The sequence below is a fragment of the Limanda limanda genome, chromosome 7 (genome assembly GCF_963576545.1).
Source record: "Limanda limanda chromosome 7, fLimLim1.1, whole genome shotgun sequence".
NCBI lineage: Eukaryota > Metazoa > Chordata > Actinopteri > Pleuronectiformes > Pleuronectidae > Limanda > Limanda limanda.
Window position 1 is genome coordinate 29346578 of NC_083642.1, and position 144179 is coordinate 29490756.

General features: G+C 41.0%; 3 protein-coding genes and 1 pseudogene across 3 annotated transcripts; 3 read left to right on the plus strand and 1 right to left on the minus strand.

The window, feature by feature from the left end:
* Positions 1-4543: 4543 nt before the first annotated feature.
* On the plus strand, positions 4544-6096 carry LOC133005108 (WD repeat-containing protein 1-like; annotated as a pseudogene).
* Positions 6097-21633: 15537 nt separating this feature from the next.
* On the minus strand, positions 21634-84390 carry clcn6 (chloride channel 6). The gene is made up of 23 exons (XM_061074232.1): positions 84268-84390; positions 63030-63086; positions 62841-62906; positions 60247-60312; positions 60095-60161; positions 58022-58128; positions 57700-57826; positions 54193-54260; positions 53285-53343; positions 53047-53179; positions 50289-50402; positions 40898-41064; positions 34998-35109; positions 34731-34860; positions 32519-32672; positions 31404-31560; positions 30454-30560; positions 27136-27322; positions 24636-24796; positions 23865-24021; positions 23290-23397; positions 23031-23156; positions 21634-22876 (listed from the first exon to the last, which is right to left on the minus strand). The coding sequence occupies exons 1-23, from the start codon at positions 84340-84342 to the stop codon at positions 22796-22798; spliced, it is 2586 nt and encodes an 861-aa protein (XP_060930215.1). The 5' UTR covers positions 84343-84390; the 3' UTR covers positions 21634-22795.
* Positions 84391-110733: 26343 nt separating this feature from the next.
* On the plus strand, positions 110734-111273 carry nppal (natriuretic peptide A-like). The gene is made up of 2 exons (XM_061075617.1): positions 110734-110829; positions 110983-111273. Exons 1-2 carry the CDS (start codon positions 110734-110736, stop codon positions 111271-111273), a joined length of 387 nt encoding a protein of 128 aa, XP_060931600.1.
* A 10078-nt stretch (positions 111274-121351) lies between these two features.
* nppb (natriuretic peptide B) lies at positions 121352-122177 on the plus strand. The gene is made up of 2 exons (XM_061075487.1): positions 121352-121474; positions 121911-122177. Exons 1-2 carry the CDS (start codon positions 121370-121372, stop codon positions 122175-122177), a joined length of 372 nt encoding a protein of 123 aa, XP_060931470.1. The 5' UTR covers positions 121352-121369.
* Positions 122178-144179: the final 22002 nt, after the last annotated feature.

Consider the following 144179-nt stretch of genomic DNA (forward strand, 5'->3'; position numbering starts at 1 on the left):
CTTTAACATCCAACTTCAACCAAAATTAGATACATCTAACCAACGCCAAAAGAAAAGCCCAAATGCCATCTTGGTTCAGCGAATGCTTACACAACTGGGCCTGATTGATGTGTGGAGAGAGTCCCATCCCATAGAAAAACAATTTACATATTACTCCCCTTGTCACTCTGTTTACTCACGGATTGATTACTTATTTATGTATAAATCAGACTGGCATAGGGTCAGAGATTGTGAGATAGGGATTAGAGACGTATCTGATCATTCAGGCGTATATTTAACCTTATATTTAAACAACCAACGGAAAAATACACTTTGGAGGCTTAACACAAGCATTTTAAATGACAAAGCAGTACAGAAACAGATCCAGCAGGAATTTGAAACATACCTACAGTATAATGATAATGGAGAAGTGTCTCCTAATACTTTGTGGGATGCAGCAAAGGCTGTAATTCGAGGTAAAATAATTGCCCTTACGGCCTCACGGAAAAAAGAAAAACAGAAAAGACTTAACGAATTACAAGAGGAACTTAAGTCACTAGAGATTAGACATACAGAACAAAAAGATCCTCAAATATTAATTAAAATAAATAAAATCAAACAAGATATAAATGGTATATATGATGAGGAAATTGAAAAACAACTTAAATTTACCAAACAAAAGTACTATGAGACAGGATCGAGGGCTATGAAACTCCTTTCTTGGAGGATACGAAAACAACAGGAAAAGAATACAATATATAAAATTAGGAACCCTATGACAAAAAATATGAGCGGTAATCTAGAAGACATCCAACGCTCTTTTGAACTATATTATAAGGACTTGTACACTCAACCAACCAGAGCCGATACCACAATAATAGAGACGTTTCTAAGTTCGCTGGACCTACCATCCATAGGAGAAAAACAGAATAAAGAAATTATGGCTGAGATAAAGCTAGAAGAACTGAATAAAGCCATCTCAAGATTGAAAACTAATAAAGCTCCTGGTGCAGATGGATATTCGTCTGAATGGTACAAAACATTTAGAACACAAATAACACCTATGCTGCTTAACTGCTTTAACCACACTTTGAGAACAGGAGAAGCCCCGCAGTCATGGAAGGAAGCAGTCATTTCTGTCATCACAAAAGAAGGTAAAGATAAAAAGGAATGCAGCTCATATAGACCAATATCAGTACTCAATGTAGACTATAAACTATTTGCCTCAGTCCTATCTAAAAGGCTGGAAGCTATTATCCCGGAGCTAATAGATTTGGACCAAACAGGCTTTGTACTAAATAGACAGACACAGGATAATTTAAGGAGAACATTACAGGTGATGAGTCATGTTACTTCGGCCAAAATTGGTGCAATGTTGGTTAGTCTAGATGCCGAAAAGGCTTTCGACTCAGTAGGTTGGGAATATTTGTATAGGGTACTTGCAAGATTTGGCTTTAAGGACTGCTTCATCACATGTATTAAATCGTTATACTCCTCTCCAACAGCCAGGATTAGGATAAATGGAAACCTGTCACAAACTATTCGCCTAGAAAGAGGGACACGCCAGGGATGTCCCCTGAGCCCGACCTTGTTTGCCTTATTTATTGAACCTTTGGCCCAAGCAATTAGAGAGGATCCTGAGATAAAGGGGATAACTATTAGAGGAGAGGAACATAAAATTTGTATGTTTGCGGATGATGTCCTGCTCTTTATCACAACCCCTGACTCGAGCATCCCCAGATTGATGTGTCTATTAAAGACTTACAACTCATACTCTGGATATAAGCTAAATACTTCAAAAACTCAAACCCTTACATTTAATTATACTCCCCATCCAGATATAAAAAAGAAGTACAACTTTAAATGGGACTCTTCCACAATAAAATATCTAGGAATAAATCTACCAAAAGATATGCCGAAGCTTTCTGAAATTAATTATGGCCCCATCAACAAAGCGGTAAAATCAGACATCTCTAGATGGACGATGCTCCCGCTGGATATGAGCAATAGAATAGAAATAATCAAAATGAATGTGTTGCCAAGATTTCTTTACCTCTTCCAGTCCTTACCCCTGGAGATACCACCCAAACAATTTGATGAATGGGACGGGTGGATTTCAAGGTTTATTTGGAACGGTAAAAGACCGAGGGTACAGTTCAAGACACTGCAGCTGAAGAAGGAGAGGGGAGGGAGAGCTCTACCATGCTTACAGGCCTATTATCATGCTGCACAATTGAAACCCTTAGTATACTGGTGTACACCAAATTATGAATCTAAATGGAAGTCTTTGGAAATTACACAGACAGATATTCCAATACAATCAATATTAGGAAACAAAAGCCAAGCAGAAAAGAATTATAACAGCTTGAATCAATGGACCCTATTCACGGTTAAACTGTGGTTTAGGATGTTGAGGAAATTGCAGCTATAGAAACAGGCCAGGGTCTTGAATTGGGTAGCATATGATCCAGAGTTTGAACCTGCGAGACTGGACGGGAGCTTTAAACAGTGGATTAGGAGAGGCATCACATCCTTTTGTTCACTCACTTCTAATGGTAAATTTCAGAGTTATAAGTTATTTCTGAGTCATTTGGATTGGAAAAATGCAATTTTTTTAGATACCTACAAGCCAGAGACTACTTTAATAAAATATCACAAATCAAAACGGGGAAAGAATATAACCTGATCTCTATATTCCATGAAGCATATGAAAAAAACAACATTAAAAAACTGATCTCACGAATATATGAAAGTATACAAACCTCCAAAAATCACTCTACGTTATACATCAAACAAAAATAGGAAAAGGAGTCTGGTACAGAAATATCAGATGAGTCCTGGATGGAGATATGTGAGACACAAGCAACCACTGCAAACTCAAGATCATTAAGAGAGTTTGGTTGGAAGAATGTTGTGAGGTTTTTTATCACACCTAAAATAACGGCTTTGCAATCAGGCTCTCAGAGTCCGGGGCTTTGTTGGAGACAATGTGGAGCGATTATGGCCAATCATTTTCATATCTTTTGGGCTTGTCAAAGAATTCAACCATATTGGAGGGAAGTAACTAATGAAATATGTAAGATGATGGGAATTAAATTAGACTACTCTTTTACTACTTTGTATCTAGGTAAAATACCAGAATTTATCCCTCACAAATACAAATACCTGCTAAAGATTCTCTTGGCATGTGGTAGAAAGGCTATAACCCGAAGATGGCTCCAAACTGACCCCCCAACATTGCACCAGTGGAGGGGGATAGTGAAAGAAGTTTACTGTATGGAGAGACTGACTTATATTTTAAGATTGGAATTGGAGAAATGTGTTGAACGTTGGGAAAAATGGATTCTGTATGCACTGTGCCTGGAATAGTGTGACACTGTACTTCGATGTATTGAGAAGAATGTGACCATATACTGTTACACCCATGAGTATGTTGTATGTTTGTTTTTTTTTTTTTGTTTTTTTCCCTTTATTTCTTTCTGTTCAAAATTCAAAATCCAAAATAAAAAGTTAAAAAAAAAATAAAAAAGAAGTGTAAGGGAAATATAACATGTGACCACAATATGATCATGTTTATTTCCCCTTTGATTGATCATGATTGAATCTCATACAATGTAACCTTGATCATGCTGTATCCTGTACTACTGAATGAATCTTGGCCTGATTGCTTTAACTAGGCATTGTTGTTTTCATGTGATCAGAAGATCCCCACCTTTGACTTTGTAACAACCCCAACCAGAGTGGGAGGGGTGAGCCAAACGTATAAAGACAAAGAACTGTTTCCCATCGGTGTGCATATTACAAACTAACCTTTGTGGTATGCACCATGCTCGAGCATTAAAGGAAGGTGACAATACTGTAAGATAAATTTGTGTCTCGTTTCCTGGTTGGTAGAGTGGGATTGTAGAAATTGCCACGACAGAAGCACTTGCTGAATCTGAGGTGTCATGTTTCTAAAAAATCATCATTTGAACAAATAACAAATATCTGAGAAATTTAGGTTCAGATTAAGAAAATGTTCTTGAATGAGGCCCATCATGTCTCAAAGGCTGTGAATTCGATACTCACTGCCATTAGATGTGGCACCAGCTTCAGAATTTCAGGTCAAAGCAAACACTTTGTTGGCCACACCCTCAGAAAGGTGTTCCTCTTTAGATTATAGGGGTTCAGAGCCAATTAAGAGCAGCCCATTAACACACAACCATACCCCGTGTACAAGAGAGTCACCACAAAAAGCTTCCAGCTATAGATGCTGTGACTGGGAGTGAATCTGTCAGTGTCTGAACTTGTCTCTGAGATGCCTCGTCGGTAAACGTCTCTTTAAAAGCGCAGCACACTCTCAGTGGAAATGCATGGTGGCTAGCAGTTAGCTAGCATACCATACTGCATAGACTGTATAAAATATCTAACAACATGTGAGAAGTGTGTTTACATTACAGAAAACTTGATAAACACGGAGGCAGCCGTGGTTTGTGTGACCGTGGAGTGCACAGCTGGGGGGGCTCACTGTCTCCACTTGTTCATTTATTAGGTGTCGCGTAGCGCGAGAGCCTAGAAATAAAAAATGCCATCTGAACCGAAACATGTATTCGCCAGTCTCCCACAGATGGAGAGGGGAGTGGCCAAAGTGATTGGCGGCAATCCCAAAGGCAACAACTTCCTGCATACCATTGGGAAGTGTGTCATCATCAGGAACATTGAGAACCCGGCTATCGCAGACATTTACACTGAACATTCCCACCAAGTGACTGTTGCCAAGTATGCCCCCAGTGGATTCTACGTTGCTTCTGGAGATGCATCTGGAAAGATATGTATCTGGGACACCACTCAGAAGGAGGACCAGCTGAAGTATGAGTAGACCCCCCTCTCAGGCATGGTCAGGGACATTGCATGGACAGAGGACAGCAAGAGGATGGCAGTGGTCGGGGATGGACGAGAGAAGTTTGGGGCTCTGGCTCCTCAGTGGGGGAAATTTCTGGCCACTGCCAATTAATCAACAGTGTCAACATCAGGCAGAAACGCCCTTACCGCCTCGTCGCTGGCAGGGACGACACCTGTGCGTTCTTCTTCGAGGGGCCTCCATTCAAGTTCAAGTTCACATTACGTGAACACAGCCAGTTTGTCAACTGTGTTTGCGTAATGGATGGAGATCGCTTCGTCACAGCTGGTGCTGACGGCCAGATTTTCATCTTTGATGGAAAGACTGGTGAGGCTCTTGGCTCACTGGGTGGAGAGAAGGCTCACAATGGAGGAATCTATGCTGTCAGCTGGATTCCTGACAGTTCCCAACTGATCTCTGCATTAGGGGACAAGACCATGAAGCTCTGGGACGTTGGTGCAGGAACGGCTGTCACCACCTTCAACCTGGGCACTGATGTGACAGACCAGCAGCGGGGCTGCCTGTGGCAGAATGACCACCTCCTCAGCATCTCTCTGGCAGGATACATCAACTATCTGGACAAGAACAACCCAAACCGGCCTATATGCACCGTCAAGGGACACAGCAAATCCATCCAGTGTCTGACAGTTCACAAAAGTGACGGGAAATCGCACATCTACTCGGGAAGTCATGATGGACACATTAATTACTGGGATGCAGACACTGGAGAGAACGACTCGATGTCAGGGAGGGGCCACAGCAACCAGGTGAGCAAGATGGTGACCAACAATACCGGCGAGCTGGTGACATGCAGCATGGACGACACGCTGCGCTACACCAACATCAACAAGAAGGAGTAAAGCTCCTCTGATGTGGTGAAGATGGATTTCCAGCCCAAAAGTGTGTCAGTGGTGTCAGGAGGGCTCTCACTGGCTGTGTGCATTGAGCAGGTTGTCTTGCTGAAGGATAAGAAGAAAGTCTTCACATTAGACAAGCTCGACTATGAACCCGAGGTGGGAGATATCCATCCTGGTGGCACCACTGCTGCAGTTGAAGGAGCAGAAGAATTCATCCACCTGTACTCCATTCAGGGCAACACTCTGAAGGATGATGGCAAAACCCTCAAGGTTTTAGGGACGGTCACAGACATGGCCGACTCTAATGACGGAGCCTTTCTGGCTGTCATTGATGATAAGAAAGTTTCCACAGTCTTTTCTGTGGCAGACGACAACAACTGAAGAGTAGACAGACACCCAGACACTGAGGAGACAAAGACTGAGCAAAGCCACTGGAATTTACTTTTGTTCCTGTGCATTTAAATAAAAATGATAAGTGGGGACTACTTGTTCTCAACGTCTCTTGCCACAAATACTATTATTGAAGCATCCCAAGTAAAACAAGAGTAAAGTATTTACAGTATTAAATAGTTATTAAAGCTAAAGTCCAGACCCAATTGTCCGGACATCTTCTGGAGGTCATATATATACAGGCTTTTTGAATATCTAATTTTTAAGGCTGATACTCCCGTCCAACTTCTGACCCTTTCAGAAAACTAGCAACAGCAGCCGCAACTGTGACAGTTGCACTGGAATGTTAATGTAATATCAACTCATCAGAGGAAAATCCGTTCTTACATGTTCCATCCTGAAGTGATGCAATCAAGTTCTTCAGTGTCTTGTGGGAAACACCTCAGAGTTGTGACATGTTATATTGGCTAACAACCCAAACTGGTGTTTTCAAAGACTGAGCACAAGCCCGACGGTAAGCTACTCTCCCTCCTAACATTTACCTCTTGATTTTAGCTCACAAAAAACAAGTCTTTATATAACTAATCAGTTTGCGGTGTTTACCTGTGCTAATTAAGTGGGTCTTTCTCTTTTACTCCAGATAACTGAGTCAGGATGGCAAAGGACTTGGGGATCCATTTATGTGGTTTGCTCTGTGCAAGTGTTTTTATTGCAGGTATGTAAAGGTTAAAAATAAGCAAAGAATGATACCAAGTATGTTATTAAATATGGAATATGAATCTTCTCTTTGTCCTCCTTTCTATTACAACAGCTTTCCCAGTTGCCCAGATAACTCTAGGTAAGTGAGCCATTTCTGTTAATAAATGAACATTTTGAGAACATCATAGTTATAGAAACATTAAACTGTGGCAGGGAACGGTAGCAAGGTTGGCTCTAGGCCCATTTTAATATAAAACACAATTTTATACAATATATATAGTAGAGGGTCCCTGCTCCATCTCTCCACCAGTTTGGGGGCCTTGGCCTGAAAAACGTTTAATACCACTGTTCTAGGGTAAAGAAAACAATTTGTACAATTAGATAAAACACACTAGTGAAAACATCACTAGGATTATTTTATATTTAATTTCTGCCGGTAAATCCCCTTCACCTAAATCTTACACACTGGATCTTTACTGCTGAATAGATAAGTATGTACAGCTATGGAAACACATGCCTCCCTTACAGTTAAACAATGACTTTGATGCCCCCAGATTTTTCAGTATTTTTCTTTATTCGATGTGAAGGACAGAGCCACTGGAGAAAAGCAGAATACAGTGATTACTGTTGCAATTAACAATTAGGTCTCAGGACTGATAACTGATAGTATTGTACATTGATTCCATAATTTAACATACCTGGGGGTTTAGTGTTAAGGTATTCATGAAGGTAAAAATTAATGTAGCAGCAGCGTAATAGTGTCCTCTGATTGGTTTGTTTCAGCAAGTTAGGTGTATGTTCTGGCTTCTGTTCCTCCTTTTCATATTAAAGCCAGTCAGACGCCAACACGCACATGTTTATTGTCTTCTTACCGTGAGTGGAATTGCTTGCGGGTCCCCTTGAAGAGACGAGGTGGATGAATGCTTGCGTGTTGTGTGATGTCTGTATATGAGGTGGCCTGACGTCTTGTTCAAGTCAACTGGTAGCTTCATGTATAGTAATTAAATAATGTCCAAAGGAGCAAAATAACAAGCAGTAATTAACGAAAATCAACAAACTTAGGAGCGTGCGGTTGAAAAACTGTTTCTCTGCGGCGCCTTTGTCTCACGTCGCACACCTGGTTTCATTAACCTCATTCCGCTGTATGTGACGTCACTGGCTAGTATTAGTTTCAGCTGGTCCGCTATAGTCAAACTTGTTCTAAAATTAAATGTCTCCATAGAAATTATTATTGAAATCCACACCTTATAGTCTATGATCCACACTGAAAAAGGCCATTTGCCGATTTACTAGAAATGCGTTAAAATCTGGACATGATAAAATGTTAGCATTATTTGATTAATTCATCATGGCAATGTTGTAGTAACACTTAAAATGATATGACAATGATTTCAGTGATTGAACATTTTGCAAATGATTGAAATTTCTAATATTGTGACACATTGTTTGCATACAAAACATTAATTAAGGTCAAATCAAGTGACTAGATTTCAATATCCAATCAATAAATGACGCTACTCTACTTACGTATTTGTAATAAAACTTTTTGTAAACAGGTGCAGTGTACATGTTTGAGTGTCCAGCAGCACCAGGTATCCCAGTGTATGTGATGGTGTGTGGGCTATCAGCCCTGCTGGTGATAGGCCTGTTTGCTTTGCCAAAGCTCCTCTGTCTAGCAGCGCCGCGGAATACCCTTTGGACTGTGTGCATCATCAGCCTGCTCCTCTTTGTCTTCATCTGGCTCCTCTATGGTAAGTGACACTTGAGAATGCGTTGACTGTGATCCATCTCTTCATTCGGTCATTCTGTCCCCTGCTGTCCTCAGGGAGTTTCCAGATTTATTAGGTGTTTCCACCGAACTATGAGAAGAACATCCCCGACCCAAACAGAGTCAACAACAGTGTCTACGCTCCTCCCACACCTGACAACAAGGTCGACCTCCCGCTGGAGAACCAGAGCCTTTCAAACCTGAACCACACCCTGATTGTCTACAACAACCAGACCATAAGGAAGCTGATTCAAACTTTGTTCCTCGGCAACATCAGCAATAAGACAAACAGACAGCATCTGAACGCCTCACAAGCACAACGTGTCATGGCTTCAGTGGCCTACTGTGACAAAACTGGGTTACATAGCAAAGTTAAATAGAAAATCAGAGCCTTTCAAAGTCAATACTGGCTTTTTTCTGTCTGAGTAAAGCTGAATAAATAATAACAACTTTCAATTAAATGTCATTGAATGTTCCTAAGCATGTTTCACAAATCTTGAGAAATAAAGGGATGTATCAATCAATCAATCAATCAATCAAGTTTTATTTGTATAGCCCACATTCACAAATCACAATTCGTCTCATAGGGCTTTAACATGGTGTGACATCCTCTGTCCTTAACCCTCAACAAGAGTAAGGAAAAACTACTAAAAACCCTTTTAACAGGTAAAAATATGTAGAAACCTCAGAGAGAGCCACATGTGAGGGATCCCTCTCCCAGGACGGACAGAAGTGCAATAGATGTCATCAGATAAGAAAACATCATCAGGATTAAAGTTTTTAGCAGCATCGATGAGGGTAAACATTTTTTCAATACTATAAGTGAAGCAGTCCTGCTGCAATCATAGTCTCTGGTCAGCAGCAAGATCACGATCCAGCATCAGGATGGGATCCACTATAGTCCACAGTTATTGTCCACTGCCGCCAGTTAGAATCCATTATCAGCTGCCGCCTCGGTAATGGTCCACCATCAGCTGATGCCAGCGAGACAAAGGATCCTCCATTACCACTACGATCAGCAGGCACGATACAGAATCCACCGAACTGGATCCACCATTGCGACCTCTGACGCGCGATCCACAATCATATCCATGGTGCGGCCACAGCAGTGGCCCTGCATCCGCGGGCGCTAAGGCACAGAAACTCCGGGAAAGGGGTCAAGTTAGTAACATGTACTGATGAGATAAGAATTACCTTCATGTGTTAGGGATGTAGAAAAGGAAGGAGAAGCAGGAAAGAGAAGCTCCGTGTGTCTTGTGTCATAAATTCCACTAATTAGCTCTAACTATAAGCTTTATCAAAAAGGAAGGTTTTGAGTCTACTTTTAAACGAACAGAGCGTGTCTGCTTCCATAACTGAAAGTGAGAGATTATTCCACAGGAGTGGGGCTTGACGGCTAAAAGCTCTGGCTCCTACTCTACTTTTAGAGACTTTAGGGACGACAAGTAAACCTGAATTCTGGGATCGGAGTGCTCTAGTAGGTTGATATGGTATTAACATCTCTTTAAGGTAAAAAGGTGCCATATCATTAAGGGCCTTGAAGGTGAGGAGGAGAATTTTAAATTCTATTCTTGATTTGACAGGAAGCCAGTGTAGTGATGCTAATACTGGGGAAATGTGCTCTCTTTTCTTAGTTCTTGTCAGGACACGTGCTGCGGCATTTTAGACCAGCTGCAGTGTCTTTAACGACTTACTGCTGGAGCCTGATAATAATGAATTACAATAGTCCAGTCTCGATGTAACAAAGGCGTGGACTAATTTTTCTGCATCTTTTTGCGAAAGGACATGTCTGATTTTTGAGATATTACGCAAGTGGAAAAAGGCGGTCCTAGAAATTTGTTTTAAGTGACTATTAAAGGACAAATCAGGATCGAAGATCACTACCAAGTTCCTGACTGTTTCATTGGAAGCAAGGGCAATGTCATCTAGCGCAGCTATATCATCAGATAATGTTTCTCTAAGGTGTTTAGGGCCGAGTATTATAACCTCAGTTTTATCTGAGTTTTATAAGAGAAAATTGCGGGTCATCCAGATTTTTATGTCCTTGAGACATGCTCGAAGTTTAGTTAATTGATTACTTTGATCAGGTTTTATTGACAAATATAACTGGGTGTCATCCGCATAACAGTGAAAATTTACCGAGTGTGTCCTGATAATGTTTCCTAGTGGAAGCATATATAATGAGAATAAAATTGGGCCGAGCACAGCCCCCTGTGGAACACCATGGTTAACTTTGGTGCGCACAGATGACTCATCATTAATTTGTACGAATTGGGAGCGATCAGAAAAATAAGATTTAAACCAGTTTAGGGCCGTTCCTTTAATGTTAATTAACTGTTTTAGTCTTTGTAATAAAATTTGATGGTCAATTGTGTCGAATGCTGCACTGAGATCTAACAGAACAAGGACAGACACAAGTCCCTGATCTGAAGCTATTAGAAGGTCATTAGTGACTTTTGCCAGGGCTGTCTCTGTGCTGTGATTGGTTCTAAACCCAGACTGAAAGTCTTCATATATATTATTTTCCTGGAGAAACTCACACAGCTGATTGGCTACAACTTTTTAAGATTCTAAGATTCTAAGATTTTAGAGAGGAAGGGGAGATTGGATATTGGCCTGTAATTTGCTAAAACCTCTGGGTCTAGGGTGGGTTTTTTGAGTAGGGGTTTGATAACAGCTATTTTAAAATAGATATGTGATGTGATGAAAAAGTCAAAATGTTAACCATTGCTTCCAAAAAAGGCCTATCTCCCCGTTTCCAGCTGTTTAGTGACATTTGGGATGATGTGTGATGAAAAATTCAAAAATTTAACCATTTCTTCCAAAAAAAGGCTAATCTCCCTGTTTCCAGCGCTTTTCTGACACTGGAGCTGATATGTGATGAAAAAGTCAAAATGTTAACCATTGCTTCCAAAAAAGGCTTATCTCCACGTTTCCAGCTGTTTAGTAACATTTGGGATGATGTGTGATGAAAAATTCAAGAATTTAACCATTTCTTCCAAAAAAAGGCTTATCTCCCTGTTTCCGGCGCTTTTCTGACACTTGAGCTGATATGTGATGATAAAGTCAGAAATGTTAACCATTGCTTCCAAAAAAGGCTTATTTCCCCGTTTCCAGCTGTTTAGTGACATTTGGGATGATGTGTGATGAAAAATTCAAGAATTTAACCATTTTTTTCCAAAAAAAGGCTTATCTCCCTGTTTCCAGCGCTTTTCTGACACTGGAGCTGATATGTGATGAAAAAGTCAAAATGTTAACCATTGCTTCCAAAAAAGGCTTATCTCCCCGTTTCCAGCTGTTTAGTGACATTTGGGATGATGTGTGATGAAAAATTCAAGAATTTAACCATTTCTTCCAAAAAAAGGCTTATCTCCCTGTTTCCAGCGCTTTTCTGACACTGGAGCTGATATGTGATGAAAAAGTCAAAATGTGAACCATTGCTTCCAAAAAAAGGCTTATCTCCCCGTTTCCAGCTGTTTAGTGACATTTGGGCTGATCTGTGATGAAAAAGTCAAGATTTTAACCATTGCTGCCAAAAAAGGCTTATTAACCCGTTTTCAGCTGTTTTATGACATTTGGGCTGATGTTTGATGAAAAAGTCAAAATTTTAACCATTGTTGCCAAAAAAGGCTTATCTCACAGTTTTCAGCTCTTTTCTGACATTTGGGCTGATCTGTGATGAAAAAGTCAAGTTTTTAACCATTGCTTCCAAAAAAGGCTTATCTCCCCGTTTCCAGCACTTTTGTAACATTTGGGCTGATGTGAGATGAAAAAGTCAAGATTTTAACCATTGTTGCCAAGAAAGGCTTATCTCCCCGTTTCCAGCTCTTTTCTGACATTTTGGCTAATCTGTGATGAAAAAGTCAAGATTTTTAACATTGTTGCCAAAAAAGGCTTATCTCCCCGTTTCCAGCTCTTTTCTGACATTTGGGCTGATCTGTGATGAAAAAGTCAAGATTTTAACCATTGCTTATCTCACAGTTTTCAGCTCTTTTCTGACATTTGGCCTATCTCTAATGAAAAAGTCAAGATTTTAACCATTGTTGCAAAACAAGGCTTATCTCCCCGTTTACAGCGCTGTGGTGCCCCTTGGGCCGATCTGTGATGAAAAAGTCAAGATTTTAACCAAAGAAGCCAAAAAAGGCTTATCTCCCCGTTTACAGCGCTTTGGTGCCCCTTGGGCCTTTCTGTGATGAAAAAGTAAAGATTTTAACCATTGTTGCCAAAAAAGGCTTATCTCCCCGTTTCCAGCTGTTTTGTGACATTTGGGCTGATCTTTGATGAAAAAGGAAAGATTTTCACCATTGTTGCAAAAAAAGACTTATCTCACCGTTTTCAGTGCTTTTTCAGCACTTTGAACATCAGAAGAAGAGAAACCGGTTAGTTGCCCCTTTTTTATTAGGGACTTCAAAACTTTGTTTTAAAGAATTCCGTAAATGTTAAAACAAAGATTTCAACTCATCCTTTTTTAGTGGAAACATCTACTGTCTGCATGTTAGGTATCATGTAAATAAACTGAAGACGTTTTGAGAAAATAAGGTGATGAGTGACCCTATTTCCATTATGGCAGCCAAACAGCACTGATTTTCAGCTTTAGTCCATGAAACCTCCAAACCATAAACATTGTTGCAAAATGAGGCTTATCTCACAGTTTACAGCAGTTTTGAGCACTTTGAGCAAATATGAAAGAGAGACCATTCATTGCGCTTTTGATGTGAATTTAACCATTGTTGCAAAAAAAGGCTTCCAGCGCTTTTGTGACATTTGGGCTGATCTGTGATGAAAAAGTAAAGATTTTAACCATTGCTGCCAAAAAAGGCTTATCCCCCCGTTTCCAGCTCTTTTGTGACGTTTGGCCTGATCTGTGATGAAAAAGTCAAGATTTTAACCATTGTTGCCAAAAAAGGCTTATCTCCCCGTTTCCAGCGCTTTTCTGACATTTGGGCTGATCTGTGATGAAAAAGTCAAGATTATAACCATAGCTGCCAAAAAAGGCTTATCCCCCCGTTTCCAGCTCTTTTGTGACATTTGGGCTGATCTGTGATGAAAAAGTCAAGATTTTAACCATTGTTGCCAAAAAAGGCTTATCTCCCTGTTTCCAGCTCTTTTGTGACATTTGGGCTGATCTGTGATGAAAAAGTCAGGATATAAACCATTGTTGCCAAAAAAGGCTTATCTCTTAATTTCCAGCGGTTTTGTGACATTTGGGCTGATCTCTCACAAAATCTTGAAAAAGTCAAGATTTTACCCATTGTTGCAAAAAAAGGCTTATCTCACTGTTTCCAGCGCATTTGCGCCCCTTGGGCCTATCTGCGATGAAAATGTAAAGATTTTAACCATTGTTGCCAAAAAAGGCTTATTATTATTTCACTCATCTCTTGCTGTCTGCGTCTTAGAATTGACCTGATACCTTCTCTTCCTTTATTGTAATATGACTGGCTCACTAGATGGAGGGACCATCGGTGGGCAAGTGGTAAGGTTCACCTCTTTAAACACGGGGGGCTTGAATGCCGCATTAAAACGGACTAAGATAAAGACATATATCAAAAATCTGAATACTGATGTGATTCTACTTCAAGAGACGCACCTGCTAAAAACTGACCAAAGAAAGTTTAACCGACCATGTATAGGACAAATCTTTCACTCTCAATTTAACTGCAAGACAAGAGGGAAAGCCATACTAATCAGAAAAAATCTTCAATTTACCTCCAGTAATATTATCACAGATCCAGAAGGACGTTATACAATTATCTCTGGTATGTTGTACCAAAAGCCTGTAATCTTTGCATCAATCTACACCCCTAATTGGGATGACCAAAGCTTCTTCAATTCAGTATTTTCTCTAATTTCTTATCTGGACTCTCATACTTTGATTTTTGGAGGGGATTTGAATTGTGTTATCGACCCAGTTCTTGACAGATCGAGCCACAGAACTATTCCGCCATTAATGATGTCACAAACCCTGTCCGCCATCATGGACCAGTATGGCTACGTCGATCCCTTGAGATTTACGAACCCATCTTCTCGTCAATATTCCTTTTTCTCGCATGCCCATCGTTCTTTCTCCCGTATAGATTACTTCCTAGTGGATAAAACTCTTATCTCTTCTCTTCTTCATGTACAATACTTACCCATAACGGTTTCAGATCACTCAGCCTTAGTACTAGATCTCTGTTTCGACCTAAAACCCAAACATTTTTGATCCTGGCGTCTTGACCCTCTTTTACTAAGGGAAGAAACATTTTGTAACCATATTTCTGACTCAATCTCAGTCTTCTGCGACACTAACAAAAATGAGGAAACCTCCCCGTCATTGCTATGGGACACCTTGAAGGCTTTTCTTAGAGGCAAGATAATTTCATATGTTTCCTATGCAAATAAACAACGCAGAATGCGTAAGGAAGAACTAGAAAGATTAATCACAGATCTGGATAGATCGTTAGCAGTAACAAATACTCCGGACATATATAAAGAAAGACTTGGATTTAAAGGGACTCTTACCTTTGTTGCATTTTTACACTTTTTGTGGATAAGGTTAAATTGGTATTAATAAGGTAATGACACTCTAAAATGCAAGACAGACCCACCAGGAGTTAAAGCAAACAATTATTTCACTCTCGTAATATTTAGTGAAAACTTCAACCAATAAAATTCTTCGGACCGAAGGACCTTATTGGCCGACAGACCTGTCTGTTTGCTGCATGGAAACAGACAGGAAGCCCGTCTGCTTCTTCTGGCGCATTCGGGCCCGCGTCATCAAGGCGCGTCCTCAACTATAGGGTTTGTTTTGATTCCACGGCAGACAGTAGCGAGTAGCGACCGAATCGACCGTAGCGACTGACGATGGCAGACCAAAGTGGTCCACGGCGTACTGAAACAGCCGCTCCCAGGGGGAAAAACAAAAGAAAAAACACCGCGGATGGGAACGAGGGGGTGGGGCATTGGAGGAAGGCGGGATGATTTGAATGTGCTGTAATTCTCAAATGCAACAAAGGTAAGAGTCCCTTTAAGACAGAACTTGACTTGCTCCTTACAACAGAAGCTGAACGACTACTTCTCCGTTCCTATGGATCAATATATTAACACGGCAACAAGGCTGGGCGTCTCCTTGCTCACCAGCTAAAGGCCAAACAAGAATCCAACCAAATCATCCAGATAAGAGATGAATCAGGCATTCAGTTTATTCTATCAACAACTGTATAAATCTGAATCCCCCGATGATGAAACCCATATGGACGCTTTCTTTCAAAATCTAGATGTACCAAAAGTCTCGCCTAATGATAATCAGGCACTAGACGCTCCTTTAACATTCTCGGAGATCAAAGAAGCAATAAGATCAATGAATAGTGGCAAATCACCGGGCCCTGACGGATATCCCGTTGAGTTTTATAAACGGCTTTCTAACCAGATAGCCCCTGTACTTTTGGAGATGTTTAACTACTCATACAGCCAGGGCTCTCTGCAAACAACCCTAACGCAAGCTTCCATTTCACTCATTTATAAAAAAGACAAGGACCCTCTAAACTGCGCATCATATAGGCGAAAATGTTAGCACGCCGTTTGACCAGACGGGGTTCATCAGCGGGGGGCACTCCTTTTCTAATGTCAGGAGACTTCTCGGCATCATTCATACTCCATCCTCCTCTACAGATCCGGAGATGGTTATTTCACTTGATGCCAAGAAGGCCTTCGATAGAGTAGAATGGCCTTACCTTTTCTCTTCCTTGCAGCGGGTTTAGCTCACGTTTTGTGTCCTGGATCAAATTACTGTACTCATCTCCTCAGGCATTAGTATGCACGAACACACAGCGCTCCAATCCTTTCCCCCTCTTTCTTGGCACACGTCAAGGGTGCCCCCTCTCTCCACTGCTGTTCGCGCTTGCCATTGAGCCGCTGTCCATAGCATTGAAATCAGAAGGGGGATTGAAAGGAATAAGGAGACATGGAGAGGAACATCGGGTCTCATTGTATGCTGATCTATTCTCTCAATCCTGGACTCTTTTAGCATATTCTCCGGATATAAACTCAACATCTCCAAGAGTGAGTGGTTCCCAATAAACCAACTAGCTACAGAAATTCCAACTCATCTCATACCATTTAAGACTGCTGTGGTTGGCATAAAATATCAAGGAATAATGATCACACGATCAATGCGCACGCTGAAAGAACAAAACTTTTCGGTACTGACTGATGCAGTCAAACAGGATCTTCAGAAATGGAGCCGTTTGCAGCTGTCTCTAGCAGGTAGAGTGCAAACGGTAAAAATTAATATCTTACCAAGGTACCTTTACCTTTTTCAATGCTTAGCAATCTACCTCCCCTGTTCATTTTTTAACTGTATCAATAGCATCATATCCACGTTCATTTGGGCAGGTAAACGAGCCAGAGCCAATAAATCCTTGCTCCAGAGGAGCAGATCAGAGGGTGGCCTAGGACTGCCCAATCTCCTTGGGTACTATTGGCCGGCTAACGCACTAAAGATTTTACTTTGGTTCACCACTCCTCAACAGGGCTTGTGCCAATTGGAAGAGAGCTCATGTTCCACATCCCTTCAAGCACTAGTATGTAGTACCCTCCCCCTCTCTCTCAGAAATTGCACATCCAATTGACTCACGCTTTGCAACTCTAGAAAATAAAGGCCTGAGATGCCTGGGAGACTTGTACACGAACGGACTTTTTGACAGTTTTAATCAACTATGTTCAACCTTTGGACTAGGTAATACAGACTTCTTTGGCTTCTTCTAACTTCGCGATTTTGCTCGAACCTACTCTTTTCAGTTTCCACAAGCCCCACCCCTCAGCGGCATGGATCTGGTACTCCAGGCTAAGTTGTTGCCTAAGGGCCATGTCTCATATCTCTATAATCTCTTATCACCAACAAACGATTCATCTGTGAATAAAAGCAGGACCGGCTTGGAAACTGAACTCCAGATAAGCATTTCCGATGCTCTTTGGAAAAAGGCGTTGAAAGCTGTTAACTCCTCTTCCAGCTGTGCCAGACTTTCTGTTATCCAATTTAAAGTTCTTTTTAGGCTGCACTATAGCAAAGACAAACTCTTCAAACTTTACCCAGACAAGACATCTGAAACTTGTGACAGATGCTCTCAGACGCCATGCAATCTGACACATATGTTCTGGACATGCTCCAAGTTGCTAAATTACTGGCAATCAATTTTTAAATCTATCTCTGACATCCTAGGTATACCTGTTAGTCCTTCACCACAGATAGCTACTTTTGGGGTGCCTCCTGATGAACTTGTAACCACATCCCTGCTGGAAAATGTTATAGCTTTTGCGTCCTTGATTGCACGTAGAAAAATTCTTCTCTTATGGAAATCTTCCCAGCCACCTTCCTGCAAATCCTGGCTACATGATTAATTATTTCTATTGAAACTGGAGAAAATCAAATTCAGCCTTAGACGCCGCCCTGAGAAGTTCGCACTGGAAATCACTTCTGGATTATGTCGATAAACTCCCTGCCACTGAAACGTCCCCCTGATCCTTTGCTCACACCTTGAATAGTCTGCCGACCCCCACCCCATTTGATATGACTCTTAGTACTTAACCTGACCCAGGAATAGTGGGCTGATCAGTTGAGCATGCAGACGCAGGCAGCAAACAACTTATATTACACCCCCTTCTTTATCTATTTTATTTAATTTATTTGTATTACCTTATTATTTTATTATTATTATTGTTTATTATTTATTTATTTATCTATTTCTGTATGTCGTGTTATCTAAAACCGATCTGGTATATTATACTGTTGTTAAAATGTTTGAAGATCTCTGGGATGGGCATGGGGTTATACAAAATGGAAATGAAACTGTCTTTGATTGTATTGTCTACTGCAAATGTGAAATCAATAAAAATGTTTGTAAAAAAAAAAAAAAATCTTCATCAGGGGATTAGTCAGAGTGTGGCTATCACCTGTGACTCAATACTGTTGCCTATACAGTGGTAATTCTAGAGTCCGGCTGCCTTACTGTATATACGACTCCTCTCTCTCTCTTGATTGTGCAACATTTTTTGTTATTATATAACTTGAATACAGTGTGAAAAAAAAAAAGTACCTTTTAGTAGGTACTTTTTTTTTAGTAGTAGACTTTTTAGTTTGGTCCATGTCACAACAACTGACATTAAGGAGGTGCGGTTTATGACATTCTTCAGGCAGCCACCGGGAAGCAATAATGATTTGGTTCGCGAGATGCTGTCCAAAAAACAAATACAATTTTAAAATGATTTAAAATATAATTTTTAACCCTTTATTGTATAAATATATACATAAATATGAGTTGAAATTAGACTAAAACCATGCAATAAAATTTTTTTCCATCAGTTTTTTCCATTTTCTTTGTTGACCCATGAAGTTATTACAACGAAACGTTACCTAAACCTGCTGCTGTAGCTATAAATCTGGCCATGCATGGGGATAAATTATAAGCACATGAGCTGGAATCAGTCCCGCTGTCTAACGGGACTATTGCCCGGCGCATCACAGACATGGCCCAGAACATTAAGTGCCAGCTGTTGGATAGAGTTAAGAAAGGGAAATATGATTTACAGTTAGATTAATCCACAGTTATTTTAAACTCTGCCCAGCTGCTTGTTTTCATCAGATAAAGTTTTGACGGAAAACGTAATGATGTTTTGCTCCGTGCTCCGGAGCGGACGTGCACAGGTGAGGACATTTTAACAAAACTAAAAGAAGAGGGACTATCTTCGGAAAACTGTATTGTGTGTGTAGGGACAGGACTGGAGCGATGCTGGGGGAAAAGGCAGGACTGAAAGCGAGAGTCTTAAAAGTGGCGCCACACGTAAATTTCACGCACTGTATAATCCACAGAGAATCTCTTGCAAGCAACATTTTCTTGACATTGCGATAAAAATGGTCAACTACATAAAAACATGTCCACTCAATATCAGACTTGCTCTTGCGGGGAAATGTGCTGAGCCGCCAGTATGAACTGCCGGACGAGGTGCGCCTATTTCTGATAGAGCATAGATCCCAGCTCGCTGACCACCTCACCAACCCTGACTGGTTAACAAGGTTGGCGGACTTGTGCGAAGAGACTTTCTCAGCCCTGACATACTTAAAGAATAAATACAGATCACAGCTAAACGTGGAGAATGATCTCAGAGTTGCCGTCTCCAAAATAAAGCCGAGAATGGAAATGCTCTGCTCCATGCATATTGCCCACCTATCTCATTAGTGAGTTTAACCCTTGTGTTGTTCTTGGGTCGAATTGACCCAGAGTGCGTCTGTGTGTGTGTCTGTGTGCATGCGTGTGATCATCCGCAAGCCCTGGCTGTTCAGGTAGAGGGTTAGGGTAAGGATTGTTATTATCCAATTCTCCTGGGTGTAGTTGAGACAAATGGATTGTCATTCTCGATTCTTCTGGGGGGGCCAATTAGGCGCTGGGGTGCTGCAATGTGGGGTTAATCAGACCCACGGCTGATTCCAATTGTAATCAAGAGGGGTATAAAGAGCCGCCAGTGTCCCATTCACCGTGTGCCACGCTCCCTGACCATACCACGATATCACGTTGGCGCGTTGCCCCTAAAACTATTCCACACGTACTCCAGACTGCTGTGCTTCGACGTCTGCGAGACGATGTGCTGGAGAAGAGCCACGGACAAATTGGCGGCGGTGCGAGAAGTCTGGGACACGTGGATGGCGCGGCTATTGTGTCTCTACAGCCCGGGGCCATAAGTGATCGTGGATGAGCAACGTTCAGTTCCGTTCAGAGGTTAGTCTTTATATTATATTATTAATAGTATTATTATGTCAGGTACATAGCGGCTGCTAATCCTCGTCCTGCTCTCCTCTCCTCTTCTTCTCAATCTCCATAGGGCGGTGGCCTTTCCGTCAGTACATGCCCAGCAAGCCGGCGAAATACAGGATCAAGTCGTGGGTGACCTGCGATGCAAAATCCAGCTACGCTTGGAAGATGCAAGTGTACACCGGAAAGCCGGGCAACGGACGCCCAGAATGGAACTTGGGGTTGCGGGTAGTGCTTGATGTAACGCAGGGACTACACGGTCGTAACGTCACATGCGACAATTACTTTACCTCCCATGAACTCGCATGGCAGCTGCTGGAGAGGAAGATCACCATGGTCGGCACAGTCCGGAAGAACAAGCCCGAGCTCCCGGGCTGCTCAGGGTCAGAGAGGTGTTATCCAACCGCCACTCTGGTGTCTTACATCCCAAAGAAAAACAGGAACGTGTTGCTCCTGAGCACGCTGCACACCAAGGCCGACGTCAGCACGTTTAAAATACCTTAATATTGTTCTAATTTTCATCTTAAAAAAAGACTGAAAAGTTTCAGTGCATATTATAATTTTCATAAATGTTGAAGAGGGGAACAGACACAGAATATTTGGTCTGTACTGCAAAAGATAACACTTTTTAAACACATGTTGAAGAGGAGAATAGTCACAAAAATAGTCACCCATTGTTAAGTTTTACACATTGGTTTTACATATTAAATGTGTCACTTGTTCCATAGTTTTACCAATGCAGCTTTTAGTTAAAATGTTCCATCTAAGTGTAGTCATTCTGAAACTGAGTTTATTTCTGGTCTGGGAAGAGACCCCATTATTCTACACTTACCTGAACCGGTCAAGGGTGGCCCCCATAAAGTCTGGTTCTGCCAAAGGTTTCTTCCAGTTTATAAGGGAGTTTTTTCTTGCCACAGACGTCAGTGCCGCACGTTGTGGGAACTGTTGGGTTTCTCTATAATTTAAAATTCTTATTTCCACCTTAATGTATTAAGTGCCTTGAGATAATATATATTTTGTGATTAGGCACTATGCAAACATTTTTCTTGAATTGAATAATTTTGCAGGTAGTTTATGATTATTTTTCCATAAATCTACAAATCACATACAATGACAGAATTTTATTTAATTGCTGCAGAATTTCTGTGATGTCAAGATAATTCTAATTCAATGCTTAGACCATAAAAGTAACAATGCAACTCTTCAACACTGAATCATAAACAGCACAAACAGCAAATAATACAAATATTTAAAAAATACTCTCTTGAATAACATATATAAGGCTCAAAGATGGGATGTTTAATTTAGATATGTGCCATCATATCATAGATATGTGCCATCATTGATGCTATATTCAAACAACCTGACATACAGTGGACAATCAATACAAAGTACAACTCTGATTCCTTTTCCTTTCCTTTCTCATAAGTTATATTTTAGTTATTTTAAGAATAACAATAACATAATGTACTAGGAATATGGGCCAAAAAGATACAAAATTGATGAAAATTTTGTAGCAGAGTTTTAACAAAAACATTTAAAAAGAACAGTATTTTGCAGTTTATCCTCCAAAGATCCTGTCCTATAAATTTCCCATTACATACCAAACCAAAATCCTAATCTAAGACTGTCCTATACAGTGCTGACAGTCCTCTTCTTAGTCATGACACCATATTAAATTGACGCAATGACATTGCAAATATTACTACATGTCATAATTGCAAAACAATTGTAATTTATCAAATGCTGAAGTGGTTAAACATGTTACTGAATGTCCTACTTGGAATGTTATGACAGTTAAGTTTAGTTGCAGGCTCTGAGGCAATGTTGGCCTGCTTTTAGGGCATATATTCCAGGTACTTAATCAAAAGTAAAGGTACAAACAACAATCAAAAATTCTGAAGATAGTAAATGAAACTGTAATATTACATTTGGTAGTTTGTTGTGTCAGTGTGAATTTTCTCAACACCAGATCTAAATCACAGACCATTTTTCTTATTGCCCTCAAGTTTGATCTGGAAACCTATATTCAATCAGATATTATTGTCAGGTCTTATTTTTGTAGTTACGTGCATCACATCTGTCCTTCTATGATAGTGGTTGTTATTCAGGATCCAGATTATGGGATTATGGTTATAAAATGTTTGGGCCCAGTCCCATTACTGAAGCCAGTGGATGTGAGACTAGGGTCCTTGAAGACTGACAATGCCTCAGCTATAAAAAAGGTAAATCTTAAGAGAAAAACAACTGTGCAGCTTCATTTACAGGAGAACAGTGTTCTCCACTGCACTAAAAATAATGTGTGTATGGTGGTAAACTGGGTGTAAATGCCTTGCATGTGTTTGGGAATGTCTAAATGTTTTAAAGAATGGACAGAGACAAAAGCTGAGAACTAGGCTCAATAGAGTTTGGGAAGAGCAGTAGGATAATCTGAGTCAGGTTAAAAAGTGATATAGTGCTGTCGAAGTTTTGCCGCAAGGAACTCGTGGGTTAAATTATGTCTTGTGATTATTCCAACAATCTGAAAGAGATCAAAGACAACAAACAACAGTTTTATCAGAGACAGCATTATCTGCAAGTGCAAGTAAAAGATGTATGTAGTGTAAACCCCATGACACACTGGATTAAATTACATAATGGAGCAACCCTAAAACCTTTGTTCAATGACTACTTACTTCTCCAACAGCATTAACAACTGGTAAGTGTCGCAGGCCCATGGTCCTGAACAGGTTGAATACCTGGGAGATGCGGGTGTTGGGTGACACTATGTAGGGACAAGGGTTCATGTAGGGGGTGACATCCTGGAAACGCAGGAAACAGTTTTTTTCAGCCTTTATCAACTCAGAATTACTATTAAATATTGAAAAATGTAGCATTTAAAGTTTCTTCATCCAGAAAAGTAGTTTTGTAATTCAGCATTTAAATCTGTCGTACCACTATCATGCGGGGGTTGAGCAGCGTTAGGTCCAAATCATGGATGTCAGGGAAACGTGGGTAATCTTCAGTCATTTCTGAATATGACAACCTGGGCTGAGTGGCACTCTGTGATGGAGGGTATGAAGAGACATTCAACTGGATTTGTAAAATGTTATCATGAATGAACGTTTCCAGATATATTATGTGGCAGGACTTTGAGCCCTAAAAATACAGATCTAGCTTACTACACACTAGATCCAAATAGATATGCCAGGAGTAAACAATTAAAAAACTCTGATCCTTAAGATGTTGTTATCAAAACTTTATGAGAAATACATGTAATTAGGGCTTGATGTTTTGAAGTTTAACCATAAACTTGTATATGTAAAATGTAAACAGTTATGCACATATTTTCTGCATAGTTTTCTTTGTAAAATACAGGTTTTATAGTGGCGCATATCAGCAAACAGAAATGCAGACACAGACATGTGAAAGGCTCATTTATGCTGACCAACCCATCAAGCATAACAGCAACTTAAGTCTCCACAAAATTAGTGTAATTCAATGTAGTGTCCTGTGTGTGGGTGACTTACAGATTGGTTCTCAGCATAGCAAACCCCTCTGATGAGCAAGTTGACTAACTGCGAGCGCAGGATGAGGCCGTGGAAGGTGAGTGGTCTGAAGCGCTCCTCCATGGTCCACTCTTCACTGGGAGACTGATCTGGGTACAAGTTGGGGTAGGGAGCATGCCTGTATGTTGACGGTAACAGTACAATAATTAGAGGAGTTTCATATATATTAAAGAGCTTATAGAACCATATTATCCCAATAGACCTATCTAAATACAACTTTTGGTTCCTGGAGTGTGTAAGAGTAGAATGGGAGGTAGAGGTTTCAGCTACTCAGTATTAGAGAATGTTTGACCATCCTCTTACAGTAAATCTGTTAAATTCAGTTGTACATACAGAGAGGCACCAACTCCAAGAGACATCTGTGGGAGACATCTTCAGACTTGGGGGTCAAAATTGCTCATGTTAGTCTGTTGGTGTTGTATATTTCACCTTCTGGTCTCCTTGATGCATTAAGTCTTAAACCCTTCTGCATCAGATATCAGCTGCTGACTTAGTTCTATTTTCCCCAGCTTCCAGAAAACTTCCATCATAATCAGTAAATGCATACGTAAAAAGGAAATGCAGTAGATTATTTCTTTGTTTGCTTTGTTTTCAATAGAGTACTTTAAATTGTCCATGTTATATCAACAGTTTAACAATCCATAAACTCCATCTGGATTTCACTTACATGTTCAGGTAACTTTCTATGTGTATGGATGGAGCTGTGTACTTGTGAACCTGTTTGTGTCCTACCTCCTCTCTAACATCGGCTGCAGCAGGTCCTCTCCCTCCTCTGCAGGCTCTACCACAGCATTCTGTTCATCACAAACATTCCTAAGCTCGCTGGATGGGTATGACTTCATTGACTGGCAGCGTCGCCGCTGTTCCCCCGCACGGGACATGACACTGGACTTCTGCATGTGACAGAGGTTAACACTGATATAAAGGCTTGCTGCGGTGGTGCACACATAACTTGAGGTTGATTCCAGGATCAGTTCTTAGACCTACATCCACTATTCCGTAAGAAACAGCCACAGTAATCTTATAAAGTTTTATACCACTGCTAACCAGTCAAGTTGCAGGAACTATTTTAACTTTTGCTTCTTGAATCATGGTGTTGAAAAATTATGTCTCTTCAGAACATAAAGATATCAGTGAACTTGACATTTTACCGTATGGTTATAAAGTTCCATCGCTTTATCCGATTAGACATTTGTGTTAAATTTAGTAACATTTACAATTTTTAATTTATAGCTCGAAACCTTTGACGGATGGAAAACCAGAAAACAGTCAAAGCTGCTGCCAACATGGAGGCATTAAAAGAAAGGGGACCTCTTGGATTTGTAACTGGTTAAACCCTCTTGGCAGCATCAACCTCAAGCCTTTTCAGCTATTTTACGATACAAATACATATATTTCAAAGGATTTCATTCAATTTTTTCACCTTGTAGATGAGAAAATGTAGACGTATGTACATATACAAATCCCATGAATAACCAAACCAACATTGTAGTCTCTGTAATTTCCAGGTTCTATGTGTTCTGTTTAATTCATGTAACCAAACCAAACTTTCACTACACATGTGAAAAGTAAAACATAAAATTCCCAGTGCCTTATTCAACCTCCACGAACAGGACAAGATAAGATGACCTGGAAGACGCAGACACATGATGACGGCATGTAACTCAGCACTGGTTATTTATTTGCACATTTCATGAAATTGCCCTTGGACCACCCCCCTAAAACTATAGAGCTAATAAACCAAACACAAATTCAAATTGTGTGTACTGTTTGATGCATCTTATTCAAAGAGTGAGTTCTAAACTGCCTAAACTCCTTCCTTCGGCTGGTCTGTCTCAGCATTACAATATCATAAATGTGCAATGTCTACTTGACTAATGGCTTCCTCTGACAACTACCAGACGAGTTGGAAAATAGTTGTGGGGAAGCCCTATTGCAAAAATTTTTTGAAAATTCAGTGCTTTTGACAGTAAAGAGGAAGGAAACAAGGAAAGTAAAAGGTGGAATAACACAAGGAGAAACATGATTGAAGAAAAGAGCAGAGGCATAAATCTTGATAGAAGGTAGAAATAATGTATGCATTCAGGAACAGGAAATCCTCATGCCTTACTAGCACATTGTACATTATTGGCATCATTGTAGCAGAAAAGGAGAAAACTACGAAGACAGAATGGCCCTTTACTCCTCAAACGGAAAAGGAGGGAGATGATAATTTGGACACACCTTTTAGCCAGAGAGGAGAGGGAAAAACAAACAAAGGCAGCATGGAGTGGCAGAATGTAAAGTGAGAGTAACTGTATGAAGGAGATCACAAAAAAGTTGAACTAGTTTCTGTAAAGTTGATCTAAGAACTGGCTGGATTTATTTCTCAATTATCCTGAACCATGAGGCAAAAAAGCCTGAAGGGGATTTTAAAATCCAATCTAACCTGCTCGGTTTGGATTATGATTTCCCCTTTAATGGATCAACCAAACAAGCTGTCTCCCTATGAAAACTCTCCTGGCTTCACCGAGTTCAATTTGCCTCTAGAAAATTCACCCCTGTTCTTCAATCTACCTGGAGATTGAAGGACCAACAAAAAAACCACACATTTCCCTAGCTTTATCTTTCATTGGACACACGCACGCACACGCACACACACACACACACACACACACACACACACACACACACACACGGCATATTATATACATAGTTTTTTTTCCTGAACACACTCCCCCTTCACACTTAATCTGAACTCGAACTATACTCATCAAGAACTCTTAATGGAAGATTCTTTAATATGTTTATTTAATGGAGGGTTGATTGTTCTTATTTGGAAATTAAGTTGTTTGCCATTGATTACTGGATATTTTGGTCAATATGAGTTATTTGTTTATCAATCATACCTATTTGATTTGATCGTTAACTTGATTGAATAATTCAATTGAAAATATATTGATTAACCGACTTGATTGTTTGTGATTTATTTTTCTTTGATGCCTTTTGTAGTTAGGTAAATAAGCTATCCGGGTTAACTTTCTTACCTGGAGATAACATTTTTGACAGGTGAAGAAGCCCTGTCTGGCGCCCAACTCTTTGATTTTTTCCATTTAGAAAACCTACACTACACCATCGTTAGATATGTTTCTTAACCTGAAATGTAGATACTCAACCCCCCCCCCCCACTCTTTCCAACTCCGTCTGGGTAGGAAGCTGGACCTTGACAGCTTAATTGTTGAGTGGTACATACCTTGAAGCGAATGTTGTTGCTGACCAGGATGTTGCCCTTCACAAATTCCCGCTCATTCTGCCGGTTTTCAGTGACCACTGGGAAGGCATGGTAGATAGTGGTACGGAGTATGCTGACAAGAGACTGGACTCGGGTGTGGGGGTACAGATAAGTCAAGTTGGGCTCCATGATATCACTAGCTGTCAGTCTTGGAAAAATTATGTTGTACACAGATAACATGAAGACAAAAGATAAGCAGTGATGTTAGAATTCACCCAGAATGGCTGTGTAAAAATTGATATCTACAATAAAATGTAGAAAACTGTTAGAACCCAAAGAGTGAAAGATAGGTACTGACAGACTGCGAATCTGTTTAATTCTTTTGCATACTGCAGTAACTTCCACATTAAACAATATCTGTATTGTGTATGATCCACAAATATGTTAATATGGACAAAAATCTCTTTAAACATATACGATTCTACTTTGTCACATCATGTTGAACATCACAGACTCATTACTACTTTCTTTCTAATTAAACTGTTGGTTTGGTCAGCCTTGTTAAAAGGAGGATGCCTCTCTAACCGGACACTTTTAGTTAGGCACACCAAGAGAGGACTGTCCTGACAAAGATTTAAAGGGCTAGTTCACCGAAAAATAGAAAATTCACTCATTATCTATTTATGGTATTCAGGAGTAAACAGGGTTGCAGCCAAATCCAACACAATTGAAGTAACTGGTGACCACGTTTTCAAATGTAAAAAATCATAAAATCACTCCATACTGCTCCTGTGGTGTCATCCAAGTGTCGGTAAGCCCCAACATGCAAATTCGACTCGAAATGGCATCATTTATACCATGTTTTTAGCCTAATTGTCTGCTGATATCCTCCTCTGGAGCCTTGTTCACGTTTGTATGCACGCACACACCTACACCTCTATGCTCTCGCCCAATTTTGGCAGCAATGTTTGATTTAGTGCACATTAGTTTTATTCACATTTATTTATTTTACACTACTTAGTTTTAGTCTAGTTTTCGTAGACAAACTCAGAACATTTTAGTCTAGTTTTAGTCGACGAAAACTAATTACATTTTAGTCTACATTTTATAGCCACATTAGACTCCTTTTCTTCCCTTCTCAGACCCAGGGACCCCCTGTGCTGTGTTTACAACTGCATAATAGTCTAGCTTGCAGTACTCAGGTTGTCCATTAGATATCCCTCCTAGCATAGGTCTATAGCAGGGGTCAGCAATCTTTACTATAAAAAGAGCCATTTTGCCCCCTCTTCCCCCAAATAAAATTTGTCTGGAGCCGCAAAACATATTTGAACACAAAGCTAATAAAGATTTATATAAAGTTATACTTTTCTCAACTATAGTTTGTTGCATTTATGAAATTATATAACGACAATAAAGATCAGTCTCAGTTTGGAAAAGTTCAATTAATAGTCTCAATATTTAATATTAATGATTGTATAATGAACAATGAAGGGCTATCATAATCCAGCTGTATTCACATACATATGCACAAATACTTTACCGATCTTTTGATCGGTAAAGTATCTGTGAGCTCGGCCTGCGAGTGAAACTTCCTTTGGCGCGGCCTTGTCAAGGTAAAATACAAAATAGTCTTATCAAAATAAAAGCGTGAACTTTAAAATAAAACAAAAGAAAAATGAAACAAACGTCTGAGTTGTTGCCTCCTTTAGCAACTGGATCATCTGGAGAGACCTGAAGGTCTGGTTGAATCTTCAGTGCAGGGAAAAAAGCAGAAACACCATGGGGGTCCTCCTGGGCCTTCTGGGATAGTGGGGGAATGCTCCCCCACTCAGGGAAAAACTCCAGGCTGGCTTTAGAATGCCATGCAGGCCTCGTTTACGACCCATTGTCTGCAATCGGCCCCAACACATTATATTGCTATTTTTACCTGTTACAACAAAGGAAAACACCAAACTCTTATGAAGAGGAGAAGAAAATACACAGGCAAGTGTAGGCCTACTTTGAAATAAATTAAACCCAGAACTATCTAGGGCTATTTGAGTCCTCCCCATATTTGTGGGAAATGTATGAAATAAGAAGTGCCCTATTTTGAAATAAATCAAACATATAGCTGCAGCCTAATAGCTTAAAAAGATATATTTTAGTTGGCGAAATGTGAAAACAAAAAGTGAGAGCAGGTCAGACTGGAGGCGGACACAGAAACTGAAGCTCGGTAGAAACCAACTGCAGCTTCTACTCTAATCAAAAAGCTGCAGCGCTGATCTCTGAGCAGCTGAGACCAGAGCAACTCTTGTGTTTTCACTGTTTACATTGTTAAGAAGCAGCCGGTGAGTCAGTGACCAGCTGCTTTACGTGAAGGAGCTCTGATCTCACTGTATGTCTGAGCGAGGGCAGGGGGCGGAGCCCCGGGACCGGTGCGCTATGTAGGAGCACACACACTCGCCCGCTGATGTTTTAAAAATGATTGTGACTTAGTCAACCACCAACATTTTCGTCTGGTCTGGCCTCGTCGACGAAAGATAAAATAGATTTAGTCATAGTTTTTATTTTCAAAGATCCGTTTTCGTCATGTCTTGGTCATGGGAAAAAGGTTGTTAACGAAAAATGTTCGGCATAGATTACGTCAACAAAATTAACACTGGGGTGCATGCGATGTAATCGCTAGTTCCGGTAGCATCACTACTTCAAGTAGCAATGCTGCATAGCTGCAGTTGCTGCTGAGTATCTCTGATGTTGTCACTTGCCCCTTGGTCAAGAGCATAGAGGCAGACACGCTTGAGGGATGTGTGCGCACTTACTTCAATTGGATTTGGCTGCATCACTGTTTAACCCAGAAACTCCAAGAGTGTTTTGTGGACTCCACCCCCCCATCGGCATATTGGTGAGTAGATGAGTGAATTTTCCTTTTTCAGTGAACTATCCCTTTAATTGATTTCAAACTCTGTTTAGAGACCAAAGATGGGACAGTAGACTAGATAGCAGCTTCCTCCAGTTGGCTGTTAAGACCAGAGTAGAGGAGCAACAAGTATTAATTGCTTGCAGTTGTGTAGTGGCTAGTAAAAAAGTCATTATTTGAGAATAAATAGTTCAGTTTCTTGCCCAAGGACACCTCGGTATGCAGAATAGGGAAGAATGAGATATAACCCCTGGCCTTCTGGTGATAGGACGACCGCTTAAAATCCTATGCCACTGCCGCCCACTTTGACACACAATCATTCTTGGCATCAAGATAGCAGTGGTCTGTTCCAAAATACCAAACTAGAAAAGGATAAATCACAAAATATCTGTGTCCCTGAAAAACACAAAACTTGGCTTTGCATATTTAACAGTAATTCTTACTTGTCCATCTCAACCTCAGTCTCCCACTCCAGCAGTGGCACTCCTCTTAGTTGAATGTGGATATCATAGATGCCCTTGTTGAAGAAATCTCCAGTCCATTTGGCAACCTGATTATCAGCAAAACACCATTTACCACATGAGCCAAACAGAATATATACATAAATATATTATACACACCATTTTATGCTAGTCCAGTACCCTTTTTTGTTTATAAATGGAGTAATCTGTCTGTCTATTATTTTGACAACCACTCATCCCAAAAATTTGGGTAATACTGAACTTCCTCAGGTTTTTCGCTAAATACTTGCCAAAGTGGGAAGTCAATCGACTGAATAGTTGTTGAGAATATCAAAACACAGACAGATTCCTCCATTTATCAATAGGCTACTGCAGTGTCAAGCTGGAGTACGACCTTTGTTGATTTCATCTGACACCATCAAAGGATTGTAACTCAAAATATAACATACGTTTTAAATGAATGAATGATACTCTCAACTGCTTGGTGCTTGAAACCTTGTTCATTAAAAAATGTTTAGTGGCTGTATCAAAGAGCCAAAAAACAGGACAACTGAAATTCTTGAGTTTCTTGAAGATGTTTCACCTCTCAACCAAGCGGCTTCTTCAGTTCTTACTGGCTGCTTTGAGTCCAAAGTATTTCTTTTGGAGGGTTGTTAGGAGTCGTTGAGGTTACCGGAGAGGCTGGACCCACTGGTTAGGATCCACGGAACAACGTTGTGAACCCTTCACGTATCGCACAGGAAAGCCAGCTCCGCAGGTCAGAAGGGAACTGAAGAATTGTCTTTGATGAGGTAAAAAGTCTTCAAGAAACTCCATAAAGTCCAGCTGACATGTTTTTAGCACTTGGATATACCATGACCTGGATGACTGTGAATCTCCACAGACAGAGTGGCTGATTCCAGAAATTGTTAAAATACAGAGTATGACAGTACCATTAGAGTGATCATGATAGGCAGCCCGTATGTGATTTCATTGGTGGATTCAATGAGGATGACAGTCAGACTGATGGTCATTCTGACCACGCCTCCGAGAAAAGCAGCGGCTCCAATTAGAGCAAAGGTCCCTGAATAGATGTCCATTCCTAGTTTCCTACCACAGCACAAACACACAATAAGAACCAGCATCAGTCCATTAGGTGGAAAATCAAAGTGTGATGTAATGGTAACAGCAAAGGAAGTGAAAGAAAGTGAGATAGAATTAAAAAGCATACCATCACTAAGATATAATAATAATCTTTGTCATAAAAAATATTTTCCATCATGATGACGCTGCATTAAGAGTTTATTAGTTATGTATTAGTCTGGAGATGTTTTTGTAAGTTAGATTCAGTAAACCACACTGTTTGAATTTACTTGGGATTTTTAAGTCAAATAAACATGTTTTCGTATAGTTTTAGTTACATTATATTACATGTTTAGCTGATGCATTTATCAAAAGTAACTTACAATTAGCATCCATAAGGGGACATTTTTTTTTGGGGGGGGGGGGGGGTTTCAGCATCACTTTGGCATGGGCTGGGATCGAGCCGCCAGCCTTTTGGTTGTAGGACAACTGCTCTACCCCCTCAGCCACAGCCGCTCCCTAGATTGATCCTAGTTGATGAAAACACTTGATATTTTAGTGTAGTTTTAGTCCAGATCAAGAATAAGTATTTTGGTCAAAGTTAAGCAAACTTTTATCCAAGATTTTATCCGACTAGATAGTCCCCTGTGATGTAAATATCACCTGGTGTTAACATCCATCCTTAGCGGTCCAATCACAGGTGGACAGCAATAAGTACATGTGAACACACCCAAATGTGTCCTGAGATCTGATCACTCAGACCACATTTGGAGGTCATTCAGCTAACCTCTGACCTATGAGTTTCATAATGAATTGAAAGTATATTTACTCTTCTCTGTGCGCATAACTAAAAGGGAGCAGGGGCTGTGAGATAAATTCCTATATCCAATATAACTCTGACTTGTTTTGATACTTGTGATGGTTTATAGATATTAGGAATGGGGAGCAGGCAGTCATTACAACACGGGAAGAACATTGTTCTTACACTTTGAGGATGTTTGCAACCAGACGTCCAAAAGCCGCCCCACAGAGCAGTGAGGGGACAAAGAGACCACTGGGTACAGACACCCCATAGGTCCAACAGGCCAACAGGAAGTACAGCACAAAGAACACGGACAGAGTCATAGGGCTGAAGGTACCTGTGGCGAAAAGGAAGGCAATGACCAGTCAGTAAAAAAAAAAATACCACCTGAAACCTGACATTTTATTGACATTTTAGAGCCTGCACTCAGAGAAAGAGAGAGAGAGCACTAAAATAGTCCAGAGGATAGGATTTCCAATAGGACCATGTTATGTGGCACAAACATTCTTATTAAATATTTGAAAGGAACTGTTTGTAAATTTTACTACATAACCAGCGTTACCAGCAGCATATTTACCAATCTTGTAGAAACAGCAAGCTGGACACCGATGACCCCTGTTTCCATCTAGGGGATCAGCATGGACATTTTGAAGGAGTACAAATACCTGGGAGTGTTTATAGAACATAAGCTGGACTGGGCTAAGAACACTGATGCCAGTCTACAAGAAGGGCCAGAGCCGCCTCTATTTCCTGCAGAGATTGAGGTACTTCACGGCTGCCGGACTATGCTGAGGATGTTTTATGAGACTGTGGTGGCCAGTGCTCTCATGTTTGCTGTTGTGTGCTGGGGCAGCAGACTAGGGGTTGTGGACGTCAACAGACTCAACATATTACACAAGGCCAATGACGCGGTGGGGGTGGAGCTGGACTCTCTGACAGCTGTGTCAGACAGGAGGATGCTGTCTAGGTTACATGCCCTCCTGGACAATTTCTCCCACCCTCTCCATGACGTATCAATCATATTTTATTTGTATAACCCATACTCACAAATCACAATTTTTCTCATTTACCTTTAACAAGGTGTGACATCCTCTGCCCTTAACCCTCAACAAGAGTAAGGAAAAACTACTTAAAAACCCTTTTAACAGGGTAAAAACAACATAGAAACCTCAAAGAGAGCCACATGTGAGGGATCCCTCTCCCAGAAGGGACAGAAGAACAATAATATGGTTTAGCTAACAGAGCTATTGTGTTAGTGCACATGTGTCAAACACAAGGCACATGTGGCCCGCGAATGAATTATATGTGGCCCGCATGATAAAATCTATTTACTATTAGAGCTGGCCCGCCGGCAGTGTTTTGCAAGTTCTCAATACAAAATAAGTACTGAGAATTCCTGAGGGTCAGTGAACACGTCGGGATGGGGCACGTGTCAGTTCTAGACCAATGGCAGGCTCTCATTGGCTGACGAGTGGGCGGGTCAATGGTGAATGACAGATCCCACAATGCACTGCCCGTGTGTCGGCATGTCAATCACGGTCCCGCGAACGCGCCACAGTCTGTATCACATATCACTTGTGAAAACTTTCAACCATCCCGATCCCCAAAAATGTCTAAACGAAAGGTGGCATTTGAAAACAGGAGCTTTCAAGACAGGTGGGAGGAACAGTATACGTTCGCTGATGTAAAGGGTGGAACCGAGAAAAGATGAAGGAGGAAAAAAGTGAGGAAAAAGTGAGTTGACAGCTTATCACTGCATCATACACCAGGAGTCGTTGTGTGGCAAAACCTTGAAAATTAACATGTGATGAGCATCATAACATTAGCGGTTAACTTTATCAAAGCCAAAGGTTCAAATCACCGCCAGTTCAAGTCTTTTCTGGAGGAGTTAAGTCCAGAATATGGTGACTATCACACACAGGTGCGATGGCTGAACCAGGGAAAGGTGCTGGAAAGATGGTTCCAGTTGCGTGAGGAGATCTGTGAGTTTATTGAAAGCAAAGGGGGGGGGGGGGGGGGGGGGGACGACATTTGATTTTTCTTTGAAGTCAATTATTTTTGTCTGTTGTTTGCCTGTAGAAAATGTTTTCACTGGAAATTACTCTGGAAATACTGCAGATAAAGCCAGAAAGCAATTAATGAAACTGATTTTATTACTTTTATATTTATTTATGTATTATTTATTATTTGTATTTCATTTATTTCATAATTATTGTTGTTTTATCGGCAATACTCTATAGGCCTTGTTAGTTCCAGGTTCAATATGTGCACTAAGGTTCTTTCAATAAGTTTTCAATAAACGTTGAACCCATGTGGCCCTCGACTTGAAGCAATTTTTTGATTTCGGCCCACTGTGTATTTGAGTTTGACACCCCTGTGTTAGTGTATCTCTCACCATCTTGGTGGAGGAGCTGGTGGATGGCAGCTTCCTGTGGGTTGAAGAACAAGGTGGCCATGTCATTGTAGGTCTTATTGGGACAGAAGAACTGACGGATGGTTGAATTGATATCCTCACTGCCAGAAAGCTAAAAAAGAAAAAAAAGTTTACTGGCCTCAGTTATGCCTCTGTATTTCAAAATTCAGTCAAATGCAGACTGCATTCAAAATACTAATTGACTAATTCAGAGGAGAAGAAAAGGTTGTGTTGAGTGTGAATACTTACTGTGGTGTTTTGAGATTTAGGGGGGGGCAGGTCATGACATTCACCTAACAGGATGGAAGCTGCAAATATGACCACTGTTGTGACCATGGCAACCAGCAGACTCTCTAAAACTCTGGCAAAATGCGGAGAATACATCGATATATTTTATAACATTCTTAAAAGCAAGTTAGCATCACATTCAAAGTGCAAACCATCTGTTAAGCTAGTGTCCTGGAATAAAACGTGCAAAGAAATACTAACTATATCTCTTTTATACAAGACACTCACTTGGTTGATTCAGAGTTGGCCAAATACATAAAAAAAAAAATATGTAGCTATTTTAGCACTTAAGAAGTTCCAAATATAAATAGAGGAAAAATATGAAGGAGAAAAGAATGATAGGTGAAAATTTATGTAATAAAAGTTTTTCTTTCTATATATATATATATAATATCTAAGTATTCAAGATACAGGCTTCTAGCATCAAATACATATATCGTCAGGGAGCATAGTTTATGGCCACAGTGTCATTGCTGGAGACTTTAAATCAAGTTTTGGACTGGGCTCTAGATAAAACAACTTCCTTCTATAAATTTTTCAAAAGATATAATGGCATTCAAATTACTGATGAAGAACCTCAGTTTGATGGATATTTGATTTTTGTTAACCGAAAAAAGAGAGGAAATATACATTATATTCTCCAGGATAGATTATTTTTTGATAAACAGGGATGTATATTGCATATAATTGACTGGCCATGCAGCATAAGGGTATTCAGCTGCAACATCCAATTTCACCACTAGATGTCCATAAATTGTACTCACTGTACCTTTAAGTAATTTCTAAATAGAGAAAATCTGGGAAATTATTGGCCAGGTAATTACATTAATAGGAGACTAGTAATTCCATACCGGACAGTCATCTAATTAACATATCAAACACTGCAATAGTCGCCTTCTCTTTTGATGCTCAAAGGCATTCCATCAGGTGGAGTGGGCTTCCTTGCAGTGTTAGGTGAAGTTTCATTAAATGGGTGAATGTAATTCAATTCAATGGAATTATGTAGCCCTTCTGTAACCTTACACAAGGGACCAAACAGGGAGACGATCTCAGCCCTAATCTTTACACTACTCCTGGAATCCCTGGCTATTGCAATCAGGGCAGAAATTGGTCAGGGGAGAGAAAGATAAAATGTTTATGTGTGCTAATTATATTTTATTAGTGATCAAGGACTCCAAAATGTAAATTTCTAATGTTCAATCTACAATTGAATCTTTTTCAAAAATATCAGGCTATAAATAAATTGGCAAAAATCTGAATGTATATACCAATATCAAGAGGATGCAACAAATCAATACTTGGTACATTCCAGTGTAAATGGATTCCAGCTGTATTTAAATATTTAGGCATTACGCTCTGCTCAGCTAAAGAAAACACACTATATATTATTATGGCTCCATTAGTTCATAAAATTAAGACAAATTGAAATTGATAAATCTGACATTAGGGGGACATTTTTTATATCATTAAGATAGTGGCCACAATTAAATTACTTATTAATTAACTAATTAATTAATTACTCTATGATAATACTAAAAAACAGTATAATTGTCTAATAAATGACTTTTTATGGAATGAAATAATGCCTAGAATTAGTAGTATGAATAAAAATCTTCCATATTACCACCTCAAAAGATAGCGGTGGAAACATGGACTTATTTTCATCTCAAATTATTTTTGAGATGAATGAGGTAGTAAGGCACTGGCAAATTATTAATCTAACCCTGGATGGGTAATAGTCTAGGTCCTGGGGAAGATTTGTATGCGCTTCATTTAGCGGAGAATATCTCAACTGCTATAGACTAATATGACCCCACAGAACAACGTGGGATGTGTGCCAAATTCTCTATCAATCAACTATTTGCCACAACGGATACCAGCTACCCGGGACAGGGACATCCATTCGTGTGTGCACATTTGCCACATGAGCAGGGATCTGGCAAACCTTCAGGTTTTGAGATTACCATCTCAGGGACTAATAAACTGCCTTTTCTTACAAAACCATAAGCATCTGCATTTAAGATTGAGGTGGCACTGTATTTGGTGCTTGGACCCAAAGCTGCTGTTGATAATAGGCTCTTTGTACACCGCGTTCCACATTATTATGCAGATTACACTTTGCTCAGATTTTCCTAAATAGTAATGCACAGCCAGTCAGTATATTTTTCAAGTCATCAACTGTTAGAGTATAATTCAAATTTTATTGAACAAACCTTCCAATGATAACAGTATTTTTTTTTTTAAATAAAAAACTCAAAATGCAGTGTTCCAAATTATTATGCAGTCTCTGAGTTTCTGAGTTTCAAGATATTTTATAGGTTGTAAAGAACTAAAAATTGTCATTTGTTGAATTTGCAGCATTAAGAGGTCATATTTACTGAAATCAAAAAAAGGTTTTAATCAAAAACATCTTAACAGGTCAAGTTACATGTCAACATAGGACCCCTTCTTTGATATCACCTTCACAATTCTTGCATCCATTGAACTTGTGAGTTCTTTGATAGTTTCTGCTTTAATGTCTTTGCAGGATGCCATAATAGCCTCCCAGAGCACCTGCTTGGATGTGAACTGCCTTCCACCCACATAGATATTTTGCTTGATGGTGCTCCAAAGGTTCTCAATAGGGTTAAGGTCAGGGGAAGATGGGGGCCACACCATGAGTTTCTCTCCTTTTATGCCCATAGCAGCCAATGCCCCAGAGGTATTCTTTGCAGCATGAGATGGTGCATTGTCATGCATGAATATGATTTTGCTTTGGAAGGCACGGTTCTTCTTTTTGTACCACGGAAGAAAGTGGTCAGTCAGAAACTCATTTCGCCGGGGTCATTTTCACACCGTCAGGGACCCTGAAGGGGCCGACCAGCTCTCTCCCCATGATTCCGGCCCAAAACATGACTCTGCCACCTCCTTGTTGACGTCTCAGCCTTGTTGGGACATGGTGGCCATTCACCAACCATCCTCTACTCCATCCATCAGGACCATCAAGGGTTGCACGGCACTCATCCGTAAACAAAACAGTTTGGAACTTAGTCTTTATGTAGTCCTGAGCCCACTGCAACCTTTTTTGCTTGTGAGCTTGGTTTAGAGGAACGAATAACAGGTTTAAGGACACTTGCAAACCTCTTGAGCATCCTTCATCTTGAAGTTTGCAAGACTCCAGAGGCACCAGCGGCTTCAAACACCTGTTTGCTGCTATTCAATGGCATTTTAGTGGCTGCCCTCCTAACCCTACGCATTTGTTTGGCAGAAATCTTCCTTATTTTGCCTTTGTCTGAACGAACCCGCTTGTGCTGTGAATCAGTGACAAATTTCTTCACCGTCCGATGATCACGCGCAATTCTTTTGGAAATATCCAATGTTGTGATACCTTGACCAAGGAATTGCACTATTTGCTGCTTTTCAGCAGCAGAGAGATCCTTTTTCTTCCCTATTTTGCCTGAAACATGTAGCTTGCTTAATAATGTGGAACATCCTTCTTAAGTAGTTTTCCTTTGATTGGGCTCACCTGGCAAACTAATTATCACAGGTGTCTGAGATTGATTTCAATCATCCAAATAGCCCTGAGACACAATACCATCCATGAGTTTAATTCAAAAACTAAAAAATGAATGTTTTTGACCCTTATATCCAATTTGCATAATAATGTGGAACGCGGTGTATATGTTTTCTTGCATTAGTTGAGGTGCAAGCGGTCCTCTCAAAGTCCAATGCAAGCAATGCGCAGGTCGTCAAATGTTTCCATGTCTGTTGATGGTTTGAGACATTTGACCAAGAATGTTTCCGCCATTTGTATTGCACTCTCTGTTAGCTGTGGACAGTTGAAATTGAGAATCAGAGAAAAGTTGTCCGGTTTGCGGACAGTGTTTAGAGCTGCAAGTTTATTAGAAATTTTGCTGGTTGTATCACACCCAGTCAGCGCATGAAGTGCAGGGAGGCACTGTGTGAGCTCGTCTCCAAGCGCTTTGCAGATATCATGAAGTGGTAATATTGATCTTTTCACTCCTGAGTTGCGGATAAGCCAGAGCTCTTGGAGGCCAAGACTTCTCCAATTGACTGTTATGTGGTATAATAGGCACACAAATACATCTGTGTCACCCCATGACAGTGTCAGTGATGTAGATCCTGTACGGTGACTTAAAATGTCCTGCACATGGAACATCATCCTGTCATCAGCTTCCTCGTGTGTGAAGTTGAGCAGAGGGAATGGAGTAGCACTCGCCGCTGACACAATCCATGCCTGTGGTGATATACCAAGGTATAGTGGTTTGGTGCCTTTGTAATTGGTGGTCAGCCACTCAACATATAATGCCCTAAAGCAGTTTTGCTAATGGAAGATGACCAAAAGTTCTCTAATACCACTGGAACATTTTGGTTTGGTGATATCACATCAAGGACAACCATGTTTTTTGATTTTTCCTCTTCTCTCCCTCTCTCCATGTTTGATGCTGTCCTCTCGGTATGTGTCGAAAACGATATGGATCTCATCACAGTTGTCTCCAGCTTTGGTAACCATAAATGTCAAAGCAATAGCAAAGTCGTGGAATGTCTTGATGGGTGGATCAAGTTTCTTTAAGGAGACCTTTCTCACCAATGCCATGAAGTCGATAACAATGGCGTGTGTTGGCGGGGGGGTATCTGGACCTTTTATATCTATTTGTGGACACAACTTCAACAGCTCAGTCCCAAGTTGTGATTTGGCACTCTTCCTCAAGTAACCACCTTTGTCAACCAAGAAGAATGCAGAGTTTGGGATCTCATGCTTGAGTATAGCTCCTCAACTGTGAACCCCCGTTGACACCTATACTCTATAAACATGACAGCTGTAATACTTTTTTTAACCATTTTATTTATATCAAATCAGAATGCTTACACTCATATATGACCTTATAATCATGGCCATTGTGAACATTGTGATCACCTCAGAATCTGTAGCTTCAAGAGTTTATATGTATGCATATATAATGAGATATCGCCTCATTTGCATATTTTAATATTATTTTTTTAGACAAAGTGTTATGCAAAAAGTATTTCTCTTAATAAGAACATTAATCTGGTAGAAATTGATGAGGATATATTTAAAGGGGGAAAAAAGTCCCATTCACCTGTAGTGTGATAATAGTGTCACCTGTTGTGGTCATTTTCAAGACTTTCGTCCCGGATAGAGATTTTTGCACACATCCCACGTTGTTCAATGGGGTCATATTAGTCTATAACAGTTGAGATATTCTCCGCTAAATGAAGCGCATACAAATCTTCCCCAGGACCTGTACTATAAAGAAAGAATTGAGACTTGCAGTGCCATCTGGTTTAACAGATGTCATCACAAAAAAAAAAACAGAAAAACAAAAAGAAGGAAACCTAATTCTACAGCATTTTCAGTCAGCAAGGGCAATGGCACAAAAAAGTAGAACAGAACAGAATGGCTTAAACTATTGACAGAGATGGCCGCCTCTGAAAAAATGATCGCCAGGGTAAAAACATTCTAAGCAAAGCTGGCCAGACATATATATTTATGGGGTATATATATATATATATGAGAGAATTAATGGGGTACTGGGGAACTTATTGCTTCTGTTAACTGTGTTTTTATTTATTTATTTTTTCGAGTTTTTTATTTCCCAAATTTGAATGTTCAACTGTCATCATCATTTCTATCTGTAAATATGGTTGTATTTCTGTATTCAGTTAATTAAAAAAAATATATATATATTTAAATGACAAAAATGTGCAACAGATTTTTAAATATTTGCTTTCCAAAGCACAACTGTTATTAAAGACAGTTACAATCTTTGATTGACCAATGGGATTTTTCTATATGAAGATGGACTGCTCCCTCTGTGAACATCTGATGTGACAATCACCTGATTAACTTGTCCTTCGGGTGGATATGTCTGATGCGATACTTCGACAGGCACTTGTTCATGCAGTTGAAGAGTGCCCCCAGCAAGCCACCGACCGCCCCCATCAGGACAAAGAAGGCCAGGTCCACAGCTGTCCACAGGTGGCAAGTCTCATCTCCATCTGGACACTGATGAGCAAGGGATTTTACAATGGTGATGCGTTGTGTAAGGTTAACATAAAATGAAACTGTAATTTAAGATCTAAGCTGCACGCAAAAGAATAAAGAGGCTAAAATGCCCCAAATAACATCTAGAGCAGGGGTGTCAAACTCATTTTAGTTATGGGGCCACATATAAAATGAGCTATTAGCTATAGCTATTATGCTATGACCAGCAAAATCATAGCATAATAGCTTCGTACCCCCCTGTTTTTTTTTCACCTCTGCCCTGGACAATGACGTGTCGCCCAGGGTGGGGGGGACGTGGCGGCGGAAAACCAACATGAAACCAACATAACGGAGGGGTCCAACCCGCCTTGGAACACGGACCTAGGAGTCCGATGCACGCATTGAAAGTGAAAGGTGAGGGCCGGCTGAGGTGGGATTCCAGCCCCCCGGGTCTCCATGCACACTACTGCGTACCCTCTGAACCACTTCACGTACCCCGTACTCCAGTTTGGGAACCGATGGTCTATGGCAGGGGTCACCAACCTTTTTGAAACTGAGAGCTACTTCGAAGGTACTGAGTAGTACGAAGGGCTAGCCTGACGTTGTCATACTCATAATTCTAGTCAGAATATGAGTCTGATACCGCTCCATTGGGCTGTGAATATGGGGCGTGTTTCAACCGAACCAGGAAAAAAAATGCCTCTTCGCTCAATTGGATAGACTTGCAACCAATCAGAGCAACGTAGTATGTGACGTATGTTAAGCGACAGTGTTGGGGAGTAACGGAATACATGTACCAGCATTACGCATTTAGAATACAAATTATGAGTAACTGTATTCCGTTACAGTTACAATTTAAGTAGATGGTATTCAGAATACAGTTATATTGTTGAAATCAATGGATTACATGACGGTACTTCTCTGTTTCACGTGTTTATTCACTCTCTAAATAAATCTATGGAAAGGCCGCAAATGCCCCGGCCGCCGGTGGCGTTAAGAAGCCTCACCGCTTCTGTTCAGGCATAGTTTCTCCCCAACGGAGCGATGCCAGACCGAACTTCCCGACCTCAAATGTTGTGGGCGGGGCTAAGTTCGTCTGGCATCCAGGCTAACGAAGGGCTACTTGTTTGATACAAACTTCCTGAATAACAATTGCAAAGATCACCTTTTAATAATAATAATAATATATGTGAAGAGAATGTCTGATCACATCAATTTTAATTATTTCTCACAATAATTATTAACAATGATTTCCGCAACAATGATGGTAGGAAACAGATATATTAACACATGCAACATTTATTTCTGTTAATCTGTTTCAACTTTGCTTAAATGCAACTTAATTGAAGTCATTTGGTGACATGTATCACTACATTCTTCCATCAGTCTTTACTTTTTCAAAAATAGAGAAAAATTTAATTTATTTATAATCACTTTGTTACAATGATGATAAAGCTCAAGCAAAAAGAACAGATGCATGTGACTTGGGTGTAATGTGTCTAAGTGTCTTCTTTATTTTTTGGGTCTCATACTGTCAGCTGCCAGAGTTTTCAGACCTAAAATATACACTAGTCTCTCCTCATGTCCTCCTTCATTCCCTGTGAACCCAAGAGCAAGACAGGCTTCATCGTACATTCTTTTCAACTTGGTTTTTGAACACTGTGTCTTGTTTGTCACTGACCGGCTGCTTCACAGGAATGAGCTCTGATCTCACGGTGTGTCTCTCTGAGCGAATGAGTGGGGGCGGAGTCCCGGGCTCAAACATTTCCCGCTCCTGGTATTTCATGCTGGCCTGATACGATGATGATTTAACAAGTTAACGTGGACATGAGTTCACTGTTCCCTGTCTATTATCTGGTGGCCCGTCTAGTATTTGGCCATTAGGAGAGCTTTCTGGACTTCTGATATGTTTGGTTAAGGACTTTTGATTAATTTCTATGGATCTTGTTTATGGACTTTGGCCATGTTGTATTCCTTTTGTTTGTTTTTTAGATCTACATCTGTGTTTAAACTTTGACTTTGGATCTGCCTCAAAGTCCGCCCTCTACACGCGAACATTTAACAATAAACGGTCAATGCAAGCAACTCATGTATATTTAAATATCCTGCTGACCAATGGACTTCTCTTGATTCGCGAATCATGGCATCAAGCTATGAGATGAGCAACTATCTAACAACTACATCGAGGTGATTGTTAATGAGGTGGAGGTGAAAAAAGACAGAATGTTAGCCACAACAGTGTCATGATTATTATACCTTAAGCGTGACACCACTAAATGTTGTGTCTTTGGGCATTCAATAAATTTGGTTATGAGAAAAATATTTAATATTAGTATTAAATAATAAGATTCATTGACATTAAAGTAACCTTTGGGCACCACCCTTCAAAGGAAGGGAAAAGATGGCCACTTTATTGATTAAGTCTCATGAAAGTACTAACTACACACTAAAAACTTTGCTTTCAAAATGTCGGCTGGCCATGATAAAACAAAAGACCCCCTTGAGTGTTTACACCATGTGGTTGAGGTCACATGTATGTTATAAGTTTGGGGAGATGAGTGTGTGAGGTGGTAGTGCCAGGTTAGAGAAAATAGTTAGTTGCATGCAAAGAAAGTCTGTGAATAATATAACAGAACTATGATTAGCTTTCACAGCAACACAAATCGAACATTATAAACATCACATGTATATAATTCAGGCAGGCCCTGCTTGGAGGTCGAAAGAGCTTGGTTAGGGAGACGTCCCTCTGGTTGGGTATGCAGGGGAGCTCCAGCTCTCCTCCAGGAGAAGTGAGTAGAAAGAGAAAGAAAAGAGGGGAAACTGGGCTTTTGTTGGCCTGGTGGCCTCAAGTGTCACAGTGACCAATAGTGGTGGAAAGTTGTGTCCAGGGGCAGGTTTAACACCTAGGAATGAAGTTGAAGCACGCTGGGAGACTGAGTTATGGAAGGTCTCCTTTGTCTCCAGAACAAATAAGACATGTGATTGAAGGCTTTGGTTACACACATCAACTATACTTCACAAATACTAGGTCCCAATATTCCCCCTTTGGTCTCAGGATTGCACTTGACGTACACCTCTTGTTTTACTTTCAGCCTGGCTTCTGTGGCAGGAAGGCTTTAAAAAAATGCATCCACAAACACTTTGACCTCTGTCTCATTGTCTTTTTGTGTCTCACAACGTACACGTCACTGCTGGAAGTGAGCATGTGTCTAAGACCTGTGGGGAAATCAGCTCGTCCTTCAGGCCCTGAAAGACTTCCCTCTGTGGCTATCCCCAGCACCATTCTTTATTTTCACTCATCAGGTCTTTGATTGGGCGAGTGTATGATGCCAGCTGGGGTAAAACTTGCCTATATAGTTGGCCATTCCCATCAGTCTCTTTATTCCTTCACGATCAGTTGGCTGAGGCATCTCCATGATAGCCCTGACCTTGCCTGGGTCCTGGGCCACGCTCTCTGCTGATATGCGGTGGTCCAGGAACATGATGCTGTTCTTTGCATACTCACATTTTTCACTATGTCAGGCCTTCTGCTTCCAGGTTCTTCAGGACCTGATGAAGTCTCTCATTATGTTGGTGTGCCTCTTCCATACACTAATGTCATCAGCATGGAACATGACACCTGTGCAGTCTTCCACTATCTGTGACATACGGCACTGAAAATGCTCCAGGGCTGACAAAATCCCAAGCTCGAGGCGATCAAATGCATAATGCCCATCTGGAGTTATGAAGGTTGTCAGGAGTTTTCTCTTCTCTGACAATGGAACCTGCCAGAAGACCAAGGTTGCATCCAGCTCTGTGAACACTTATGCCCCTGCAAGTGTGTCATCTACTGCCAGGAGGATGTGTCTCCCACTTGTTTAAGGGTGTTAGGTCTAGGCAGAGGCGTATTGGTATTTTTGCTCTGGGCTTGGGAACCACGACAGCACACCAAGTTTGGGTTGTGTCCCTTTGGAAATCACGCCCAAATGCTCTATGCCAGTGGTTCTCAACCTTTTTTCGGTGATGTACCCCCTTTGAAAAAAAAATTCAGCCGAGTACCCCCTTACCAGCGCAAAGCATTTTTGGTTGAAAGAAAGGTGTAATACAAAGTGCTGTGCCATTAGTGTCTGATTTTAGTAAACCTTGTAACTAGACGCTTTCAAATTTAAAACTCTGTCAATGTCCATAACATTGCTCATTTGTAGTGGTCTCTCTTGAACTATTTGGAAATAAAATGCTATAAAAATAACTAAAGACTTATATTTCTAAATAATTATCTCAATTATAAATATAGATTTGTGCACATCAAGATTATTATCAATTGAAAGTGACTTTTTTGGATCATAATAAAGATATGTTCTCAAACTGAACTCATGAACTTAATTATAGATAAACACTTCTTCAGAAACAAGAAAATCATTACCTTAATTTTAAATAAAAGTACAAATTTCTTCTTTAAGGATCGAAAAGAATACTGATCTTAAATTTACAAACTGTCAACACTGGTGATCACATTGTTGCATTGAACTGAGTGAGTGCTTTTCCATTTACATTTTAGTGAGAAACTTGTACTTATGCTTCACTGAGGATCTTTGTCAGCCTTGGTGGCAGGGAAGCAACTGCTGTGATCAAGCTCTTCTCCAGGCACAGTCTGTTTCTTTGCTTTGATCACAGTCATTGCAGAGAAGGAGGCCTCACATAAATATGTGCAGGCAAAGGGTAGTAGTTGCTCCAAATCTTTCTGTCCCAGGTCAGGGTGCTCCTGCTTCACACACCCAGAACTGTGTGAGTGTGGATGTGGCAAACTTCACCTGGAGGCCACGGTCAGATCACACTTCCAGGAGTTTTTCCTGATAAGTGACAGGTAGCTTGTTTCCATTTGCTTTGGAGAGGCTTTTCGCAACGTGTCTTGAGATGACCTGAATTCAGAAAGTTTCCTCTTCAAAAACTTCAGGTGGCTTACCAACATTTGCCTGGATATACCGCTGAAGATGTGCTGGCTTCATGCCACTGTTCGCTAATCTCACCCCACAGAAAAAACACAAAGTGTAAATAACCAAATCTATGTTATTGTTAATATTGTTGAAGCGTCTTTCTGTTATTTTATTGTGAAATATTTGCTCGCTTTAAGGTCAGACAATTTCATTTCCGTTTTTGTATTACATGCTTTTATTTTGAAAGTGTTCCGGTGGAGACGCGGACTTCCTGTTATGAATCTGTAACTTCACAACGGAACAGTGTGATGTTTTATCGACGCTCCGAAGAGACATAGGCTCTCACGGTGCTGTTTAGGGAAGTTTTAAATAAACCTGAAAACATCAGTTAGAGTTTCAACCTTCTTGTGAATACTGAAGGAATTTTGCCGGCTCTGGTTTTGCCTTCTTTGGCACTTGTCCCTCCGTGTTTCAGCGGCACTGCTGCTGCGCTTCAACCCCGACTCGAGTTTTCAAGGCAGCAGTGATGACACGTGATGACAGGTGACGTGTGCCAGGTTGGGTCAAACCATCGGTATGGGGGTACTCTGGGTGTTTAGGATAATGAAATTGAATAGCCTACTGAATATAAAATTCAATTCATGAACTTACAATTATATTTTATTGAATATTTATTAAATAACAATTTTTACAGGATTTTTGAATGGATGCTAATTTTAAATATATTTCAAAAAAATCTCACGTACCCCCTGGAGTACCTTCAAGTACCCCCAGGGGTACGCGTACCCCCATTTGAGAACCACTGCTCTATGCGGTCCATTTTTTCTCGCACTGCATCAGTGTTAATTTCGTTGACGATAACGATAAATATTCATTAACGCCCCTTTTCCCATGACTAAGACGAGACGAAGACGTAACGAAAACGGATCTTTGAAATTAAAAACTATTTTAATTTTCGTTAACGAGACGAAACGAAAATGTTGGCGGTTGACAACCCACACTATTACACAGTGATGTCAAGCTGTTTGAGGTATAAGTCACAACAATTTTTAAAAACATAATCGTATCAGGCCGTCATGAAGTACCCGAAGCGGCGAGTGTGTGTGTCTGTGTGTGTGTGTGCTTGTGTGCTCCCAGATAGCGCACCGGTCCCGCGGCTCCGCCCCCTGCCGCCTCGCACTCGCTCAGAGAGACACAGTGAGATAAGAGCTCGTTCACGTGAAGCAGGCCGGTCACTGACTCACCGGCTGCTTCTTTACTATGGAAACAGTGAAAACACAGAGTTTCTCTGGTCTCAGCGCCGCAGCTTCTTGATCAGAGCAGAGGCTGCAGTTAGTTTCTACCGAGCTTCAGTTTCTGTGTCTTCCTCCAGTCTGATCTGCTTTCACTTTTTGTTTTCACATTTCGCCAACTAAAATATATAGGCTGCAGCTATATGTTTTTATTTATTTCAAAATAGGGTACTTCTTATTTCATACATTTCCCACAAATATGGGGATGACTCAAATAACCCTACATAGTTCTGCGTTTAATTTATTTCAAAGTAGGCCTACATTTGGTGTTTCCCTTTGTTGTAAGAGGTAAAAATAAATAAAATGTCAACAGTTTTCTTTATTGTTGTTCTATAATTTCTTAAATGCAATAATCTACAGATTAGTATAGTATAACTTTATATAAAATTTTATCAGCTTTGTTATCAAATATGTTTTGCGGCTCCAGACAAATATTTATTTCGGGGAAGAGGGGGCAAAATGGCTCTTTTGATGGTAAAGGTTGCCGACCCCTGCTATAGACCTATAGGAGGGATATCTAATGGACAACCTAAGTACTGAAAGCTAGACTAGTACGCAGTTGTAGACACAACACAGGGGGTCCCTGGACCTGAGAAGGGAAGATAAGGAGTTTAATGTGGCTATTAAATGTGACTAAAACTAGACTAAATTGTAATTAGTTTTCGTCGACTAAAACTAGACTAAAATGTCCCGAGTCTTCGTTGACGAAAACTAGACTAAAACTAATAAGGATAAAAATGACTAAATGTGACTAAAACTAATATGCATTTTCGTCTAAAGACTAAGACTAAAAATAGCTGCCAAAATTAACACTGCACTGCATCCCAGAGGGGAAGAGGCACACGGCGTGGAGATGACAGGGCATGTGGAACAACACCTGGCTCTACCTCAATGTTGTAGGTCTCCTTTAATTTCCCCCTGAGCCTTAAAACACTGTGAGAAAGTTGGCTTTAATATCCTCCTGCTGAGTTTCAACTGTATGTAGACGTTATGTTAGTCCAATGGCTTCAACTGCAGGGAGGCCTTGGAGGGGTTTACACAGTCCTTCAACTATATAAATACGTTTTCTGTTGTTCTCTTTCTTATAGTCAGTTTCCCTTTAATTAAAGCAGCCTTTTACATCTAACTTGTACATCCTGTACTTATTAGCTGCTCTCTCAGGGCACCAAATCCACAGTGTTCTGTGAGAGTATGTTCACTGCAGCGATTGTATACACACACCTAGACTTGATGATACGCACACAGTGTTAGAAGTTATTAAAAACTATTAAGGACTTGGCTTTATAACTCTGCTGTTTAATGCTATCTGAATGTAATTTGCTGTAAGTTGTTTTATATCTTTTCTAATCGAAAATTCCTGTGGAGCAGTTATTTCGCACGAGCACAATTAACGCTGTTTGTTTTAATGTTAATGAAGTGGATCAATAATCTGGCTTCAGTTCACCACCACCTCATGCTTACATCGTAACTTTACCGTTCCTAAAATGTTCATACCCATGGGTCAGAGTAAGCGCACAAGTGCGCATATTGTCACATTAAGTTTGACAATATTTATAAATCCCATTATATAGTGCTTTTCTCGTCTTGATCACCATTCAATGCACTTTACAGTACAGTTTCGCTATTCACCCATTGAGGCCCCAGGTCCACTCCAGCCACCACTCCTCCAAGTGTCTATTGCTGCACAATGTCAGATAGTGCTAATGATTCTGACACTATAGCAACCCCTGCAGCAAACGTAGTTGTTTTACCAATTTTAGCAGATTGTACCAGCATTATGGAAAATGAGCCTGTGACATTATAGTAGGCCAAAAAAAGGTGGATATTTTGAAAATGAGATCCGCATAGAAAAGAGAGGTTTCTGTTGAAAATTACATCAAGGTTCGGGGGATGTGTGGGGAGGAAGACAAAGCTGGTGACAGTACGGCAGAAATGTTACGCTTTTCGGAGAGTTGAGTTACGGAAGCCATTTTCAGACATGAACTTTGGATATTCTCCAGAGGTTGCTTTCTCATATGAAGAACCGAGATGTTCTGGTCAGATGCGTTCACAACAACAACGAAATCTCCTGTATGTTCAGGTGAATGACATATGCATGTATGTATACGCATGTATGGGGCAGTACGTAACGTAATATTCGGTATCATATGTGTATCTCCTTTTAAAGTCTTGAGATATTTGTTTTCTTTTTGGAGATTTTTTCAGCTTTGCATCTTTTGCGTGTTAGAAACATCATCAATATGCCAACTCGCTCCTGAATCCTCCTGATAATCTCCTGCTAGATTCTCACATGGGCTTATTTAGACATGATCACAAGTTTTTACTCAGGTTCACAAGGAGAAACTGCAGAGAATGTCTCCAGCAACTTACTTGGACATTTGTATTCTCACACACAACTATTCTGGATAATATCAGGAGATTTTCCACAGTTCAGTGCATGTCTGAAAGCAACTGAAGTTGCAGTAACAATATATTTAGTGGAGAATACCTCAAACAGCTTGACATCACTGTGTAATAGTGTGGGTTGAAATAATAGATGATGTTACCAAGGCATAGAATGAGCAGTAATAGATAAAGCACTGAACACATTGGAACATGTTGGGACAAAGGAGCAATTGTTGACACTGATTTACTGATGCCTGTCTGCTGTGAGATATGACTTTAGCCTGTAGAGGGCAGTATCAGTAATACAAAGGAAAGATGGAAGATGTTATAAAAGAAGGGTGTGGTGAAAACTGAGTTGAGGAAAAGGTTGACATGATCAGAGCAAGAGAAGTTTAAGAAGGTTACTGTGATTTTTTAAGGAGGTTACAATATATTCCAGTATTTCTAAACAAAAAGGTGTTTACGGTTTGGTTGATTATGGCCTTTTTTCCATAAAATTTTTTGAAATTCCTGTAATCGATACACATTAAATTAGTTATTAGCATTCTTTCTATAATGAATTTTAGAACATGAATACAAAACATACACTTAAACATATAGTTATGAAATGAGCGATTCTATGAAATGTTGAGAATTTCAGTGAATGACTCTTAACCTTGAACTCTCCAAAGTTGAGCAGACCAGGGAGCTGGAGGCAGCCCCACTTGTTGAAATCGATCCCTGAACGGAAGAAGTTGAGGGTGAAAGTGGCCGACATAGAGCAGAAGAGCTGTGAAAGGAAAATGGTTTAAAATACTTAATGGCCAGTACTCTATATGCATACAAATCCATTTACCATTGACTAATGCTGCTACTTTCATGTGACTGTAATCTTGTGAAATCTGATGACATCCAGACCTCAGAATTGTAATCAGATTTTAATTTCTACTACGCAATCTCTTCCTTTAATTTTGATAGAAGTTATTTTCTCCTGCATGTTTCTTTCTGTATTGTTGGAAACCTACTCAAGATAAAGCAGAGTGCTTGTAATGTAGTTTCAATTATGTTATTACCCTACATCCTGGCTTTACCAAAGTGCTGTAGAAATCGACTTTGTGAACTTCATTGTCCGTTTGTGTGTGTGTGTGTGTGTTTTCATTTTCCAAGATATCTCTGCAAATAATAGAAAGATAATAGACAATTTAAAACTTATCTGGTGGGGATATCTCCTCAGTGTGGGTGAACATACAGCCGTGGCCAAAAGTTTTGAGAATGGCACAAATATTAATTTTCACAAAGTCTGCTGCCTCAGTTTTTATGATGGCAATTTGCATATACTCCAGAATGTTATGAAGAGTGATCAGATGAATTGCAATTAATTGCAAAGTACCCCTTTGCCAAGAAAATTGACTTAATCCCCAAAATAACGTTTCCACTGCATTTCAGCCCTGCCAAAGAAGGACCAGCTGACATGTCAGTGCTTCTCTTGTTAACACAGGTAAGAGTGTCGACGAGGACAAGGCTGGAGATCACTCTGTCAACCTGATTGACACAAAATAGCAGACTGGAAGCTTTAAAAGGAGGGTGGTGCTTAAAATCATTGTTCTTCCTCTGTCAACCACGGTTACCTGCAAGGAAACACGTGCAGTCATCATTTTTTTGCACAAAAAGGGCTTCAGAGGACAGGATATTGCTGCTAGTAAAATTGTACCTAAATCTACCATTTATCTGATCATCAAGAACTTCAAGGAGAGATGTTCAATTGTTGTGAAGAAGGATTCAGGGCGCCCAAGAAAGTTCAGAAAGCAACAGGACCATCTCTTAAAGTTGACTCAGCTGCGGGATCGGGGCACCACTAGTGCAGAGCTTGCTCAGGAATGGCAGCAGGCAGGTGTGAGTGCATCTGCACGCACAGTGAGGCGAAGACTTTTGGAGGATGGCCTGATGTCAAGAAGGGCAGCAAGGAAGCCACTTCTCTCCAGGAAAAACATCAGGGACAGACTGATATTCTGCCAAAGCTACAGGGATTGGACTGCTGAGGACTTGGCTAAAGTCATTTTCTCTGATGAATCCCCTTACCGATTGTTTAAGGCATCTGGAAAAAAGCTTATCCGGAGAAGAAAAGGTGTGCGTTACCATCAGTCCTGTGTCATGCCAACAGTAAAGCACCATTCATCTGTGGGGTTGCTTCTCAGCCAAGGGAGTGGGCTCACTAACAATTTTGCCAAAGAACACAGCCATGAATAAAGAATGGTACCAAAACATCCTCCGAGAGAAACTTCTCCCAACCATCCAAGAACAGTTTGGTGATGAACAATGCCTTTTCCAGCATGATGGAGCACCTTGCCATAAGGCAAAAGTGATAATTAAGTGGCAAGGGAAGCAAAAAAATCGAAATTTTGGGTCCATGGCTAGGAAATTCCCCAGACCTTAATCCAATTCAGAACTTGTGATCAATCCTCAAGAGGCGGGTGGACAAAGAAAAAAACACAAATTCTGACAAACTCGAAGCATTGATTATGCAAGAATGAGCTGCCATCAGTCAGGATGTGGCACAGAAGTTAATTGACAGCATGCCAGAGTGAATTGCATCGGACTTGAAAAAGAAGGGTCAACAATGCAAATGTTGACCCTTTGCATAAACTTAATGTAATTGTCAATAAAATCCTTTGACGCTTATGAAATGCTTGTAATTATACTTATTTATACCATAGTAACATCTGACAAAAAGATCTAAAAACACTGAAGCAACACACTTTGTGAAAACCAATACTTCATTCTTAAAACTTTTGGCCACAGCTATAGTGTGCAGTTGTGTTGAATGCAGCCCAAGCCTTGACTCTTCCTCCAGCCAAACCTCAAAGCCAGGCTATATAAGGCACATGTTTGCCTCTGTCTCTCTGCTCTTGGTTGTGGCTAGTGGTTGCTGGTAATACAGGTACATGGCTGAAGTGACTACTCTACCCTGCCAACATCATTTTCTGAGTGGCACCCCCTTGGCACTCCTTTGGTTAGACTGCCTCTCCACATGTGGTATCAGCACACATACCCACATTTTTTTTCCTGTGTTTAAGTTGAGCTAACTTTTATAGTTTTAGATGGTAATTTTGGATTAATGTAGTAAAACAAAATTTTAAATTCCTGTTTTCAGTAGATAGACAACATACAGCTTATGTATTGGTATGTCACTCTGAATCAACACAATGTCAATCTGCAGGTGATACTTTATTGAGGGGGACACCAAGGACACATTGCTTGAGAACCGTAAATTTCTACGCAAAAACTTGTGTCAATCCACCCATTTATTGAGATATTTCAGTCTGGTGGAGCTATCCATATTGCCATCCCTTGAGCCAGAATGGTCGAATACTATGGAATCAGCTAAATTACCAAATATGTTAAACTGTAGGGGTTTAGTGAAAACAGTTACATACCACTTTCCAAGTGAGGCCCTGGTTCCAAAAAGAGGAGCCCTCCTCCAAACTGAAAAGGGTACCACCTATAGGCGCACCAAAAGCAGCTGCGACTCCAGCAGCAGCACCCGCTGATACAAAGTCACGCTTGTCCCTGAACAAATGAAAGAAAATATAATATTTGTACCACATATTGACCTCCAGGAAAGTCTTGAACAGTGTGCAGTATTTTTTTAATGAGACTGAACCACCGCCATACCTGTCGCTACGGAAATAGGGAAAATCAAATTTGATCCTTTTGAAGGTGATGCTCTGAAACTAATAAGGGGAGAAAAAATCTGATTACCACACTTGAGCAATAGGCAAATGCATACGTGCCTGGACATTAAGAGCTTGGGGTTTTGCAACTGAATCAAAATATATCCATTCAATTCTAAACCTTGCCAAACTATTTTTAGTCAATCTGAGTGAGTTGAGTCAGTAAATGGTAAATATCCTATATAGAGAGAGCTTTTCTTGTCTAGATAAACACTCAAAGTGCTTTACAGACACACATTTATAGAGTGCATCTATAGGCAGCACTTTCTATATGAGAACAGCACAGCCAGCAAGGGCAATTTGAGGTTCAGTATCTTGCCCAAGGACACTTCTGCATGCAGAATGGGGAAGATCAAACCCCCTACCTTCTGGTTAGAGGACAATGCGCTCTACCCCTTAAGCTCCGGCTGCCTCAAGTTGGGTCAAGACATGTCAAGTACAATGTAACTGAGAAAGGTTAAGCTAAATTATTCTATCAAATAAAACTAAAAAGAGCATAGAGAGTGAGAAGATAAAATATATAATAAATTGATTTATTTTGATTGATTATCTAAACTTTGGGCTACTTTTAGACAAAACAGTGCAAGTTGTATGGTGAGAACAATGAGAGAAGTGAAGCCAATATGAGGATCGAGTAGTCTCTGAGTTAAAAACAAATTCCCTCCTTTTCGTTTTCTTTGCTGAGCTGAAATATGGGGATGGTAACAAAAACAGTTATGGATTTATACTCAAAAGGCTGTAAATGTAGAAGACTGCTAAAGCCATATATTAGCTTCAGCTAAAGTTTACGAATGTTTATGTTTCTTTCGCTTATTGTTGATGTTGTGCTCAAAATGTCTTGCAGTTTACCTGGGGAAGGCCAGCTCCAACAATGGCTCCACTGTGTATCATTGGACCCTCTTTCCCCACAAACAGACCTGAGTAGACACAGATGAGTCAGAGGCACTGTTCACCCAAACCTTAAAAATCTATTTATCGATGCAATTCTGCTGACAGAAATTCTATTTCAAAGTTTATTAAAGATCTGACCCAATATTTTCAAAGAAATGTCACACAAAATTGTGTCTTTTTTAGGTCTTGGCTTGATTTGCCTTAAAAATTTAATCAGGCAAGGCAATATCCATATAGTAAGAGCTACCTCATTGAAAATGTAGGCAGTGCTAGGGAGGCATCTAGCTATACTCAGGCACTATGATCCCATCAGATTACCCATTTAATGCCTTCTTATGTGTGTGGGTTAGGGTTGGTTCACCCAAATCAAGTTACTTTTCAAGGAAATCAGGCCAGGTTTCGTTGAAAAATCTTTACTCTGGAGCAAAATCAAAGTCTTAACTATTCTATTCTAACCACATCTATTCTACTGCCAACAGAGGCATGGTTTGTTGAACCAGAAAAGAGAAAATATCAGGGTAATAAATTTGCATTTCCTGCTCAGTGTAGGGAGAGCTAAGACCAAGACTGAAATTTGGCCTGTTAAATTTCCCCGAGCCTAGACTCATCAAACATGCAACAATTGTAGAAATATCTAGGCCGACAGAGTCACCTCCATTGAACTCAGTATTCTTTGGAGCTTTTTTTCTATCTTTTATTCAAGAGCATGGTCTTTCAATTTTAGCGCATGACTTGTTGAATTTATATTTCCATCAAAACCCTGCCCTTGGGGATTTTGACAGGGTTGTTGCAAACAAAAATCCAAAAGCAGGGGTGAAATCTGTGAGCAGACTATTCACAAGGGCGCAGAAAGCAGCCCAAGTTTGGAGAAGGGCCGAAGCTGGAGCGCAGGAAATCCGTGAGCAACAATATATCCGAGTGCAAGCACACAGTTTGAGCAGAAGCAGAGCCGATTTAAGTGCTAGCAGGGGCTATTTGAGTGCAAGGGCAGGCAGGATTTTGATGAAAATTAATACACAATCTGAACATAAATTCAACAAGTCATGTGCTCAAACTGAAAGATCACGCTCTTGATTAAAGACAGGAAAAAAGCTCCATAGTATTTCTCCATCCCTGAATAGCAATATCTTTATGAACTGAATGATACAATTCTAACTATTAGAAATAAGATCTACCATCTACTGCCCTCAGTTGAGGCTGATACACCATCAAGCACTGAAATCTCAGAAACAGCTGAGAATCCTACCAATTATTTAGACAGTTTCTCTCTGATCACCATTGATCAGCTGACCACAATAAGCCCATCATCTAAACCCACAACTTCTATCTTAGATCCATTCCTACAAAGTTACTTTGAAATTCTACCCCTTATTAATAATACTTTATCATCAGGATATGTATCACAGTCCTTTTGAGCTAGTTGTAATCAGACCCCTTTTAAAAAAAACAACCCTGGACCCAGAGGTTTTAGCCAATTACAGACCCATATCCAACCTCCCCTTCCTCTCTAAAATCCTTGAGAAGGTTGTAGACTATCAACTGTGTGAGGTTCTCCAGGAAAGTAATGTATATGAAGACTTTAAGTCAGGGTTTAGAGCTCATCATAGCACGGAGACAGCCTTGGCAAAGGTCACCTGTGAACTTCTAACAGCTTCAGATCAGGGATTTGTCCTCGTTCTGTTAGATCTTAGAGCAGCATTCGACAATATTGACCATCAAATTTTATTACAGAGACTAGACCGCCCTGACCTTGTTTGGATCTTATTTTGCAGATGGATTCCAATTTGTGCAAATTAATGATGAGCCATCTTTGCACACCAAAGGTAACCACGGTTTTCCACAGGGTTCTCCGCTCGGCCCAATTTTATTCTCATTATAAATGCTTCCACTAGGAAACATTATCACGATACACTTTGGAAATTTCCTCTGCTATGCGGATGGCACCCAGCTATACTTGTAAATAAAACCAGAACAGTGTTCTCAATTAACTAAACTCCAAGCATGTCTCAAGGGCATAAAAACCTGGATGACCCGCAATTTTTTTCTTATGAAACTCAGATAAAACAGAGGTTCTAATACTTGGTCCTATACACTTTAGAAATACATTGTCTAATGATATAGCTGCGCTAGATGACATTGCCCTTGTTTCCAATGAAACAGTCAAGAATTTGGGATTCATCTTTGATCCTGATTTGTCCTTTGATACTCAAAACTGATTTCTTGGACTGCCGACATGTTCTGTCTAAAAAAGATGCCGAAAAACTAGTCTACGCCTTTGTTACATCCAGACTTGAAAATTGTCATTCCTTATTATAAGGCTCCAGCAGTAAGTTGTTAAAGACTCTGCAGCTTGTCCAAAATGCTGCAGCACATGTCCTGACAAGAACCAGGAAATGAGCATATATTCCTCCTGTTTTAAATTCACTACACTGGCTTCCGATTAAATCTAGAATAGAATTTAAAATTATCCTCCTCACCTACAGAACCTTAATAATATGATTCCATTATACCTTAAAGAGCTCATGGTACCAACTAGAGCACTGGGCTCCCAGAATTCAGGCTTACTCGTCGTCCCTAAAATCTCTAAAAGATTAGAGTAGGAGCCAGAGCTTTCAGCTATCAAGCTCCTCTCCTGTGGAATCATCTCCCACTTTCAGTTTGGGAGGCAGACACCATCTGTACGTTTAAGAGTAGGCTTAAAACCTTCCTTTATGATAAAGCTTATAGTTAGAGCTGGTTTAGCAGCATAACTAAGAGAAGGTCTTGGCCTGCTCTTAGTTATGCTGCTAAAGGTCTAGAATGTAATGTTATTCCATTAAGGTCTTTCTAGTTTACTAACTAAATTTGAGCAAGATTTGAATAATCTGCTACAAGTGATATGTAAAAGTATGTCTTATAATTTTCTAGTCACTAGAGGGTAAGGTTATGGCTGTCATTCAAAATTGGTCTATACATGTCATCAGGGTGAGATAAAGATCTTAATTTGTGTAATCCAGTTACAATTCTTTAAAATGTCAGGGTAAAGGAGATTGAAATTCAGCATGATGTCAAAGGTCATCAAGGTCCTGAGCTGAGTATAGTAAGCTTCCTAGAAGAATGACACTTACGTCAATCTGACGTACCTTCATTAATTAAAGTGTGCAAAATTAGTATGGAAATACAGCACAATACCTACAAAAACCAATCAGTTAAAAGTTTCAAGTACTTTAATACATTCATAAAATTACCAAAAAACACTGCTCATCTTTGATTAATTTGCAATTCATGAAAATATATGCTCACTATATCTAGATAACTATTGTAATGTGCGGCATTTTTTCCTTTGACATGTGATCTGAAAATTCTGTGTAAGATCATTTTATATTATGTCTTTGCCAGGGAATTATGCAAATGTTATGTAAATGTGATTTTGTGAAAAAATGGCAGCTGTCAGCCATTTTAATCCAATGAAATGTCATACTTTACCTCCAGCCACACTGAACAGAACTCCAGTAGCCTTACAAAGAAAAGTTCGCAGCCGGACAATTCCAGGAATTTTCACACCATTCAAGTAACTTTTAATTTCTGGTATCCCAGAACCGGTAGCTGCTGGCTGGATGATAGGGCACCAAAACATAGCATGTCAGCATCCTAAGTTAGTGTGTTCCATGCACTTGTATACAAAAATTAAACAACTACCACAAAAACAACAGGTTCAATTTTAAGGTTCAAGTTACATATATAATGGATCAGTAAAAAAAATTTAATTTGGGATTTGTTCAATATTTGTGTATTTGAGCAATCTTACCTCAATGAGGATGAGCACACTGGCGATGAAGACAAAGGTCATGTTAAATGCCAAGAGTTCCACCAGAGACAGAGGTAGACAGCCTTTGTCACTACAGTTCTCTATAGCTGGAGGTGCTTAGTTAAGTTTCAACTAAGTTGGTTTCTTTGTGAGTGGGAAGAATATGTATGAAACGTGAACTGATTGGTGGTGAAAATGGGGCATTTGCTCAGCTACACACCTCTTCTCACGTACAGTCACCCGGCTACCCTTGTAGCTTGGGAGCTAAAGGAGCTACACTGGTTCAACATGCAAATGATTTGGGTTACCACGTGAAGAGCTAAGCTTCCAAATCAGTAAGCTGACTCTCCATCACAGAATAATTTGTTTGTATTGCACATAACATTATTTCTGAAGGCAAAGGAATAAATGAACAGAAGACACATGGAGCCGGGGAGAGCAGTAGAGCTGCAGTAACCTGCATTTTTTTGTGTAAGCATTCTATAACATAAATACAAATCTGACATCCAAACAGCTTGACATTTTTTTGAAATATGAATGAACTATTGACATTTTTATTGTGTATACACCTCCTGCCTATCATGTGCATTAGAGGAGTGATTTTCAACCTTTTTTGAGCCGCGGTACATTTTTTACATTTACAAAATCCTGGGGCACACCACCAACCAAAATGACACAAAATGACACTCTATGGCCTAACACAGTACATATAATACATATAGTTAGTAATATAGTTTCTAAATGTATTAAAAAGCACTATTTAAAATTATGTCAGCCCTTTATTACTCTTATCTTTTAATGAGCACAAATTGAATCAGCTTTATGAAACAATATTTGATTTAACTAAACTTTATTTAACAGAGACATATTATGCCCATTTTATCACAGTTGATATGGTTCCTTGGGGTCGTAATGAAATGTCTGTAACATATTTTGGTCAAAATACCACAAGGATCATTTAAAACAGCACCCTTTTTACCCTGTCTAAAACTGCCCTCCTCAGATTGACCTGTTTTGAGTGCCAACAGTTACTCCCGCCGTTTACCCGCGCTTCATTGCATTTCTTCACTTTGACATTCAGAGCACTGGGCAGAAATCACAGCGCGTCAACACCGACCGTGGGCCATTGCAATGCTTTGTTTTAATTAAACAGTTGGATTCCCCTGGTCCCCACCAGTTCTAAGTCAGCTGCTAGGCGCCAGCTGAGGCGCACCGCCGGAGGGGGGGTTCCCCCAGCGGGCGCCGTATCTGAGGTGATCCGCGAGAAGGACCCGACACGCGTCCAGAGTCGCTGCCGCCGACCACCATACCCGGTCCTCTCCTACCCGTCCCCGCCTTCCGCACCGGCGACGGACACCGCCCTGTGGTTCAAGAGAAAGAAAGCCCCCGCACAAGCGACGCCGCGGACGAGGACTCCCCCCCCCAAAATAACATCGAGGTGGGCCGCACACCGAGCCTCCGGCGGCGTGGAGGGGAAGGCGACGGGGCGACTGCTACCCCAGCCGCGGCGCGTGCCCAGCAGTTTAACCACAAATACCAATGAACATCGGCGAATGATATCGGTGAAAGTCAAGATTATTATTAGAATATCGGCCGCTGCCGATGTTCGGCCGATACATTGGTGCAACACTTGATATTAGATAATTTCCCACGGCACACCTGACAATCTCTCACGGCACACTAGTGTACGCAGAGGACGCAGCTACAAATACCAAGGCAGCCCAGGTTAGATTTAAGATTCAGCCGAGGGGTAAAACAGCAAACAAGATGCAGTCTGGTTAAACGTTAATATTTGTAATGCGATTGAGTGATAGAATTAAAGCAACATGTCTTAAACATCTTCTGTTTTTAGTTGACTATGATAGAGCTGCAATTTACTGGAGGTCAGAAAGTAACCACAGAGACTGCATTGTCTGAGAAAGCATGCATGTACAGTATGTGTGTGTATGCGTTTTTCTAAAAACAACACAACTATTTCACTAAATACTTAACACAGGCAGAAAGTAAAATATCACAAAGTATTTTTTGAAGAACCGTAACCATTTTCATAAATGCTTCTGTGTTGAAGGATACAATCACCAACCAGGGTAAATTTGATTTTAGTGAAGAGACGTACAAAGAAATCCACAAACAGGCCCACCTGAAAATAACATGGCAGTATTTTCCCCTCATCCTTTGCAAAATGTAAGAATTAGAATTAAAAAAATTAAAGGTAATGCACCTACCAGACCCACTGTGACTCCAATAGCGAACACCATCATCCATCGTACTGCTTCATACTTTTTAGCTTTCTATTGGTGGATACAAAAAATTGTAATAACATTAAAAAAACTCAAATTGAGAATTACAACCATGCAAACATTTAAATTGAAATTGTGGGTTTAAAAAAATATTTCCCTAGATTTCAACTTTTAAGTGACAGCTCAGACTGGTGTGAAAGTAAGTTCCGAAAGACTTTCAAAACAACCTTACATAATAGCCTCATTCTGTGTCAAATCATTACAATTAATTTCACATTCATGAAATTTTGATCATATAAGAAACTGATGGAACTGAAATTGCATGTTTTTCTTGAAGGGATAGTTGTAATGCTATTTACCCCTGAAACTCCTAAAGCGTTTTGTGGACTCAACCACTTCACCCACCCCTCCATCGGCATAGTGGTGAGTAGATGATGGGTGAATGTTCAACTTTCAGTGCACTATCCCTTTATGGAAGATTTGAAGGGGGCCCTGAGAGCATGCATACATTTTTGGTCACATTGTGGGACTTGGGGATGGGTTGTGTTGTTATTATTTTTTGTGTTGTCAGGATTTGCAGGGCGTTTAATGTTGCACACTAGTAGAACAACTGTGAAATAAAGCTGTTTTCTCTATATGCATGTGTTTTGTCTTTTTGCATTTATTTTCTTGAGTTGAGTTATTATTATTAGGGGTGTCAAACAACATAGGTTAGCTCACGATTAATCACCATCTCTAAATGCCCGAAAAATCCCCATCTTCTACTGTATGTATATTGTTCTGGGAACAGAAAGATAAATGACAAAAGGCTGATGTATACGTTTAACATATTTGTATTGATGACAAGCCCAAATGATAATTATTAAGATTGAAAAATAAAATAAAACTAAAACATACCACACCATAATTCAATTTGGCTGTCTCTTTGCTATGCCTCTGACCATATGATGATGTAACTAAAGGCCGGCGCATGCTTCTGCGTTTTCAGGGGCCCGCAAGCGCAAGAGTCCTTCCGGGCCCCTTACGTACTTACGTATCCCTTCTTACGTGCTTAAGGTCGTCGCCCAATGTTTCTAACTAGACGGCAAAGCTCCGCAAGCCTCCCGAAGCCCGCAAGGCTGTGATTGGTCTGCTAACTATATCCTTTCACGAGTCTCATTTTGGTCTCTTTTAGAAGAACGAATATGGACCAAATAGAAGAGCACTTGGCAGAAGAGATTCGAAACTATGACCACTAGTATAACCCCTCACTGACTGGCGGATTTGTCCGCTAGAATAAGGCTATGAGGAGCCGCAGTGGCGATGTAAATAAACAGTCGACGACGACTGCCACACACGAAGAAGAGCCGACTTCGACAAAAAACATTACTCCGCCTAGTGGTCTGGCGGTGAATTGCTTTGCATCAAGCGCAACCCTTTGGGAACCATAAATTAAAACGAGTCCGTCGACACAGCGGCGTGAAAAGCCGCAGACGCAGTTGCAGAAGCATGCGCTGGCCTTAAGACTACATTTTTTTAATCAAATTGAAATATAACCTTTATCCTAAACAATTGGGGAATCTTAGCCTTGGCTCTCTTTTTTTAAGCAAATACAGGATGGCTGAATAATACTTTTCTTTTTTAAATCAAACAAATCAAGCTTTAGACAATTAAATGTGAAATCTGAATCTGAGCCCATCTGCAGAAACAGTGTTGTGCCAATTCACACTTAAAAAGAACGAGTTCCAAGTTCAGTTCATGCAGATGAAAATGAACTAGTTCATGGTTCAGTTTTTATTTAACTTTGTGTTTGGCTATGAATCGATGGTGTCTGATCATGTCTGCATGTCGCTCCCCTTATTTTAACAGTCCTGTTAGTCCTGACTGTGAGCGTCACATCTCGTGTTGTACTGAGCAAATGTTGAGGAGTCATTTTCATGATATTTAAATGCAGCCTCATAAACTCCTAAGCGAATCAAACAAACACAGTTATTTAATGTACTGATCAGGTCCTGATAACTAGTGATGAGTGTTTATTAGTTCAAGTGGGAGCAGAGTAGAGGAAGACACAGAAACTCCAGCTCGGTACAAACCAACTGCAGCTTCTGCTCTGATCATGACGCAGAGGCTCTGTATTTCACTGTTCAACAAAGTCTCTTACCGGCTGCTTAACGTGAAAGAGCTCTGATCTCACTGCGTGTGTCGCCTTGAGCGAGTGAGTGGGGGCGGGTATGGGTACATGGAGCAGATCATTCTGCGTGTGTTTCTGTTATATAAATTAACAAGTTAATCCCATGAATTAATCAGTTTGAAAAAAAATTTAATAACTATTATTTGGACTTTTCATCACTAAAAAACAAATTTTAAATGTATATATCCACCTTCTGTCATTTACCTTTCCATTCCCATAACAATATACATAGAAAATGGAAATTTTTCGGGCTTTTAGAAATGGTGATTAATCCTGAATAATCGCAGCTACCCTGTGATTAATATGATTAAAAATGTTAATTGTTTGACAGCACTATTAAAATTCTAAGGTGAAAAATGCACAAAACAAATTAAATGTGCATTCTCCATTGATCTCCTTCTTGTCTTACCCTGTTGTCCATCCCCTCGAGAACCTCCGCATAGGACTCATTAATGCATCGATCATAATCCAAGCTCTGTGAAAGCAAAAACAAATACTCTGAAACCATCACCTTGGTAATGATTCCATTGCCCCCCTGTACCAGGAACAAGGGACTGAAGATATTTCTCTTAAGGATAGCTTTTGACATGTTTTTCACCTCATAGTCTTTCCTTGGTAGAATCTCATCTTCATCTCGAAATTCTCCAAGGATTGTCTATGGGAAAAGAGTTACATACAAAGAAGAATACAGTACTATCACAGAGTCATCCATCACAGTGTATCTGAAATTAATAATAGGGTTTTTTTGAGTTATGGTACAGTACCACTCAGACAATTGTTTACCCAATAAGCAAATTGTTGCCTTGGTATGAACATTGGTTTTGGGTGATGGTGCATGTGGCCACATTCTTCTAGTATTCTGAATGCAAATGCTTTCTGTGTCACATTGATGGACCACCTACTGAGCTGATGTCCTCTTACCTGCTACAGTTTCATCTGGATAAAATGATGTACTTCTCACTGCCCATATACTGATTTATTTTTGGCCGGGAATATTAATTCCGGGAATATTCAAAGTTGGAAACTTTCCATGGGAATTAACGGGAATTAACGGGAATAAACTGGAAATGTTGTGGGTAATTTATACTAATTGTATTTACTTTGTCATATACAGACATAAATATAAACATTTTGTTGTGTCATAGGCTGATTTGAGCCCTGAGGAAACGTTGGGCACTTGACTTTATGCTTCTGCATGTTTGTGTCATTCTTAACATAGGTCTTTACATTGGATGGGGTGAAATGTCTCCACACATGAGAGAGTGCACTTGGCATTGTTCTGTAGAATAAGATGAGAAAAAACTTTGTAAAAAAACACTAATGCAATGCCAGAGATATAAATAGTTAGCCAAACAATTGGAATAGTCTGTAAAAATATTTTACAATTGATGGATAAATTAATGGAAATAGGCTAGATGAACAATCCTCAATAAGCATGCTAATTAGGGATGAGCGAGTACAGCATTATCTGTATCTGTTAACCATATGAATTATCTATATCCGTATCCGTACTCGGAGTGGGCGGGGCCTAACCCGGAAGTGGGTGAGATTTAACCCAGAAGTGGGCTGGATTTAACCCGGAAGTAGGCCGAGTTGTCTTGAAACGGGCGGGGTTTTAACCAGTATGATATTTTAAGCATGCAATTGATATGGGTTGATCAGAAATTGTTATATTTATTGCTGATTAGAAAACTATTACAGGACAGCATCATTTACAGAACAAGTTTTGCAACAATGAATACAACACATGCTGTTGCAATTATGAAGTGAAATGTAATAACAAGTGTTTTCATACTCAACATAACTTTCTTTTTTAACTTTGAAATTTTTTTATGATTTTTTTATTTTTATTAAATTTATTTCCACACCAGGTGTGTGTGTGTGTGTGTGAGTGAGTGTGTGTATGAGTGAGTAAGAGAGAGACAGAGAGAGCATGAAACCTGCTGAAACCATCACCTTCTCTCCTGCTTCGGATGAGGATAATTAAAACAAACACGGTATAATCACATTCATGTGAACAAGAGCGATGCAGCGAAAAAAAAAAAAAAAAATCTCCGACAGGCAGACGCAACGCGAGTCGCTTTCTACCAGCACCACGTCTGAACGAACCCACGTTTAACAGAATTCTACTGGTTAATAAGTAAGTACAAACTGAAATAAAAACAAACTTCAAGCCGAAGAAACCCTAAACGTTAACGGAAAAGACCCGCGAACCTGAGTGACTGAGAGCCGTTCTGTGAGTGAGTGAGCAGAGCGGTGTGTGAAGGGGAGGAGCGCTGTGACGCTGTGTGAGGATTTTCATTCAGTCCGAGCACAGATATTGACTCGTATTACTCGTATAATACTCGTGCTCGGCAAAAGTGCTTTATCCGTACCGGATACTCGTTTCAACCGAGTATCCGGCTCATCTCTAATGCTAATATATTTTCCCGAGTAATATCATCGAAACTTACCTGACTAGTCCTGCACACTACAGCAGGCCTCAATAGCCCTGCTGTAGTGTGCAGGATGCTGGGAATTATCCGTGCATGTGATGGAAGAATGCACAGTGGAGGGTTGAAATTCAAGGTGAAGTGTGTGCTGCATTCCATACATCTTTAAAATAGTGTTTTGAATGATGTTTTTGTTGCTCAGCGTTTCATTTGCATAGTTTTCTTTTTTTTTCAAAATTCCCGAGCTTAATATTCCCGTGGAAACTTTCCGCCCCTTTGCAACCCTAGACACCACATACACCCGCTCGTTTATCTTCTTACAGCGACACACATACTAGTCGCACCAGCTCAAAACAACACAGCGCACGCACAAACAACATGACTAGCAAGAGATTTCACCACACAACGCAGATACAAATTATGTGACTTTCTGAGATGCACAACACCATAGTTGGATAACTCATTTATTACAATTCTTATGGGTATGTTGGGACCTAGTATTTGTGAACAATTGTTGGTCCTACATATGTAGCCAAAGCCTGCAACCACATTTATTATTATGTACTGGAGACAAAGGAGAGCTTCCAAAACTCAGTCTCCCAAGGTGCTTCAAAATCACACCTGGGTGTTAAAACTGCCCCTGGACACAACTTTCAACCACTATTCGTCGCTGTGGGCCCCATGAGGTCACCAGGCCAATATAAGCTCACTATCCTGGAGGAGAGGTGGGTATCTCTCCTCGTTCTACTCACTTCTCCTCTTCCTCCCTACCCAAGCTCTAGCAACCTTCAAGCAGCCTGGAGCAGACTGCTAAAAACCTTCCTGGCCATCTGCCATTTTGAAACAAATAAACAATCACAAACACACACACTCACTCACTCAGTACATACACGTCTACTAATCGGATTATGAATGACACAAATTCGAAATCATTCTTATTTAGCCAACAGCTTTTAAATTGTGCTTGAGGTTGTTCGCGGCATGTGATGACTGAAAATAAAGACAATAAAGATCAATACTTCATTCAAAAATGTCTTTTAATAAACATTGCTGCATATTAGGGTACTATGGATATGGATACAAAAACTAGGAAAAATTAAGTTTTTGTCCATTTAAAACCAAAGACAGGTAAAGTGCTAATATAATTAAAGTGCTGATACTAAAAATAAATAAAAAATCAGGTATCATTTTTTTTGTAAACAAAAGGACAAGGAAAGTATCAGCAATAAAAACGTCAACAATTACAGTCTTCTTTGGACTGCATAGTTATTATTAAAAAAGACGTTTGTCAGGCAATAGGATAACATTACGCTTTTAAACTCGTTACAAAAAAGTTTAAACCATATTTTTGTAATGTATTCTAGAATCCTGCGAACAGGTATACGTTTATATAGCAAGCTAGATAATCTTACCGAGGCGAGTCTGCATAGTCTACGTTACGATGTCAAACGTGCCTCCTCTTCAAATGCTTGTGTCAATACTTCCATGGAAAGTAGGTCCGCCTTACAAATATTGCAGGTAGTTTTTTGTTAATGTTGAAGATCTCTCATACTTTTGACTTTCTGGTACGCGATGTAACAGACACCGCCATGGTCAATGTTTTGACGCTATTGCACATGCGCGACTTTCAGAGATAGGAAGGGAGCGAGATGGCTCACTCCTCAGCTTAAAACAACGTTCAGTTTAGCTGCACGGCACGAAAATACGTGCTATGACGTTACCAACTAATCATCAATGATTAAATTCGTCAACTATGTCCATTTATCGTTGCACCCCTATTGCGTAAGTGTGAATTTTGCCAACCTCTATACTGTCAAGAACTCCATATCCTTCAACTTAGCTATCTATTTATTTAGTAATTTTGGTTATTAATTTAGTTGTTATTCAGCGTGCCAAATTTGTAGTTAGTAGTTTCATGAGACTTAGCCAATAAATGGGCTATCTTTTCCCTTCCTTTGAAGGGTGGTGCCCTGAGGTAACTATAATCAATTAATGTTATTATTTAATAATCATATTAATACAAATATTTTTCTGATCACCAAATTTATTAAATGCCCAAAGGCACACCATTTAATGGTGTCACGCACGCCTAAGGTATAATAATCACAACAGGTATGAAACTGTAACGTTATGAAAACAAGGTTATGGTAAAATCCAGATTCCAGCCTTCACTCATCGATTCAGTGGCATAAACCCTCGCTCATGCCTTCATGACCTCCTGCCTGGATTACTGAAATGGAGTCCTGTCCGGTGTAAAGAACTCTGCTGCTAGGGTTCTCACCCGCAATAAGCCCTGGCGGCACAATACCGCTACTCCCTAGCCCCTCCCTAGCCCCACTATATTTAACCGACCTCCTCGACTCTGCTCAGAAGGCTGCAGTCCTCGAATTTGGGTTGGCTCTCCATCCCCAAAACCAAACTGCAAACTTTTGGAGACAGAGCCTTCTCTGTCACCGCCCCTACCTTCTGGACCGCTCTCCCTGCCGAAATACGCAATGCTGCACCTCAAGCACCACCTGTTCACTAAGGCCTTTGGCCTCAGTTAGTGCTCCACCTTGCTGTTTATTTCTATACAGTTTTGAGCTTATTACTTTTTTTCATTTATATTCTGTTCCGTCCACACGGACATTTGTAAAGCGTCCTTGGGTCTTTTGAAAGGTCCTATATAAATTCAGACATTATGATCAAAACAGGCCCAGAAGCCTCAGACTTGCTAAACTCTGAAACCCAGTAAACTTAAAGGATAAAAGACGTATGGGCAAAGACGCAGCCCTGGGGATTCATTCAACAGTGCGTGGTATTCATACTAGAAGTGTACGTGCTGACAAAAGCCGGAAATGGCGTACGCAAAAGAAAATTCCAATTTATAAAACCGTGCACAAGCACATCTGAAAGCAAAACTCACTTTATAAATCAGTCCACCTGGAAACGTTCGAACATGGATCTGCCTTCAAGTTCGCCCTCTACACGCCCACTTTCAAGAATAAATGGTCAATGCAAAGCAGGTCATGAATATTAAATTATGCTGCTGACCAATGGGTTTTCACCGTGAGTCCTGACAACGAACGCATCAAACGATGAGAAGAGGAAGCGAAAAGTTCTAACATCGATGTGTTTGTTAGTGAAGTGGAGTTGAAGGGACAGCAGTGATGTTACTAATAAAGAAAAAAACACTGATACTCTGCTGCTGCTGTGGATAATACACTGTGTGAGAGTGAGTATGATTGAAAGAAAGGAGCCTGAAATAAAGATAAAGATCCAATTCAAAGGTGGAGGCAAAAAAAACAACCTCTAAGAATTTGAGGGAACTTGTTGTAGTGTCTGTTCGTATTGTAATCATATCAAAAATTCAGATAGCTGTGTTGTCCCCAATCTATAGAATTTAACTGAATTAATATTCTATGCTCGTGTTTGTACTGGGATGGTTCAGTTCTGTCGGTTGATATGTGTGATACTGGACTCAGTTCAGCACAAACATCACAGAACAATAGGATCTATATCAGCTTATCAGACATCGCTGAACCCTTTGTTTCCACATCATCCTTCCATTCGCGTGCATCCATCACCCAGAATCGCACACCAGTGTCACGGCCGTATTTATTTATTTAGAGAATCCGGACCAATTACCTCACATCAGTGGATCCTAACCTCCACTCCGGGATATTATTTGGAAAGTTTCTTCATTTTTTTTAAGTGATCTCCAGTGTGCTCTGTGCGCCTGAAGGCACGGTCACGTTCACTGCATCGATTTGATGATACACGCACAGTGTTAGAAGATATTATTAAAAACTGTTAATGACTCGGCTCTGTAACAGCGCTCTTTAATGGAATCTGAAGGTAATTTGCTGTAATTTGTTTTATATATTTTTCTAATTAAAAGGTTTGTGTGGAACAGATATGTCGCGCGAGCACAACTAAAGCTGTTTTTAGGTAAATGATGAAGTGGATCAATAATCTGGCTTCAGTTCACCACTTTCCCGTATCCGTATCGTACGCACGGGTATAACCTCGGTATAGTTTTCAGGGTCACGGAGGCAGTCTTTTGGGTCCATACATTCACTTCTCCCTTTCCACTCCATCATTTGGTAAAAAACCCGAAGACTATGGAACTTTGCAGCTGTTGACGTTGGAGGGAGAGTTTGAGGTTCCACTGGAGATGAGTTCTGAGTTACATAATCACAGAATCGCCTGTATCTCAGCATATCCAGTGATTCATCTTTTCCGCGTCCATACAGTGATACTGGAGCTTTTTCACCTGCTGCAATGATAATGCCTTTTCCCACATTTTCCTGTGACTGGCTGGACACCTTAGCTTGTTCGAGAAAGCTAGTGTCATTCTTTATACTTTTGTGGTAGGGAGCCTTGTGTGCCTCCGTGACCCTGAAGACTATTTCAGCGGGGGTTATACCCCTGACAGGTACTACCAAGCCAGGCAGTTTTCAGGTTAGAGGCCAGTCTAAAAGCAGGAGTGTCATCAGCCATTGGCAGTGGGATGATTGGATGAAGATTGGGCCGATGTATTTGTCATACATATGAATGGTGTTTCTGCCTATGCAAATTATTAGGACATATTCGAATAATTGAGAGCTCATGTGCATATTAAAATTAATTTCAAAAGAAACATGTAATACAAAAAAAGTTACTTTTAATGTATACTTTTACCATGTAAATTTTTATTGTGGTAGGAGTAAAGGAAAAAATTAAGTTGGGTGTATTTTGGGCATATTCGATTAGTGTATAGCTAATTTGCATATTCAAATTCATTTTCAAAGAAACTTGTAACACAACAAATGTTACTTTTCATGGGTACTTTCATTGTGTAAAGTTTCATTTTGATAGGAGTAAAGGAAAAAAATAGCCCCATTGGGGTGTATTGTTGCCTGGCCTTATTGGCACACATTGATGAGAATTTAACATATTTCCTCAACTAGGATTTCTTAGGACTTTTAGTATGTTGTTATGGACACCTCATAGAAATGATTTTTGATTATGATTATTATTTTACAATTAGCTCGATTTTTGGGTGGAGTTACTTACCTTACCTTACCTGGACTATTTTTCAGAACTGAAAATTTACTTTGCCACTTTACATGACTCAACTTTGAAAGAGTTCGAGCAATGTGCAACAAACCAATCTGACACACTGTCCACACTTCAGACAAGAGTGGATCGTTTGACGACAACAAGGCAGCGTAGCTATAACAGACAGCCTAGGTGTCTTTTCTTCGGACATTACGAGTGTTCAGTTAAGGTCCACAACTCACTCCTTGGCATTCTTCCACATCTCAGTGGAGTGTAAGTAAGAAACAGTGGGCGTCTCGAGTGCACGTTGAACGGCCAAATTCCGACTGCGGGCAAAGCATTTCACGTGCAATAACTCCGTCAGTTTTTCCACTATTTCCTTCCATGTTTGTTTTGAATTGAGCCGTGTGTTGTTTTTGCCTATGCTGCCACCTATTGGCATTATTGTGCACTGCACCATAGGTGATGTTTCGTTTTCAAGACTGCCATCCCGGCATTAGATGCCGCATCGATACAGTAGCATCTGCATCGCTGCGTGCATCAGCAAGGAGGACGTCAGGTTATATTGCCATATCAAATTTTTGAGCACAGCCCTAGAAGGAACAGTATCAGTATCATGGGAATACTGGAGGGAAAATAAGGTTCAAGGCCCAAGGAATCCAGAATCAAGACTGGGAGAGCCACCAATACCATTTAACATGAGTTTTTTTTTTTTTTTTCAAATATGTTTATTGAGCTTTTTATATATTGACATAACAACAATAAAACAACACTCAGTACAACATTGGTCTACACAGTCTATACATACTTACAACTCACATTCACCCAATCAGTGCAATGGCAACGAGATAAAGATAAAGAGCCTAAGGCTAGCCAAGGACAACATTCGAGAGCACTGAAGCCACTGTAGAGCTGGAAAAGTTAAGATATGGAGTCCAAATGTTCATAAACTGTCCCTTTGAAGAGTGAAGCAGACAGGTCAGGTACTCAAGGGGAAAACATTCCATAATTATCTTGTGCCAGTTCGATTTAGTGGGGGGTTTGTCGCTTATCCAAGACAAAAAGATATTCTTCCTTGCTGCATATGTGAGGATATTATACAGTCTGGCAGCGCTGGCATCCAAAACAGTATCCTGACTGGTGTAACCCAGGATTAAAGAAAGAGGGTCCATGTGCAACACCACACCAAATATTTTTTCTAAATCTTGCAAAACACCCATCCAATATGCTTGTATTTTAGGACATGACCAGATACAATGAGTATAGGTGCCCACTGAGATTTTACACTTTAAACATGCAGGTGAGAGTTGAGAGTTCATTTTATGTCTTTTGTTAGGAGAGATTTGTAAACGGTGCACAATCTTAAATTGCAGCAATCTGGCACGGTTACACACAGATATTTTCTTTGTTTGAGACAATATCTTAGTCCACTTATCCCCATCAATATCTATACCAAGTTCACCTTGCAACTTCTGCATAACATCCTGTACATTTATCACATCAGTCTGGCTTAAGACATTGTAAAAACAAGTAATGGATTTCTTAGTTGGGCCAAGGAGGAGTAATTGTTCAACTGCAGATGTAGTGGCATCAATATTAAGAGTAGTTCCCCTGTTTATGAAGTCCCGGATCTGCAGGTATTTGTAAAAGTCATGTCTGGGAAGATTATACTTTTCTTGAAGTTGTGCAAATGATAACATGGATGCACCCTGAAATAAATCACGCATCCTTTTTATCCCTCGAGATGTCCAAGTGCTATATCCACCATCCACCACGCCTGGTAAGAAGTTAGGATTGCCCTGAATTGGAACAAACGTAGATGTTAGACCAGACCTCCCTTCAAGTTTTTTTGTAATAAACCATGCTTTTAAAGTATTGCAGATTATAGGGTTATTTTTACAATGGCTCCTGGCTGACTTTAAGTCCTTGAAGGCCAAAAGGCCTAACAGGGAGCCTGAGGTCTGTGACTTTTCTAAACTCAGCAGATCAGAGGTAGGGTCCTCCTTGACCCATTCTGCTATAAATCTCAAATGGGATGCCAGCTGATACAATCTGATGTTGGGAAGGTCTAGATCACCCTTCGAACTGGGAAGTTGTAGTTTCGCTACTTTTAGCCTGGGCTTTCTCTTGTTCCAAATGAAGTCACTCAGCCAGCCATTAAGCAGCTTCAGTACTTTGCCTGACAAGAGTAATGGGATCATCTGTATGGGGTATAACAATCTTGGCAAAATATTCATTTTAATAATAGAAACTCTACCAAGCAATGACAAGGGGAGTGGAGCCCATTTGTCCAGGTCCCTCTTTGTGGAGTCTAGGAGGGGGTTAAAATTGGCCCCATACATTCCATGAAATAAAGGTGTGATATGAATACCCAGGTAAACAAAACCTGTTATGGACCATTTAAATGGAAATGAGGGTAGTGTGTCAGTTCTATCTCTAAGACTTCCCATTGGCATAGCTAAAGATTTTGAGAAATAGATTTTGTAACCCGAAAAACATCCAAACAAAGTAATTACCTCAACTAGACGTGAAACAGAAGTCTCAGGCTCCAGCACATAAAGTAAAACGTCGTCCTCGTAAAGAGAAATTTTGTGTTGGATCCCACCCACATTTATACCAATTATGTCAGAATCTTGCCTTATAGCCTCAGCGAGAGGTTCTATTGCAAGGGCAAAAAGAGCGGGACTAAGAGGGCAGCCCTGACGTGTTGAGCGATGAAGTGGGAAGCTATCAGACCTATAGCCTTTAGTGATGACTGCGGCCATGGGATTTTTATATAATAATTTAACCCATCTAATAAAATTACCTCCCAAATTAAATTTATGCAAGATATTAAACAGGTATGACCATTCAACACGGTCGAAAGCTTTTTCTGCATCCAGTGAAATTACCATGCTATCAATTTCCTGTGTCTGATAAATATTGATAATATGAAGGAGCCTCCTAACATTGTAACTAGAACTTCTACCTTGATAAAGCCGGTCTGATCCTCTCTAATAAGAAAAGGTAGAACTTTCTCGAGACGTACTGCCAATATTTTAGATAGTATTTTGATGTCCTGATTCAGAAGAGCAATAGGCCTATATCCTGAACAGTCCTCAGGGGACTTTCCTTTTTTTTAAATTAAGGTGATATCAGCTTCTCTTAGTGACTGAGGGAGGCTACCAGTGATGAAAGAATGATCCAACATTTCCAAAAAGGGGTCTAAAAGCACATCCTGAAATTCTCGATTAAATTCACTGCTCAGGCCATCAGGCCCTGGTGCCTTACCTGACTGCAGGTCTTTAAGTGCTAACAGGGCCTCCTCCCTGGAGATGGGAGCGTTTAATTCACGTTTTTGAGAATCAGAGATGGTTGGAAGGGTTAATCTTCCTAAAAAGGATTCCATCCTATCCGAGACTCCCTGTGGTTGATCCGATTCATACAACCTAGTGTAAAATTGCCTGAAAGTGTTATTAATGTATTTGTTATCAAAGTGGCGGGTGCCATTCCCATCTAAAATTGAAGGAATAACTTGAGGGTCCCTTTTAATTTTGGTTAAATGAGATAAATACTTACTGGGCTTATCCCCATACTCATATAGCCTTTGCTTTGAGAAGAGGAGAGCAGTCTTAGCCTGTTGGGTTAGCAAAGTGTCTAGAGCAGCCTGTATTGCGCATTTCCTCTGCAACAGTAATGGGTCTGATGTTAAGCAAAGTGCACCTTTAATAGCTGCCAGTTCTTTTTCAAGTTTTAGTTGCTGTTCTAATTGTTTCTTCCTTTTCGAGGCCGAGTAGGCTATAATTAAACCCCTGACGTATGCTTTTGTAGTTTCCTATAGTAAGGATGGGTTGCTAGTAGATTGTGAATTAATAGAAAAGAATGTCCTAAATTCACTTTTCAGATGAGAGACAAATTTGTCCTCTTTCAGGAGACGCGTGTCGAATCTCCAGCGTTTACTTCTTGCAGATTATATGTCAAGAGACAATTCAAGGAGCACAATTGCATGATCACTAACCACAATATTGCCTATTGAGCAGGAAGACACAAATTGCATCACAGACTGGGGTACGAAAAAATAATCAATCCGTGTGTGGCATTTGTGAGGAGGGGAGTAAAAGGTGAATTCTCTATCAGACGGATGCAATACTCGCCATGTATCGATCAAGTTGATTTCCCCACAAGTCGATAAGAGGGCCATAGCCTGGTTTGACAGAGGAGAATTTCGTGGGGGATGTCTATCAAGTCGAGGATTAAGTAAACAATTAAAGTCACCTCCCACCAAGGCCAATGGCGAAGTTACTTCTGAAAATTCTGAGAATGCTTTAGTTAATAAGTCAGGAGAATAGTTAGGTGGGCAATAAAGATTCATAATAGTAATTTCTTTGCCATGTAAGACACCATTTATAATCACAAATCTTCCGTACTTATCTTTTATACACTTTTTTAATTGGAATGGTAGATTCTTGTGTATCAATATAACAACCCCTCTGCTATTGGTGGTAAAAGAGGAAAAGTACACCTGGCCAACCCAACTGTATTTAAGTTTAAGATGCTCTTTGTCCTCTAAGTGGGACTCCTGCAATAGAGCCACATCCACCCCCTCCCTTTTCAACAAAGAATAGACCTTTCTTCGCTTCACATTACCTTTTAGACCCCTTATATTCCATGAACAGAGTTTTAACTTATAAGGTGGCATCCTTCTATTGGTAAATGTAATTTAGGCAGTTTATCCAAACACGTCGACATGATACACTGAATGTGGAAGACCAGTACTGAGCATGAACTACAAGCAGTGTTGGGAAGGATACTTTCAAAACGTATTCCGTTACAGAATACAGAATACATGCCCAAAAATGTAATCTGTAACGTATTCCATTACATTAACTAATCTGAGTAACGTATTCTGAATACTTGGAATACTTCCGGTTTGTATTGCATTTTTTAAGTGTATGATTGCGGCGTTGTTATAGTCAGTGGAGAAGCAGCAGTTTAAACTCTCTCTCCAGCTGGATGTCCGGCTCCCATCCACTCCCACCTCTGTGCCGGCCCCACCGGAGGCTGAAGGACCCCCCCCCCCTGCGCCAAGGCTGCCTCGCGCCGTGCTACGATCGTTTCGGCGTCGAGTTTATTTTTTTTTGCGCTTGACGCGAGCGTATCGCTCCATGAAACACACTGAAAAATGATTTTAAACGATATTGATGACATTTTATATGATATAAATGATAAAGTATGCATCCCATAGTTTACATTCCCCTTCTGTTGTCCTGGAGTTTTAATTTTACCAATTTTACCGATCACATTATTAAATGCCCCCCTCTGCCCATCCACTACAGACACACAAGCAGTCATAAAGATAAAAAGAGAGGGGGGGGCGGAGAATACGTAATTTACCCTCGACACCCGACATTGAACGGAGAGAACAGCGGAGAAGTTCTTGAAGATGGATGAAATTAAATTGGGACGCGGTTGCAGTTAATGTTGGAGCAACAAGTGACTAAATGCTTTTATACTACTTGGTCAACGGGTGATATTATTAGCGCTGCCCGGCGCTTCAGCGTCCGGTGTGAACCCGGCGTGCCTCGCTGGTCTCCTGCAGAGCCATGACAGCGGAGCTCTGGAAGCGCAGGTCGGTCTTCTCTCACCAGGTGCTGGAAGGGCAGCTTGCGGATCAGCAGCTCCGTAGATTTCTGGTAGCGACGGAACTCTCTCAGAGCCTCGGTCCCGGGCCTGTAACGGTCCCGAGCGGGTAGCGGTGAGGCTCCTTCACGCCGCCGGGGGCCCGGGCGCTCTTACGGCAGCCCTGGTCTCCAGCTGCTTCCTGGGGGCTTTGCCGCCGGTGGATTTACGAGAGAGTGAATAAACTCGAGAAGTACCGTCATGTAATCCACTGATTTCAACAATGTAACTGTATTCTGAATACCATCTATTTAATCTGTAACTGTAACGGAATACAGTTACTCATAATTTGTATTCTAAATACGTAACGCCGTTACATGTATTCCGTTACTCCCCAACACTGACTACAAGTAACAAAAACAGAACACATGAAACTATAACAGCAAGAAACTATGCATGTAAAAAAAGGGAAATATTGAAAGAAAAGAAAATGAGTAATGGGGGTCCTTCCCCAGGTTGCAGGTGGATTGCTGTTCTGTAAGGCGCCTTCACTAGGGCCACTAGCACATAAACAGAAAAGAAATAAAGCAAGATAAGAAAAGATAAACAAAAGTTTTAAACTAATATAAGCCTCTAAATTTAAATCGTCATCTACTCTTAACTCAGCTGCACTTCCACTGAATGAATACTGGTGTATTATTAAGCAAGGGGGGCACCTCAATACATATCATGATGACGAGTAATCATTCACATGCATGTAAGATGTATCCTAACAGAGTATAATCACCAGTATACATGACCAAGTGTCCAAACTTAGCTCTCATATGGTCGGAGAATCCGTCATTCTCGACGTGCTGCACTGGCTGCAAAGGTCAGAGCCTCTGTCGGGGAGAGGAAGGTTTTCTTGGTGCCAGATACTTGTAGCTTTGCAGGGAAGAGCATGGAGTAATCAGCGCCGATCTGCCTGAGACGTTGTTTAGCTTCGTTAAACTCTTTCCGTTTACGAAGTACTGCGGCAGACAGGTCATGGTAGAAAGATATTTTCCTCTCCTCCAGAGTGATATCCCCCTCCGCTGCTTTTCTCCGCACTGCTGCCATCACTCTCTGCTTGTCCGGGAACGCGTGGAAGCGGATGATGACGGGGCGCAGCCGCTGATCGGACCCGGGCTTGGGCATTAGAGAGCGGTGAGCCCGCTCCAGCTTCACTCGGCCCCTTTTAGTATCCATGCCGAGAAAATCCGGTAGCCAGTGTTCAAAGAAGTCCAAAGCATCTCCCCCCTCGATATTCTCGGGCAGGTTGAAGATGCGGATATTTTTCCGCCGCCCTCTGTTTACCAGTTCGTCTATATGGTCGTGGAGGGATTCAACTTTTCTTTCCAAAGCTACTATACGCTCAGCGTGCGGCTCGTTAGCGGTCTCCAGCTGTAGCACCCGAGCCTCTGCTTCATCCAAGCGGTCACTAGCCCTCTTCAGCTCGGTGGTATGAGAGAGAACTGTTTTAGCCAAGGGCTCGAGTTTGTCGTTAATAGCCATCATCAGCTTATTGGTCATCACATCCAGCGCTTTAGCCAGTCCAGGTTCAAGTTCTGCCTCCTCGCCGTCTTCATCCTGCTCGCCGCCATGTTGGGCTAGCTCTGTAGCCGTGTTGTCAGTTGGCTGTCGCGACTTAGTCTTTCCCTTTGGCATTGTTTGGTGTTGTCTTGTCCAGAATTTTTCGAGAGTCATACTACTAAACTGGTATTATAAAAAGATGGTTTAGAGAGAATGCGAAATATACGTATGAAGGGTGTTGGCGGAGCTCCCGCAAACCCGACTGTCTCCTAGTCCATCATCACGTGACCTTAACATGAGTTTTAATCTTTATCACTTTGGAAAGAAATACTACAGAATGAAGATCCTTAAATGATTAACTCATTATATGAATTGGCCTCAATTATAAATCACTCAATATAACAGAGGTGTCCTTTAAAAACTTTTGTTCCACTGAGGTCAATCATCTTGTTAATAGCACTGCTGATTCACTATGAGTAACACTAGACTTATAGCACCTCTAAAAAAGAACCTTTTAAAGCATAGGAAATTAGCTCCTTGGTATAATTTAAACAATTTAAACAACCTTCACGAAAAACTAGAAAGGAAGTGGTGCTGCAACAATTATGCTAACATTCTCTTAGTCTGATAAGATATGTTATTTTTTTTAATGACTAACCGGAAGTACCAGTCACTTCCGGTTCCGGTAAACACGATTACGGCTGCGTGTCTCATTCCTCCGTGAAACTATGCAGAATATCGGTCCCTGGTTAATCAAACCCTTAATGATGGCAACATTAACAGTCTCCATAAAAACACTTTGTAACTGAGAACTTTGAAATTTCCTCTCAATATTAAATGTCCCCATCTGCCCCCCCACTACAAGCACACAGACAGAGAGAGAAGGAGAGGGGTGGGGGGGGGCTATGAGGACCATCATAATATACCCCCGAACCCCGATATTGAACGGGTTCCATACAACAACAAGGGGAGAATCGCGAGCTGACCCAGGCGGGTCCGGTGTGAACAGCCGGGCGGCTGCACGCTGGAGAATGGACGCTGCGCGGCCGCTACACTGTGTGGTGACGCTGCTCGTCGGATTCGAAGAGTCGATCAGACGGGGCTGCCCTCCCTCTGCCATTTTCCACTCGCCCTGTTTTTTAAATACCTCCGGTCCCCACGCACACAACTCGCCTCCTTCACTTCACAGCTGCTTGAGAGTGAGTGCCAGTCAGCGGGGCCGCTCTGAATGCTCCGGGGGAGGGACTGAATTGCGCACGCTTTAGAAAAAAATGCCAAATAATAGTTTCAACTCGATTATAGTAGTTTGGAGTTCGTTTGACCGTTATAATTACGATTATATTTCGATTAATTGAGCAGCCCTAGTACTCAGTATTAGTTTTTCCACTTAACAAAATATCTGTAAGAAAAATGCTTCACAAAATGTTAAACACATGCAGCAAAAATACATAAATCTCTCAAACTCCAAAACTTTTGGTCAAACTAATATATTATTTAAGTCAATTATTACGCTTTTGTACATTGTTCAAAGAGCAAAGAGTTACCTCCTTTTAGAGCTAGAGAACCTTAACTGAGATAAGAGATTGATACTTTTGCAAGAAACTTGTTTTGAAAGAGGGTGCAAAGAAGGTGCTGATGAAAATCATGTGGATCCAGTTTCATTAGTTGTGTGTCATTGTTGAGAAAAACGAATGATGCATACTATAATGCAGTGGTTCTCAAATGGGGGTACGCGTACCCCTGGGGGTACTTGAAGGTACTCCAGGGGGTACGTGAGATTTTTTCAAAATATATTTAAAATTACCATCCATCCAAAATCCTTTAAAAATGGTTATTTAATAATTATTCAATCAAATATAAGTGTAAGTTAATCAACTGAATTTTATAGTCAGTAGGATATTCAATTTCATTATCCTAAATACCCCGAGTCTCCCCCATACCGATGGTTTGACCCAACCTGGCACACGCCACCTGTCATCACCTGTCATCACCTGCCATCAGTGACGCATTGAAAACCCAAACAATGGAGTCGTGGTTGAAACGTCGCAGCAATGCCGCTGAAAACACGGAGGGACAAGTGCCAAAGAAGGCGAAACCAGAGCCGGCAAAATTTCGTCAATATTCAGAAGAGTATGTTTCACTGTGTCATACGCATTGGCGTCCAAGAAAATGAGCCCTGAGTTACATGAAGTTTTGAACGACAGCATCAAAGTGATCAACTTCATAAAGTCAAGGCCACGTAATGCACGCCTGTTTCGCCGCCTCTGTGAAAACATGGGAGCTGAACACACACAACTGCTGCTGCACACAGAAGTGCGCTGGCTTTCTCGAGGGAGAATACTCAACCGGCTGTTGGAATTGCGATCTGAAGTACACACTTTTCTGATCGAGCACAGATCTCCCCATGCCAACTTGTTCCAGGACACAGACTGGCTTGCAAAGCTGTGCTATCTGGCGGATATTTTCAGCAAACTGAACGAACTGAATTTGTCTCTGCAGGGCAATGACACCAGCATTTTAAACCTTTATGACAAGGTGGGTGGCTTCCTGAAGAAAGCAGAGCTGTGGAGAAGGGCCTCTGCACCGGGGGATTTCACCTGCTTTCCACAGGTGGATCATTTTCTGTCTAGTGAGGATGTGGACAGAGCTCCAGTCAAGTCAGTCATAATGGGACATTTGACCAACTTGATTCAGGATTTTCATTCCTACTTCCCTGACATGGAGGAGAAATCTGCACAGCTGGATTGGGTGAGAAACCCATTTTTCTTGTCCGAAGGAAACGGGAGCAAACTGCCAGTCACATATCAGGAAAAACTCCTGGAAGTTTCATCTGACCGTGGCCTCCAGATGAAATTTGCCACATCCACACTTGCACAGTTTTGGGTCTGTGTGAAGCAGGAGTACCCTGACCTTGGACAGACAGCTTTGGAGCAGCTACTACCCTTTGCCTCCACATATTTATGTGAGACCTCCTTCTCTGCAATGACTGTTATCAAAACAAAGCAGAGAAACAGACTGTGCCTGGAGAAGAGCTTGATCACAGCAGTTGCTTCCCTGCCACCAAGACTGAAAAAGATCCTCAGTGAAGCACAAGCACAAGTGTCTCACTGAAATGTAAGTTGATAATTCTTATGTGCACAAATCTCTATTTATAATTGAGATAATTATTTTTTTTTTGTGAAGTGTATATAATTAAGTTCAGTTTGAGAACATGTCTTTGTTATGATCCTGAAAGAGAGCACTTTTAGTTGATAATTCTTTTTATGTGCACAAATCTCTATTTATAATTGAGATAATTATTTCTTTTTTGTGAAGTGTATATAATTAAGTTCAGTTTGAGAACATGTCTTTGTTATGATCCTGAAAGAGGGCACTTTAAGTTGATAATTCTTTTTATGTGCACAAATCTCTATTTATAATTGAGATAATTATTTATTTTTTGTGAAGTGTATATAATTAGGTTCAGTTCGAGAACATGTCTTTGTTATGACCCTGAAAGAGGGCACTTTAAGTTGATAATTCTTTTTATGTGCACAAATCTCTATTTATAATTGAGATAATTATTTAGTTATGTTTTTTAGTTAAGTCTTTGGTTATTTTTTATATATTTTTATTTCCAAATTGTTCAAGAGAGACCACTACAAATGAGCAATGTTATGCACTTTGATGAAGTTGTAATTTGAAAGTGTCTAGTTACAAAGTTGAATAAATCAGACACTAACGGCACAGCACTGTGTTATACACTTTTTTTCAACCAAAAATGCGCTGGTCAAAGGTCAAAGGTCAATTTATTGTCATAGGGGGTACTCGGCTGAAATTTTTTTCCAAAGGGGGTACATCTCTGAAAAAAGGTTGAGAACCACTGCTATAATGCACCTCACTTGATCTAATGTTTTTGCATTTCATCCTGAAGGTTAACTTTCCCTTGTGGTTGCAATTGAAATTATTGCTAGAAATGAGTACATACTTAGCATAACAGCTTTTACGAGACTTTTTCAAATCATTATTAGTGAGTCTTTTGTGGCTCAGGAGAAAGAGGGGATCGCTAACATACCAGAAGGAAGAAGTGTCCTTTAGCGAGATGCAGAACTGAATGATGGCTGTGCAAACAGCGTATATGATTGATGTATGAAAGAGAAATGCTGCACAAATGCAATGAATGAATGTGTATGAATGGTTGAATGGAATAACTGAAAAACTTTACTTTTATGTATGAATAAAATTATGAATTACTTTTGTGAGTGTTCTCGGATTCACTTCTCACTGTCTATTTCTCCTCTCGTCTGCTCCTGACTTGGTGAGTGAGATACACACATGGTCAGAATTCTAATCAGAATTCACAGATTTGATTGGCATCACGTGAGATGATTTACAATGCATGCAATTGGTCTGTGAGTTACCTGTGCTGCTAAACCAGTGCCGTAAAGCGGAGGTCTTCAACAGGGGGTCAGCTAAATTTTTGGTTGATTAGACAATTCTTCATATGTATGAAATTTAAAAAAAAATCTTTAAATACACATTAACATGAATTAACATTTCAGCAAACGGATAAATAGAGGCAGAAAACGTTATCTTTCAGTCAGCAATACACACACTGCAGCTCCTATACCTTGCACATGTTTAAAATAAAAACATGAATATATGAACCTGTTTATTATTTGAACAGACAACAAGTGAAAGCTAACTACTTGAGGTGATTTCTGACCTAAGACAGTGCAATGTCTCTCTCTGTTCCTCCTAGTCTCAGAAGTGAGGAATTGTCAACCTGTCAATGTGTTTCGCTAATCATTTTTCTTTCTAAAAAATGATTTTCCCTCAGAGACTCTGTCTTTGGTTTCTTGCACAATAACAGGGTAGCTATGTTTATACATGGCACCATGGCCAGTTTAATATAAAACACAATTGTATACAATATATATATTAGGAGGTCCCTGCTCCATCTCTCCATCAGTTTGGGGGTCCTTGGCCTGAAAAAGAAGACCCCTGCCATAAAGGCTGAAAAGCTGTGCTGGTTAAGAGATGCTCTGTAAAAATGTGACAATTCTCAATGATTTATTGATTAAAGATCGGGGTCAAGACGAGAAGGTTTCTGGGTCAGGATCTAGACAGTCGCCACTCCCCCTCTGCATGCAATTAAACGCGTATGTCATTTCGTTTTGTAAAAACCAAATTATGTTGTGCACAGAGTACACAGATATGTAATTGACACATCAATGTGTCAGGAGGGGATGAGTGAATCAATGTGCTTTGTGCAGATATACTACAGATTAAGATTTTACCCATTTGAAAAATCTTTGTGTTGGTCATTGTTAATATTTTTGTGGTTGCCACAAACAAATCAACGTATAGGCACTGAAAAGTGTTGAAATGTTTTTGGTTTATGGTGAAACTGTAGCAGTTCGAAGGACATCAACTGAGTAGGTGGCCCTTAATATAAAGACCAGAACATATTTGTGTTTGCACTGCTAAAAGAATGTAGGCAGCATTAGCCAAACATGGCTTTCCTGAACCAGCAACGGAGGCCAGAAAGTTGTGTAACCTACTAAAATTTAATATAATGCAACGTATTTCTCATTCTAAATTTAAAGAGACTTTAAAGGTGATATGTAAAATTCTTGGCAATCAACAAAGCCATGAAGATTCATTAGTCACACATACCACCCGATTAAATCCATAAGAAAAATGCTTTTTGTCACATATATTCTAGAATATTAATTTGTAATATGATTGTCATGTAATTGCATGTAAAATAAGTCTCAACAATGAGGATGCTTGAAATATAGTGTACACATGCACGTCTGAAAGTAACTCGTTACAAAAATGTTAATGGGTCTGTATTTATAAATAGCTTTTCAGTTATTCCATTCAACCATTCATACACATTTATACATTGCATGTGTGCAGCATTTCTCTTTCATACATCAATCATATACGCTGTTTGCACAGCCATCATTCAGTTCTGCATCTCGCTAAAGGACACTTCTACCTTCTGGTATGTTAGCGATCCCCTCTTTCTCCTGAGCCACAAAAATCTCACTAATAACGATTTGAAAAAGTCTCCTAAAAGCTGTTATGCTAAGTATTTACTTATTTCTAGCAATAATTTCAATTGCAACCACAAGGGAAAGTTAACCTTCAGGATGAAATGCAAAAACATTCGATCAAGTGAGGTGTATTATAGTATGCAGCCTGATTAATTTTGTTTCCAATAATTACAGTTTTAGTGAGTTGGATGAATACTGTGTTCAACAGTCTGTCTACAGTGTTGAAAAGAAACCTGGGGTTGTTTTTATTTTCCTCTATTACTGCAGAGAAGTTGGCAGCTCTGGCATTGTAGAGGGCCTTCTTATATATTTTAAGACTGTCTTATCAGACTAAGAGAATGTTAGCATAATTGTTGCAGCACCACTTCCTTTCTAGTTTTTCTTGAAGGTTGTTTAAATTGTTTAAATTATACCAAGGAGCTAATTTCCTATGCTTTACAAGGTTCTTTTTTAGAGGTGCTATAGAGTATAGTGTTACTCGTAGTGAATCAGCAGTGCTATTAACAAGATGATTGACCTCAGAAACATCACCTATGGTGCAGTGCACAATAATGCCAATAGGTGGCAGCATAGGCAAAAACAACACACGGCTCAATTCAAAACACACATGGAAGGAAACAGTGGAAAAACTGACGGAGTTATTGCACATGAAATGCCTTGCCCGCAGTCTGAATTTGGCCGCTAAGTGCACCCAAGACGCCCACTGTTTCTGACTTACTCTCCAATGAGGTGTGGAAGAATGCCAAGGAGTGAGTTGTGGACCTTAACTGAAGCGGACCTGGTCTGTGCTGAAGATGTGGCTAAAGAAGCCGCCAAATGTTGCAACACTCGCAATGTCCGAAGAAAAGACACCTACACTATCTGTTATAGCTACGCTGTGTTATGCCGAGCTGTGCAACTGCGTTCATGTCCAAGCAACAAACTCTGCACTTACGAGGGACATTAAAAACACCGTATCAGGGGATTTTGGGAAGAGATACGTGAGCGACAGATCCTTTCTGTGCATCGCCTTTGGATTAGAAAGATAATTATTTATATTTTACTTTTAAAAGAAATGGTAATTGCGGAGCACATTGTGTAGCAGGGTGGAACATGAAATACAGAATATGTGGCCCTGAGGAGAACACAGTAGACATTCTGAGGAAATTATCATTATAAAATAAACATCAGTAAAGACACGTTTCCTTACCAGTTCTTCTGGTGTCTGTGTATCTCCTCCTCTGCAGCAACATCGGCGACAAACACTGTTTCCACAACACGCCATCTTGTTTGTTGTGCATGGTGCGTTCAGGGTGTCCCAGTTTAACTGGCGATCATGGCAACTGGCGATATGTTTACTTTATTCCAGATGTTGATGGTCGGTTGTAGTGCTGGTCGCAGATTCGTCATTTTCACAAAGTGCATGTGTGTGAAGTTCAGTGATCTAATGAAGGTCTCGCTGAATTAAAAATCCTACAAAAACCCTTCCCAAGTTCATGTGTCCGTGTCAGAATCACGTTGAGACAGCAATATAAATTAAATGGTTAAAAATAAAGAAAATAGTACAAATATCTTGATCGGGACTGGAAACAGCGAGCCCTAGCACTAATAACTTCTGGCCTGATGACGATCTCGTTACGCCACGGAGTCGCTGAAATTTCCATCGCGCAATAGATAAATGTCTCGTTTCTTGCTTTGTCAGCTGTATAACAACATATGTGCCCTAAGGTAACGCTCATGTCATCTGGTGATAGTCCCAACACAGAATAAACGCATATACTTAATACCAGGCTTCACAATCTGATGCTCCTCTTCATAGGAGACACAGGGAGTTCTGAAGAACACACACGCGCGACCAGCTCCACGCCAAGTGCTTGTGTTTGACGCTGGTGATCATTACAACGCGCACACACCAGACAAGTGTCAGATGTAAACATCGCCTCACAACAACAAGGCGGAAGCTCCAGCGGTGTTTTTATGAGTAAAGTTGGTGAACGTGCTTCTAATGGACAGGGGAAGCTTCATGTGCCCTCCTGTCGCTGCTGGTTAAGGTCAGCAGACGTGATTTTAAAACACATGTGTAACGAGGCAAATCTGGAAAACGAACTTAGCGTCCTCATTGTTGAACAACGTGTTGGTCACCTTTATGTTCCGCTGACTGTGAAGCCTGTGCACATCTTACCATGAGTTATTGTGTCAGGGAACATGCCCAGGTTAACTTGTGACAGTCACAATTTCCCCCAAAACTCGGAGTTATCATTCATACTTCACACATTTGGACACCGCTACGCCCGTGTGCCGACCATCATGAAAAACTGCTATTTCCTGCGCTCAGACAAAGCAAAAGCCACAAATAGTTTGCCTGCTTACAATGAGTGGGCTTTTCATGTGCTCGTTGATATCATGGTTGGTTTGCACTTTATTTTTAATGATGATGTTTCATGAAGCGTCCACAATTGCTTGTATCACCACACCACATTGTTTGTGAAAATACAACAAAATATAAATAGTTTTATTATTATTATTATTTATCACTATTATAATTTGCCAGAGTTGTCACAATTACACTGGGAACTGTATTTACTCCGACTGACACAGCACCAACAAAGCACGCAGCCATCTCTCAGAAGAGAAGAAATACACAACACGTTGTTCAACAATGAGGACGCTAAGTTCATTTTCCAGATTTGCCTCGTTACACATGTGTTTTAAAATCACGTCTGCTGACTTTAACCAGCAGCGACAGGAGGACACGTGAAGCTTCACCCGTCCATTAGAAGCACGTTCACGGGTTAATATGTCCGTGTCATCATCTTGTGGCAACATAAATCAAATGGTTAAAAAAAAAGAAAATAGTACAAAAATCTGGAACTAGATTCTAAACAACTAGCAGAAGCACTATTTGCTTCTGGCCTGATGACGATCTCATTACGTCACCGAGCAGCTGAGATCTTGATCGCGCGTCAGATAAATCTCTCGTTCTTTGCTTTGTCAGCTGTATAACACCAGATGTTCTTTAAGGTAACGCCCACGGTATCTGGTGATAGTTCAAGCACAGAATAAACGCTGCATATTCAATATCAGTCTTTACAAAGTGATGCTTATCATTCATAGGAGACACAGGGAGTTATAAAGAATACACACGCGTGACCAGCTCCACTCAAAGTGCGTTTGTTTGACGCTAGGGATCATTACAATTCGCACACACCAAACAAGTGTCACATGAAAACATCCCTTCACATCAACAAGGCGGAAGCTCGTGCGGTGTTGTTGTGAGTAAAGTTGGTGAACGTGCTTATAATGGACGTGTAAAGCTTCACGTCTCCCCCTGTCGCTGCTGGTTAAAGTCAGTATTTCCCACAACATTTGAACGCAACCTCTCCTAAATGACGGGTGGCACCTAACGTTAATGGTGCATTACCGCCACCTACTTTGCTGGAGTGTGGGTCAGAGTATTTGATCTGCGGACATGCATAAATAAATAAACAAACAAAAAACATCAAATAAATAAAAATTTAAAAAATAAAATTACAACCCTAACTCAAACTTAGATTCTCTTCATTAAAGCATTTTCTTTTAAAAACTCAAACAATACTTTATAGTTTTCCTCTGCAAAATTAAATAAATTCTTCATTTAACTCTTCCACCCCACATTTCCTCAGCTCCTTTTGTAGTTTTACTCTCTGTGTTATATTTCTAGCAGTGACAGATGACATGCTCTACAGTTGCTTCCGCTGAACCACATTCACATTGTCCTGATGGATATTTCCATATTAAGTGCATTGATTTATTTAGTCCTGTGTGTCCTATCCTTAGCCCTGATATAAACGTTTGTTCTATAGTGTTTTCCCCATTGTTTTCATTCCTCCTACTTTTTGCTTTAATTGATAAAGATGTCATCCTTTGCCTCCCTCATCTCATTGTTTTTGCCAGTAAGTCATGAGGCTACTCCTTATTATTTTTTTGGCTTCGTCCTTACTGAATGTTATCTCCATAATTCCTGTTTTAATGATTGTATGGCGAGTGAGAAACGTGCACACCTCTCACACTTCTCCGTCCTCCAGTGGAGAGGAGGGGGGGTCGCTCAGCTTTGTCTGGCCCCCCCCGAGAGTCTATTGAAAGTCACCCCCTGAACCAAGCTTTTGTCGTGATGCTCCGACACACGGCATCCCCTCTCTCCCTCTGGTCACAGTGGATGACCAGGGGCACGAGAGAGTGCTCTCAAAGGTTTCAGAGTCTCATCAGAGAAGCAGAGGTAGTGAGCCAAGGGCGCGAAGAAATTATTCAAAGTGTCTGATGAGTGAAATGTGTCAGTAACATGTCAGAGCGCCTTCCTGTGGACGAGAACCAGGGCTGCGGGAGAGCTCTGAAGTTTGTCTAAGGGTCAGATGAGTGAAATAATTGTCAGAACCATGTCAAAGCGCCCTCCTGTTTATTGAGAAGGAGGGCTGCGAGAGGACTCTGAAATGTGTCAGAGTGTCAGATGAATGAAATTATTCGAAGTGTCATCAGAGAATCAGGGGCGCGAGAGAGTGCTCTGTATTATTCTGAGTGTCAGATGAGTGAAATTAGAGTAAGTGTCAGATGAGTGAAAAATATTCTAAGTGTCATAAACATGTTAGAGTGCGCTCCTATGGACGAGACACAGGGCTACGATAGAGCTCTGAAATGTGTCTAAGTTTCAAATGGTGTACCAGGGGCGCGAGGGTCTTTAAAACACTGAAAGTGCCAACAAGTGTCCCACCTGCGTTAGCTCTGCACGGTCCCCGCGGACCGAGACCTAGCGCAGGAGCCCCGTGCGTGAGCACCCGGGCCTGGCGATCCTGTTCAATCCGTGTTTGAGCAGCGCGCCCGACGACGGCCATTAATTTCCAATGGAGCAGCCTTATCCAGCCTTACGAGCCGAGTGCCAATAGTGAGCTCAGTCACTCAGGCAGTGAAGATTGTCTGGAGGTCCTGGAGCTCACTCACTCAGGCACTCACGGTGCTCTCTCACTCACTCAGGCACTCATTGTGCTCAAGTGGAGAGGAGGGGGTAAAGGCCGGTGCATGCTTCTGCAACTGCGGCTTTTCACGTAGTTGTGTCGATGGACTCGTTTTGATTTATGGTTCTCTAAGGGTTGCGCGTGTTGCAAAGCAATTCACTGCCAGAAAACTATGGGGAGTAACGTTTTTTGTCGAAGACGACCTTAGAGACGCCTTCTTTTTGTGTGGCAGTCGTCGTCGACTGTTTATTTACATCACCACTGCTGCTCCTCATAGCCTTTTTCTGGCGGACAAATTTGCCCCATATCTTCAGTTATACAAGTGGTCATACTTTCGGATCTCTTCTGCCAAACGCTCTTCTATTTTGTCCATATTCGTTCTTCTAAATCTTCCACTGTTTCTGCCAGTATTATGGGGCATGAAACCGGAAATGTGAGTCCGGAAAGGATGTAGTTAGCAGACCAATCACAGCTTTGCAGCCTTGCGTAGCTTTGCCGTATAGTCAGAAAAATTGGGCATCGCACGCAAGAAGGGGTACAGGCCCGGAGAGCGAAGCACGCGCATCTGTCACGGTTCTCCGTCCTCCAGCGGAGTGGAGGGACTCTCTCTCAGTGTCTCCTGGCCCTTGTTTCAGCAACGAGAAATCCTAAAATCCAACATGGCGATACAGGAGCTCCTGCGGGGGGTGAAAAAATCATTAAACCCCTTGGACCTCCTGGGGCCCAAGCTAATTTAAGGACACTGGTTGAACTTCACAGTTTTAACTTAATTTGTTTAACTTTACTGGTTCAACAGTTTTAACTTCGCTGGTTTAACTTCACTGTGTTAACTTCACAGTTTGAACTTCACCGTTTTAATTTAACTGGTATATCTTCATTGTGTTAATGTCACTGGTTTAACTTTACTGGTTTAATGTGCCTGGTTTATCTTCCCTGATTTAAAGTTTCTGTTTTATCTTCACTGGTTTGACTTCACTGTTTTAATGTAACTATTGTTAATTCACTGTTTTAACGAGCAGTGTCACCAGTGGCATGATGCTCATTGATTGCAAAGTTTATAGCTTCTCCCTTAACTATCTTCTCAGACTCTCAGCCATTGCTGTGCTCTCTGGAGTTTGGACAAATCTCATTTCCTCCTCCTCCAGTGTGTGGTGTAGCATTGATAAAGGGGGAATGACTTTTGATCCAGACACTCTCTTCTCCTCTGACAACTCAACTGTGGCATCATTAAATAGGGACAGCAATTTTCGACATCCTGCGATAAGGTCATACCTTTATGATGAGAGTGGGGCAACGTCAGTGCAAAGGCCTGCCAAAATCTGCTCCGACAGTTTCCCTGAGTTCATAAACACGTTGCAGTATGTGAATCCACCTTTTGCATTAGCTTCAGTGCCGGCCGGCCCATTTCCTCCTGCACCTGTGCCAGCCTCTCTTATAAAATTAGCCAACAAAAATTGATTCATTCAAGTGTCACAGCAGCAGCAACTTACACAAAACAGCGTCATTTTGAATATTGCAATGAAATAGAGGAATTCACCTTTGCAGTGGTGCTGCTCTTGAAATAGCCCACTATCTTCCGAGAGTTTGCCAGGATGTCAGACAACACAGTGTTTTGGTGAAGAGCCTTTTTTATGAGTAAATTTAAAGTATGTGCACACAGTTTGTGTGACACAAACGAAGCTCCCTGGCACAAGCACCCATATTTGCTGCTATAGAGGTTCTTCAAAACAAACTCCTAATTACAATTGAATGTGCCTCTCTTCTTGATGGTGTTCCCAGAGAGATCTTTCGACTACAAAAGAGGAAAAAGGCAGTCTTTTCAGAAACTTTGAAGCAATTCGCAACTATGCTGCACTTCTCTCGAAAATTGGTACAGTAGCATCTCTGTAGATCCCAGATTCACTGCTGCTTCATTCATAGCTTTAAAAGATCCTGTTGTTGAGCAGAAGGACAGAAAAGACACAGTTTGTGCATAATGATGGATGAAATGTACATTCATAGGCAAACAGAGTTTGGGGGAGACCAGATTGATGGCTATGTTGACATCGGTGCTGGTGAGATGGAAAATTGTTGTGGCAACACAAGTATTGGTTCTTATGGCTGTTGCAATCAATGAGTCTTGGAAGATCCCCATTGCTTACTTCCTTATCAACAGCATGACAGGAGCGGAGAGATCAAACGTCATCCGAGTGAGCCTTATTAGGCTCCATGAAATTGGAGTTGGGGTCCTTGACATGTCCCTCTCAAAACACCACAATGATCAGCGAGCTTGAACTCTCTGATCATTGTGATGTTTTGTCTAGGTTGGGTGCCATCATTGGCATGAGATCTTACTTTATCCAACCTCAGGATCACACAATCGTTGTGCTCTTGGATCCATGTCACATGCTCAAACTTTTTTCAAATGTTTTGTCAACAGTTGTGGTTGTTTGTTAGAAAAGATGGTCAGCAGATAAAGTGGCAGTACATTGAGGAGCTCGACAAACTTTGGGAGGGAAAGGTGTGGAGGAAAATTCCACTGACCAGTGTCTAAGGTTGTGGAAATCCCCTGACTAGGTATGTCACTGCTGTGATACTGTCTATCTGACAGGATGGAACCCTTATTTGGTGATGTTTTTCTTCCAACTGGAAACGCGGACAGACGGACACAGCAGATAAGACACAGATGATGATCTAATGTCTTTTTTTCATATTATGTCTTATGTAACGCCTCTTTGTATAAGTTCTGGCTTTTGTGAACTTGCGGCCAGTTCCACTTTGAGCACCCGTGCTTGTAGTGTAAACTCTGCAGAACTTACTATTATATAGACTCAAAGGCAACTCCAGTCTGAAAATTTCATTATTTCAAATCTCAAGATGAATTTCCATCACAAACGCTTGCGTCTCTGCAACAAATCAGAAATGGCGCACATTCAGTGGCGCAATAAAAAAACTAAAGACTATCTTGCAGCCCAGCTTGTAAGTCGCAGTGTGGCTGATGCCCTTGACTATTGTGAGCAGGAGCTAAAATATTCATAGTTCAGTGGATGTGTTGCCACCACTCAGTTCTGCGCACAATTGATGCAGCCTTTGAGGTCCTTAACAGCCGTAACCCACTTAGAATAGGACAGAAAGCACCCATCAGACCAGCAACAAAACACTGTGGCAAAGCCATTCCAGATGAAACTGAGTCACTACTCCGAGGGCTGATAGTTAAAGACAAATGCAACAGACTTGTACACTTGCATTCCACTCAGAAAAAGACACCCATCTATGGGTTCATTGCTTGTTGCAGAAGTGTCATGGGCATCTACGAAGACCTGGTAGAGCAGGCAGCTGCCCCATGCTGATACATTCTGACCGACAAACTCAGTCAGGACCACTTGGAGCTTATCTTCTCTGCTATCAGAGCACATGCAGGTTACAACAACAACCCCAATGTGAGACAGTTCCGAGGGGCATTTAAGCGCCTCCTTGTGAGGCACCAGGTGAAAAAGGGGCACAGGTAACTGTATCCTTCGTGACAATACCACCATCCTTGACTCAACACCTGCAACTGTTAATATTGCAGGCAGGGTGGATGTGGAGCCCGTGGAAGTGCTCGTGCCTGAGAATGATGTGTTCTCTCACCTTCCAAATGTTGACAATCTGTTTGAGTACAAGGAGGCAGCCATCTCTTATATCACAGGCTTCATCAGGGAAAAGATGGAACAGAGGGTTACATGTATGCCTTGCTCAGAAACACTCACCTCAGAGGATTCTGTGCATCAATTTGTGACTTTGAAGAACAGAGGTGGCTTACAGAAACCTTCACCAGGCGTAACTGCAGTTTGTCAAGCTACGGAAAGATGCCTCCAGTGACTTCTAAAAAACAATGAGGGTAAGGCTTCATGGGGAAAAGGAACAAAAGCATCTATAGTTATCCAGGTTCTTTCTGATTGTTCTGAAAATAATCTCTACTCACAGCTGCACAGCCACATGCTTGACATGTGTGTTGAAGCTATGAAGATCATGTCCATGTTCTGGTGAAGATGGCTTCTGCGTGGTATTGCACATTTTTGACTATATTGCCTCTGACAGTAGGTGTCTAGTTTAAAAAGGCACAGAGGTAATGATGTCTGATCTACTGAGTGGGCTACATGGCTTTCATAGCACTGCCATACAAGCCAGTAGACAGTCAGATTTTCTTTTTGCCTCAGTGTTCAGTTGATATTGATGTGTTAACTGTATCATATAAAATACTTATGCAAGCTCCCTGTTCATTTTTATGTATATAGTTTAAAGGATTTATAAGTCAAGGAACAGTTCACATTGAAAATTCACCCAAAAAAATATATAATGCAAAGCACTTAAAAATGTTTTTATTTGTTTTTCTGAAGTTTCATGCAAACGGTTAAGTTTCCTACTTGCACAGTTCAAATCCATGGTTCCGTGGAAAATGTTTTACATATATTGTGGTTATTGAAATGTGTTATATAAAAAAAGTAAGTTTGTATTGTAGTTCAAGTTTTGGGGAAGTTCTAAATATTCTGAGTTATAACTATAGATGTTGATATAGATGAGATTTTGTCACCATCACCCACCCCTCTCTTTTCTCCCTTGTGAATGTGTTCTCCAATGTTGTCTTTGTATTTTATCCTTTTTTTTCTCTCTCTATGTGATGTACATACGTCTTGTAACCGTGCTTTTTAGTTTCTTGTATGTGTTATATGTTTCCTCTCGTGGCCTGCACCTTGTCGTGGTGAGTGGGCTTTCAACCAAGAGAGGCCAAAGTGCACAATATTAAGGCCAACATGATGTGTACCTTAGGAAAAGAGGTTGAATTGTTTCACAAGCTTTAGGCAAATTTATGACATGGGGGGGGCGCCAAATAGGTATCAAAAATCAAGGTTAAATGTTTTTTAATAGTTTAACAGTTATTTAAAATGGAAGTGCTAAGATGTATTTGCCTTCTGGGGGCCTAAAAAATATTTAGTGTGCAAATAATCTTCAATTTCAGCTCTTCATCCACTAGGGATGAGGGCGAGCAACGCATTGTGGCAACAGATGTAATACTATTAATAATTACAGATAAGGAAAATTAAAATAAACTTGGCTATGCCACTGAAATGTTTTGGCTTAACAAAGTGGTTTTAAAGGCCAAATATAAAAGCAGTGTCACTGCCAACTGTGAACAGTTGCAGTTTTTCCTCTAGAGTGAAGAAGAAAAACCTGTGCTTTTGGTGAATCTGGTGCATGTTGTCCTCCATCATGTTGACCAGCCTGAAGTTGCTGACCTTCCCCATGTCGTTGATGCCAATATGAGAGCTGCTTTCGGTATTCCTCGCAGTGAGTAGTTAAAGAGGAGAATGAAAAAGAACACCTATGAAATTTAAAAAATAGGTCACAGTGTGAGCGTACAGTCACAGGAGAACCCACCACATACCTTCTACGCCGAGGTGAAGCTATTATGATTTGATGAACTTTTAAGTATTAAACTTTTTTTTTTATCATGTAAAAGTCTGTGTAGGGACTTCCGGTGGTGACGATGTAGGAGAAAGCCGCTCGAAAGAGGTCTCCCGGTTGAACTATTAATATTTACCTGTAAGTACCACAATTGATTCTGGAAAGTGAATGATAACAGTTATAACTTCGACACAGCCGTGAAATGAGTGGTTCTAAATCTAAAGCGAGCAGTACACCGAGCTGTCCAGTTACTCGCGGCGGTGCGGCTACAGTAGCTAGCAAACTTGCTAAAATGGCATCCACGAGCCCTGATGCTAGCAGCAAACCTGGTCTCGTCGAAGACGCACCGGACATTTTTTCAATGAGCCAGCTGGTTTCTGAACTAGAGAAGCAACGAGCCTCGCTTCGGGAAGACATGTCTGTGTTAATCCAGGAGTCCGTTAAACCCTTACAGACTTCAGTGGACGCACTTCGTGAGACGGTGAATCACTTTAATGGTCGCCTCGCCGCTACAGAGTCCCTGGCCGGGGACAACTTTGAGCGCATAACGGGCGCGGAGAACACAGTGAAGATACTGCAGGCCCAGAAGAAGTCTCTTCAAGACCGCCTCGACGATCTTGAAAACAGGTCCCGTAGAGTCAACCTCAGGATTATTAATATTCCTGAGGGCAGTGAAAAGGGCCAGGACCCGATCGAGTTCGTGTCTAATCTGCTGATGGAAAACCTCGGCCCCGACGTCCTTTCCAAACCTCCGGAGCTCGAGAGAGCGCACCGCTCCCTAGCTCCTAAACCCGGACCGGGAGGCAGACCCAGGCCCTTTGTCATATGCTTTCATCGTTTTCAGGAGAGGGAGAAAGTGCTTCGTTGGGCCAGACAACACGAGTTTAAGTGCCGCGAAACAGCGTTGCGGGTGTACCCAGATGTCAGCGCCATCACTGCGAAGAAGCGAGCCGCTTTCAACAAAATCAAGCAAGCCCTCTACCAGAAAGGCGTGAAGTTCAGGCTTCTCTTTCCTGCTCGCCTGCAAGTATCATATGAGGATGAGGTGTTCACTTTCGAGGCTCCGGAGGACGCGCACGCATTTTACAAGGAGCGGGTGATGGACAGAAAGTAAAACACATCAGGATATTCCTGGCTGCTGCCCACATTGGTGAGTTTCACCCCCAGCTGTGTTGATGATACTGTGTGCTCCAGCCCTGTGGACTCGCTGCCCTGCGGACTTCTTCAACCAGCGTCATGGTAACCATGGAAACGGGTAGGCACGTGAGCTGTGTTTACAGTTTGCCCTTATCGTACTGCAGGAGCGATGTGGATTTTCGTACTTTTCTTTGCCTTGTTGGGGACTCAGTTTACTTACAAATGTACAGTGTGGATGCCATATGTTATGTTATCAACATCTTTTTTGTTCTGATTATGATGGTAAACATGCTAAGTTGGTTTTGATGAGACCTTAGTCTGGCTGATGTGCCTCTGAAGTGCTCACAATTATCTTATATCAGGCGTTGCATTTTTCAAACTTATAGACGGCCTGTCTACTTTAGTTAAATGTGAGGTGAGGACTAAATTTAATTTAGTCTTCTGTAAACATGTTGTTCTTTCAAAACGTGGTGTATGTGTTATATATTCAACGGGATGACCTCTTGAACAAGAGAGGGTTATGGAAGCTGAAAGTGTTATCCTGTCGGGATTGAAGATGTGGAGGCATCTGGTTTGTATAAGGGATTGTGGGGTGGGAGGGTTGTGGAGGGATTCTTTGAGGGTTTTTTTTTGTTGTTGGTTTGTTCTGGTTGTGTGTTTCTGTTTTGTTTTCCCCCTTTTCCTTTGGCTCAGTGGTCACGTCAGGCCTGGGAGAATCATAGCTCCTCATTTTTTATGTCATGATGACTCACGGTAAGAAGCTTCGTCTTATCTCCTGGAATCTGAAGGGTGTCAACCAGCCTATTAAACGTAATAAGGTAATGACTCATTTAAAGCAACTTGGGGGTGATATTTTCTTTTTACAAGAAACTCACCTCCGCACTTCTGATGTTAAGAGTATCAAGCGGCCTTGGATAAGGGATGTATTTCACTCTAAATTCCCAGTAAGGGCGAGAGGTGCGGCTATCCTTATAAACAAAAATGTTCCGTTTGAATTGTCAAACTCCATTGAAGACTCCAATGGTCGATTTGTAATTATTTCTGGTAGACTATGTGGCACGCCTGTGGTCATGGCCTGTATTTATGCACCGACATGGGATGATGATAAATTTATTTCAAGTTTTTTCTCCTCCCTCCCTAAAGTTGATGATCACTACTTAATTATTGGAGGCGATTTCAATTTAATTCAGGACCCCTCCCTAGACAGGTCTTCCTCTAGTCCTCAGGCGCTATCCAAGTCAGCTAAAGTCCTTGACACACATAAAATCAGTTTAGGCTTATTTGACCCATGGAGAGCTACTTCCCATTCGGACAAAGCTTATTCTTTTTTTTCACATGTTCATCATTCATATTCTCGGATAGACTTTTTTCTTTTGGATTATTATTTTTTATCAGAGATCCACTCTTGTGAGTACCATAGTATTGTTATCTCAGACCACGCCCCTGTATCGGTGGATATTGGCTTTCCTAGTCTCGTCCCTCCCTCCAGGCAGTGGAGACTTAACTCTTCTCTGCTAGCCCAAGCCTCCTTTAAAGATTTTCTTCACACTCAGATCTCCTTGTTCTTTGATACTAATGATTCTCCAGAGATATCTAGACGTATTCTATGGGAGGCCTTCAAGGCGTTTATGCGTGGGCAGATTATATCATATGTCTCCACCTTAAAGAAAGCAGAAAGGGCAGAGTTTGAGGCAATCACCAAAGAGATATTTAAAATTGATAATTTGTATGCTGCGGCTCCTACCCCTGCTCTTTACAAAGAACGCCTTCAGTCTCTACCAGAGAGGTTCAGGAAGCAATTATGTCACTCCAGAATGGTAAAACTCCCTGATGGGTTCACGGTTGAGTTTTTTAAGTTATTCTCTGCCGTCATTGCACCTGCCCTCCAGAGAATGTATAATGAGTCCTTTGTTGAGGGCCGACTGCCTCCTACCCTGTCGGAGGCCACTATTTCTCTTCTGCTTAAGAGTGATAAGGACCCTCTTTTGTGTGGTAGCTATAGGCACATTTCTCTGTTGAATGTTGATTAAAAAATCCTGTCAAAGATCTTAGCCCAACGCCTACAACGGGTCCTGTCATGTATAATATCAACCGATCAAACGGGTTTCATGCTTGGTAGGCACTCGTTTCATAACACAAGGAGGCTTTTAAATATCATTGGTTCTCCTGGTTCAGGCGTTCCGGAAGTGGTTATTTCACTGGACGCAGAGAAGGCCTTCGACAGGGTGGAGTGGAGCTTCCTTTTTTTTGTTTTGCAGAAATTTGGTTTCAATCTGGAATTTATATCTTGGATTAAATTGCTACAAACGGACTCCAGTCTGTTCCATTTCCCCTTTATCGAGGAACCAGACAGGGCTGCCCTCTTCCCCCCCTCCTATTTGCCATGGCTATTGAACCTCTGGCCATCTGGCTACGCCAGGAGGATGGTTTTGAGGGCATCATCAGAGCTGGGAAAGTTCACAAATTACCGTTGTATGCCGATGACCTCCTCTTATACATGTCTAATCCAGCTGCCTCTCTCCCTGTGGTTCTAGATATCTTTGACAAATTTGGGTCCTATTCAGGTTATAAACTTAATATCCACAAGAGTGAAGTTCTTCCCATTAATTCTGCGTCAAAAAATATACCTCAGTCCTTATTCCCTTTCAAACATGCTACAGGTGGATTTAAATATCTGGGGGTGCATATTACTGATTCAATGAGTCATCTTTTCTCTAAAAATTTCTCTCCTCTAGTTGAGAAATGTAAACTAGATTTTGTCAGATGGTCTGGTCTTCCACTATCCCTTGTGGGTCGAGTTAATTTGGTTAAGATGGTTGTTTTACCGAAGTTTTTACATCTTTTTTCACATATCCCTGTCCTTATTAAAAAGTTTTTTTTTAGCTCGCTCGACCAACTAATAGGTTCTTTCCTCTGGAGCAATAAAAATCCACGTATCAGAAAGTCAGTGCTACAGCTCCCGAAGGCTCTTGGTGGCTTAGCTTTGCCCAATTTCCGACACTATTACTGGTCCTGTAATATTTATAAACTTTTATACTGGATTAATAACACAGCAGATGACCAGTGCCCCGTGTGGGTGGATATGGAACTTGCATCTTCCAAGCTCTCTCTTCATTCCCTGGTTTGCTCCCAGCTCCCTCTAACTGCCCCCAACTTTACCTCCAATCCAGTGGTAACTAACTCTGTTAGAATCTGGATTCAAATGAGGAAGAACCTAGGCCTTCATAGGGGCTCAGACCTCTCTCCAATTACTAACAATCACCTATTTCCGCCTTCTTGCACTGACTTGACCTTTCGGACGTGGTTCAACAAAGGGATAACAAAATTTAAGGACCTTTACAACCAAGGGACTTTTATGTCGTTTTTAGAGCTCTCAAGAAAATTTGACATGCCTAATTCCCATCTATTTTGTTTTTTTCAGATAAGGCATTTTGTTCAGAATCAGAACCCAAAATTCCCCAGTCGTCCCCCAGAAACATTGATTGATTCAATACTGGCTCTTGATCCTGTACAAAAGCGGCTAATTTCTAGCATTTACAGCCTTATCAACTCTTCTCTCGATAGCCCAGCATCAGGCCCCAAGTATTCTTGGGAGCAAGAGCTTGGAGTCACACTACCTGATGTTGATTGGGAACAAGTACTACGGTTGGTTCATTCCTCTTCAATCTGTGCGAGGCATGGCCTCCTACAATGTAAAGTAGTGCACAAAGTTCACTACACTAACTTGAGGCTATCTCGAATTTATCCCAATGTAACTGACTCCTGTAACAGGTGCAAACAATCCCCAGCAGATCATTCTCATATGTTCTGGTCCTGTCCCGGGCTTGCCACATTCTGGTCTGAAATCTTTAAAACTCTTAGCACAGCATATAACACTACCATCTCTCCTCAACCTCTCTTGGCTTTGTTTGGGGCCCCCCTACAGCCCTTTGCCTCTAGAGTTATACAGAATGTCCTTGCCTTTACCACCCTGTTGGCCAGACGCCTTATACTCTTTAAATGGAAACACCCTCAGCCCCCATCTCACAGTAGGTGGGTTGAAGAAGTTTTACTGTTCATGAGTCTTGAAAAGCTTAGATTTTCCCTGAATGGTTCCTTAAATTCATTTGAAAAGACTTGGAGACCTCTCTTAAGTCATATTGAGTCTTTGACATCTCTGCGTTATGGTGATGACTGAGCCTCCCCCTCCCCCCATTTATTTTATTTTTAATAACAATTCACCCTTCCCCTTTAATTATTTATTTTATTTTATTTATTTATTTTTATATTTGGTTGTTTTTTCGTGTTTATAGGTTTGTTATGGGTGCTGGGGATGGGAATGTGGGAGGAATAAAAAGATGGGAAAAAATGTAAGATGGAAGTATTCCCTGTTATATTGTTGTATCTCGTGAAACTACTTCCAATAAACAAAAATATAAAAAAAAAAAAAGTCTGTGTAGGAGTTAACCTGGCACATGTATCACATATCTGTGTATTTGTGTGAGTTTTCCTCTAGGTGACTCAGATAGCGTGCACCAGTGGATGTCCAACAGGAGAAGACAGAACTGGACTCCAACAAGACTGAACACTGAGAGTCATCACGTAAGCACTGACTCCAGGTACAGAGTTGAACTGATGATGGATCCTAACTGGCAGCAGTGGACAATGACTGTGGACTATAGTGGATCCAATCTCGATGCTGGATCGTGATCTTGCTGGCTGCTGACCATAGACTATGAATGCAGCAGGACTGCTTGATATATAGTATTGAAGTTATCCTTCAAAATGATTCCCCTCATCAATGCTGCTAAAAACTTTTATCCCGATGTTGTTTTCCTACACTTGACATCTATTGCACTTCTGTCCTTCCTGGGAGAGGGATCCCTCACATGTGGCTCTCTCTGAGGTTTCTATGTATTTTTACCTGTTAAAAGGGTTTTTAGTAGTTTTTCCTTACTCTTGCTGAGGGTTAAGGACAGAGAACGACATACCATGTTATAGCCCTATGAGACGAATTGTGATATGTGAATATGGGCTATATAAATAAAATTGGATTTATTGATTGTTTGATGTTCTGGGTTTGTACCCTCATGGTTGAATGCACTTATTGTAAGTCGCTTTGGATAAAAGCGTCAGCTAAATCAGAATCAGAATCAGAATTCTTTTATTTGCCAGGTATGTTTGCACATATAGGAAATTGACTTGGTGTCATTGGTGCACTGAACATAAAACAACAATATAAAAAAAAAACAATATATAAGAAATAGAATAAAATAAAATAAAAAAGAATAAAGTAGAATAAAGTATATACATATATACAGTAACAGAGTAACAGAGTTATGGGCACGTGCTGTGCGAAAGTGCAGAGATTGGTGATAGTGCCAGTAATATATAAGTTTTAAGTTATAAATTATGTGCGGGGGGGGGGGGGGGGCTGGTGGGGTAGAGTCAGTGTGATGCAGAGTCAGTGTGGTGCAGGGGGCTTGTTTGTGAGCCCCACTGCCACGGGGAAAAAACTGTCCAGATGGCGAGACGTTTTAGTCCTGATGGCCCGGAACCTTTTTCCAGAGGGAAGTCTCTGGAACAGGTGGTGACCGGGATGTGAAGGATCAGCAATGATCTTGCCTGCTCTCCTACCTGGAGTGGAACAGGTCTAGGAGAGCCGGCAGGTCGCAGCCGATGACCTTCTCAGCTGACCTTATGATCCGCTGCAGTCTGCCCTTGTCCTTGGCAGTGGAGGCAGCGAACCAGACGGTGATTGATGAGGTGAGGATGGACTCAATGATGGCTGTGTAAAACTCAACCATCACTTTCCACGCCATTGTTGAATTTCCTCAGTTGCCGCAGGAAATGAAAATGAAATGAAATAAATGAAATGCAATGTACTGAAAAAAAGAAACATTGTACAAATAGATAAAATGTCCTTCTTCCTCATATGTAATATTCAAGAGTGAATCTCTCACGAAGCTGTTGATAACAGTCCACATCAAATCCCTCCACTTTTCTCAAACCTTGTAAACATTGAGGTGCGGCGAAAGTTAATCCTTCGCCAAAGGACACGATGTTGTCATAACTCCACTGTGCATTGTCCTATCACTACCAAACTTCTGTCTTATGATCAGAGACCAAGCCTGAACAGCTCTATGTGTCTACATGTCCTTACTGTCATAGCGCCACCTACTGATTTGCCATGAAACAGGGGTACTTTGTAAATCCATTCTGCATTATCCAACCGGCTCCGAACTACTGACCTATGATCACAATCCTGACCTGAACCGTATTTTTTTGTTTTTTAGGGATGGACAGATGGACTAATGCCTGTCTGTCTGTCCGTATCATTTTTTTGGACAGACAGACAGACGTATTATATTTGATTATATTTTTTCTTCCATCTGTCTGTTCATTTTTGAAATTTTTTGGGACGGACAGATTCAATTTTATTACATTTTTTCCGTCTGTCTGTCCTTACTACCCCTTTTGGACGGAGAGACGGCTCCATTTATTAATATTAGTGCATAAGTCATAGCGCCCCCTAGTGATCAGTGTGATAATTAAGTTGTTGTAATAATAGTGATGGCGCCACTTACTGGCAACAGGAAGTAGGCTTTGTTTTAAAACTATCATTAGATTTACATAAAATGTTCACAGTGTGATGTGCAATTGATAGCATGGACTGTAATTACGCACGTGGACAAAATTCTTGGTACCCTTCCGTTAAAGAAAGAAAAACCCACAATGGTCACTGAAATACCTTGAACTGACAAAAGTAATAATATATAAAAATGTACTGAAAATTAGCTTATGAAAACAGACATTGCTTTTGAATTGTGGTTCAACAGAATCATTTAAAAAAAAAAACTAATGAAAATGGCCTCGACAAAAATGATAGTACCCCTACCTCAATATTTAGTTAAACAACCTTTTGAGGCAATCACTGCAATCAAGCCATTTCTGTAACTCTCAATGAGACTTCTGCACCTGTCAACAGGTATTTTGGCCCTCTCCACGTGAGGGAACCGCTCCAGCTGTCTTGGGTTTGAAGGGTGTCTTCTCTAGACTGCATGTTTCAGCTCCTTCCACAGATGTTAAATAGGATTTAGATCAGAGCTCATAGAAGGCCACTTCAGAATAGTCCAATGTTTTGCTCTTAGCCATTCTTGGGTGTTTTTAGCTGTGTGTTTTGGGTCATTATCCTGTTGGAGGACCCATGACCTGCGACTGAGACCAAGCTTTCTGAGCAGATATCACTCCAGAATGCCTAGTCTTGATATTTCATTGTACCCTGCACAGATTCAAGACACCCTGTGCCAGATGCAGCAAAGCAGCCCCAGAACATAACCGAGCCTTCTCCATGTTTCACAGTAGGAACAGTGTTATGGTAAAGAAAAGTGTTCTTTTCTTTGTATGCTTAATTTTGCATCTGTGAACATCGAGCTGATGTGACTTGCCAAAAAGCTCCAGTTTTGTCTCATCTGTCCAAAGGACATTCTCCCAGAAGCTTTGTGGCTTATCAATATCCATTTTGGCAAATTCCAGTCTGTTTTTTTATAATTTGCTTTGAACCGTGTTGTCCTCCTCGGTCGTCTTCCATGAAGTCCACCAACATAACAGGTTGGGCGCGCGTCCATGAGGGTGTGAGGCGTAACTAATGTGTTGACGTCCGCATCTCTTTAACGGGGGAACAGTAAACAAATTGTTCTTTCGCCGTAGCCGGGGGTGGGCAACCCGCGGCTCTGCAGCGGCTCCTTGTACAGTGTTGTGCATGTCACGCATATTTTTAAAGTTAATTTGTTAAATCAACATCGTATCAGGCCAGCATGAAATACCAGGAGCGGGCAAATGTGTGTGTGTATGTGTGCCCCCAGACAGCGCACACACACACACACACAGGCCACAGGGCTACGCCCCCACTCATTCGCTCAGAGAGACACACGAGATCAGAGCTCGTTCCGGTGAAGCAGCTGGTCAGTGACAAACAAAACACAGTGTTCAAAAACCAAATGGAAAAGAAAGAACGATGAAGCCTGTCTTGCTCTTGGGTTCACAGTGAATGAAGGAGGACATGAGGAGAGACCAGTGTGTATTTTAGGTCTGAAAACTCTGGCAGCTGACAGTATGAGACTCAACAAATTAAGAAGACACTTAGAAACATTACACCCCAGTCACATGCATGTGTTCTTTTTGGTTGAGCTTCATCACCGTTGTAACAAAGTGATTATAATTTAATAAATCTTTTCTCTATTTTTGAAAAAGTACAGACTGATGGAGGAATGTAGTGATAAATGTCACCAAAAGTACTTCAATTAAGTTGAATTTAAGCAAAGTTGTTGCACTATTCTTTGAAAAAAATGGAAAATGTCACAATTTTTTATTTTTTTTTTCAGAAATTCCTGAAAGTAATGTGAATTTAATGTTCATTATTTTATGTAAATACACATGTTAAACTTGGCACATTTTGTCATAATTGTTTTGGGGCAGGGGAGCGGTTGGGGCATAAAAAATATTCTAGCTCCAAAGTGGGGAATGACAGAAAAAGTTTGAGAACCACTGCCTTAGTTTAATCAATCAATCAATCAAGTTTTATTTGTATAGCCCACATTCACAAATAACAATTCGTCTCATGGGGCTTTAACATTGTGTGACATCCTCTGTCCTTAACCCTCAACAAGAGTAAGGAAAAACTACTAAAAACCCTTTTCACAGGTAAAAATATGTAGAAACCTCAGAGAGAGCCACATGTGAGGGATCCCTCTCTCAGGACGGACAGAAGTGCAATAGATGTCAGGTGTAAGAAAACATCATCAGGATTTTTAGCAGCATCCATTAGGCTAAACATTTTTCAATACTATGTGTCAGGCAGTCCCGCTGCAATCACAGTCTCTGGCCAGCAGCAAGACCACGATCCAGCATCAGGATGGGATCCACTATAATCCACAGTCATTGTCCACCGCCGCCAGTTAGAATCCATTATCAGCTGCCGCCTCGGTCGTGGTCCCTCATCATCCGATGCCAACGCGACAAAGGATCCTCCATTACAACGACGATCAGCTGGCACGATACAGAATCCACCGAACTGGATCCACCATTGCGACCTCCGACACGCGATCCACAATCATAATCCATGGTGCGGCCACAGCTGTGGCCCTGCATCCGCGGGCGCTAAGGCACAGAAACTCCGGGAAAAGGGGTCAAGTTAGTAACATGTACTGATCAGATAAGAATTATCTTGATGTGATAAATATGGAGAAAAGGAAGGAGAAGCAGGAAAGAGAAGCTCCGTGTGTCTTGTGTCATAAATTCCCTGTGCGTCTTAGCATCATCAGGGGTTTTTGCCATTTAATCAAATTTGGAACATCGCACAAATTAGCTCTAACTATAAGCTTTATAAAAAAGGAAGGTTTTGAGTCTACTTTTAAACGAACAGAGCGTGTCTGCCTCCCTAACTGAAAGTGAGAGATTATTCCACAGCAGTGGGGCTTGATGGCTAAAAGCTCTGGCTCCTACTCTACTTTTAGAGACTTTAGGGACAACAAGTAAACCTGAGTTCTGGGATCGGAGTGCTCTAGTAGGTTGATATGGAACTAACATCTCTTTAAGGTAAAGAGGTGCCATATCATTAAGGGCCTTGAAGGTGAGGAGGAGAATTTTAAATTCTATTCTAGATTTAACAGGAAGCCAGTGTAGCGATGCTAATACTGGAGAAATGTGCTCTCTTTTCTTAGTTCTCGTCAGGACACGTGCTGCGGCATTTTGGACCAGCTGCAGAGTCTTTAACGACTTGCTGCTGGAGCCTGATAATAATGAATTACAATAGTCCAGTCTCGATGTAACAAAGGCGTGGACTAGTTTTTCTGCATCTTTTTGCGAAAGGACATGTCTGATTTTTGAGATATTACGCAAGTGGAAAAACGCGGTCCTAGAAATTACTTTTAAGTGACTATTAAAGGACAAATCAGGATCGAAGATCACTCCCAAGTTCCTGACTGTGTCATTGGAAGCAAGGGCAATGTCATCTAGCGCAGCTATATCATTAGATAATGTATCTCTAAGGTGTTTAGGGCCGAGTATTATAACCTCTGTTTTATCTGAGTTTAATAAGAGAAAATTGCGGGTCATCCAGGTTTTTATGTCCTTGAGACATGCTCGAAGTTTAGTTAATTGATTACTTTGATCAGGTTTTATTGACAAATATAACTGGGTGTCATCCGCATAACAGTGAAAATTTACCGAGTGTGTCCTGATAATGTTTCCTAGTGGAAGCATATATAATGAGAATAAAATTGGGCCGAGCACAGACCCCTGTGGGACACCATGGTTAACTTTGGTGCGCACCGATGACTCATCATTGATTTGAACGAATTGGGAGCGATCAGCAAAATAAGATTTAAACCAGTTTAAGGCCGTTCCTTTAATGTTAATTAACTGTTTTAGTCTCTCTAATAAAATTTGATGGTCAATTGTGTCGAATGCTGCACTGAGATCTAACAGAACGAGGACAGACACAAGTCCCTGATCTGAAGCTATTAGAAGGTCATTAGTGACTTTTGCCAGGGCTGTCTCTGTGCTATGATTGGTTCTAAACCCAGACTGAAAGTCTTCATATATATTATTTTCCTGGAGAAACTCACACAGCTGATTGGCTACAACTTTTTCTAAGATTTTAGATAGGAAGGGGAGATTAGATATTGGCCTGTAATTTGCTAAAACCTCTGGGTCTAGGGTGGGTTTTTTGAGTAGGGGTTTGATTACAGCTATTTTAAAAGACTGTGGTACATAACCTGATGATAATGACAGATTGATTGTGTTAAGTAACGAATTATCTATTAGGGGCAGAATTTCTTTAAGTAATTTAGTTGGAATCGGATCTAAAATACAGGTTGTTGGTTTAGAACCTGAGACTATTTTGGTAAACTGATCACGGGTGATCAGAGAGAAGCTGTCTAAATAATGGGAAGGATTCTCAGCCGTTTCTGAGATCTCTATTGTTGGGAGGGTATTAGTGCCAATTGAGGGCAGGAGATGATTGATTTTATTTCTAATAGTTAGAATTTTATCATTAAAAAAGGTCATAAAGATATTGCAATTTAGGGATCGAGGAATACTGGGTTCGGTGGAGGTGTGACTCTCTGTCAGCCTGGCTACAGTGCTGAAGAGAAACCTGGGGTTGTTTTTATTCTCTTCTATTAGTTTTGAGTAATAGGCAGCTCTTGCTTTGTGGAGAGCCTTTTTATATTCTGTAACACTACTCTTCCAGTCTAGGAGATTTTCAACACTGTTGCTGGAGCGCCACTTCCTTTCTAATTTTCTTGATATTTGTTTCAACTCATGTGTCTTGGAATTATACCACGGAGCTAATTTACTATGTTTTACACATTTCTTTTTTAGAGGCGCTATTGAGTCTAATGTTAATCGTAATGAGTCTGCAGAGCTTTCTACGAGGTGGTCAATCTCAATAGAGCTCGGGTTTTTAAAGAATTTGTTGTTTATGTCGACGGATAATACGGGTTTAAATGTAATCGGAATTATTTCCTTAAATTTAGCTACAGCACTATCAGGTAGACATCTAGAAAATGAGTTTTTTATTAGTGGCATATATTCAGATAGTGAAAAATCGAAGGTTATTAAATTATGGTCTGATAGTACTGGATTGCGCGGAAGTACTGTTAAATGTTCAATTTTGACACCGTATGATAACACAAGGTCAAGTGTGTGGTTACAACAATGAGTAGGTTGATGCACACACTGACTAAAACCAATTGAGTCTAGTATTGAAATAAATGCTACGCTCAGGCTATCTTTATTATTGTCAACATGAATATTAAAGTCACCAACAATAATAATTTTATCTGTCTTTAGGACTAGGTTTGATAAAAACTCAGGGAATTCTGTTAGAAATTCAGTATAAGCCCCAGGAGCACGATAAACTACAGCAAATATGATTGGCTGTTGGTGTTTCCTGGATTGACGTGGAAGATTAAGAACAAGACATTCAAATGAGTTGTAGCTAAATTTAGGTTTAGGATTAATTGATAGACTGGAGTTAAAAATAGCAGCAACTCCACCTCCTCGCCCGAGTTCCCTGGGAACGTGTGAATTTATATGACTGGGGGGAGTAGATTCATTCAAACTGACATATTCATCAGGATGCAGCCACGTCTCAGTAAGGGACATTACATCTATATTGTAGTCTGAGACTAGTTCATTAACTAAAATAGCCTTTGAGGACAGTGATCTAATGTTTAAAAGACCACATTTGAAAGTCTTAGTTTCCTGTGATGTTCCAGAGGTTGTGTTAATTTGTATAAGATTATTGTGAGTTCTCGCTCTGTTATTGTTTAATTTAAATAATTGAATCGGATGGTAGACAGAGACAGTCTCTATGCGGTTGGGTGACTGATCCAGAGGGAGCGCAGAGAAGTGATTAGCACTGCAGCTCTGCTTCCTGGTCCCAACTCTGGGTTGTCATGTGATAGACTTAGTAATATTCTTAGATAAGAGAGCTGCTCCATCCCAAGTGGGATGAACGCCGTCTCTCCTAACAAGACCAGGTTTCCTCCAAAAAGTTTGCCAATTATCTATAAAGCCCACACCGTTTACAGGACACCACCTCGACAGCCAGCGGTTAAAAGAAAACATGCGACTAAACATGTCATCACCTGTAGTGTTAGGGAGAGGGCCAGAGAAAACTACTGTGTCCGACATCGTTTTAGCAAAAGCACACACAGACTCAACATTAACTTTAGTGACCTCCGACATACGAAGCCGGGAGTCGTTGCTGCCGACGTGAATTACGATTTTACTGTATTTACGTTTAGTTTTAGCCAGCAGCTTCAATTTGGATTGGATGTCGCCGGCTCTGGCCCCCGGAATACAATTGACTATGGCCGCTGGTGTCGCTAATCTCACGTTTCTGAGAACCGAGTCGCCAATAACCAGAGTTTGATTCTCAGCGGGTGCGTCGCTGAGTGGAGAAAATCTATTTGAGACGTGAGCTGGTGGGTCTTTAATCGTGGGCTTTCTATGGGTGGTACTATGCCCCCTCCGGACCGTCACCCAGCCACCCTGGGCTCCCGGCTGCCCGGGGCAAGTCGAGGGACTGCTAGCTGAAGCTAAGCTAGGTGGCTTCGCTGCGGCTAGCACGGGCCGGCTAACTATAGCTAACGGGGGTTCTAAGCTGAGGAGCCGAGCTTCTAAGTTGCTAAGCCTCGCCTCCATGTCTACCAACATACTACATTTATTACATTTACCACTACTGTTAATGGAGGCGGAGGAGTAAGTAAACATGAGACACTCGGAGCAGGAGAGAGCGGTGGAGCGAGAGGGAGAGAGAGAACACATCGCTGCTAAAACTATGAGTGTGAGATTTAAACAGAACACAGAATCACAAAGCACCAGAGAGGAGGGGCTGGTATGTGAGGGTCCTTAACTATATACCGGTGATTTTAGCCGTAGTAGAACAGAAAGACAGTTGTGTTTAGCGGAGGAGCTAATTCAGATAGCGACTACACCACCCGTGTCCCGTGGCAATAACAGGAAGTGACGAAATGACGCAGCACGCTTACCGTAAACACTGGAGAAGAGATGACAACACACAACACACACACACACACACCTTTGTTCACTGGCAACTAGAGAAAAGTTGTGTTCCTGGAAACATGTCCCTATGGTCAAATAATTTCAATCTTTTCTAGGGGTACCATCATTTTTTGTCCAGGCCATTTTCATTAGTTTGTTTTTTTAAATGATTCTGTTGAGTCACAATTCAAAAGCAATGTCTGATTTTCATTAGTTAATTTAAGTAATATTTTTCTTATTATTACTTTTGTCAGTTTCAAGTTATTTCAGTGACCATTGTGGGTTTATTTTTCTTTCATCGAAGGGTATCAACAATTTTGTCCACGTGTGTATGAGGCAAAGATCGACATCCAGACGGACGCAGGAAGTGAAGCGTTTGTCCTTTCGGCAGTGTGCAAAACGCATTTAACACGGAAACTTGTGCTTGGTCAAAGATCGCTCACTCCACTAACTGCAACAGGCTTCAAAATGCCTGTGCTCGGGCCTGTTATGGTACAACGTACCCCTAGTTATTATTGTTATTACTATTAATAAAAGCTTGTAAAATTACTGTCAAGAATACATTCGAAGGCATGGAAACAAGGGACCAGACAACTCTGACTTCTCCCAAACTTCACAAATATACAAAGAAAGACAAAAATCATTTATCCAGTGGCTGAGTCAGATCATGTCCAATCTCATTTAATTATCAACATACCAGATAATTTGTGGCATTTACATTGTGTAAATGCATATATGTAGAAAAATGGGTTAAAGTTTCTAGCAGTCAATTTATCAGGGAGTTCCGCTTGAAGGACAATCATCCGGATCCGTTGCTTTGTTGTCTGACATGCAGTGCTGACGTCAGTAAGTGTGCCTCTCATTTCAGAGTTCTTTGTCTCAGCTCAGCAGGCTCCATCGTTGAGATGATGGGGCTCTTATGCTCTCATTAACGCCTTTAATGGAGAGGAACTAGTGTGACGTTGGATACCACGTTCATCATCTCAGTGACAGTTAAGAGGTTTATAAATGTCAGCCATGAAAATCAGCATACTGCATAGTTCAGTCCTTAGGTAAAGCTAGAGACCTATACTACAATTTATTAGATAGCATATATATTGTATAACTAATGAAATAATACTGTCGTTGTAACCAAACATCAGCAAGTAAGTCAGGCAAAGATATTTGAGCAACATTTGGTGTATATTTTTATTTTTAAAAGCGTAAGGCATATCAAACCGAGCTGACATTTTCGACACATAAATATTTGTTAATTAATTATGTGACTGACACTTAATGGACCATATCTGGCTGTAACGGCAATTGTAATGGATCTAAATACTTCCTCCTCCACTACTCATCATCATCTGTTTCTTTATTATGACAGTAGGAAGGCTGTGATTCTTTACTCAAAAAACCTGTGCAACATTCAGTGCTGCCCCTGAGGCCTTTGATAATTTCACATGAGAACCTTCCAATTGATAAGATGGTAGAAGGTCAATAAGCTGTCATCCATCTACATAGTGTGCCGTCAGTTTCACAGGGTTTAGGTCTAATGGCTCATTGTTTGTCCTTCGTACTGTCTGAATTGAAGCAGGTCAATTGAGTTGTGGGAGGAGTACGGGATCGGGCATGATGGGAGAGCATACTAATATAAGTCAAGCACATATATCTGTGCACATGCGAAAACACACACACACATTTTCAAATAAATCTTATTTTTCAATATTTACTTAAGTAGCCAAGTGCGTGACCCTCACTTTGATTCAGGATATGCTCACTAAGCTAACTTTAGGCAAGAGAAAGAAATAGGAAAACTGCGAAGAAACATCCCTAAAAATATAGTTATAAGCTCATCTGAACAACAGTGAGCAACTGTTTCTAAATAACAGAATAATCTCCTGTGCTTGTATCCTGTGCACATTTTCAAAGTCAACATGGATGATGTCAGCACTAACATTTCTACAAGATGTAGTAACCTTTATGTAGCAATATGGAATATGGAAGATTTTTTGGGAGTGAATATTATTGCGTGACTCATTCAGACCTCATGCAGCAGATAATAATTACGATAAATGTCTTATAACTAGAGCCTCTATGGTTATGGTTGTGGAAAGGAAAGAAAGAGTTTAAATTTTGTTTGCAAAAACCTTGTTATTAAACATAATGTAGGTCTTAGAATCTTGAATATCAAGATTCTGTTTAGTGACATACTTGTTAATGGTTACTTAAATACAGCCTCAACATTTGCAGTTTGGTGCTTAGTTTCATTTAGTTTATGGAGCAAAAAGAAGAATTAAGACAAAAGTTGGACTTATTTGCCCCTGTTGTAGCCTGTGATAATTATAGGCCACAAAGCAAAATTTCAAGCAAATCTGTCATGTTGCCTGAGCTTTAGAGAAGAATTAACCTGTGAACACTTCCAGTCCCAATTTTCAACAGTCACGTGGTGAAGCAATAATCACGCCTCATTAATTTTCTCAGACCCTGTGACGGAATAAGGTTGTGGAGCCTATAAACACAGCACCGGCTCACCGCTGCAGAGTCAGAGGAGCAGGACTGACTGGGCTGATCTGAACACTATAGAAAGATAAAACATGCAGAAGAAAACAAACCCTAGTGTTTCCGTTTACTGTTTCTCTCTGCTTCTATGGATTCATTTTGTTGGAGCCAAATCCGTTTTTGATCTACAGGTGAATGGCCTGTCCTTTTGACCGATGATAATGATGCGGATGACTGTCATATTTTAGAGACACTGAAGATGAAATATGGGATGGATTTTCGGGTAACTGTCCGTATATTGCTGTGTGCTAATATTAGTTAAACTCTTTGTTTATGTGTTGCAGATTTTGAAGCCGATATTACAAGAGAAGCTCAACACAGCGCCGTATTATTACTCTGAGGAGATGGAGGCAGTGTCGACAGATGGAAACAAGTCGGAGATCATAGGGAGCGCTCCAGAGAAGCATCCTCCGGAGTACTCGGAGCCCGACAAACAAAGCATCCTGGCTCGTCTCCTTAAAGACCTCATGAGGACCTCCAAACGTTCATCAAGCCGCTACAAGAAGGGCGGCCTGAGGAGCTGCTTCGGCGTCCGGTTAGAGAGGATCGGCTCTTTCAGCGGACTGGGATGCTGAAAGTAGGAGTCGGGTAACTTGGGGAAAACTGTATGATTTCATGTTCATGGATTTATTCATTTTTGCCAATCGCAACCAAGAAATAATTAAACCCTAGTTTATTTGTTAAAATGATATCTTACATAACTGAAAAGACAGAAATTTGTAAATTTGATTGCATAGATTTATTAACATATTTTAGTACATATTTTCAGAGTCAGCATAAAAGAGCAAATACATGCCCACAGCAGAACAATACAAAGATTTAAAATCTTAAGCAAATGTGTTTTAATGTCCAAATCCACCATGAATATTCTGTCGGTGTAGTTTTTCAGGGGAATTAAGAAAAACAGTATATTTGTAAATATGTAAGTAAATAACATGTATTATACTGTACATAGACGATTTATTTAAATGCACCAGCTCCTTCACAGCACACTCGTGGTTTCAGGTACATTTGACTTCAGGTCAGACAGATATACCAATTTTAGATTTTATTAAAAATTACCACAAACTACTTTTTCCTCTGGTGTAGTAATATGTTTTTCTTCTGTCAACAGGTGTGGATCGCTCTGGGTTCAACCTTCTCCAAATCTGTGTGCCCATAACTAACACCAGAGCTTTTCTCCTGCTGTGACTGTAATCCAGCCTCTTCGCTCCATGGAATATATTATTGTAAATGTATTTGATAATATTCTAGTAAAACTTTTGCATAATAACTGCGTCAGATTGAATTTCTTTTAAGGGCACAACTTAAATAATATTTTTTCAGAGGAAATTAAATGAACAAGATAGATTAGATTGGGGAACCTCTTAATTCAAATATATATTTGATTAAACATTGGAGAGTTAAAATGTTTAATGGGGGTCAATTCTGTGGCTTGAGCAGTGGAACCAGAAGGTAATGCTCATGCTTTCAACACTTCTTAATCAGTTATTACATCAAAGCCAGCAAGATATTTTGTGTTAGATGGTTAGTTTCCTGATTCATCCGCAAGCACAGAATCAAATCAGAATTTGGTATTAGTGTCTGCAACAAGTCTGGGCTCGGGTTTCAATAACCACAACACAGTCATGTTTACCATCTTAATCCATCATAGGAAGAAGATTGTCTGGGTGAGCGCTTTAATTTTAGGGGGGGCTTGAGAATGATCACCTAATAGCTAAAGCCACAAGGTGCCGTCATGTGCTGAGTAGCAGGAATGTTCAAGATATCCAAAATTGAATACGGAACATAAACCACACAATCATTATCCAAAACACGGTAGGAAATTTACATATTTTTTAGTGGGGAATTTTTTTCCCCCACTGACTGAAATCCAGGGGCATTTTGAAAAAAATTGGGGTACTTTTTGAAACTTGTGAAATAACATTTAACCTTTGTTCAAAATAATAAATATACTTATTAAGGCTTACAGTATATGAACAATTGCAATCAAATGGCAATAATAAGACGATTAGGTTAATCGTTTTAGACCTTTGAGACTAAATCAAACTTACTCTCATTCTCTTACCCTTGACTTTCTATATGAATGCATATTTCCATATGCAAAATCCATCTGGATGGATTTGAACGTTTCCTTTTTTGTAAAACTAAAAAAATAAATCAAAATTATAGCCTCCTGTCTACAGATTCAAAGTGTTTCTTCAATTTTTTGAACAAAAAACAAACAGAAACATAAATCAGACAATCATATTCAATTTTATTCTTATTTCTTTGTGGTTCTTTATTGATATTATTACATTTTTTAAACAACTATGAACAATTATAACTTTTTTCTTCCTTTTTTATTATTATAACTTATTATATTTTTTGATTTTTTTTTACCTTTAATCATGTTGTACCTACCTAGTACAGGAAATACAGAAGGACAGACAAAAAAAAGTACATATTAAGTTATATGTACAGTGGAGAAAAATAATAAATATAAACATATACATAAATGCATGGCTTATTTGGCAAATTGCACCAGTTCATTATCGTTGTCATCTGTGTCACTGTCAGCCATTGGAGAAGTTTCTGGTCTGGCCGTCTGCCTTTTCCAATAAGGTTTTTTGTGGGCCGCCTTGCTTTCTTCCCACTGCAGAACCATTTTTTCGCAGCATATTCTGCACATGCTGCAGCAGCTGCATCTTCTTCTTCTGGTCCCTCCAGTGAGATAATCATTAGGTCTTCCACTGTGGCTGTGTTGAGATTGATCCGCCATTCAGTTTTGACCCGATTCAGAAGAGAAAACGCCCTCTCTACCTTGGAGGTGGACATCGGCATGACTTGAATTATTTCAATTATGTGGAGAATCTTGTGGAACTCCTCAGACCAGACCCTTAGAATCTGTGCCCATAGTTCCTCCCACTTTAGACCTCTGTAATTCCTGTTGATGACCAACTTAAGACGGGTCCACTCTGCAATTACGCTTTCTACATCACAGCCATTTTTCATCAGTATCTCCTTGAAATGCTCTAAGAGCAGCAAGACCTCCTCGTTACCATACTCAGTCAGATCTTCAGGCCAGTGCTTAGGGTCCAGTTATCACATGGCCATGAGGATTGTGTCTGTTTGATACCTTTCATCTGCTTTCTTTATATGCATGGATGTTCGTCTCGAGTGCTTTAAGGGCACTTCTGCGGTGATCAACCCATCTGGTCCCATCTACTCCAGTGGGTGTCAGGACAGACTCGTCTAGCAGTTCAGCCAGCTGGCAAGCTCCTGTCGTCTTTTCCCTGACCCTCCACTTTTCGATGGTCTTATTAAGAAGCGCTCCTTTTTTTAAATATCTTTTACAACGTTCGTTTCTTCAGGCACATGCAACATCAGTCAAGGCGAAAATCAAAAACATTCTATGGCAACTGGAGCGGGTCATATAGGCTACGATGTTTTTTAACAAGTTCATTAAATTATCATTATTATTAGAGGAAATTGTAAACATATGTTATTGTTAATATCGCCAGAAGTTTTTTTCTGTAACTTACTATCTCATTATGACTTAGTATCTCATTATTATGACTTACTATCTCATTATTATGAGATACTGACTGTGGGCGGGGTGCAACAGAGCAGGGAAGCCGTGGTTGAGTGCCTGCAACTGTTTAGAGTTGCCTCATTGCTAAGTGTCATGGATAATATAGTTAATTTCTATATTCATTATGGTTGTTAAAATGATGAACAATTATCACAACAATGTTTATCTTTTCCTTTCTGATGTGATACACTTTAGATAAGACCCCAGTGTTTTATTTTTCTTCTTTGCCATAAGAGACAGAACACGGTCAGCACAGCTGTGTCCTTCAGGTTTGTCCGTCCCTCATAAAATGATAGGAAACAGTCAGGGTTTGGGGAAGCAGATTGACCCAGGATGCAGAGGTTTAACAAAAATAGTATTTTAATGGAAACAGAGTTTTTGCAGGCATCTTACGTGGTGGAGCTTATTCTCCAGACACACACAGTCGCCAGTCTCAGTTTAAAAGATTCATCATCAAACTCTAACGCTTCTCTCTGCTGGGTGGACCTGCTCATGTGGGTGTGTGTCGGTAATAACTCCCGTACGGTCTCGTTAGCATCGCCATTACTGCTGGTATCTTGCCTGCGGGCTAGCGGAGCTTAGCTAACAAGCCAGGTACAGATGTAGTGGTCAAAAAGGTTTAGAGATGATAGTTAAATGTCAATTTGGTTCACCACATCTATCCAGAAAAACCAGAACGTGAGGCTGAGATTTCAGATATATAATTTATTTAAAGGGACTCTCTGCTGTAATTCTCAAATGCAACAAAGGTGAGAGTCCCTTTAATAGGTGCAAATGATTTAAAAAGACTGCTCAAACAGTACAGTGACATGTGCACAGGTTGAAGGGCTTGCCTGGACTTGATATAAATAACCGATTAAAAAGAGAGAAAGTAAAGGCTCCAGACCCAATTGTACAACGCTAAAATATCATGCATTAAAACTAGGGCTGTCAAAGTTAAAGCGTTAATCTATGAGATATTGTGCCCGAGATTAATGCAATAAAATATTTTAACGCAGTTAACGCAACTTTGTTTACTTCCGGTGTGCGGAAGAAAATTCAGCTCCTCGAGCAAGCTGCCAGCGTCTCCCTCACCGGTGACCACTGCACGTCAGTCAGCACTTTCACCGGAGCTGGCTAAACTGGAGAAGTTGGAAAAGCTACTTGTACCATGCAGGCAACTCCACTCTTTCCGCCCTCTCATGTGCACTTTTTTTTATCTTCCTCGAACTGTGTGTGTGTGTGTGTGTGCACATTATCGTCTGCGCGGAGCTAGCGCGGAGCTAACCGGAGCTAACCGCGGCGCTAGCGCGGAGCTAACCGGAGCTGCTAACTGGAGCTATGGGCAGTGGCCAGTGGGCTATGGGCAGTGGGAGCTGCCCATAGCCCACTGGCCACTGCCCATTGTTTTAAATGATCCTTGTGGTATTTTGACCAAAATATGTCTCAGACATTTCATTAAGACCCCAAGGAACCATATCAACTGTGGTAAAATGGGCATAAGGTGGGACCTTGAAGTAGCAGAGATCTTCCTGTTTTCATTTTCATGTTTGTTTGCACTTTAAGGACACGGACACAGCTGCACGCTGGGCTCGCAACAAACAATTTGCATCCACACCTGCTGCTCCCATGCTACTCTTCCTCACACACACACTAAGGACTGGCAGTGGGGAGAGAGAGAGAGAGAGAGGGGTAGAGCTACGGTGTCCCTAAATAGACTTCGCCGCCTCCCCGCAGCCTATAGGCATCACCGTCCCGTAAGGTGAATTAAAACATCCAGAACGGGGAAAATAACACTTCTAAAATTATAAAACTTTATTAAGAATTGACCCCGTTACACAGAGACACCGATACCTGCGAATCACTACTAACACATAAATAAAGTACTAAACTTTACTTACCACAGAAACGGGAGCGCAGACGTCTTTAACTTGTCCGTCAGAAGAACAAGCGGAACATCAAGCCGTATTATTCATGCGATATGTGAGTGAAACCCTCTCCACAGACTCAATTCGTGTTCACTGACGGAGATTAGCATGTTAGCTCAGGAGAAGCCAAGCAGGCAAGAGGCTAGGAGCTGCAGTCGCGAGCTGGAGTCCCGCTGACTGTGACGTCACGTGAGAATTATACGTAATTTCAAACCTCAATATCCATTAAACGAGGGAGTTAGAAACAAATTCACCTCAGAGTTATCATGAAGGAAGAACCTCGTGATTGAGACTAAAACCGTTTTTTGAACCAGGCTGTAAACAGGTTTAGTTCTGCTCTAAAGTCTGGCTTTTTTACATGGGAGTCGATGGGAATTGACTCCCTCTTGGAGCCAGCCACTAGTGGCCACCCAGTGAACTGCAGCTTTTTACACTTCTGTATCAGCGTCATCACTCAGCCCAGGATGTTGATCTTTGGTTTAAACCAGGGGTCTCAAACTCAAATTACCTGGGGGCCGCTGGAGGCAGTATCTGGGTGAGGCTGGGCCGCATCAGGTATTCCACAAAAAAAAAACTTTGCTAAAAAAATCCAAACTTCTCTAATGTCATTACTAACAGTTATTTAACTTTAATGGGTTCTTCTGAACATGAATAGAATATTGAAGAACACAAACAGTTCTTGTAAACATGGCTTCTCTTGCCTACTTCTTGCTGCCAGAGACCTGGCAGCGCTTCCTCTCACATAGCTGAGCCACATTTGGCTTGAGGGAGGAAGCAGTTGAGACCCTCAGTATGGCTTGAAGATGATCATCAGTAAGCCTGGACCTGTACCTGGACTTATTGAAGTTCAAGGTGGAGAAGAGCTTTTCACACAAATATGTGCTCCAAAAAAGGCACATGGTCCGCTTGAACATTCGGGAAAGCTCAAGGAAGCTGGGGTTCAATTCTCACAAAAATTGCCCCAGCTTGTCTTCCTTTCCACTCACCTCCCTGAACTTGGCTTTGAGGTCAGAGTTGCACTGCAGGCCAATGAGCTCCATTTGAAGCACAGGAGGGGCATCTTGCACATCAAAGGAGAAGGGATCCGCAAAATTTTTGTAAAAGTCGCTCTGTGCGTCTTGAAGTCTGCAAATCTATGATCAAATTCCTCCTGTAGCCTCACATTTTTCTATACATTTTTGTGCTTACTTTGTGCCGGCGTGTTGGCTTGCCTGCGTTCTGGGACTTATTTGAGCAGATCCGGTACCTCTCGTATCGAAAAAAATATGAACATTAAAAAAAGTTTTTTAAGAAATGATTAAAATAAAATATAACAATATAATGTAATCACTAGAAAATTACGGAGCCCCTGTTGACATCGGTGGATGAATTACTAATTTGTGGCCACGCAATAACAAGATAATCTAATAAATTATATATAAAGCTTTCTTAACAACAGCATCACAATTTCATAAAATAATAACAAATGCAGACTTCTAAGATGAACCAAAATAACTAGCACATCGTCATGTACAGTCCGTGGCTCGGTGCGTAAATGTCACCACCAGAGGATGAGGGAATTGAAATCATTAAAATTCATCCACACATATCAGGTGTAAATAATAATGTAAAACAGCCCAGACTGTAAAATGTAGATATTAGCTCAATGACGTGTTGTAAACTGCTGCGGTTTAGAATAATCTGTCTGCGTAAAGAAGCTCCCAAAACCTCACAGCGCAGCGTGTGCATAAAGGAGCCGTGGTGTCCCTTGAATTTGCCTTCAATTTAACAAATTGTGTGTGTGTGTGTGTGTGTGTATGTGTGTGTGTTCCGTTCCGCTGGACACAGAAGTCGCCTTTGCTCAAGACGCCACTTTATTAATCACTGACATAAAGACTGATACCGTCACTGCAGTATAGCCTAAATAAGTCCCACTGCATTGTAAGTGGCATGTGTGTGCTGGTTTAAGCGGCGTTTTATGTGCGTTCCGGGACCTGTGCTCGTCGTACCTGCGCTGTGATATGTACTTAGCGTTCCGGCACCTTGTGATTTATAAATGAAGCACTGGATACATCATGACCTGCGCGAAAGAGGGCAGAAAACTATGAATTTCACCCTCCTGCACCGCACATCCAAAGCCACTCTTTTCTCTCCCGGCTCTCACTCACTCTCACACGTACACACACACACACGACCCCGCCCCCCATGTCACTCACTTACATGCTGCGTTCACTGGTCAGGAACACAGTAGGAAACCAGAACATCATAACATTGTCCCACACAGCAGCTAACAGCGGAGCTGCTACAATGTTTGTGCGGGCCGCACTAACATTAAACTTTCATATTAAGGTGGGGGCCACAAAATATCGTCCCGCGGGCCGCAATTGGCCCGCGGGCCACGAGTTTGAGACCCCTGGTTTAAACACTGTATGCAGGCGGTCCCCCGCTCCACACAACACAAGACGTGACGCGCACAGTCAGGACATCAGGGTTAAAGTGACAGAACGATATAAGAACATAGTTAACTCATAACTATAAGATACTGACTGCAGGGTTTTCTGTGTGTGTGTGTGTGTGTTTGTGTGCTCGTCTCTGTCCCTCTTCACACAAACTGATAATCATATTATTTAGTTATTAATCGATGATGTTGGATCATGACTCCGGATCGTTCCGTCACTTTAACCCTGATGTCTTGACTGTGCACGAGCGTAACATCTCGTGTTGTGTGGAGCGGGGGACTGCTTGCACACGGTGTTTAAACCTGTGTCTCATAAACTCAACAAACACAAAGTAAACGTCAGTCCTGTACCTGTCCTAATAACTTGTGATCAGCGCTGGTGTTTCTTGTTATAGTGTAAAGTGAGCGCAGGTCGAGGGGAAGTGAGGCGGAAACAGACTCCGACATACACAGGACGACCGGACCTTTAATGAGCGTCTGTACTGATCCTGGAGCAGAGATATTATCTCATAATAAGGAGATAGTAAGTCATAAAAACAGCTGTAACTGGAAATGTAATGTTTTAATTTAAGCGTGCTGCAAATAGCCCGTTCCCCCGATTCATGTGCGATTTGGTCAGGAGAGTCTAAATGAGTTGCTAATGCCATAAATCAAACTTGTGAGTTTTCAACAGGCGTCTTAGCATGCGGCGAATCTTGATGACTCGCAAAGAGCCTTCAAGTAGCTGTAACTTTCATGTTTTCACTCCTATAACTATCAAATTTGATTTTTGTGGTAAAGAACCTGCACTAAAGAGTTCTATATGCAAATATACTTTAATTGTCACAGCGCCCCATGGTAGCGCCGCCTCCTGATCAGCGTGAAAATTAAGTTGTTGTAACTCCACTGTGCATCGTCAATTCAGCCAAAAATTGCTAAAACTTCATCAAAGCCCCGACCTGAACAGATCTATTAGTCCTTATGTAGTGATAGTGATAGTGCCACCTAATGATCAGCGTGAAAATTAAGTTGTTGTAACTCCACTGTGCATTGTTGAATCAGCCTCAAACATCTTTCACACAATCACAGTCCCGCCCTGATCAGATACATACGTCAATATTGACTCATCGCTGGATTTTCAAAATAAACCCCCCAGATAGTCACAGTAATTTACCCGGGAACCCGAAAGGAGCCTGGATTTTCAAAATAACCCGCCAGATAGTAACAGGAAGTTACCACGAAACCTGAAAAGAGCCTGGAGTTTCTAAATAAACCCCCAGAGAGTAACAGGAAGTTACTAGGAAACCTGAAAGGAGCGTGGAGTTTCAAAATAAAAAATCCCTGATAATTACAGGAAGTTACCAGGAAGCCCGAAAGGAGGCTGGATTTTCAAATAAAATCCCCCAGATAGTTACAGTGAGTTACCCGGAAACCCAAAGTAGCCTGGATTTTCAAATAGCCCCCCCCAACCCCCAGATAGTTACAGGACGTTACCAGCAAGCAAGAATTGAGGCTTTATTTTCAAAATAAAAGCCCGGGATGTTAATTAGACCTTCCCAGGAAGCCTGAGGGAGGCTGGATTTTTTAAATAAAATCCCTTGAATAGGGTTAAGACCTTACCATGAAGCTTGAAGGAAGCTGGATTTTCAAAATTAAAGCCTCCGGATGGTTACAGGATGTTACCAGGAAACCCGAATGAAGGTTCAAACTAAAACAGTCTCTCTCTCTCTCTAATTCATGAACCTCATTGATGTTACAAACATGCAGCTTTTATAAAATGTCTCTCTCAAGCCGGCAGCAAGCACTAGGCACTTATTCAAAATTTCTCGGGAGGAATTTTTTAAGTATTGTGACTTCTTCCGTAAAAAGGTTTGTCCTGGTACTCCTCCCACAATTTTTGTCGCACATACACAAGAAATATTAAAAAATACTCAATTACGCCAAATGGTATGCTATGAATTTTTTAAGATCTATTGTTCGCTCAATGATCACAAAAAACGGCCCAAAATGATGAATGGGACTTAAGGTCTATCTAGCAAAAGAGCAAGATTGAAATAAAGACAGATTGTCAGCAACTTCTTGTGTGATAAAACTTCTCTCAAAGCCACAAATGGAGGTTATCATACATTATTGTTAGATCAAAATGTAGGCAAACATATTGGCTTCACAGGAATGTCACTATGAAATCTATCAGAGCTAAACTTTTGGGTGTATCCATGTTTTTTTACTTTAGTTCTGCATTTTAGCCATTATATAAGTCAGAAATATCCATGTGATGTTTCATAGGGTTTTCTCTAGCTGGTATGAGAGTGGTGACTTTATCAAGGACCCTTTAGCAGAGTGGCTGATCTTTCAAACCAGCAGGCTACCCTGCCACAACCACGTACACTACTCAATTTAGAAACACTGTCATGGTGTGTATAAGTTTACTACTTCCCGTAGCTCAGTGACAACACTGTCCTGTCCCCGCGGGGGGGGGGGGGGGGGGGGGGGTTGAGTATGTTTGCGAAACTAAATACCAAATAGAAGCAGACATGTCATACGAATTTCCTATATCTAAGAGACAACACTTTAAAAGGAGCCGTTTCCGACAGCTCCTGTTATCAGAATGAGGTGTCAGGAATGCCAGTACAATTCCTGGCATAACTATGTGTGTCAGGCTTAAGTATAAAAGGGTGTTGTTGTGGGTTCCAGCATCCAAAGCTACCAGAAAAAAATCCCCAGATCATCCTTCCTTCTTATTTGATAAGCTCAAGAGGAACTCACAGAAAAATATGCATTGGTCTCTCGTTTCACTCTGCATCATCTTAAACCTGCAGCTGCTCAGCACGTATCCCATCAGCACCGGTTTGACTGACACTGACATGGACATCTTAAACGTGAGTCTCCAAATTAGTTTTTTCAGAATCCTGCTTTTGGAAAGTTGGAGTTTTGGGACTGTGCCATGTGAACATAAGGAAATCAAGAAGAGAAAAACAGCTTAAAGTCATGTGAAGTATCAAACTTCAGCTATCCTAGAGAAAAGATAAGAGATTAAAACAATGTATTAGATGAAGATGACTGTTTTTGAACCTATTATTGTTTCATTAACAGCAACTTTCAATGTGGGCTTCTGCAACCACATGCGATTTATTGTGGGTTGGTGATCTTATTATGTGCCATCTGCAATTGAATTGGCGCTATAAGTAAATAACAAATGTATATTATATATCACTAAGGCCGCAACTGTATAACCCACAAAATTAAATACGGAAATATTACAAATGCTTCTTTTAATCTTCAAAACCGTAACCATCTTATGTCTTGGTGATGCAGCTGCTGCTTCACAGACTACAGGAGTCATTTTCCGAACATGATGGCCTGGATAGCCTGTATACAGAGAAGGGAGGAGATGGACGGCAGCCCCAAACTGGACTGGATGAGGCTGCAATCAAGGAATTTTTCTCAGCTAAGAACCTGAAGAGCCTCCGCAACGATTCATCAAGGAGATCCTCTGGCTGCTTTGGTCGACGGATGGACAGAATAGGATCTATGAGCTCCCTGGGGTGCAACACTGTTGGCAGATACAGTAAGATACAGTAACCGCACTTCAACAAGCACAGCAACCCAGCAGCTCCGGGCCAAACTAGTAACCTTTGTGTATCCATTAATCTAATGAAAAAATAATTGTAACACTCATAATCCACATCCACTGAAAGCACCGAAGTAGTTCAATGTTGATTTTTCCTTTCATGCAGTTTTTAAATGTGCTCAGTATTATAGTCCACACATATTTGTTCCATTAATTGAATTAATGACAAAATATGTATATTTCTAAAATAATTGTTATCTTTTTCTCTTGCAGGTTCAAAGTAAAGATGAAGTCTTACCATCTACATTCTGGAACTGCAACGCATCTACCAAAAGATATTTTTATCTGATTGCTATTTATTAACTAATATTTATTGACATTGTTTGTGGCTTGAGGCATATTTACTTGAATTAAATGTAAGATTGCTCTGTATTGTAATGTTTTAATAAATGTCTTCTTAAATTTAACAGTAAGGCAGACCTGATTAATATCTATCTGGAGTGATTTCCAGTGACCATTTGTGATGGTATCTCATTTTCCTGCTCTATAAGGAAATAAACATACATCTGTGAGGATTCTCAGTCATCCAGGTCGTGGTATCTGCAAGAGTTCATGAGAGTTGTTAAGAGATGTTAAGCATTTACGTTGCTGACCCCCTTTCCAACTAGTGGGTCATTGAAGTCCACTGAGTTAAAGATTGACAGGTTGTTGAAACCTGTTTCACAACAGAGGATGGCACAGCACAGGAGAGTCTGTCCAATTTCCACTTGTTGTGCATGTATACCTAAACAGTCTTTATTTCATTTGTTTATTTTTGCCCATGCGTACACATGAACACTTCCTTGAAAGTTACTGTAACACACATAATTTCTGTCTATAGGACAGCAAACTGAAAGGTCTGTACCTGGGGTCAGCACTGAAGTGATTTCTGTTTTCATAGCTTATATACATTACATTATAGTACATAATACATTACCTGACACAGCAGAAAAACTATACTGGTTGACTCACACACCAGTGAAATTCGTTCCCCTGAAAATCCAAATGACTATTTCAAGCGCCATGAGAAAACCTTTCCCACAGCTTTCACATATGATTGCATTTCAGTCAGACAACTCACGTTCAAACGTTTATTTCAAAAATAGAACAGGTTTAATGTTTGGCGTCCAGGCTCCAACTTAATCACTCCCCCATTAAGGATAACAAAGGAATGATGGGAGTGATGAGCAAATAATTGTAAACCCCCGTCGGAGCCTACAGTTGGATGCTGGGGTGGTAGAAGGGCTAAAGCAACTGGTAGCAACACTGCAGCAGCAGTGCGAGCAAAGGGGATGATGGGAAATTGATCTCTGCTTAAATAGACCACCTGATAAGGTGGGTGTGTATTATAGAGGGTTCTGGAGAGTGAGGTATACCACATGAGGTATGTCACATGATTGGAGCAGCGCAGCTCGAGTTGGCTGCCTGAACTAGCTCGCAGGCGTCGCTCCATTTCAGTCAGACAACTCACGTTCAAACATTTATTGCAACAGAAGAACAGGTTTAGTGTGTGGAGTCTTGGCTCTAACTTAATCACTCCCACATATGATTACACAGGAATAATGGGAGTGATGAGCAAATACTTGTAAACCCCCAAAACTGCACGAATTCGGAGCCTGTCGTATGGATTGGTATCTGCAATGTGTGCGCCATTCGCTTTAGGCACATTGTCCTGCGGGAGAATATACTACAGAGTAAGGTTACCCCCAAATGCGCCCTGGCTGTAGGGGAATTTCCCTAGTGAACTTGGCACATAGCAACAAATAAACCAAAATCTAATATGAACACTTTAAGCCCAGCAAACCACCTGAAATGAAACAATATAATCAGGATGCAAAGCACAAACATATTATTCAATCAAATGTTTTGCTTGTATAGCCCATATTCCCAAACAAAATTTGTTTCATAGGGTTTAACGAGTGCGACATCCTCTGTCCTTAACCGAGAGTAAGGAAAAACTAACAAAAAAAACGTAGAAACCTCAGAAAGAGTCACTCTGTGAGGGATCCCTCTCCCAGGACGGACAGGAGCGTGATATATGCCATGACAAGAGTGCAGCAAATCTCTTGGCTTTGTTCGCCTTGTGTATTCACCCCTGGCATTGCAGCACCTCCGACCACACACAGCCATCACACAACGCTCATCACCTGCGCAGGAGCCTGACACACACGTAACGCGGGCAGCACGGAGCCAGGACTTTGTCCACTGGCAGCCGCGCCCTGCTCATGCGGGGCCTAACGGGAGGTACCCCTTCCGGGTGGAAGGAGTGTAAGTGTGTGTAAGTGGGAAGGAAGACCCGCACCAGAAGATGGGTTTCAGAAAAAAGTCTGCACTTGGGGGAATGAAGGCGTGCAAAAAAGCATGCCTGCGACTATTGGGGAAAACTCGACCTTTGAAGAAACAGTGTTGGGTAACTTGTTTTGACCAAACTTGGTAGCAGTGTGGGAAGGATCAACTTCATCTTGTATCGTGATTCCACCGAAACAACATTACCTATAACAACCTAAAAACACTCTCCATATAAGAGCAAGCTTGGGAGATTGGAGCTTCAGGAAGCAAACACATATTCACACAATGTGAGATGAGACACACTTCACATACACTCTGGGTAGACTTACGGGAAAACATGCACGCCCCCAGGTCAGCAACAAGCCTCAGATCGAGGGACATAATTACTGGTGCAGATGCTGAAATAAACAGACCCTTTTTCGAACTGCAAGCCTGCCTCTGTGTGTTCTTCATGAGAAATCAGCCCCAACATTTGGTGAGCCAGTCCAGTTGTGATAGCGGGACGCCTGCAGACTGCATCTTGGGCTGGGTCAACACTGTAAAGTGGCCACAAAAAAAGTAAAAACAATTCTTACCATTATTAAATTTACTGTATCACCCAGACCCAAGAGCCGTAAGTAGCGTCTAACACTCTCCACAAAAGAACCTTAACACTTCATGTTATCATCATGCCAGCTTCAGGCCGGCCTCCTTCTCAGCTCCGTGACGCTGCGGTTCAAGTACACTGTCCATTGGTTCTACCTGATCGCAGTTGGAGCACAATCCAGCAACCCCAGCCAGGTCCCCCGCCGCGTCTGTTTGCGATCGCAAGAGGTTTCAACAAGCAACTTCTTCCAAAGCCCCCCTCCCGAAGATATTAACACATTGTCCAGCTTAACACTCCTGCAACCCCTTATGCTTTAGATCATATACTGATCATATCATACTCAGTCGGATGATATTCCGTACAGCTCAAATCATAGTATTACAAGGCAAAAAAAACTAAAAAATATTCCAGTCAGCCCCTTTGCCACCCCAAAGTGCGATCGGCAGTTCCTCGTGCTTCAGCATTAGCCACAACACAATTTCTTTCAGCTACCTCGGGAAAGTCAACAATTCAACGCTATCTGGCGTATTCAGCGATCTAATCTGAGACACGGAAGCAATGTATTCTTTCAGAATCACAAAACCACGCCGTCTATAAAACATGCAATACATACCTGAATTGGCCCGAATTACATCTCCTCTAATTGAGTACGGGTACGCGTGCACCTGATGGCTGTCTCGCATATCCTGAGTCCATTTGGAGGGTCTGTTGTGCACGTCCTCAGAAATTAACACTACGTGAAAGCCAGATGCAATATGCACTTGACCGCGCATGGGTAGTGTATCAGGAGGTGGGGAAGCTCACTTTGCGTGTCTTGTAGTGAAATATCAGTGGGCCAATCCGGCGGAGTAAATAATCAAAATGTCCTGGCGGACATTCAAAAATACTGGGTGTGAATTTCTTGCATCAGTGAACGATAGAAACATACTGCCGATCACGGGGGGAGCTGACCACGGTCAAAAAAATCAACAAAACTGCCTGACAATATACCTATTACTCGTGGCATCCATTGCACTTCTGTCCGTCCTGGAAGAGGGATCCCCGCATGTGGCTCATCCTGAGGTTTCTACGTTTTTACTGTCAAGAAGGTTTTTGTAGTTTTTCCTTACTCTTGCTGAGGGTTAAGGGCAGGGGATGACACAATTGGCGAAGTCCACTAGGACAATTCTCACGAATATGGGCCATCCAAAACAATAGATTGACACTGCATGGAAAGAAGAGTTTCTGTCAGTTAGTGTTGCTGGAAATTTTGGGATGATTTTCAGTTAAAGGCTGTTCACAGGAATCTGCAGGCAGCACAGAAAACTGCCAGGAATTGACGCGTGGTACCAGTTTCTGGCAGTTTACAAGCCTGGGAATGTTGGGAAGTGACCCCCCTGCTCCTAAGCCCAGGGCAGTGGTTCTCAAACTGTTTATGTTATGTCCCACTTTTGAGCCAGAATATTTTTCATGCCCCACCCGCTCCCCTGCCCCAAAAAAATTATGACAAAATGGTATTTGTGTATTTATTATTTACATAAAATGAACATGAACATTAAATTCACATTACTTTCAGGAATTTCTGATGACACAATTTTCATCAGACAATTTTTTTCAAATAACTTTTTGTGACATTTGCCACTTTTTTCAAAGAACACTGCAATAACTTTGCTTAAATTCAACTTAATTGAAGTACTTTTGGTGACATTTATCACTACATTCCTCCATCAGTCTGTACTTTTTCAAAAATAGAGAAAAAATAAATTAAATTATAATAACTTTGTTACTGAGATGATAAAGCTCAACCAAAAAGAACACATCCATGTGACTGCGGTGTAAGTATCTTCTTTTTTTTTTTTTTATATATTTTTATTAGGAGGTAGGGCACAGTAGAACAGGAATCAATGTCAAATTTACATTGGGTATCACAAAATCTCAGTACAACAATTAACAATATATAGAGATATTGACACCATAAAAACGCTGTACATCATGATGGATTAAGATTAAGATATACAGTCTTCCTCCTAGGATGTTTTTCTTATTTTAAGGACCACATGAACGTGGTCATGCGAACAATACATTACACAACTCAATGAAAATAATAAAAATAATGATAGATAGATAACTGAAAATTCTATTGAGTAATAATTAAGTATTAAAGCTGCACAATATAAATACATTAAAAGAAAAAATAATAAAAGAAAAGAAAAAAAGAAAAAATTTTAAAAGTAAAAAAAAAAGAAAAGAATAAGTAAAATAATTTCTTATTCCTCTCATTCTAATAAGCTGCGCAAAAAAAAAAACAACTGACGTAATGGATAAATTATCCGAATGTGATAGGCAATATGCAATAAATCCCACCCCAGAGCTGTACCAACGAAAAGTTAACCCCCAAACTCAGTTTGATCTCTCTTCGACGGGAAAGGCAGAATATAATATACTAAGATCTAAAGGCAGGTGGTATGAGTATGGCGACAAGGCAAGCCGGCTGCAGGCTCTCCAGTTCAAACATCAAGCAGCATCACGACACATCCCCCAAATCAACACTCACTCAAATGGTCTTACAACATCTCCTCCGGAGATCAATGCAGCTTTCAAATTATTTTACTCCAATCTATACACTTCTGAGCCTCCTCCAACGGACTTGAACATGAATACATTTTTTGATAGCCTAGAAATACCCACTATAGATACAGCAACACGGTTATCACTAAATCAGCCAATAACTATAGAGGAAATACTTAGCAGCATTAGGCAAATGAATAATTCTAAAACACCGGGGCCTGACGGGATGCCATCTGAATTTTACAAAAAATCCACTCAACTAGCCCCGTTATTACTAGACATGTTTAACCATTCCCTATCTATAGGTTATTTACCAAAAACTTTAACAGAGGCGACTATTTCCGTTATTCTTAAGAAGGATAAGAACCCTGCTGAATGTAGTTCTTATCGACCAATATCACTTTTAAATGTGGATGTGAAAATACTAGCAAACATTTTAGCAAAAAGATTGGAAACATGTCTCCCTTCAATAATCTCTGAGGACCAAACTGGCTTCATCAGAGCTCGTCAGTTATCCTCAAATGTCAGACGGCTATTAAATATTATCTCTTCCCCGTCCAATGAAATAAAGCCTGAAATAGTGCTCTCATTGGACGCGGAAAAAGCCTTTGACAGGGTGGAATGGGGGTACTTATTTAAGGTACTAGGAAAATTTGAATTCGGAGAGAACTTTATTGCATGGACACGCCTTGTTTATAAATTACCCCTTGCCCGGGTTAACACTAATAGAGAGTACTCATCATATTTTCCCTTGTCCCGTGGTACCTGTCAAGGCTACCCGCTGTCGCCGTTACTTTTTGCTCTTGCTATTGAGCCGCTAGCCATCCGGTTGCGATCTTCCGCACACCTGCAAGGTGTTAAACGGGAAAACATTGAGCACCGTGTCTCCCTGTACGCAGATGACCTATTAATTTACATAACAGACCCTGTTTCATGTGCCAAAAATTTAATACAGACACTAGAGGATTTTGGTGCATTTTCAGGTTACAAAATCAACCTCCAAAAAACTGTCTGTTTCCCAATTAACTTCAAAGCCAAAACACTCACGCAGGGACAAATTCCTTTTAATATCTCTCCAGAAAGTTTTCAATATCTAGGGATCAACATCACCCACCCTTTTAAGGGATTGCATATTAATATTATATAATATTGACAAATTAGTAAATAAAGTCAAAACTGACCTACAGAAGTGGTCCAAGTTGCCGCGATCATTAGCAGGGAGAGTGCAATGCATAAAGATGAATATCCTGCTGAGATTTTTGTTTTTTTTCCAATGTTTACCTCTCTTCCTGACAAAAACATTCTTTAAAAAACTTGATCAAGCTATTCTTTCATTTGTGTGGGCGGGCAGGGTTGCCAGGACTAATAAAAGCACCCTACAGACAGCAGGGCAGGAAGGTGGGCTGGGTTTACCTAACTTTATGTTATATTACTGGGCAGCAAATATACAAAAGATACTCAGCTGGTGGTACGAGAGTGAGTTGGACTGGTGTAAAGTCCCTCTCCTGCCACACCTCTTCACATGTGGCTCTGACATGCTCCCCTTTGCCACTCTCAGTTTCAAATTATACCTCAAATCCTGTAATCTTGTCAACTTTGAAAATATGGACACAGTTTCGCAAACATCTCAAGGTGAACAATCTTGTCCTCCTAGGTCCATTATGCAATAATCATATTTTTTTACCATCTAAACTTGATTCCGCATTTACACTTTGGAAGGAGAAAGGTATCATATCATTCCGAGACCTGTTTTTAAATGGTACATTTGTTGACTATGAGAGTCTGTACCATAAGCATGACTTGCCCCGGACCAACTTCTTTCGTTACCTCCAGGTTCGCAGTTTTATTAAAGATTATTGCAGTACATTTCCACATTTACCGGCAGATTTACCTAAAATTCTTGACAAACCAGAAACTTGGATAAAAATGATATCAAAGCTGTATAAAAATATTCTCCAGGCTAACCCCTCTCCACAGATCACAGCAAAACAGGGGTGGGAAAAAGAGCTAGGAAGCCAATTCCAGGATCCTTGGTGGGAGAGAGCAAAATTACGAGTGAATAGCTCCTCATCCTGTGCCCGTCTTAACTTGATACAATTCAAAGTACTGCATAGAATGCACTTCAGCAAAGCAAAACTAGCTAAGATTTTCCCTGGCAGTAGTGAAGCTTGTAATAGATGTGCCTTTGTCCCAGCTGACTTAGCCCATACTTTCTGGTCATGCTCGAAGCTAAGAGGGTTCTGGAAGAGTTTTTTCAAAATCATGTCGGAGGTTCTAGGGGTAGCTATCACTCCCTGCCCGCTCATTGCTATTTTTGGAGTCCCCTCAAATTATTCAGAATTCAGTAAGCAGACATTTAATGTTTTAGCATTCGCCTCTCTGATTGCCCGCAGGCGTATCCTTCTACACTGGAAGCTGCCTAAACCCCCGGCAGAACAATCCTGGCAAACTGACCTAATGTCATTCCTTATATTAGAAAAAATCTAATTTTCACTTCGAGGTTCAACTGAGAAATTTTATACTACATGGCAACCTTGTATCTCATATTTCGACAATATAGCTACAACTCCTACGGTGTAGGGGTGAACAACATATCATGATATGCTGTTTTGTTTTGTTCTGTTTGTTTTGTTTTCTGTTTTTTTTCTGTCCAGCTGTGCTCTTACATCAATGTGAACGTACAAATGTAAGGGGTTGATAAGATATTCTGTTTGAAAAGGGAAGACCAACTGGGGTGGGGGGTGGGATAATATTATGTATGTTTTCTACTTGTTGGTTTGTTTGTTTGTATGTTTTGTTTATTTGGTAAAAAAAACAAAAAAAACATGCATCTATTTGTAAAGGTCATGTAACATGATATGATATGTTTCAATAAACTAAAAAAAAAAAAAAAGAAAAAAAAAATTCTATGGAGTAATAATTAAGTATTAAATCTGCACAATATAAATAAATTAAAAGAAAAAATAATAAAAGAAAATTTTAAAATTTTAAAATTTTAAAAGTAAAAAAAAAAGAAAAGAATAAGTAAATGAATAAATGAAAAGAAAGAAGAAAGAGAGAAAAGAGAGAGAGAGGGGGGGTCCGTCAATCAGGGGGCAGGGACTGGAGAGAATGGAAGAATGTAAGAAAGGGAAGCCTTATTATAAAATTTGTTAGAGCTACCTTTCACTGAATATCTGATCTTTTCCAGCTTTAGAAAAGACATGGTGTCGTTGAGCCACTGAGTACTAAAGGGAGCTTTAGTCGACTTCCAGTGGAGAAGAAGGTGGCGTCTTGCCAGTAAGGAAGTAAAAGCTAAAATGTCTAATTGAGTAGAGGTAAACCGGTTATGGTTCTCAGGGAGCCCGAATATGGCAACATGGGGGGAGACTTTTATAATCACTGAAAGTATTTTTGACATGGTGTCAAAAAATTCAACCAAAAGCGAGAGAGTAGCGGACAAGAGTAGAACATATGGGTTAAATTGCAGGATGAGGCATGACATTTGTTGCATTTGTCATTGACACTGGGATAGATTTGCGACAGTCGCGCTTTAGAAAAGTGGAATCTAAACAGTACTTTAAACTGTATAAGTGTGAGACGAGCCCAGGATGAACTTGTAAGTATCTTCTTAATTTGTCAGCCACCAGAGTTTTCAGACACAAAATACACAATGGTCTCTCCTCATCTCCTACCGCATTCACTGTGAAGAGCAAGATACAGTTGCAATCAGAAATATTCAACCCCCCAAAGGTATTCATGGGAATCATGGGAAAGACAAAGGAGCATGAACAAAAGCTGAAAGAGGAGATTATTTCATCACACCTGAAGGGTCTTGGGTAGAAGATTCAAGATTCAAGATTTTTTATTGTCAAATGCACAGAGATAACATGAAGCAGTCACTGTCAGTGAAATACTTGGATCACAGGCTCTCTTTAAGCAATGCTCAGTAATTTCAACCCAAAAAAAATAAAAAAAATTAGAAATAGTATACAATAGAATAAAAAAGAGTAAAATAGAATAACAATAAAATAGAATATCAAAAATTTAAAATATATATATCTAAATATATATCTTTACAGATGAAGAGAAAAATAGAGCAACAATATTTCAATTTGTGCAGTAGTGCAAATATTCAAATATGCCTATTATGGAGCTGGTGCAAATATGCAAATATTCCAGGGTGTTGGTTTGGTTGAGTTATTGAAGTTCAGAGGAGTTTAAATGTCTTATGGCCTGGGGGATGAAACTGTCTCTGAGCCTGGTGTTGCGGGCCCGGATGCTGCGGTACTGTCGGCCAGACGGCAGCAGGCAGAAATGTTTATGGCAAGGGTGAAGGGGGTCTTTAATAATCCGGTTGCTCTTCCTCCTGCACTGCTGGGTGTAGAGGTCCTCCATGGATGGCAGCTCCGTCCTGGTGATGTGCTGGGCAGACTTCACCACCCTCTGTAGAGCCTTACGGTTGAGGGCGGTGCAGCTGCCGTACCAGGCGGGGATGCAGCCAGTCAGGATGCTCTCTATGGTGCACCATATAGAAGAAGATTTCCCCAAAAAATTATATTCCAAGAGACACCATTGGGAACATTATAAGGAAGTTTAAAACTTATGGAGCAGCTGCAAACCTGCCTGGACGTGGAAGAAAGCCCAACATTTCATCAAGGGCCCTCAGCGATAAACCCCTGTGTGACTGCAAGACACCTACAGGATGACCTGATGAAGGCTGGTAAAAGTGCTTCAGTGGCAACTATAAGACATGCACTGAATAAAAAAGGACTCCAAGACGCACTCAGCTCTTGACCACAAGGAACATCAAAAGTCAACTAGAATATGCCTGGAGGAATTTGGACAAGACGACTGAGTTTTGGGTGACATTTCTCTGGACTGATTAAACCAAACTGGAAATGTTTGGAAGAATGGACCAGTGGTATGTCTGGCGTGCAAAAGGACAGGCTTATGACCAGAAGAATACCATCCCCAAGATCAAGTCTGATGGTGGGTCATTGATGATATTGGGCTGTTTTTCTGCGGCAGGAACTAGCCATCTTGATCGTGTACATGGCATCATAGATTCACAGAAATACCAGGCCATTTTAAAGAGGAATGTGATGCCTTCTGTTGACAAATTAAATTAAACCTTGGTGATCATTGGACTTTCCAGCAAGACAATGATCCAAAGCCCACCTCCAAGTCAACCAAAGCTTTGTTGAGAAAAACAACGTCCTGGATCAGCTTTCTCAGTCACCAGATTTAAATCCGATTGAAAATCTTTGGTGGGATTTAAAGAAGGCAATTGCAGCACGGAAGCCATGAAACATCACTGAGCTACAGGCTTTTGCACGTGAAAAATGGGCAAAGATTCCAATCGAGAGGTGTGAGAAGCTTGTCCGCACTTACCGAAAATGTTTGTTAGAAGTTATAAAAGCTAGAGGATGCGCCACCAAGTACTGAAGCTTGGGGTTGAATAATACTGCACATGCACATGTGTTGAAAGAGTTACATTTTTCATTTGAACTTCAAAGTTAAGTCAACTTCTGCTGTCAAAATAACTAAAATCCACATCACTAAAATGTCTATTGAGGTGAGGGGGTTGAATATATCTGATTGCAACTGTAGGCTTCGTCATACTTTCGTCTCAACTTGGATTTTGAACACTCAATTGTGCTGTTCACATTAGCTGCGATGCGCCGCGCTGAAGGCGCCTCGCGCCCTGCACCGATGGTTTCGGCGTCAAGTCTATTTTTTTCGTATCGTGCCAGGAAACACAATGAAAAATGATTTTAAACAATATAAATGACATATTTTACATGATATAAATGATCAAATATGCAACCGATTCTTTGGATTCCCCTTCTATTGTCCTTGAGTTTCAATTTCCAAGATTTCTCCCGTCACATTAATAAATTTCCCCATCTGCCCATCCACTACAAGCACACAAGCAGACAGACAGAGAGAAAGAGAGGAGTGGGGGGGGGGCAATGAAGACCATCATCATTTAACCCCAAACCCATACATTGAACGGGTTACATACAAGCGGAGAATGAAAATCGCGGGCTGACCGGTGCGGAGAAATGCGTGTCCGTTGTGAACAGCCAGGCGGCTGTGCGCCAGAGAACTGCGCTGCAGGGCGTATGGTTTGAACCCGGCGTCATATTTCCCCTTCCCGGTCCACGCCCCACAATTTGAGAATCACTGGTCAAGAAGGTACAAAATTTGGGTTTAGGCCAAAAGGGCTGAGTTTTAAAAACTTAAGTGTTCAAGCCGTTGGGCTTTTTAATCCGGCCCGCCGAACTTGTCCAAATAAAAAAAAAAATTAAATTTAAAAAAAAAATATATATATATATTTTTAAATTAACAATTTTGTAGCACTTAAATGGCACGTACTTATAGAACTTTGTAGTTTTGCTTTATTTGTGAAGAAATCGTACTGTCTTGATTCTTGTTGTTCTGGGTTTGAACCCTCTGGGTTGAATGCACTTATTGTAAGTCGCTTTGGATAAAAGCGTCAGCTAAATAAAATTTCCCCGGGAGTGCTGTTCTGTAAAATGAGAGCAATCAAGGAAACAAAAAGTGGACAATGAGTGCCGAGTGTTTAACACGGAGTCGACAACAAAATACTTTTTCACTGAAGTCCAATCGAAGGCTGTATGCCTGATATGCCGAGAAACTGTCGCAGTTTTCAGGGAGTACAACATCAGCCGTCACTTTGCTACGAAGTCAGTCAACGCAAGAACGGGTGGCTGCAGCTCAGAGGTTGGCGACTTATTTACAGACTCAGCAACATTTTTTTTCACAGACAAACTGCAATTAAAGAGTCATCTACCAAGGCATGTTTTTTTGGGGGCATTCGAAAGGCTAGCAAGCCTTTTTCTGAAGACAGGTTTTTGTTAAATGGCCTTGCAAATAGGTGCTTTGCTACTTGGTAAAGGCCAAATCCTTTCATGTAATGATTTTTCCATGTCATTTATATCAATTCACAAAAACACTCCATCCATCTGTTCCTGGCCTGGCCCCTCTGTCAAATTTTAGAACCCATTGTGGCCCGCGAGTCAAAAAGTTTGCCCACCCCTGGTTTAGGCCAATAGGGCTATGTTCAAAAAACCCAAACTGTTGAAGCCAAGAAGGTGACAAATTAGAGTTTAAGCCAAGAAGGCACACAAAAATATTAATTCCAAATATGAATTGCTATTGTGTCGGTGAATAGAGTTAAAAATAGCAGTGTAAAGTCAACTGATTTTGTTCAAGAGTTTTTGCTGAACTGTAACACTTGATGCTGCTCTGAGTTTGTATTTTGTAACATCATATGCTGCTTACATTTTGTCAAAGTTGTGAATGCCTATAGATAGGATGTGAAAATATTTGCTTGGAATCTAAATATTAGATGTGTGTGACATTGCGTATCAGTGAGCAGAGCATAATACATTGGTGATACGGATTGCATTTGTGCATTTGTTGCTTGTCAAAACAAGACTAGACTAGACTCCCTTCTTGCTCCTTTAAGTTTTTGTGAGCCTGCATGCGATTCTATTTTGAGCTGCCTGTGGAGCTGTAGTTACATTTATTTGAGATACAATCAGCTGATACACATACTAAACCCAAAATATATTGCTGAGAGAGTTTTTAATATCAATGATCTAAAAAAACATAGTATTGTCCTTGTTTTGTATCATCCAGTGTTGTTTGATTGTTCAACTCTGTTGCTTAGACCCTGTGTTCACATCTTAGAAAAAAAATTGTAGTTAGTCTACTGCAAACATAACATCAAAACATATTTCAACACATACATCAGCGCATTGTGAAATCCCATTATCCCATTGTGAACTGCATTTAAATATCAAAGCAACTAGAACAGAGGTGGGCAAACTTTTTGACTCGCGGGCCACAATGGGTTCCAAAATTTGACAGAGGGGCCGGGCCAGGAACAGATGGATGGAGTGTTTTTGTGAACTAATATAAATGACATTTAAATATCATTACATGAAAGGATTTTGCCTTTACCAAGTAGCATAGCACTTATTTGCAAGGCCATTTAACAAAAACCCGCCTTCAGAAAAAGGCTTGCTAGCCTTTGCTATTTCGAATGCCCCCCAAAAAACATGCCTTGGTAGATGACTCTTTAATCGCAGTTTGTCTGTGAAAAAAAATGTTGCTGAGTCTGTAAAAAAGTCGCCAACCTCTGAGCTGCAGCAACCCGTTCTTGCGTTGACTGACTTCGTAGCAAAGTGACGGCTGATGTTGTACTCTCTGTAAACTGCGACAGTTTCTCGGCATATCAGGCATACAGCCTTCGATTGGACTTCAGTGAAAAAGTATTTTGTTGTCGACTCCGTGTTAAACACTCGGCACTCATTGTCCACTTTTTGTTTCCTTGATCCTCTCATTTTACAGAAGGGCTCACAGGGCAAAGGGAAAAAGTGAAGGGAGATCATGTGCCCTTTCGAGCCCTATACACCACACTCCATGGCAAATTTAATTTAGCTGACGCTTTTATCCAAAGCAACTTACAATAAGTGCATTCAACCCCGAGGGTTCAAACCCAGAACACGGCCCGCGGGCCGTACTTTGCCCATGTCTGATCTAGGATCACAATCTTAAAATCAAGAGTTGCTAAAAGTAACAAAAGCTATAATCCAAATCTATAAGCTAAATCTAAACAGCACAGCACAGCAAATATGGGTACACCGATAATAATCATCCTAAAGATAGATTACACATCAAAGAAAAGAGACATAAAAAATGTCTGGAAAATGGGAGAAAAAAACTAAAGGGTTAAATCCAGCCTGGACAATGTTTGAGTATATGGAACTTGGAATAAAAGACTATGAACCAAAAGATAAGTGCAAAAAGAGCCAACAAAAAAGAGAAGCTTCCTTTAATAACTTATAAAGAACCCATGATTGAGGCTCTGGTAGAAAATAAACCAACATTGATGATGGTTGAAACTGGAGCTACTTAAACTTGTGTTAATCCAAAATATGCCACACACCTCCCCATGTTGGATCAATTTGTAAAGACAGTAGGATTCTCTGGACAAAGACAGATGATTCCAATGACAGCTCCAGTTCGGCTATCAATCGAAGGCGATGAAGCAATACTGCCTATTTTGTTATCTGATCAAACTCTTATATATTTGTTAGCACTGATAGCTCTGGACCTGGCTTCCAGATGAGTACATCAGGTGAGAGGGCTTACATTTATTGGCTGGGGATCATATCCGAACCAGTAAATGAGATGTACAGAAAGTGGGAAAAATACATTCATGCTCAGATCCCAGAAGGAAAGAAACCATACACTGACTATCATTGTACAATGTGTTATGATTCATCCCAAAGGGACATTTTGGAAGAAAAATGGGAAACATCGACCAAGAATTTGAATCTGGAACTAATAACAGGATACATAATAATAGGAAAAGAGGGAGCAGCACTGAATCTTAATCCCAACTCTTTCCTATCAGTCTTGTTTAATATACCAGAAACAGGTCTGCACATAACTCTACTGGTGAATGACAATTTTAAATCTAAAAATGTAGGACCAGTGATGAAAATTGCAACAAACGTTGAATGGAAAGAAACAGATAATCTGATTTTCAGTTCCCCTGATGAGAACATGATTAAAAGATTGTGTGGAACATACTGTATATGCTTGCAACACCTCAGGAAGTGAAAACTGCAAACAGGTATGTTGGTCGCCATATTTGCAAATGATGGTTGATCAGGTGTTAAATTTGTATTTGTATTAGCAATTTTGGAAAATTGTGCGCAAAACAATGTGAGAAAAGGCGTAAAGACACCAGTAGGTCATATTCCAGTGTCAGAGGGACCATTCAAACACCTTGAAATAGATTATGTTGACAGGATCAAATCAGTGAGCCAGTACCATCAAAAGATGAAATAAGATTTAAATTAAAAACAAGAGAAGCGAAAAAATAGACAAAGGAATCCTGAAACAACTAAGGTTTGAAGAGGTCGTCCTCAATCACATGGGATGGTAGAAAGGGTTAACAGAATCCTCAAGCTAAGTTAAACAATTTCTAGGACAAAGCTTAACTGGGTGGATGCTCTACCACTTGCACTAATGAGCTTCCTTTAATGCCAATTAACTGTTCTAGTCTCTGTAATAAAATGTGATGGTCAATAGTGTTGAATGCTGCACTAAGATCTAACAGAACGAGGACGGACACAAATCCCTGATCTGAAGCTATTAGAAGGTCATTATTGAATTTTGCCAATGCTGTCTCCATGCGGTGATGAGGTCTTAACCCCAACTGAATGTCTTCATATACATTACTTTCCTGGAGAAACTCACACAGCTGATTGGCTACAACTTTTTCAGGGATTTCAGACAGGAAGGGGAGGTTGGATATCAGTCTGTAGTTGGCTAAAACCTCTGGGTCCAGAGTGGGTTTTTTGAGAAGGGGTTTGATAACAGCTAGTTTAAAGGACTGTGGTATATATCCTAAAGATAATGACAGATTGATTGTGTTCATTAACGTACTTTCAATTAGGGGCAGAATTTCTTTAAGTAATTTTGTAGGAATTGGATCTAAGATACAAGTTGTTGGTGCCATATCAACATTATTTTTAACATTAAGTGTTATTATAGAACAACATTCACAACAGACATGTCATTTTTTTTATCCATATTGGCTATATATATACAACACTTAAAGGAGACCTATTATGCCCCATTTCACCGCAGTTGATATGGTTCATTGGGGTCTTAATGAAATGTCTGTAGCATTTTTTGGTCAAAATACCACAAGGATCATTTAAAACAGCAGCCTTCTTACCCTGTCTAAAACAGCCCTCCTCAGATTGACCTGTTTTGAGTGCCCGCCCGCCCCCTCTCTCACCGACCCGCCCCCCTCTCACCGACCCGCCCCCCCCCGTCACTCACACATCCACTTTCACGTCTTAAATCTCCCCTTAGCATATTTGAGGTTGTTAAAATCATTTTAAGTCACTGTCCTACATATATTTCTGTATCAGTTTGTTGTGTTTCTTCATTGAAGCTACAATTTTCAAAACTAATACACCATCTGATAAAGATGTACATTTATTTAAATACATCCATTAGATATGTGTGTATACAGTATATAATTGTATGTGTTTATTCATTCATTTATTTTATTTATACAGGTCATATATTCTGAGCGCGAGCGCACACACACACGCACACACATGCACACACAGACACACACACAGGCACACAAAGGGATGTGGGGGCTATAGACACGTTCCCGGCTGCCTCGCTCTCCCTCTCCTCGCACCTAGGCACCTCCACCTCTCCCGGTGCAGCGAGCACCTTGGCCGGGCTCCTTGTGTGTCTGTCAGCCGGGGGAGTGCGAGGCAGCGGGGGAGTGCGAGGCAGCTAGTGGAGGCAGCGAGAGCGAGGCAGCTAGTGCGAGGCAGCTAGTGGAGGCAGCGAGAGCGAGCCGGAGCGCGGAGCGGAGGTCCGGTCGGAGGTAAGAGGCCAGCGGCCTACCTTTTGTTTTATGAAGAGGAATAATTGCTGTCTCTCTCTAGTTGTTTCAGGAAGAGCCCGACGGAGACCCAGATGCCAACTGCCAGACCGGTGAAGCTTTTTGAGTTACCTTTGTACGCCTCAATTTATAAATAAACGCCTAAGTTATATTCACCACAACCCCTGCTTCTGACTAGTGTTACTGGATTACGCAACCCGTTACCCGGAGGCAATTCCTCTACGGTCTGCTACTGGGAAGGTGGTAGCCAGAGAGATGTTTCTGCTCTTCAGTAGCGTGGGCCTGCAGGATGGAATCCTGACAGACCAAGGGTCATGCTTTATATCCAAAGTGATGAAATAACTGTGCCAAAGTCTAAAGGTGAGACAAATCAGAACCTCCGTCTATCACCCTCAGACAGATGGACTTGTAGAGAGGTTCAACAAAACCCTAAAACACATGCTGCGCAAGGTAATCGATGTTGATGGGAAGAACTGGGACCAACTGCTGCCGTATATTTTGTTCTCTATACAGGAAGTACCCCAGGGTCCCACTGGATTTTCACAGTTCAAGCTTCTGTACGGTTGGAGACCCCGGGGCTTGCTAGATGTTGTCAACGAAGCCTGGGAGCAGCAGCCGTCCACCCAGCGCAGCTACGTGGAGCACGTGGAACAAAAGCATCACAGAATGACCCAAGTCTGGCCCTTAGTTCGGGAGCAGATGCAGCAAGCCCAAGCACAACAGGCCCAGGTATACACCCGGGCAGCCCAGGTGAGAGAGTTTAAACCGGGATACAAGGTAATGGTTTTAATTCCAACGAATGATTGCAAGTTTTTAGCCAAGTGGCAAGGGCCTTATGAAATACTGGAACTGGTGGGGCCTGTAAATTATTGTATACGGCAGACCGGCCGTAGGAAAGCCCAACAACTTAAGCATGTAAATTTGCTGAAGCCATGGCATGAGCCTCTCCCTGTCACCTCTAATGTCCTAAGCTAACCTGCCTCCCCGGGTCCTCCCGACAGTGAACATGAGTGACCAGCTGTCATCCAGGCAAGGACAAGACCTCCGAGAACTGCTGGATAGAAACAGAGATGTCTTCTCCGAGGCCCGGGTCGAACAACAGCCATCGCCCATGACATCAGAACAAACCGGGAAAGACAGTAAGGCTACGACCATACCAAATCCCAGAGGCCAGACGGGAGGCCATCAGAAACAAGGTGAGGAAAATGCTTGACCTTTGGGTGGTGGAGGAGTCACACAGTGCCTGGTCCAGTCCTATAGTCCTTGTTGGGAAGCCAGATGACAGCATTAGGTTCTGCAATGACTATAGAAAGTTAAATGAGATTTCTCTGTTTGACACCTACCCTATGCCCCAGGTAGATGAGATGGTCGAGAGATTAGGACCTGCCCGGTTCATCTCCACACTAGATTTAACCAAAGGATATTGGCAGGTTCCACTCACCCCACAAGCAAGGGAGAAGACGGCCGTCTCAACGCCAGACGGAACCTTCCCCTATCGAGTCCTCCCGTTTGGTCTTCATGGAGTCCCGGCAACGTTCCAGAGGAACATGGATAAAGTTCTCCGGCCACACCAGGCCTACGCTGCGGCGTACCTGGACGACATTGTTATCCACAGCACGTCATGGGAGAACCATCTGCAGCACCTAGCAGCTGTTCTCCAGGCCCTACAAGAGGCGGGACTGACAGCCAACCCTGCAAAGTGCTCCCTCACCTTGGAGGAGGTGAATTATCTTGGGTACACTGTCAGACGAGGAAATGTGAAACCCCAGGTAAAGAAGGTGGATGCCATAACAACCTGGCCCCAACCCTAGACCAAACGTCAGGTGAGAACCTTTCTAAGGTTATTGGGGTATTACAGACTATTCATTCCTAACTTTGCCTCTTTAGCGGCCCCCTTACATGAGCTGAAAAGCAAAAGTGCATCCAACCGAAACCCCATAACCTTTGTAAGCTGCAACCTGCTTCCCCATGAGAAGAATTATGCAACCATAGATAACATGCCTTTTGTTTTATGAAGAGGAATAATTGCTGTCTCTCTCCCGTTGGATCAGGAAGAGCCCGACGGAGCCCCAGATGCCAACTGCCACCAGACCGGTGAAGCTTTTTGAGTTACCTCTGTACGCCTCCTCCCTTTTCCCCCTCAGATTAAAAATAAACGCCTAAGTTATATTCACCACAACCCCTGCTTCTGATTGCTCCCTTCCAGTTTGTGTTCCCACTGTTTACCCTTGCAAGGCCAGGCTCCCACAGTATGGGAGACAGGCAGGGTTTTTACGTATTCTGGGTTTATATGTATACAGGGTTTATATGTATTCTATTCATAATCTAAATAAAACAAAGCCTTAACTTAAATGTCCATTGTTTATATTCGTACATCTACCCCCAACAGATATAATATAATGTTTCCAGAATAACAAAAAATTACCCGCTAGAATTTGATTCCTATGGGAATCAGGAATTGTTGACATGAGTCTCGAACCCATGGCTAGAGCTGGGACTACAACTCCCATAATCCTGTGGGAGTGACATACCAGGAAGAACTTAAACATGAGCCGTCTCGCCAGTGTTGTTTTAATCACATGCAGGCAGGGGTGGACTGGCCATCTGGCATACCGGGCATAATCCCGGTGGGCCGTTGACCCAATGTGGGCCGGTCTGGTCCGCTATGTTGTTTTTTTGTTTTTTTTCTCTTCTTCCTCTCTAAATTCCCTCCAATTGGGCCGGCCAATTGGCTACAGAGGGCTAGCAGTGTGTTGCCAGCATCGACACATATTATTGGTCTATTGTTTGTCATTGTCAATCAATCATGGGCTGACAGGCTCAGAGAGCCCTGACAGTGCTGTCAATCACAATACAAACCGGGGGCGGGAGTCGCGGGACTGGCTGCTGCTGAGACAGAAACTTAACTTAATGGATAATAAGAGTAAAAAAACGCCCGGGTGGCGCTGAGAAGCATCGGGAAAAAAAGCAGAAGTCTCTGGAGGTGGAGGCTGCTAAATATGCCAAATAGACGGACCTATGTGGTGCCGGGTTCACCAGCCCAGCAGCAGCAGGTGCGCCGGGAGACGAGCGAGGAGGACTCGACAATGATGAGCGAGTGGAGGCAGACATGTGAGCGCGCATTTTCAATTTTCAATACATTCTCCAAACTGGCTCGTTACTTGAGCAGCGGAGGTTGGCGTCGCACGCCTCTACCCACGGCGCACCTCTCTCTCGCTCTCTCACTCGCTGCCCCCTCCCTCCTGAGATGTGCAGGTCCCGGTGGCGTGTTTGCCGTCGGGGGGGGGGGGGTTGGTCTATCCCTCCGCAGGTTCACCTTCAGAAATCTTGTTACGACTTTTACTTCCTCTAGAATAGGATAAGAGATAGTGTCTTATTTTGTGTGCCTAGATCTGGTTTCCCTTTGCTGAGTTATCATAAGGGGCATTGTGTATCACTCTTGCTACTGATGAGAGGTCCATGTTTAGTGATATTTACAGAATGTTTTAGTGGTTATACTGCGGTTTATTAATGTTCTTGGGCAGACATAAGAGGCACTTGTTTATAGTTAATTCTTTGTTGTCTCTAGATGCACTGGTCCATTACTATTTGAACCTCACTATCTAGGGTTCAAAATTGGTAAAATTATACATTATATGCATATTGTTGTTGTAATTTTTCAGTCAGTTGAGATAAATCTTGAGGAGAAACATTTTGGGTTGTTTTGTGTCTGTATAGACCTACTATAAAAAGAGCTTTGCATTTTTTATTTTAGTTCTTGTACTTTTGATACTTAAGTACATTTCAACACCAGATACTTTTGATACTTAAGTACTTTTAATATGAGCTACTTTAAGACATTTAGAAGACATAAGTTACGTCAATTTAATGGCAGATGTGCTCGGCTAATTATGTGGGCCGGTCTGAGCCAAAAAATGCCCGGGCCGTTTTGTTCTCCCAGTCCAGCCCTGCATGCAGGGAAGATGGCATATTATGTGTCGACTGAATTGCTTCATTCATAACATTCAGTGCAAATTTCATTCAGCAGAGGGGTTGGATGGAAGCGCCATCGGATCCAGGCAAGCTTCCTCTGCCTCCGAGATACCACATCCCAAGGTGAAGGAGAGATTGATGGAGCAGCAAGGCCCCAAGAGGAGGCCGTCTGCAACGCTGGCACCAGTGTTTGTTCGGCCTCGCGGAACCCCCCCCCCCCCCTCCCGAGTCGAGAAGTGGTTGAAAAATGTCTTGTGGCTCAGAACCGATGAATGAACGCTGTGGGCGCACATCTCCTCCAGGATACGGTGCACAGCCGAGAGGACCTAGCCCAAATTTTGGGAATAAAGCGGACTTTTATCACGGAGGACTCGGACTCATTCGGATTGAGAGAGACAAATGACCCACGGAGGCACAACGACCACGTGGTCAACAGCTGAGACGCTGCAGCAACTGGTAGCAATACTGCAGCATCAGTGCAAGCAAAGGGAATGATGGGAAATTTCTCTCTGCTTAAATAGAGCACCTGATTCAGTGGGTGTGTATTATAGATGGTTGTGGAGACTGAGGTATGTCACATGATGTATGTCACATGATTAGAGCAGGGCAGCTCGAGTTGGCTACCTGAACTAGCTTGCAGGCATCGCTCCATTTATTGCTAAGAGCCTTAATCTTAACGAGACAACTGCTACTACTACTGCAACTGCTAATTATCCTCAACATAATATCTGTAAAACAAACAAAAGGATGCTCAAGAACACCAATGTTCCAACTTATGCTCTCAGTGTGACAGTAAATGCATTACTGTGGTGATTTTTATCAACTTGATCAATCAGGTTACCCTAGTGAACTATTTTGGAACAGATCCATGGGGCCTAGAAAGCCACAAAATGTCCTAACAAATTCCAAGTGCACAGATTATAAGCGGAGAGCGGAGAAAGTTATTTTTTCTCACACGGCTATTCATAATTAATATTTTTTCAATGGAAGCAGGGTAGACGTTTGGAGGAAGTGGAAGAGGAAGTTTTGTATTCTGAGTGTGTTTATTTTGTCCTTTATTAAGAGTGTTTTCTGTTTTCTTATTACCTCGTGTTTCTTGACTTCCTTGTGTTTATGTTT

What these genes read in the sequence shown, in the direction of transcription:
- nppal (XM_061075617.1), top strand. Translation starts at nt 110,734, where the DNA reads ATGCAGAAGAAAACAAACCCTAGTGTTTCCGTTTACTGTTTCTCTCTG. An exon ending in AATCCGTTTTTGATCTACAG is followed by an intron (nt 110,830 to 110,982) that starts GTGAATGGCCTG and finishes TATGTGTTGCAG; the next exon opens with ATTTTGAAGCCGATATTACA.
- clcn6 (XM_061074232.1), bottom strand. Translation starts at nt 84,342, where the DNA reads ATGGCGTGTTGTGGAAACAGTGTTTGTCGCCGATGTTGCTGCAGAGGA. An exon ending in TCGAGGGGATGGACAACAGG is followed by an intron (nt 60,313 to 62,840) that starts GTAAGACAAGAA and finishes ATCCACCAATAG; the next exon opens with AAAGCTAAAAAGTATGAAGC. An exon ending in TCTGTTCAGTGTGGCTGGAG is followed by an intron (nt 54,261 to 57,699) that starts GTAAAGTATGAC and finishes GTGTCTACTCAG; the next exon opens with GTCTGTTTGTGGGGAAAGAG.
- nppb (XM_061075487.1), top strand. Translation starts at nt 121,370, where the DNA reads ATGCATTGGTCTCTCGTTTCACTCTGCATCATCTTAAACCTGCAGCTG. An exon ending in CTGACATGGACATCTTAAAC is followed by an intron (nt 121,475 to 121,910) that starts GTGAGTCTCCAA and finishes TTGGTGATGCAG; the next exon opens with CTGCTGCTTCACAGACTACA.